Source organism: Pseudopodoces humilis, chromosome 10, assembly GCF_049639895.1.
Source record: "Pseudopodoces humilis isolate 2021_Gansu_Grassland_sample_001 chromosome 10, ASM4963989v1, whole genome shotgun sequence".
Taxonomy (NCBI): domain Eukaryota; kingdom Metazoa; phylum Chordata; class Aves; order Passeriformes; family Paridae; genus Pseudopodoces; species Pseudopodoces humilis.
In genome coordinates, this window is record NC_142209.1 from 23,575,412 (window position 1) to 23,685,417 (window position 110,006).

General features: G+C 47.5%; 5 protein-coding genes and 1 long non-coding RNA gene across 9 annotated transcripts; 4 read left to right on the forward strand and 2 right to left on the reverse strand.

Annotated features, from left to right (window-relative positions):
* Positions 1-5,348: 5,348 nt before the first annotated feature.
* On the reverse strand, positions 5,349-16,869 carry TAL1 (TAL bHLH transcription factor 1, erythroid differentiation factor). Of its 2 annotated transcripts, XM_005521133.3 has the most exons (5): positions 16,743-16,869; positions 15,283-15,432; positions 13,688-14,116; positions 12,834-12,925; positions 5,349-8,490 (listed from the first exon to the last, which is right to left on the reverse strand). In XM_005521133.3, coding segments are annotated over exons 2-5 (942 nt in total). In that variant the 5' UTR covers positions 15,285-15,432; positions 16,743-16,869; the 3' UTR covers positions 5,349-8,071. The 2 variants fall into 2 exon arrangements, with proteins under 2 accessions (XP_005521190.1, XP_014106398.1); XM_014250923.2 differs by lacking the exon at positions 15,283-15,432.
* A 3,516-nt stretch (positions 16,870-20,385) lies between these two features.
* On the reverse strand, positions 20,386-39,309 carry STIL (STIL centriolar assembly protein). Of its 3 annotated transcripts, none has more exons than XM_005521134.3 (16): positions 38,991-39,309; positions 37,837-37,944; positions 37,392-37,507; positions 37,095-37,282; positions 35,880-36,127; positions 34,971-35,054; positions 34,772-34,858; positions 32,984-33,131; positions 31,734-31,843; positions 30,836-30,950; positions 28,989-30,041; positions 27,528-27,693; positions 26,597-26,822; positions 24,515-24,707; positions 23,672-23,925; positions 20,386-21,856 (listed from the first exon to the last, which is right to left on the reverse strand). In XM_005521134.3, exons 2-16 carry the CDS (start codon positions 37,926-37,928, stop codon positions 21,043-21,045), a joined length of 3,894 nt encoding a protein of 1,297 aa, XP_005521191.2. In that variant the 5' UTR covers positions 37,929-37,944; positions 38,991-39,309; the 3' UTR covers positions 20,386-21,042. The 3 variants fall into 3 exon arrangements, with proteins under 3 accessions (XP_005521191.2, XP_087916747.1, XP_087916746.1); XM_088060621.1 differs by lacking the exon at positions 38,991-39,309 and adding an exon at positions 38,877-38,956; XM_088060620.1 differs by lacking the exon at positions 38,991-39,309 and adding an exon at positions 38,598-38,752.
* A 260-nt stretch (positions 39,310-39,569) lies between these two features.
* CMPK1 (cytidine/uridine monophosphate kinase 1) lies at positions 39,570-54,443 on the forward strand. The gene is made up of 6 exons (XM_005521135.3): positions 39,570-39,888; positions 48,747-48,893; positions 49,757-49,909; positions 51,425-51,501; positions 51,587-51,683; positions 52,165-54,443. Exons 1-6 carry the CDS (start codon positions 39,616-39,618, stop codon positions 52,204-52,206), a joined length of 789 nt encoding a protein of 262 aa, XP_005521192.1. The 5' UTR covers positions 39,570-39,615; the 3' UTR covers positions 52,207-54,443.
* Positions 54,444-60,912: 6,469 nt separating this feature from the next.
* LOC148183712 (uncharacterized) lies at positions 60,913-82,580 on the forward strand. The gene is made up of 3 exons (XR_015773368.1): positions 60,913-61,005; positions 75,170-75,297; positions 82,516-82,580. It is a non-coding gene; the product is annotated as an uncharacterized LOC148183712 (long non-coding RNA).
* Positions 82,581-87,112: 4,532 nt separating this feature from the next.
* Positions 87,113-88,723, forward strand: FOXE3 (forkhead box E3). Its single transcript, XM_088060568.1, has one exon. The coding sequence runs from the start codon at positions 87,113-87,115 to the stop codon at positions 88,265-88,267; it is 1,155 nt and encodes a 384-aa protein (XP_087916694.1). The 3' UTR covers positions 88,268-88,723.
* Positions 88,724-103,195: 14,472 nt separating this feature from the next.
* FOXD2 (forkhead box D2) lies at positions 103,196-107,284 on the forward strand. Its single transcript, XM_005534648.3, is given in 4 exon segments — positions 103,196-104,043; positions 104,046-104,089; positions 104,091-104,748; positions 106,372-107,284. Coding segments are annotated over 3 exon segments (1,332 nt in total). The 5' UTR covers positions 103,196-103,259; the 3' UTR covers positions 104,595-104,748; positions 106,372-107,284.
* The last annotated feature ends 2,722 nt before the right edge of the window (positions 107,285-110,006 follow it).

Consider the following 110,006-nt stretch of genomic DNA (forward strand, 5'->3'; position numbering starts at 1 on the left):
GCTTCGGAACCGCTCCGGCCCCGCTCCGGTTCCGCCCGGCTGGGCCCGGGCCGGCGGGCAGAAGCGCTGGTGCTGCGGTGGGTTTGATGTGCCGCTTATCTGCGAGCGAAGCTTCCCCCGGGCCCGTTCAAAGGAGGAGGCGGCCCGGGGAGCGCAGGGCCCGGGGAGGGGCACGGGTGGGACCCCGAGCGGGCCGGCCCCGCTGCCACCCCCGGGACACGGCGCTGGCACTGCGAGCTCCTGCTGGAGAGGGGAGCAGCGGGCAGGGCGGTGGCCTGGGCAGTGCCGGCGAGGGGACCCTGTCCCCGCTGGAGGGGACAGACTCTCCTTCCTCTCGCACCGCCCTGCTGCCCGTGCCGTGGGGGGTGTGGCTGTAGGGCCTTATCCCCATCCCGCGGCACCTGCCCGCAGCGATAGAGGGGAACAGCTCGGAGCAGGATGGAGCCAGCTGAGGGTGGTCCCAGAGACGGGCAGAGAGCCGAGATAGGAACAACGGCTGGAGCGGCTCAGCTCAGCCTTCCCTGCAAACACCCCGGGAAAAACATCCAGGACCTGCTTTGGATGGTTTGGTGACGCCTGACCCAGCTCAGGGTTTGGCAAGGATGAGGCAGGGAGCAGCTTGTGAGTGGTTTGTGCTGATGGCAGCCAAAAGCAAAACCACCTTGGAGTTTTGTCTGGTGGGGACAGCAAAGCAGGGCAGCGTGCAAGAGGGGACACGTGTGAGCACGTCATGGGCTTGGGTGGCTTGAAGACACATGCAGGGCTGCATGTCCACATCCACCCAAACGTGCATTTGCCTGCAAATGTGCATGCATGGATGCACCACAGGAATGGGATGTGCAAAAAGGAGTTTTTGTGTTTGTGCACCATGACGGTGCAGGAGCATGTGGGCTGTGCATTTGTGAGCAGGTCAGTGCACACTCACCTGTCCTGTGTGTGGACAGGTGTTTGTGGAGTGTGTGTCCGTGACTCCTTGTCACACAGGTGACACGATGTGTCACTGCTAACCCACCTCAGTGGTGCCCCACATTGGAGCCTCATCCAGGCTTGTTCCCTGGCCCATCATGCACAGGGCACCAGTTCACCAACTGCACCCCTGGCAAGCACAGAGCCTTCCCCACCCAGAGAAGGCACTTCAACCCACAGCATCCACACTGGCACACTGCTGACCCATCCAGGACAGCCTCCAGCTCCCGTTTCAGTGCCATTCCTGGGGATGCAGCAGACTGGATGCTCAGAGCAGTGGTGCTGCGATGCTGGATGGTTGCAAGACATGACTGGAATGGTGTTGATGTGTTTTATTTCAGCTACAGCGGTGTGTGAAGGGATATATCACAGCAAGCAAAGTGCTCTGGAGATGGGACAGCTGCTGTAAAGCATCCCCTTGCTCCCAATCCCCCCCAGGCAGCCTTGGATGGGCAGCGGGAGAGACCATGGCTGGGTCCTTCAGACATGCAGGATGACTCCACCTCTGGTTTCTGTGGGCTCTGGGCACGCCCTGGGCAGCAGGGTCCTATTCCTGCCTCAGGGGCTGTGCTGCAGGTGGAGACAGTGGTGGAAGCAGAACAGCTGCAGGCCTGGACACTTCCCTGGCCTTTGGCCGTCTTCCCAGATATACATCTGGAGTGGGACACTTGTTGTTCCCTGCCACAAACACAGGCAGCCACGCTTCCCTAGCACTCTAGGCTGTGATGCTTGGCATTTTTGGAGCCATTCACTCCCGACAAGCCCAGCTCCAGGTCCCTAATCAGGAAGGACCACCCCTCACACGACGACCTGCCACCTCCAGCCTGCTTATTTCACATGATGCAAGCCAGGATGCTCTGCCATGCCTTTCCTGGACACCCTTGGGCATGCCCTCAAACCTCTCCTAGTTCAGTCAACAAGTTTTAAAGAAGCGGTACTTATCCTTCCCTTCTTTCCAGCATTCCTTGAGCTACACAACACCAGCAGAAAGCTGCCTTTCATTTTGCAGTGCCTGCACTGAGGAGCACGGTGCCACCGCAGCTTTGCCTTGCCGGCCCCTTTGCCCAAAGCCCTTTGCTGCAGGACCCACTGCCACCTTGGCAGGGCCAGATTAAGCCGGTGCCATGTGGGATTTACCAGAGGGATGGGCAGGGAGAGAAGCCCCCGGCCCCACCACGTGCTGCCGGACGGGTTCGCACATCAAAGCGCCGGGGCAGCTTTAACCATGCTCCAGACGCTCCCTCCCATTTCCTGCTGGATTCCCGTCTCGCTCCCTGTGCCCGCATCAGCAAAACAGAGTGCAAAAATAGAGGCTGGGCTTCACCAAAACACAATAGTAAATTGTTCCCCGGAAAGGTCACTGGGACGGCTGAAAATAGCTCCAAGAGCAGGGGAAAAGGAATGTCTACCAGGGGGACAAGTTTGAAAGTGCCTGTTGGACCCACCCCCAGGAGGTTTCCTGCATCCCCATCAAGGACTGCGGCCCCTGTGGTCTCAAAGCATCCTCATCCTCTCCCATCCACCCCTAGCCCTGCTCTCCCATCCCAATTTTGGGATAGAAACTAAGAGAAAAAATAAAAAAATGGGGAGTGAGAAATAAGGTGAGAGGCAGGAGGACCAGAGAGAAAAAACAGGACTGGGAGGAGGGAGAGGATCCTGCTCGCTGCTCATCTCCTGGCTGCGGGTGACAGCGCGGTGTCCCCTGGGCACCGCCGGCCGGCTGCAGCCTTTGTGTGGCGGTGGGAATGTCAGGGATGAGCCCCGGGATGAGGGGCAGACCGAGCAGTCCCAGAGAGACATAAATTACTCCCTCCTGTTGTCACCTCGCCTGCCAGAGCGAAGAGGAGAAGCTTTCTCATCGGCTGCCGGGGTGGGAACGTTTGGGTCCTGTCGTTTCCGCGAGAATATTTGATTCAATTATGTGGGAATGCCCTTAATGAAGCAGGTCCTTGCTCCTGGCTTCGGCGGTGTTCCCAGGCAGGGCTGCCACTGCAGGCTGCCCTCAACACGGCTTTGCCAGAAAGGCTGTAATTAAAAACAGATAATGAGGCTGGAAAATAGTAGCTGCCCAAATTTGGGGTGATTTGGGGGGTTTGTGTTTCTTGTTTCATCATTTTGGATATATGCAATCCTCCCACCTTCTCTCTGTTTTTTAATTCGATTTTATCTCAATGTCAAGTCTCCACTGTTCTCACTCCCCAGTGTCATCTATACAGTTTTAAGTGAAATTTTCTGCCACTGGAAGCCTGAAAGTCGCTGAATTCCTGGGACACATTACAAAACTGGATGAACAAAACACCTTTAAATGCATCTGTTTCAAGTTTGTGAAGAAACTTCTATTTGCCAGAAAATTTCCTGTCCTACAGACCAGAACCCCCATCACCTTGCGGTGCCAGCAGTGAGGGATGAGCCCCAGCACTGTCCCAGCTGAGGACAATGCCACCCGTGACACCCAGGCTGTTTCTCCCCTGCTGCACCAATCCCTTCTGTGCTGTGGGAGCCAGGACCTCAGGGTGCTTTCCCCAACTTTCTTTTCTGTTTTGCATGAACAGAGAAAAAAAATGGGTTGGGTTGAGGTTTTTGCCCCGCATATCACCTTTTGCAACACAAAATGACTGTAAAAAGAAATTACCATTTGATGAGAAATTAATTAAATTTTCCATTGGAAATTGAAAGAATGGGAAGGGCTTTCAAAAATTACTTTTAAAAAGAAACATGAAGGCAGGTGAATGTCTGCTACCTTCTGTGACATCTGCATTTTGGTGGCAGCAATAAGGTCCAGATGCTCAGGAGAAAAAGATGCTGGGAGAAAGATATTTCTTTCCAACATGAAGCCACCACCTGAGGACACAACCCTGGAGCCCATCCCAGCAAAGCTGCACCCAGGGTCTCCCCACCACTGGGGTCAACCAGGAGTGATGCACATTGAACATCCCACCATGGAGCAGGTGGCACTGGAAGCCTCTCAGCCCTTTCCTTAGGTTATAGACCCTATAAATGTACACAGAGTTGTTTGAAGCCTTCACCTTGCAGGTGTTTTTCCCTTAAGGATGTTTTTTCCTTTGCAGGTTGCAAAATACTTGCAGCCATCGAGGATATTTTACTTGAAGAAAGCAAAAAAGCAGAAGGGGGAGGTGAAAGGAGAATTGTCCTGGCAATGGAAGGAGGGAGGGAGAGAGGCAGGAGGTGGGAGGCAGAGATAACCGGTGGGCAAGCTATCAGCTCTTGCTGGGCTGGCAGCACAACGGGAGATGGGGGTTAAACCAGATGTACAGCCATGATGTCCCAGCTGCAGATAAACACCCAGCAGCCACACACTGCCCACACCTGCTTTGTCCCAGTGCTCGGGGTGAAACCAGCCCAGTCCTGGCTGCTGGGGCTCTGCTCAGCCTGGCTGTGCAGAGGACACCCCCATGTCCCTCGTCTGGGGCTCTGTCTGGACAGGACTCCCCACACCCCCCCTCTGGAGCCTGAGAAAGGGTCCCCTCTTCCATCTTGGGAAAAATTCACCTAGAAACCTTAAAAGTGAGTGTTGGCTCCCAGGCTGCTGGGGAGGAGGTGTTAGCAGCTAAGCTTTTGTGGGGAGACTTTAATAAAGCAAGGAATGCTTTAAAGGATTTGTTTAAATAGGCGACAATTCTGTAATTCATAGAAACTAAAGCTAAGAAAATTCCTGTGGCACCATTCCTGCTCATCTGCTCTGTGCTCGGTGTGGTGTCAGCATCAGCAGCATGGTGCTGTATATATATATATATATATATATATATATATATGTATGTATGTATGTATGTATAAGATAAATATACATATTTAAAACCACGCACATATTTAATGGACCGCTTAGCCAGAGGAATAAACACCCCCTAATTGGTGCTGTATATTTTTAAAAGCACTTATGCACGTGGCTGTGATAATTTCTTTCTAAAAAAAAGAGGAATTGCTCTCACTGCCTGTTAAATCATGCCTGCCATGGCGCAGAGGGAAGTGCATGGCCCCCAGCAGCCCCTTCCTTGCACAGTCAGCCTGGCCAAAAGAAGGGAAAAGGCCACTGGAGCCTTTGGGGGACCTGCAAGTGGCACGCTGGGGTAAGGTGGGGGCGGCTGGTAACGCTCGCCTGCAGTGGGGCATTGCTTCATCGCCTGCCTTCCTTCCTGCCGGCCCCGCACGCTCTTCCTCCCTCCCCGGCTGGACCGTGTGAGTCAAGCAAGGAGAAAAAAAAAAAACAGATTAGCAGATGCTTTTGCAACGTTTTTTGCTGCTCGTTTATGTCTTTGGCTGGCTGGGAATGGGCCACGCTGGAGTCTTCACCCCACGGCACAAACACCAAACTGATGATGGAGTCAAGTGGTGAGGTGGGACAGAGGCAGACAGCGAGTGGAGGCTGCTTTGTAAAACTTTATTTAGAAATATTCTTGATATATTCATTATATATATATATTTATATATACACACACATTACAACAAATGTGTTTTCTAAATAGCACATCCACAGTGAGTTGAGACTCAGGGTACCAGGTCTGGTTACTTCATTTCTGCAGAAAAAATGCAGAAATCCAAGGGGAGGGTGGCAGAGAAAGGGATGGGGCTGAAAAAACCAAAATTGGTAAGGCAGGAATTCACTCACACGGTACGACATTGCCCCAGAGCGCTGTTTCCAACAGGAATGGGGATGATGGTCCACACAGCGAGAGATGAAGCAGGCAGGAGGAGAGGTGGGCAGAGGAAATGTACCATTCAAATCACAATTAAAGTACAGCTGTACATACCCCGGGGGACCTGCGGAGCTCCCTGCAGGAGCCCGTGTGCCTGGGGGCATTTGGGGGTGCTGACAAGGTTGTACCATTTTCCCAACTGTTCAGCTACCGAGGAGATACAAACAAGGACTAATGGGTTTGTGTGGAATGAGGCATTTCTGAGTATCAGTGAACTATTTATTTTTTTTCTTGCGACAGTTCAACAACAAGGGCGTAAAACCCCCACCTACCCCACCCCAGGGTTATTTGGGAACCAGGAACGGCTTTACCCGTGTGACAGCACCCCCTTACCCCCCTGAGGGTCCCCTGGCAGCCCCCCCTGCTTGCCTTTCCTACCCCTGGCACCAGTACCAGTCCAAACCTCTTCCTCAGCTTCCTCACCCGCCAGCACCTGCCCTGGCCCAGGTGAAACCTGGTTTCCCCTCTGGTGAAAACCCCCATGCACAGGAAATACAGACCCAAGAAATTCCATCCTTTCCCCCAGTCTAAGATGGGGGAGATTGGTGCTTTCCAAAAATTTGGGGGCTATGCTGGAAATCCTTGCATGGGCCAGGATCCCTTCCCAGGCAACTAATTCTGCCTGACATGCCAAGCCACATGCCAGACTCTCACCTATTATTTACAAAGAGGCATCAAAACCAAGCAGGGATGGAAATGACAGGGCTCTGAATGAAGCCTGGACGGGCTTGCAGACACCCACTCAAATTCTCTGTGTTCCCTTGTACCTCAGCATCCTTGGGAAGGCACGAGCGCGGTGGAAGATGCCCCCACTCAGAAAGACTTACTCTCTTCCAAAGGATGTTTGTGTGTGGGTTTGGGGTTTTTGTTCTACCGTATCATGGTAGGGATTTCTGTGCCTTGACATGTCTGCAGAGGGAGAGGATGGGTTTGGGGCAACTGCTCCATCAGGCCTCGGGAGATGGGTTGGTGAGAGGTGGGCCTGAAGCAGCAGTGATGGCACAGGGTGGTTCTCAGCTCCCACCACAGCAGCGGCCTCCTGCTCCCCTCTCCTGTTTCCCAAACGCCCTCCTGGGGGGCAGCAGGATCAGAGGATCAGCTCACTCACAGAGCTCAGTTTTGCAGCAGTTTGAGCACTCGGGAATGGAGGCTAACCCCACCACTGATTTTACTGCTTCCCCACAAGATTCAGAGAAGCTGTGGGCTCCCACCAGCCTCGACAGGTGAGGATATTTCTAACACCAGAATAAATCCAGCACTATTGTCCACACTGTGGGCAGTGGCACAGGTGAACCGCCATTTTCACACAACAAAATCAAAAAATTCAAAGCATATCATCAAAAAACCTTTTTATAACCCTATGTACACGCACATTGTTGATACATCATTGACTCCTTTTGCCCTTTTTTTTTGCTTTTTTGAATTTAAAAATCCCCCAGTCCAAAGAGTTACTTCACTAGCAAGTATTTTCTTCCCTTACCAACTCTGAAACTCATCTTTCTTGAGGGAAGCTCTGGCCCCACAGAAACTACTGGAAAAACTCTAGGGGACCACAGCAGGCTTTAAATTCACCTGCTGAGTGTTACCAGCAGAAGGATCAGGGACTGGGAGGGTGGCAGAAAACACCTATGTACCTTTTCATTCAGTGGATACTGCATGACAGTGTTAAACAGAAGTAATCCCATGTCATAAATACAACAAGCCCAAACAATCCGAAATTAGATAGAAGAGAAAGGAAGAAAGGGAAGGAAAAAAATAAAGAAAGAAAAAAGGAGAGAAAAAGAAATCGTCTAAATCCTTTTAATGGTTCTTTTGCTGAGGGTATTTTTTTTTTCACCTCTTTAAAAAGATACAGTCAAAAGCTCTCGGACAACAGGAATACGTGGCCAGGCTCCTGCTCAGACCAGCTGGATGTGCCACAGGCTGCAGAAGTGCTGCAGCACTGGCGTGATGCAGCAGTTTCCAGCACCACGTGGAGCTGGAAAGCACTGGTGGCCTCCGTGGGCAGTGAAAGAGGAGTTCCATGCCTCACCCAGATGACTGTTTGAAAAGAGACGCTCACCGAGTGGTCTGAAAACCCTCAAATGCTGGAGAGGTGCCAGCCCTGTCTCCTTCCCCTCCTCAGAGTCCCATCCCGAGCAGTTCTGTACAACGAAGATGACTTCAACGCTCTTCTTCTTTGTACGGTCACGTACCTAAACCCCGAACGTTCATCTGGGTTGGTGTCGTCCTCAGCCAACGTGCCGGCCGCTCCTCCCCGGGCTGGGGCGAGTGGGCAGCCCGAGCTCCCAGGGAAAGGCAGAGTCACAAATCCCACAAGCAAAAAGTTCCAGCAACTGCACAGCCAAGCCTGGCCTCTCCCCCGTGGCGCTTCGGGAGCAGCGTGAGGGTCATCACCGCTGTGCGTTGCCTTCTACGGGGAGGATGGCGTGGTGCAGGCTCCGCGTGTGCTTCGAATCCAACGTCTCGTGCTCTTCCGTGAAGCTGTCCGGGCTCGCCGCTCCGTCCAGGGAACTCCCACAGCTGGAGTTGGGGGACAACATGTCCTGCAGGAGGTCTTCCTGGACTATCCCCGAGTCTTTGTTCACTTTGCCCCTTTGGTTTCCTTCTTCCTCCTGGTCGTTGAGCAGCTTGGCCAGGAAGTTGATGTATTTCATAGCCAGGCGCAAAATCTCGTTCTTGCTCAGTTTTTTGTCGGGCGGGTGGGTGGGGATGAGCTTGCGCAGCTCTGCGAAGGCCCCGTTGACGTTCTGCTGTCTCCATCTCTCCCGGCTGTTGGTGAAAATGCGACGAACAACTTTCGTGTGAGGACCTGCAATTCCAACCACGCAGAATTAGGAGCTGGGCTTAACAGGTCAGGTATTACTTTGCTGAATAGGTCACCCCTTTGAAAATTAACTAATTGGTTAATTTTAGTGAGGTTTAATCAGCAAGGCAGTGAAACAAGAGTTTCCAGCTTAGTAGAAGCTGACCCCATGATCTGAGAAAGCTGTAACTTCTGTTCAATCCGGTGGAAGGGAAAAATTGGGTGGCATCTCTTTGTCTCCTCAGTTATCTAAATTTACCTCTCCAAGGAAGAAGGCTTAGGCCATGATACATGTGCAGAAGGCTTCTATAATTTTAGGGTATCTCAACCCATCAACAAGGGTAACTCAGTGACAATGGTCCTATTAAAAGTTTATCTCATTAGATGGCTCTATTTTCTATCCCAAACATTGTCTAAAGAACACACCATTGGGACAGGAGGAAATAAGCTTGAGCAGAGGCTTTGACAGCTCTGAGATCCAGAGGTCTTCCCTGCTGAGAGAGACAACAGGATTGCCACCAGCCCTCTGAATGAAAGGGGATGAGGAGAGGTAGGAATTGACCCACACTGACCCACAGAGTGAAGGCAGTGTCCTGCTGGAAGGGTGATCACAGGTGAGGATGGAACAGTGTCACAGCTGACCTGAGGGCTGCCTGCTCTCTCTCCTCATCACTGCCACAGGGCAAAAACTCCCTCTGACACTAATTGGAGAAGGGACTCCAAATTGATAGAGGTGTCCATTTGACCTAATGACAAGTAACCTCCAATTCCATCTTGGACTTTTACAGCCATGTTTCTGAGAGGGGATGCTACATAGGATGAAGGCACAAATCACACCAATTCTCCTTTCAGCACATCAGGACAACTCCTGGTGTACATGAGAAAAGCTTTGTCTTTGTGCTAGAAGAGACCCAAAAGCACATCTGCAAAGTACTGTTCTGCAGGAGCAGCAGTGCTGTAAATCAGGATTGCAGGTCCTTGGGTACATGGAACATGAGAGAACACTACCATAAGATGCTTCTATTATTATATTCTTCCCATCATCTCCTTCAAGAGACATCAACAATGGAAAGTCACATCAATCTCATGAAAATCTGGAGGAATGACTGGGGCAGAAACTCCCATGGGATAGGAAGCATCACATATGATGAAAGCCATCACAGAGTGGGAAGCAAAGACTTGCAGGTGACACACTGGTGATATTTGTCTCAAAGGACTGTGGAATTCCCATTCTCCCCATCTCTCCCCTGTATTCCCCACTCTGAGACCCCTGCCTAACTTCTCCCTCCTGGTGGGAACAAGTCCCTGGCCTTGGTGAGCAGTTTAAGCCACAGTTCTGACATCTCCCAGTGGAACCAGCACCCCAGGACACATTTAAACACCTTTACTCTTTTCTAGCAAAACTGCTGGCTGCCTTGACTGTGGCACAGAAGCCAAACAGGTGTGACTTTTTATAAGCATCCTAGTCAGGCTGCACCTCAGCAAATCCCACCTTGCACACCAGAAGTGGAATCCCTTGTTCCAGCTGATCAGAGACCACCGCACTTTCCTCTCTTCAGGGGAAGCAGAGTCCCTTCAGTCCAGCACACCACACACAACACCCTGCACTGCAGAGTTTGCATGGGGACACACTCCCAAGCAGACAGATTAAAGCTGCCAGCTTCTCCAGTGTGTGAGCAGCCACACAACTCACTCCTCCTCAAACTGTGCTCAGAGCTGGGAGTCCCCTAAAATCACAAACAGCCCCTGGGACAAGCTAAGGGATGTAGAAATGACAAACACCTCCCTGACCTCTAAGATTCCAATGTGATGCTTTAATAAAGGCAATATTCACCCCCAAACAGCACCTAATGCCCTTTGTGTGAATTGATGTGCAAGAGCTCATGCAAAGGGAAGGTTCCCTGTCCCTGATGTGTGCAGCCTGCTATGCCACAGGATTGTGGGGAAGGTGACAGGGACCAAGGGCCCCCAGCAGCACTGCTAATCAAGCAGTGAAGAACGTGCTACATCCTACTAAAATAATGTGACATTATAAACACTTGGCCATTTCCAGACAAGACAAAGCAACTGGTCTTGAATCCAGAGAGAGATGGAGCTTAAAAGCTCTTTACTCCCATAAGGGTATGGGAAGTAACCCCATCTTGGATACTACTCATTAAAAAGAAATCCTCAAGAGACTTTCAAACATGTGTTTCTGTTCAGTGAAAGTTGATGACTAAAAGGCATCTTTTCATAAATTGGTCAGAAACCAGAAAAAAAAAAAACCAAACCAAAAACCTGTAAATTTTCCTCCAGGGGCACCCAAATCAAGCTTCAGTAAATAAAACAAATTCTGACACCACTCAAATTCTTGATTCCTGCACTAACTGAATTAAACATATATTTTAGAAAGAGATCAGGCTTTGGTCAAAACATGTCAAGCAGTGGAGGAAATTAAAATGCCCCATAGCTGTGTTATAATAGAAAATCTATTTCTCATAAAAAAAAACTTGCTTCATAATTAATTCAAGCAATTAGATGAGAATTTTTGCCTGGATTTTGTTATAATGGATTGACTGATGCTTTCTTAAATTGTAATTAGAAATGTGAGGAAAATTAATAAAAATATGATCTTCCAAAGTTCCAGGATATACTTTTCTAGAGATACTTTTTTTTATCATCACTTCTAGCTATTCTTAAAGAAGATATTAAATGGAACAGAATTTCAATAAAACAAATAAAGAACTACTTGTGAAAACCCCACCACTTATTCTCTCACAGAAAAAAGCACAAGCACAAAAGTGTCTGGCAAGGCTTTCCTGCCCTTCTGCAGCCCCCAAGGGCTGAGGACCCTCCAGAGTGATGCTCCTGTGTGCTGTGGATGCCACCCAGCAGATGCCCATCAGAGCAATAAGCAAAGCCCCTCAGACCACACAGATGCCTCAGCATGGAATGTACCTCCCTACAAATTATTCCTGTTTAGACAACATAATCTGGTACCGTTTTTCCCCTCAGAAAACGTTGAGTCGAATCTTGGAAATTCACATGAACCAGAACCTGCAGGATTGGGCCCTATCTGTACACCTGCATCAAACTACATCTTCAAAAACGTGGTTACAACCAAGTATTTCTGTAATACTTAATACCTAATTTAATAGCAATTCCAAAGCTTTAGTCAGACACCAAGATCTGATTTTCTCTGTAACTGCTAAGCCTCAGAATCAAAACCCAGACAAAAAGCTCTTCTTGTGCCGGGGCTGTAACCTCCCCTGTCCCATGGGGCAGCAGTGTGAAAGGACCAGGAGGGCAGAGAGTGGGGAGAGAAGGACTGGTTAATGCAGATAACACCCTGAGCCTGTCAGTTTGGGATGCATTATTTTGGTCTGATGAAGGTGATGATTTGATTTTAGATCAGCTAGGTAGAAGGAAAGGGACAGCTAGCTGGAAAGGCAGAAAATTAGTAGTCCAGCAATTGAAATGCAGCGTTTACAATCGCTAAAGAGAAAACAAATTTCAGTGAATCTCATTTGTACGGGCTATTAACTCCAGAGATAAACAGAACGGCCTGCCACGTGCAAATTGTTCTTGCAAATGTCCCTTTGCGTGGGCAGCATCCCGTGGGCAAATATCCCTTTGCACGCAGCATCTCACACCTCAAACCTGCTGTCAGGAGCCGGCAGCAGATCCTGCCCTGCCCTCTCCCCGCCTTCCGTTCTCCGAAATCACCCTGCGGCTCCAACAGAGATGCCACCTGGGATCTCTGCTCGAACAACGGAATCCCACCTTCCACATCTCCTCCCCGGCTCTGCCACGGGGTATTTCACGGCAGACGGGACGGGTGTGTGGATGTATACTGAATTAAGGGATCAGCCACGCGCCGCTGCAGACCTCAGCACAGGGTTAGCTCTTCGCATCCAGGAGATTTAAGACAGGTTATCCTTTCTGCCCAAGGCTGCGGTCTGCAGGGCGAACTCCTCCTGGCTGAAAGGGTTTACAGACGCAGCATCTCACTGCAATGGCCCTGATCTGCACTTCAACAAAGACTTACATTTATTGTCCTCTTTCGGATTTAATATCTAAGCAATTTGCAGAATAGGGATGTAACTAACCGAGGGCTGAGCTGCATCGCTGGGTGCTGGGTGAAGGCAAACTCACCGAGCACGCTGCTGGGCACCGCTGTGGGCTCCGCTTACCGGAGCCACTCTGACTCCCTGGCCATCCTATTCTCGTTTTACGGTTTGGGGGTTTAGTCCTTTTATTATTTGGGGATTTAGTCCCAGAGTGTGGCATCGTGCAGGAACTTGCCCCCTTAGGTAGACGGAGACATCCCCCCTCCCCCAAGAGGCGGCGTAGGGGCGAAATTCTCTCACCGTCGGTGATCTCCATCTCGTACGGAGAGGGTCTCCGCTTCACTCGGTTGCTGCCGTACATGGAGAAAGAGTCCGGTTCGCCGAAAAACCCGCTGCAAAGAAAGGCAGGCAGGCCGTGAGGACACACCGACATCCCCCCGGCCCGGCCCCTGACGGGAGGCTGTGTCAGGGGCCGGAGGGAAGCGGAGCCGCTCCGTGACCTCGGAGCGAGCCCGCGGCTCACGCAGCCGAGCCCGGAGTCGTGCGGTGACACCACACGCGGCCAACCGGGGGCACGCAGCGAGAGACGCCAGCCCTGCGCGGGCAGGGGGATGTGAGCGGCTTAGGGCAAAATCTCCCCCATTCCCTCGGCTTTGTGCTCCCCCACCCCAGGCGGGCACGCAGGACCCCCGGGCCGGGTCCCCGCCGCAGCTTTTTTCTGGGAGACGAGGCGGGGGTCTGTCCCCGCACACGCCCCGGGCTGGCTCAGCCCCTGTCAGAGCCTCTGGTGGCCCTTGGCTAATTTGCGGGACTCGTCGGAGAACAGAGAGAGCCCGGGGAGCTCGGAAGAGCTAAACCGGTCCTCGTCCGTTTATTGACGGACCCCTTCTCTCTGCCCAGGACTTTACCACTGCAAAAATTTCTCCTTCGAGGAAAGAGTTTTTCGTTTCTTCTTTGACTCCCCCCTCCCCTTTTTCCCTTTCTCTCTTTACAAAGTTGCGCGCTAACCCGCGAGGGCGAGCCCCGGGCAGAGGAAGGGATGCTGCTGCTTCTGCCCCCGCATCTCCGGCCCGCACCTCCCGCCGCCCCGCCACGGCCCGGGACACCCCTGGGGGAGCTGCTCCGGAATGGGACGGGACAGGGGAGGCACGGACCTGTTGATGGTGGCCAGCGGCTGGCCCAGGTTGTAGAGCATGGCCCTGCCGGGGGGCTGCAGCGGGAGCGCGGGGGGGCTCAGCTGCACCATGCGGGCCTCGCAGGCGGCCTCGGCGGCGCGGCACGGCTCGGCTCCCGGCGCTCTCTGCATCGCGTCCCCCGCCGCCTCACGGCTTTTTATGTCCAGGGAGCCCCCCCGGCGCACCAGCTCGATGACGGGCACAGGGGCGGCGGGGGGCCCGGGGGAGGGCCGGCCCGCCTCCTTGGCCGCCCCGTTGAGCAGCAGCTGGGGGTCCGCCGGCGCCTCCATGCCCCCGCGGCTGCTCTCCGGCTCGCTCGTGGTCTCCGCTTCCGAGTCGTGCCGCCGGGCGGGGCGGGCATCGCGGGGGTCACTGGGGGGCGGCGGGGCGGGCGGCCTGTCCATCGTCCTGCGGAGAGAGGCAGCGCTCAGGGCCGGTCCCGCACCGGGACCCGCCGGGGGCTTTACCCCGCCACGGGCACCGCCCCGACGGGGGGGCCGCTTCGGGGCTCACACCTGGTCGGTGAGAAACGGGGGAGTTCCCGATCCCCCCAAATAATGTAGAGTTTGCTGGCGGTACCGGGGGGAGGTCTGTGGGTCCACCCCGCCGGGCCGTGCGGTGCCGTGACGTCACGGGGCGCCCCGGCCCTGCCGTGACGTCACGGAGGCTGGCGGAGCTTTGACGTCTCGCAGCGGCCCGGTCCCGCTCGGTGGGGCCGGGCCGGAGCCCCCGGAGCCCCGCGGGGATTCACATGGGCACCATCGGGGCCGCCGGGGAGCCCGGGCAGAGCCCGCAGCACCGCCGAGGGTGCGGGTTAAACTGTGCCCCCAAATTCCAAATTCCTCTGCGGGAATTTCTCCCCGTTCTGGGCTCGCCGGCGGTGTTTGCTGCCCTGCGGAACCGGCCCAGCCGCGGCCCGGCCTGCCTGGAGCGGCCTGAGCCTCACGGGCGGCCCCTTCTCCTCCCATGATTATTTTTTATTGTTATTTATAAACTATCGAAATATACCTGAAACCACTTTTTGGGGGAGAGGGGGTTAAAGCAGCCCCTAACGGAGTCAGTCCCCCCGCGCATTCGCTACCGCAGGAAGGAGGAAGGGGCCCGGCACACAGCATTGTCCCCCTTCTCCCTCAGAACAAATGCTGTCACGACAAGGCACCTCGCGCCGAGGGAAGACAGCGATATCGCGATTATTTCTATGCTTTATCTCCTACATATACCCTCGTTCGTTTTTTATTTTTTCTAGTTGATTGATTATTCTTTTCTATATAAATAAGGAGCTTCACGGAGGAGAGAGCTGCCACCCATCTTTCTTGCTCCTTTGCCTCGGGAAATTTTTTATTTCGTTTCTGATAGGCTGAGTCGCGAGGAAAATCAAAAAAACAAACAAAAAAAAAACCAAACCAATTTTTTTTTTGGCCATATATCTCGCTGGAAAATAAAATAAAAAATACTACAACCACCCAACCTAAAGCACAAGTTCTCTGCTTTCCCTCCGGGCCCCTTCCCGCCAGCCCTCTAGAAAGAAAAATCTAATTGCCTATTCCGATATTGTATAGGAAGAGATTACTCACATGTGTCATATTTAAGTAGGGACACCGCAAGTCTCTCCTGTTTCAACAAAAGCGCTCTCAGTGTCAGGCTGAATCTACTCCTCCCACCTCAAGGTACTTACGACTTTACAGAGAGGAAGGACACCCGCATCGGGATAAAACTGCTAAATCCTGGGAGGAAGAGAAGGGGGGGAGAAAAAAAAAAAAAAAAAAGGAGAGGGTGGATCTCGTGGGTCCGGATTGCCAGAGATCAGTGGAGGGAGAAAGGTGCAGGGGAGAGGGAAGGAGGGGACAGCACCCCGGGGAGGCCCCTGTGATAGGGAACAGCGGCCACCCCCGGGTCCCCCCCCGCCGCCGCCGCCGGGAGCCGCCGCCTCGCACACGGGGCCACAACGAGCGACGGCCATGGCCTGGCGTGGAAAAAAAAAATAAACAGAGAAAAAAAAGGCGTGAAAAAAAAAAGAGCCCTATATTTGGGGAGAATTGGGCGGTTTTTTGGACACATTGCAAGCCCGGTCTTCCCGGGAGGAAATCACAGACGGGGCCGGACACGGGGTTGTTTTTCTCCCGATGGGCTCGCACGAAGCGGCGGCGGCGTTTCTCCCACGTCCGGCTGGAAAATTTAATTCCTAAAGGGGCAAATTAAAGTCCTCAAGGGGCCGGTTACCGGCCGCGCTCCCGGCCCAGGAACCGCGACAGCCGGCACCGGGCCGGCGGCGGAGCGAGCCCGCTCCCCGCTGCCCAGAGACAGGAAGGTGAGGCCGGTTCACCCCGCTAACGAAATCACGAAAAATTAGGTTTTCCCCTTCTTAAAAAAAGAAATAATCCCGATGGCGTCTGTTCTCGCATTTGTTAAAAAACGAAATACGCAAAACAGCAAAGATATCGGCAGAATTTTGCCTTAAATTGGGGTGGTTTCGTTTAGAAAAAATGGAGGGGGGGCATTAAATCCCCGCCCGCTGGTTTCTGCTCCGCAAAATCCTTTTGTTTTCCAGCAGCCGATCGGCAGGAAATTTCCAACCCAAAAGCGCACCTCTCCCGCCGTCCCTTTGTAGGGAAATCGCCCCAAAGAGAAGGGCGGGGGGGAGCGGGATATCGGGGACCCCCCTCTCGGAAGAAGCGCTCGGGTTCTGGCCGGGCCGTGTTCTGGTGTTTGTCCCCGGGGAGAGGCCGGGGGAGCCGGGCCCAGGGGGAGCTTTGCCCCCAGCGCCCCGCAGCCCGTCCCGGCCGCCGCCCGAGGGTCCCGGGGCGGTGGGGGTGCCGCACCCCACGATTTCAGAGTGGAAAATGTATTCTCCTCCTCACCGACTCCGCATCAAAGAATAAAAAAGATTAAAACCCAACCACGGAAAAGATTTTGTGTTTTTTCCCGTCTCTCATGTGGGGCAGAAGCCCCCCAGAGCTCACTCGCTGCCCCCCAGAACCACATCCCGCCGTTCCCAGCACCCACACTTCTGCAGAGCCGATTCCTCTTTACTCACCATTTGCTTTTCATTGGGAAAAGTGAGTGGAGCCATTTTGTGGCCTACGCATCGCGGCTATATTTGTAGTAAGTGTTGGGTGGCTTCAGCTGGGTAGGCTCTAATTCCACATCACGTCCAGTTTCCTATTTAGTATGGAGAGCGGAACACTACTGCAATGTGGCCGAGAGAGATAAAACCCCAGCAGTGGCCCGCCTGCCCTGATAAGCTTCTAAACCCATTATTTATGAAATGATTCATTATTATTTGGCAATTTTATCGAAGGAAAGCGGAAAATTATTGCAGGGATATGCATAGGAATAACTCCGGAATGCATGCCTTCTAGCTTTTTATGTGTGTGTGCTTAGATGCTCTTAAAAAGACACTGAAAAAAAAAAAAAAGTAATAAAAAATTGCACTGTGGCTGCCCGCATCTGAATAGCGATTCTTTATTTTAGTCCTCTTGGAGGTTATTATGCCACTGTTTTGTTGTTTTTTTTTTTTTTGGTTTGTTTTTTGTGTTTTTTGGGGGGATTTATTTTGGGGTTTTTTTATTATTATTATTAAATATGGAACACCTACTCCGTTCTTAATTAAATTTAATGAGCCAAAATAAATTGTTGGAGATGTTGAGAGAGGGGGAAGGGGTGTGGGCTGCTTTGGGACAAGAGGAGGTAAATAAAGTGCATAGAAAAGAGATGTTTTGGAGAAAAGCGGTCCCAGTCCCCAGCCCTCCTTCCCCCACACTGTGTATTTTTGCTGAAGGGCTGAACTGGGGCGAGCTCCCTGTCTCGTCTCCCGTTCTGGGGTGGCAGGAGGCCGAGCATCCCTGCCGAGCTGGGGGATGCTGGGGACTGTGAGCGGAGCGGGTACCGAGCCGGCACCCCTCGCCCTCGAGAAATTTGGGATGTGAGCGGCGGGCCCTGGAGGAGAGGGGCTTGGGGAAGGGAGAAAAGGGCCCTGGCTCGCCCCGTAGCAGAGCGGGGCAGCCGGCGGGGCCGGGTTCCCCCCACCCTGGGGGCCGGAGCTCGGGACCGGCTGCGCTCCCCGTCGGGGAAGGGGCTCAGCCGGGCCGCGGCGAGCTCCGGGCCCGGCCGGCCGGGGATCCCCGGGCTGGCCCAAGCCGGGCTCCTGCCCCCGGAGCGGCTGCTGGGGACGGGAGAGGGCGGTGCGGGGGTCGCGGTGCCCCGCGCAGCGATCGCAAAGAGACGGGACGCGTGAGAACCTCCCCGACATGCCGGGGGCTCCCAGCATGGGAAGGGGGAAGGCAGGAGTCGCTGGAGGGTCCCGGATCCGCTCCTCCGGACACCCGCGGATAGCGCGGCCCTAAAGGCGGCGCCGGGAGGGGGTTTGGACAGCTCGGGGATCGGCCTGCGTGGGAACCCGAAAAACAACGAAACCACCCCCGGCGCGGGGCGGGAGGGCAGGAACCCGGGCTGAGCCCTTCCCGGGACACCCTCGGCCCCCTCTGCGGGGTAGGGCCGGGCGGCGGCCCCCGGCTCGGGGCACAAGCGGCGGCGGGGCCCGGGCGCACCTGCCGTGGGGCGGGGGGCGGCGGCGGGGCCGGGGGTCGCTATTGTCTCCCCGCCACCTGCGCGCCCTCCCGCAGGGGGAAATGCCGGAGCTGTTATTCTTCCTTTCACTCCTTCCCCTCAGCCTCCCGCTCTGGACGCGGCCGTGGGAGAGGTTTCCACAAGCCCCGGGCGCTCCCCCCGCGGCACGGCCGGGGCCGGGGCCGGGGCCGGGGCCGTGTCCCGGGCGGCAGGAGCCCGCACGATGCCGGCAGCGTGCGTGGGGCGGCGGGGCAGCGGCGGTCACGACGCGCCGGAGAGCCCGCCGTGCCTCCCGCCAGGAAACACGACCATTTTCGAGCCGGCTCCTCTCACCGACAGGAAGCGTTAAAGATAGAACAGCCGGGGCTGGGCGGGGGAGATTAGGAAGCCGAGCATCTTCTGAGCACCGAGAGCTGCTGCGGGGCCATTCCCAGCCGTGCCCGTGCCTGCTGCGGTGGGAGCCGGGCCGTGCTCAACCCACCTCCGGCCCGCATTTTTACTTTACTGCAGAGGGATCAAACGCTTCAGTCAGGGTGGGGAGCACAAAAATTATCCAAAGTAAAGCGGTCAGTGATGCTCCGGGCAGGCCCAGCACCTTTTCATCTAGCATTATAAATACCTTCCCTTCATTATAATAAAGAATAACTAGAAACAATAAAGAAAAAAATAAAAAACAAAAAAGAAAATCCCAAAACCCAAATCAAGAAAGCCTTGATGTTGCCCCATTACCCATGCCATCACCTGACAAGCCAGCTCCAGAGCTTGGGCCTCAGTGTTCAGTTAACAAAGCCAGACCTGGCTTTACACATTTGTTTGAGTTTTTTTTTTTACCTCAAATTGCAGTAGATACTTCAGGGAAAAAAAATCCAGACATCTTGAAATTACTCAGCACCACACTATGAAAGGAAAATGCTGCTTTAAGGGAAGGGTGGTTTTTGTTGTTATGGTCCAGTAAATGAACATTCTGCTTGCTTGGAGGTTGCTGTCCAGGATTATATGTTTTGTGTAACTTATTATTAACACCGCACCCTTGTTCTGAGCTGTGTGGAAGTAGTTCGGCTTTTGTTTTCAAATTGTTTCTAACCCTTGAGCATTTGAAGAAAGTCTTTAAAATATTAACCAATACAACTGTCATCTTCCTGTGTTTCCAGACATTTTACAATAGGAAACAAAGAACAAAACCCTGCAACAATAGCTCAGAGGTATGAATTGCCTCATTCATCTCACTGGAATGTTCAAAAACATTAACTATTTTTTGACTGATTCAGCAGAAAATGTGCTGGCAGATAATAAGCTTATGCCTGATCCAGGGGAGATTCAGGGACTGAGAAAGGTTCTATTTTTCAGCACAGCAAAGTAGCACCTTTCCTGAAAGGAAGCAAATATCCTTGTTGATGGAAGAGGCTGCGTGAGAGGAGAAATTCTGGCTCAAAAGGAGCTGCTGCCTTCCTCTCTCTGTGCTGGCTTCAAAACAGCAACATGGTTTATCTCACCTCAATTCTGTAATAAATTAATTAGCAATTACTGCCCACTCTAACATACCAAGAACACTGCAGTCCTTAGGATTTGATTGGGAAAGGCCCAGGATTTCAGTGCAGGGTGTTTTAATCTTTGGTTTAACACTCAGAACAGGAAAGGCAAGGTCAGCACCACAGGCTGAACTGCTGTTGAGACAATACCATCACTAAAACAAAGTTTGTTCCACTGCCTGTCAGAGAATGCTGATGCACTAAAAGGCCAGTAAGAAAACACATGGCTCCACCATCATTCCACTGTCTCCCACCAGAAATGGTGAGAATGGGAATGAATCACCACTTCAGCCAAATTCTTCCCCTTGTGCAATATTATCATCACAAGGTTATAGAAAAGAGCTGCTTCATTAATAACTAGAGTGCTTGGTGACAGAATATTTCTGTGTTAATTCAGAACAAAGTAAATTATTATTTCTGTTTACCCCACCACCCCAGTACCAGATTCCTGAGGAGTTCAGTAGCAGGGGAACCAGTGAACTTCAAGTGAACCATTCTAACAATGACTGGGAAGCCACATGTGTCTTAAATAAAGGCAGCATTAGAAAAGTGAAGATTAATATTTTTTAATGGAACCTTTGACCTTTATGACCAGTATGTAATTTTAAATAAATAGAAAACACAGAGGTGAAAAAAAATTACAAGGTTTAAAAGTGCCAGCTTTTCCTTCAAAGATTTCATGATACAGAGAGTTACATACATGTGCCATTTTGGCTGAATTCAAAATAATTTTACGCAAAGTAAAGCCAAAGTTATACTTCACTTCCCCACAGACACAACCCCCACACATTAATCCAACCATTTCAGCAAACTTCTAGAAATTAGTGCTCTAGCTCTGTTACCCCTGCTCTGCCACACACATTATCATTGGCTCACAGTTGGCACAAACATGGAAAAGTCTGTTTTTAAAAAGTCAACAGAACACTTAAGTAATCACCACTGTTAAAATTATATTAAAAGTACATCTTGGGCTCAGGTTGATTCACCTTCAATATGATTTAAAATCACACCTAACTGTAAACAAAAGTGCACACACATGTCTATGCTGATCAGCACTGCCTCAGCCAGGCACTTTGAGGTGGTTGTCCCTGAGCTGGGCTGAAAACTCAGTTCTGCAAGTTTTACATTGCTACAACAGAGTGACCTCTTCAAAGAGAGCTCAATCCGTGGTTTCCTGTAGTCTTTTACAGAGAGGTCTCTCTGATTTGAAGCAGTGGTTGCAGCTATCTCAGGGGATGTTCAGAACAGCTTTGGTAATTGCCTGAGCTGCTTCACATCAAGAATGGTGCCAACAGAATTTATGCTGTTTGATTGGTTTAACATTTCAAGAGTTGGAGTATGCAGATCTCCATGGAAGGCCCGAGTATCTCCATCTTTCCTGACGGGTTGTTCAGTGAATTCAACTCTCCCAGGTAACAATCTGGTTTTTGATTTTAAATCCTTTAGGAACTGAAGTGAGTTTTCATCTGCTTGATCTGTTCTGGGAGGAAAAATTTCATTTGTAATATTTCTTAAGACAGGGCTGTTTAATTCTGGTGGAGAAGCATTACTAGTCAACTCTCTGCTGTGGCTTTTTAGGTGAATGGGAAGTCTTCCATCCACTCTTTTAGGTAATTCAGTCTGGTGGCTGAAGCTGTCCAACACAGGGGTACAGTTTTTTTCTGGCATGCTTTTGCTTTTGACAGTGCCAAAATTGCCATCTTGAGCCTGCAGCTCCTCTTCATCTTCACTGCTGTCACTGCCCTGTATCAGCCCATACCGCTTCATGTACTTCTTGGTTGCAAAAGACATATTGTTGGGTGAAATTAAACTCAGGCCCACCATGCTCTTGTCCGCATTTGTTTGCAAGATGTCTTGGAAGGCGAAATCTCCGAGAGGATTTTGAGAGCGACTGAGAGACAGTTGGGATAACTGATTTTCACTGAGATACTTCAGTGCTATGGCATTTGCTTCCATGCTCAGATCAACAACATTGGGACACATGCTGACATTGGCAAGTGACATGGAATTTAATCCAGGCACCACTGCTTCAGGACTTATGCACGCCAAGATGCTGAAATAAAACATCAAAAAGTTAACACTAGCATTACAGGAGAAGTGTCAGTCTCCCAATTTTTCTTACTGTACTGATTTCTCCTTTCTTCTGAACACGGCTCCATTGGGACTGAGATCATATCGGCACATACTGAAAACCTCACACCCACAGTAGCCAAACACTGCCAGAAGATGGATGATATTCCCTTCTTCAATACACAGTACTCTCATATGAGGAACCACCCATCTCTAGCAGGTTACAGAGCTGGTTTTGGTTTTAAAGCAAGTATGAGCTCTTGTTCTTTTTTCACCAGTGAATGCAACATTTTGTGTGTCTGACCCTACAACTAAATTCTACCATACAGCCCAAATTTTATAGCTCCAAATACAGCCCAAAGGACTGAGACCAAGAACATCTTTCCCAATGCACAGCAGTTCCAGGACTTTTACAGAAACTTTGACGTAGCATCTGTTTCCAGAAGCCTACAAGGTTTTAGCTTTTGAAATATCTTCAAATGGGAAACATTAATTTGTTCTGCTGCAGCAATTTCTTGTGTATATATACCTACATATATAAACACTATGTATATATAGTGTTTGAGGACTGAAAGAACAAGCTCTGGTACACCAGTAATAGTTGTAAACTATTGCATTTAGTTCACACATCATATATTGGTTCACAAACCCAAGCTCCTCAGATCAAGTAAGAATTAAGAGGCCTCCTATTTCACTGAGCACAAATTCTGAAGTTTGCCCAGGGAGAATAAACTGGCTTAGAACAACAACAACCACTTATCATGCTATGGAGCTGTACTGTTGTTTCCTTCTCTACTGAGCTGTAGCTCTTTTCTCAGAATTGTTTATCAGTCTTGAAAGTGGCAGAAGGAAGAACTCCACCCCACTCCCCAAGTTTGAAGAAAAAAACCCCAAGAGATCCAGTTTTGCCTTATGGGTTCGCATGTTAGCATGTTATTGACATTAAAAGAACACTGACAGACTACAGCCAGGAAGGTAGTCCAGAAATTCCAGAATAACACCCCACAAAATACAAGTCAAAAGGAGAGAAAAGAGGTTAGAAACTCCATGACTGGAAACAGCTTTTGACACATGGCTGAAGAGAAGATTTATTAGGAGGTAGTTAGATTTTTTGTTTACATAACAGCTACACACTAGGATCAAGAAGACAATAAAGATGAAAGTGAAGCTGTACCAGGCAGTCAGCCTATGCCTACACAGCTATACAAGTAAATTCCTGTGCCTAAAAACCCTCCTTCAGAAGTTATTTCTCTGTTCCTTCCTCTGTTTTAATAAGGCTGTTTCCCTCCCCAGCACTTTCTCTACTCGAGGCACAGCATCCACAGTAACAAGCAATTAGGACAGAACCAGTTTTGATTAGATACCAAAGCCACAATAATGATTTCACATATACTGGTAAAGTGCAAGACAAGGGTTAAGTAGCAATGACAAAACACACAACTGCTTAATGTTCAGTCTCAAGTCCAGAGTTGCTCTGGAATACTTGGACCAAAGAACTGCCCATAGCTTCCTTGCTAGTCCAAGGAATTGCATGCACAATGCTTTAAGAATCACCACATGCTCTAACAGCAAGAGCTACTTGTGTTATATTTAAATAAATCTAAGTTTTGGTAGCAGAGCTCTTAAACCTATCTGAAATGCCCAGAGCAGGAGCCAGTATTTCAGTTTTGCAGGAAATCTAGATTGAGGTGCAGTCAAATCCCAGTAGCCTGAATAGAGTTTTCTCTTGACTGACTGAGCTAAGCCCTCATTTTAAGTTGAATCTACACATTACTACTCAAAGCCAGAAGCATTTTACCTGGCATTCTCCACTTTTTGTGTATTTTCCTTTATACTGCCAGGTGAGTCCACTGTCACTCCAAGACTCCTCAGCTGTTTGAGTGTGGCACTAATGACACTCTCTTTGTCCACCCCTCCTGTGTCAGCCTCTGAAGCCACTTCTGCTCTATCATCAATATCCTGATACGTAGGACCATCATCAGTAACAAATCCTGATTTTAAAGGCAAGTGATCTTGCTCTTCTGAGGTCTTTAAGAGGTTGTTTACTTGGCCCTGCAGAAAAAGGGAGCACATGGCAAAAACATCATGACATACAGGGACTGTCAAATACCAAAATCCTGATTTACACAACTTCAAATACAACTTGATGGATTAATAGTTTATTCTGACAAAGAAGGCAAATTCAGATACAGTTCAGATGCAATCACTTAAACTCACAGCAGTGTAGTCAAACACTGGAACATCTTACACTTGAAGCTTTCTATAAGAGTCTGTTCTGAATTTAAACACGTCACATACTGATATTCTTCAAGATTAAAATATCTGCCCTTTAAGGGACTTAAAGGTAAAATGCTGTGTTATTTTAAAGGCCACTAATTTGGGAACTTATCAGCTTATGTCCTTGAATTAAACAATTATTATTAGTAGTAGAAAGTACTCCATGTATGCATGAAAGAGAAAATAACCACTTAAACATTTTCAAAAAATTGAAGAACCACAAACTTGGAGCCTTCTGTAGAGCTCTATGTGAATTTGAAAACCACATGCAGCATTCATTCATGTCCATACCACATCATAACTTCAGCAGGGTGCTGTTCTGACTGTTGCATTCAGTGCAGAATATAAAATGTGCATAGGTTACCAGTAAGTCCTGGTAAAGCTTCTGCTCCTCTGAGGGCTGCAGAGGCAGCAGCGAGGTGGGTGGCTCCGAGCTCTGCTCACTTGTTACCACCACCTGGCTCCTGGCTCCCTCCGATGGCTCTTTCTGTAAAGACACACTGACACTTTCTTCCAAGGATGAACCACGAACAAGTGCTTGGGAAATGTTTCCAGTTCTGGAAGAGAACACCAAGATAGCTACATACTTCCTTGAAAGAGCAAAAGCATCATTATCATTACACATATTTTATATTTTTATGAACATCAGAAGAGAACAAGTACTGCAAACAGCTCCTAACGGGTTTTAGTTTTGCCTGCTGCTCGAGGCTTTGCTCTTTTCTGCAGTCACTTCCTCTCAAAAATCATTGGAGGAATGAGGAAATAGACTTCTAACAATGCAACTAAAACAGCCTGACTAGTTTTTCAAAAGGTGATTTGAAAGTGGCAATGGCATCTCTGGACTGGTCAAAACTCAGGGACACTCTTATGACTTAAAACAAATGAAAGTTATTAACAATTTGGAACTTATATTTCAGCATTTCACTTATAAGCCTTCAGGAACAAGTATCTTCTGTATGCTCTGACATGACTTATTCAAAAAGCTGCTTTTACCAAGGTACATAACTTATCATGGGATTCCTGTGGCAGTTTAAGAACTTCTCAGAGACAGTTACAAGTACACACATGCACACTGGGTATCTACAAACTGAGAACAAACACAGACAAAACAAACAAAAATAGTTGAAATATTTTTCAGTAAGAGATGTGAAAGAAGAGCTATAAAGGCTAAAAAGGGTAAACACTGAATGAGTTATAATACAATAGTCTGCACCCCCCTCAGTTGGTGTGTGCATTGCATAAGCCTTTGGAGACCAGACATATCAATACTACTATCATCCCAGGAAGATCCTCAAGCGACCCTCCTCTCCCTTCCTGTTCCTCCTGAGGAGACAAGTGTAAGATAAGGGAATTTCAGAACTCAACTGATCAATTGCCTGTGTTGAAAGCGATAAGATTTAAACCACGTGACATACCAGATAGTCAATGTAGGTTATCAGCTACTGTTACACCAGCAATTATTCATCATTCCCAAAAATGTTCCACTCATTCTCAAAGAAATCTGGGTGATGCTCTATATCCTCACTAGAAGACACTCTACAGCTATTTTATCAGTTTATGAATCTACATTGAAGAGAACCTTAAGATGGCTTTATACTAAAACTGATGTTCATAAGATTGACCTGAATCCATAATGTTTCTGGTAGCAGTATATGTCTGCAGACAGTACTTTAATCAAGGACTATGTGTAGTTATGTTATAGCTCCATTACCATCATTTTTCCCAATGAGCATTTTAGGAACCTAATTTAACTGGAAGGGTATTCCCCCTCCTTTGGCTTTCTAAGCTTAGACAATACTAGATCACTAAAGTGCTAAATTGTTGAGCTACTCCTACGTAGAAATAGCATCCATATAGATAATTAAAATAATTTTAAAACCACTTCCCAAATTAGTCTGAGATTAGTCACTACACTATAAAGAAACTGAGCTTAAAAATAATTAAATTAACAGCAGTGAAGTCAGTATCTGCATGCACCACACACAAAGTAATCAGGAATAAAATAAAGAGAAATTCAGGGAGCATAATCAAACTCCTCATCCCAAGCCCTGTCAGAATGGGAAGGGTTCTGAATGCTGACAAGGAAAAGCCACTGTAAGGAAACAACTGAGTATAGCAGCACCTCTTTCCCAGTCAGGGTTTGAGGTAAGAAAAGAATGCTGCCAGCACAGTGCATGCTTTTGGAAGTTAAAGGTTTTTGCCATCATCTGCTGCTGATAGCTAGGTGAGCTAAACCTGCACAACTGATAAATGCAGACTCCAAAGGCAGCTGTGTTCTGGTGAGCTGTACAATTCAAAGCATAATTAAAAAAATAAAGAAGAGAGAGAACACAACAGCTGAAGTCAGACTATTTATAACTCCCAAAGAAAAAAATATTACAGAAGTAATAACTTACATAAGGCAGTTCAGCACATTATGTGAGCACAGGGTGTTTCTGTTACTTACTGGGGCGTGTTCTGATTAGTTCCTTCTTCCTGAAGGCGAATACTCTCTACAAAGCTGGGCATGTCCACCACCCTTAAGGAAGAAGCAATACTTGTATTACTTGCATCTTGTTCAGCATTAATTGAAATGCGTATGTCCTCCTTAGAAATTTCTCCATCTTCTTTTTTCCCTTGTTGTATGGAGTTGTCTTGTTTTTCAGAGGCTGTACTCCAAAATAAACTAGCACCTAGAACAAAATTAGAGATTTAACTATTTAGGAAGAGTCATTACTGTCTTCTGAGACCTTTTGGCTTTGTATAGCTAGAGGAATTAGAGGAATAATTTTCTCCCGTTCATGTTTCTTTTACCATTTCAAAAGTAATTTACACTTTAAATCAGCTAAAAGTTGCCAAAACATTGTTCAAGTCCTAGTTTCTTCCAAAGTATACTTGATGAAAATAAATTATTGTATTAAATCATATTAATGCATTGACCTTGAGCCTGTTTCAAAGTCTCCTCCAGACTAACCACAACATTTCCATGGATTTAATAGGAAGCAATATGTTAATATGCAGCTGTACAGATACAGCTGCATAACTTGCCTAAATTAAAGCAAATACAATCTCTTCATGCACAATTCACAAATAACATCAATAATATATTTATTAGAACATTATATGGCACAGAAACTATTACTTTTCAAAACAGTGTACTAAAATAAAAAAAAAGTGGAGCTATGTTTCAACAAGACACTATTTCAAATAGAACACCTTTCTAAAGCAATTGGAAAAGTAATTCTTTCAGTGATGGCAATCAAAGCCAAAAGTAACTCCAGCCTAAGCTTGGTGCACAGCTTCAGCATTTCTGCAAAACATTTCCTCCATGCCCAAACAAACCACAGAAACATCCAGAAAAAGTGGTGCCAGTCTGTTTTAAAAGAAGGAAGCATTACCTGTGCTCACAGCAACGCTCACACTTTTCCTCTTGTGTGATCTCGGTGAGGTCTGTGTTTCCATGGAAACAAGGTCCCCTGGCTTCTCCGGCTGCGTAGCCTGGCTGGCTGCTGCCGCCTCTGAGGAACCCGCCTGGCGAGCCTGTGCTTCCAGTAAGCGCTGGATCTGTAACAGTCATCACAAAATTAGGATCTGCACAATAAAATATAAGCTATAACAAGCAAAAGGGAATTAATTGGGTTCTGCTAAGATCTGGATTCAAATACAGGCTGCGCTGCCACAGCAGTCTGAACACCTTCCAGCTCCCAGCAGTGCACACAGCGTAAATCAAAACACCAATTTCAATGTTGGCAGAGCTAGCAAAGATCTTTGAGCACACTGGCAGAGGCAGCACCAAGACAACTTGGGTAAAGCCTATTTGCACCACACTTGCTGGAAGTATTCCTTCCCTTTCATTCACATACAAAGCCTATTAACCGACTTACCAGCCAAGCATTTATATGCCAACTGTCCCTACACTAACTTTGTATTAATTACAAAGCTAAGCAATTAAATGATAAAATTAAGGTTGCCAGGCAATCTTCTCTCTAGGATTTTCATCCACCCTGTTCACCGATTAGTTTGCAGCTCCAGGGAGAAACACAGAAACAGTGAAGGCTGCAGTAAGAAGGGGTTCCCCTCACACACAACCCATGCTTTGGGACCTTGACTTTACATACAGGAACTACACCAAAACCAAATTCCAGCTGCAATTTTCTAGGTCAAGTATTGCAAACTTTCCTGTTTGTATTATTCATCACCAGCAGCAAAATTTAAACTCTGTCTCTTCAGCCCCAAATCATACCCTGCAAAATACAGGGCCAGCAGGTTGATCAAGGGGCTGGTATTTTGAAGAAGCTTAACCTGGTGAGGCAACAGAACACAGCAAGACCTCCAAAGTCCAGTTTTCTAGCAAGCAAAGACCTGATAAATCAGGAATCGATGCAGACAACTGAAGTTTACAAAGCAACAGCTCAGAGAGCTGCAGGTTTGAAGGCGGAAAAAGCAACATGAGAACATTCAGTGCTTCATCTGTATGTTTACAATAATTCCAAAGCCTATAGCCTATGCAATATTTTTTTTTTTTTTTTTACACAGACAAGCATATAAGTAGAAAAGCATTTATACAGAAAGTGTATCAGTTTGCATTGCAAACAGTCAGCTAAAAAGAAACCTTCATGCTATGGAACTACCACAAAATTAACTGCAAATTTTAATGAGACATAAGTCAAATAATTTTTAAATGGACACCAATTGGTACAGCTAATTGAGTCCCCTTTCCATGTCCAGACTGCAGCTGGTATGACAGGCTCCCTTGTTCCAACACAGATAGACAACAATTAATTTAATTCCTTTGGCAGGGGAACTATCAAAGCATAATCACAGAGAGGGCAGAGGAGAAAGCTGCCATTTCCACAAACCTGAGCTTGAAGTAATTTGAGTTGTCTGTCCTGCTCAGTAAGAAGCCGGTATGCATCTGGAGATAATCCCATCATTCCATTATCTGATGCTGCTGCAGGAGCAGGCGAGTGCAGGCACGGGGAGTGGGCTGCACAGCACTGTGGACTCGAAGGGCTCACACTCGATGGCATCCTTACTCCAGGTGATAAGCCACTGTCAAGAGAACAGCTCCCTGTTTTCCCAGGATATCTCAGGTTTATAGGGCTGCTTGTGCTATATCCTGGGTTGCAGCAAACATTTGGGCAAATGATATTCGGATGGAACATTGCACAAGGATTTTGCTGAGCCATCTCTGATTGGATTTCCGCTCCATGTTTGGGGCTCATTTTACCAATTCCTTGCCAAGAGTTTATGGGATTATACTGGAGAGAAGAAGGACACTGACAGCTGCATGCTGGACAGGAAGGTGGCACCTGAACTGGCACCTGCAGGTCTGGTGGTTGTCTGCAGGTCTGTGTTGACAAAGCAGAGTTGTGGAGGACTGGCTGTGTAACAGCAGGAAGCTGCTTGGAACCAGATACTGATGTTCTCCGAACTGGAGGCTCTCCCTGTGGTGTGACACTTTCAGGATTTAATACAAGTTTTTCCAGTGGCTTTCTGGGGTGGTGCACAGATGTATCTGGGGAAGGCCCACTACAAGGGGTTGAAGGAGAAGATGATCCTGAACTCTTCCTTGATTGAGGGGAAGCCTTCTTACACTGCACCTGCTGCTGTAGTAGAGCTTGATTTCCTCTACAAGGCATTGAAGCTGGAATTTTCTGGTGTATAGGATTTGGTAATTGTCTCAAAGAGGAATCTCCCATATTAGCAGGAAAGTTCTGCCTATCTTCAGAGTGCTGGCTGGGGTGACACGTAGATCTCATGCACCACTTCTTTTTAATAGGCTGATTTGGCACTGGGGGTGGACTTTTAGCACTTGAAGTCCCCACAGGTTTAGATGATTGTCCTGATTCTATGAAACTCCCATCCAAAATAAGCGACAGCTCTGGCACTGAAGGAAAAATTCTGGTAACCTGAAGGTACAAATACACACACGTATGATAATTTTAAAACATTGTCTACTCTTTGAATGTAGAATTTCCTCAAAGAAAATGTTTTCATTTAAAATCAATACATGCTGATTATCAACTCCAAGCCAACCACATGTTAAACACATTCCTAAAAAGACTGGAGAATCCAGAAAAAGCAGCAATATCCCTAGGATCATTCTGAAAGGAAAACTGCTTTCATATATATAGTGTAATGACCATGTCTGCCAAATGAATGCTCCATGTCATTTGGAAGTACATTTCAGAATATGGATATTCCCCTACTAGAGGTGGACCCTCTTACTATTCTTAGATCCAGGAGACAGCTTCAATAGAACATATTTTATAGACAATTATCACATCTTTCTAGACTAGTGCTGTACAAGGGCTGGTATTTATATTTGCACATACTTCAGTAAAAAAAGGACAGCAGCAGATCTTTTGGGTAAATGAAATAAGAAAACACAAGAGCTTGCTGTCTGTGTTTTAGACACTACAGCTCTTCCATCCAACAACAGTGAGACCCCTAAAGTAGAAACTACCCTCTATGTTCCAAAATCATAGCCTGCACAGGAATCAAAGTGTCTAGAATCCTTGAAAAATGGCAGGTTAACTAGAGAAGTTAACTAGAGAAATGAACTCTTGGTTTATTTCTTCAATTCTGTTTTCCCTTGCTAGCACTCAGAGAGAAGCTTTACACTCCACAGTTCCCTTACAATGAGTTTTGCTGCTCTAAGCATCACATCTGAGCTACCTGGAGCAACTATTTATGTAGTTACCTGTTGACTCACTGGATGAGGACTTGGAATTGGTCTGGGGGATAAATCCTCATCTTCCACACCAGAGTCATGATCACTTGCTGACAGCTTGCTGGGTGAAGAGCCTCGGGGAGAACTAAAACCAAAATAAATCAAAGTAAAAATTTTTGGTTGTCAGATTTGGCAGCGGTAACATGAAACTTCATGTTTTTTAATACATCATATACAGTGCATCATTTTTCTAAGAAGCAGTTGCTATTCATCTTCCCCCTGGTCAGCAGCAAACAGTTCTAAGATGAAACAATGAACATACAAATGCTGGTTTTGGGCAAGAAGATACAAATCCTTCCTCCCCACAGCATCACACAAACACACCTTTTAAGTGTCACCTTCCAACAGTAAAGCACTGGTTTATAGTAAAAAGATAGGAGGTGCCACAGTAAAGATTTTAATGTTGTTTAAAGGAAAATAAAGGCTATTTTCTAGTCATATATAAAAATTTGATGGATAAGCCAGGTTTTCAAAAATGACTAAGTTTCAACCTATCCAGGTCTTGGAGTGGGAAGAAAAAAACAAATTTTTTCTGACATAAGTATATTTGAATTAGAGATTTGCTTCAAAGGACAGATCTCACTTAAAGCTTAATAGAGTGAACTAAGCCTCATCAGTGAGGAAGCCTTTTTAGAAACACCCACTGTATAAATTAAAACCACCAGTACCAAGTTGACTTTTTTGGAATACAGTCAGCTAGACCACCTTAGTTGAAAAATATTAACTCTAGGAATAAACAAAAGCACATACAGATTTTAATGCAAGAGAATGTATGCACAGCTAAACTGACACACAGCACAGAACAGATCAAAAACCCCATCCAATAAATATTTCACTTTTGCATATAAATGGCATCTGAGAGATTTACCTTTTGATTGGAAGTTTCTTGCAAATTCTGCTGAAGAACTCAGTTTCTGCATTTTGGTTTTCTGCACTCAACTCAAACTGCATAGGGCTTCTGTCTGATGATTCAACATTCTGGAATGAAATGATCCAAATTTGTGAAGTACAAAACCTTCAAACTTTCAACCACTGAGGTACTACTCCCAAAGAAACAGCTTTAAGGACATTTATATGATTATTTGATGCTTGTCCTCTACTTTCAAATTTTTCACCACTACAAGGAAACAGGCAACCTCCCTTCCTGTTGAGCACTGTTCCCCTGCTACTCTGCAAAGTAGTTGGGCTAATTATAGTCATGAGCAGATGCTTCCTCACTCTAACTGCTCAGATACTCCTCCAGGACTGCCACCACTACAGGAAACAGCAAATGTTCCTGTACTGTTCTACACAGCACAGCTGGGCAACTCCTGGAGACAACAGAAGTGAGCTTCTGTGGAGAGACCATCTTCAGAAAGCCAAGTTGTTCCTAGGCTAAAGGTAGAAGATGGCCTGAACAAGGAAATTCAATTGGGAAGAGAACTGAACACACAGCATGGCACCCATATTACACTCACTGCTTCTCTGACAGAGCATAGCAGCATTTACTGAACAAAATAACACAACAACTTCAGGTTCTGCACAAGCCTAGGAAAACAGATAAGGAACTAAGAATTCCTAGAACTTCCTCAAACCTTATTAGCCATCTCCCAGATTCATATAATCAATTTCTTTCAGAGAGTTACTCTGCACAAAGATGAAATTTGCCATTGATGAAACTGTGATAAAATTGGTAACCTCTGAATTCCTTTCTGCATTCAACTTCAAGCAAAGCATGACACTCAGCTTTGCTCTCTAGCAAGCATCACCCAGAGCAGGCGTTAGATGTGGCCAAGGTGAACACAGCACACCAGAGTAACAAATGTGGTAGGAAGTCTGAGTCTCTGCTCATAAGGCCAGAAGGTCACTAGCAGGAAGGAACACCAATCAAGTACAACACAGCGCAGTATACTTAAAAGACAGAGGCTTAATGCTATTAGAAAAGTGAGCAGTGCTAACTTTGGAAGTAATTTCTCAGTTTGAGGGGACAAACTGAATTTACAGTAGTCCCTAGGAAAAAGCAGCTGTATAGAACTACATCATGTTCAAACACTGCAGATCCATTTGGATCACATCATAATGACTCTTTTAAGGCAAATTTTTAAGTACCATGATGCAGGAGGAAAGCAAGACACTTACTTTGAAGAAGTGAACTGTTTCATGACAAGTTAGGATCTGAAACCCCAACTCAGTCTGCCCACTGCATGGAACACATTCATAAAACTCCGGTTCCTTGTGTGTCAATGAATAAAGCACAATGAGAAAACTCCCAGATTCTGAAAAAACCCTAAATTAGAAGAAAAACAAATCTTTAAATAACTTAAACATGAAGAAGGCCCTTAGATTTCCAATACAGTGAGCAAATTTTCCCACAATTTAGCAAACTGGTGAATCACAGCATTCTGAGTGGTGCTGAGCTATAGTGGAGATTGATTTATGACTGTAGCCACATTCAAGATCAAAGAAAAGCAGAGTAGTGGGAATAATTCATCTCCTTTGTATTTCAAACTTCTACAATCACTTAGTACTTTAAATTAATTTCTGGAAGAGTTCAAACATAACACAGAAGAAAACATCTGTAAGAAGATATTGTATTTAAGTTTTCAGTTGAAGATGCATTATAAAGACACTTAGTGACTTGGCTATCCCTAAACATTCAAAAAACATTCATTAGCAAAAGGTTTTTTTTTTTTAAGGAAAATGATATTGCAATTTTTTTTTCTACAAGTTGAGAATAGAGAGTAACAATAATCAGCATTTAACACAAGTTCAAAGATAATGACAACAATGTGTGTTTCCAGGAAAAGGTAGCACTACTTTCAGAAAAGTTTTTCTTTTTATAGTATTCGTAACATGCTTGTTTGTGGGGTTATTTGTTTGCTTTTTCATTAAATAATATGTGATAGAAAAAGTAGTAGAAACAGGATGCCTAAAAAACACATTCATGCAACTTCAAAATTACAATTACAGCTTAAAGAGTTAAAAATGTATGATGCACAGATTAAGCAGTTAGCAGCAGGGGTTAATGCTGTTTGCATGGTTCATCAAATCTCCCTAATCCACTTCCACGATGGCATCAGTGAAAGTTAATGACAGTCAAGCATCCAACTGGCCTAACTAATAATCTAATTGGTCTCTTATCTGTGTTTGGGCATATTTCAGTTGTTAAGGGAAAGAAGTCATCTATTTTGTAATTACAGACATCTGTAATTCAAACCAAATGTAGCAAATGTTATATTTCCTAATTTAAAAACAAGTGTGGTCAATCAGAAGTGCTTATGCATACAACACATTTTAGAGTCTCATCTACCTGAGGTGCAGTTTCAAACTATAAACACCTGAACTCTGTCCCAGCTCCATACAAAGAGAACACAAATGTTACAAGTGAAAAGATGCAGACAATGAGGAATGATTATCCACTAATATCACAATGAAAAAACACCTCAGAATGCAAAGAGTCTTAAAAAATCTGAACATTTATCAGGAAGTCTTAACAGGACACCATAAGCTGCAAATCAATATGCTTCAATATGTTGGTCAGGCACAATCAGGAAGAAAACTTACCTCAAAGAAAATACCCCTAACAAAAGTTCAAAACCAAAAGCCCACCACTGTTTAAACTACTGTTTCCTGCTTGTGGCTTCTTATTTAAACTAAAATGCAGTGACCTTAATGATATTAATGTTTACCCTCTTCTGACTTTGAGATATGAGCTCCGCTTTCCAACATTTCAGCCACAGAAAACTTTTGTGCAGAAGCCAAAACCAAAAAGAACGCTTAAACCAGACAGCCTTACCTCTATACAACATATCAAACACAGAATTTCCTCAAATATCTTTGAGCAGAGCCCATGCTGTCATGCATTTCTGTGGAACATTTTTTTAGGCAGCCAATAGCTTCTATGTTTTACCTATAAAAGTGACTTGCCTTTCCTGAATTGAAGAACTGAACAAATACCGCAAGCAACAGGCCCAGACTTGAGGACTACAGATGTGTGTAACTCCACTCAGCCAACTAGAAGTACGAAAAAAATCTAATTAGAGACAGTTCTGTTACCAAATTTTTGCTATTTATCCCTCAGATATATCTCAAATCTGTGTGTGTTTTAATCTGGACAAACACTTACACTCCAACTAAAGGCAGAGCATAAGCCTTGGGATCAGACTCAAGCAGCAAAAGCAATTTCCGTGTTTGGTCCATAGTAAGGTAGCTGAAAGAAAACATAAGTTGGGTTTTTTTAGTATTTTGGAAGGCAGTTTTTCAGAAAAAAAAATCCTGAAGAGACAAGTACAAGTTTAGAAAATACTGCAAGAAAAGAAATTTAGGGAAAATAAAATACAAAATCAAAACTACCCTTATTCCACACACTAAACAGCAACTCCCCAACTTTTCAGCAATTCCCTGCATATCAAAGAGTTATCAAGGACAAAAAATATTTAGTACTATTTGTAGCATTTTAGTGAATACTAGAATTAGTGTTCATAACAAATCCTGAAGTACAAGTCATGTTAAATTTGAAGAGTAACTTTCAGAGAGGCATTCATAAAGTTCCTGTCCAAATAAAATGACATTCAGTTGCTTCAAATTATTTCCCTGATCTATCCTTAGTTCATCCTACTAAATTAGTTGCCACTCAGAATGATGACTCCCCAATACCATCTCAGAAGCACAATTAACAAAAAAAAAAAGCTTTGCATTCACCTGATTTTCATTGTAGGACAAGCACTGATAATGTTTACAAAGCTGGAAGCTGTTTATATTTATTATGTTAACTAGAGGTTAGTTAACTCCTGCCCCAGTAGGTAGATCCTTTCACTGAAACCAAAAGCAAGAACTCCTACTTTTGCTCCACCCCATGTCCTGTTTCTTGTTCATAACTTTTAATACATTTCCAAGGCCAGAAGACATGCCATTTTAATGCCAGTTATTTTACTAAAAGGCAAAGTACAGTTGAGATCTCTCCTACCCACCTCCTTTAGGAAAGGCAAGAAACTGACAGGCAACTTTGACAGCTTTAGCACCACCCTTTACTCACCCACATTTGTAAGTTCCTTGAACTTGTGCAATATTCATAGGACTGTTCAAATTTCTTGCTAGGGCTGTTGGAATAATTGGGACAGACTTCACAGGGGTGTACTCCAAAATATTGGCCACAGTAAGAGAAGCCCAGTGGAAATTAAAGTATAGAGTATCCAGGTTTTCTGTGAAAACAATGTGAGCTCTAACAGTGAGCAGTTTAGAAAGATCCAGAGATTCTTTACTGCACAGACTCTGCCGCAGACCCTAGAAGGAAAAAAAAAAAAAAAAAAGAGTTAAATACACTAAATTATTTTCATATGATTACCATGATTTAAGATGTATAACACTAGGAACTCAAATCATTGATCACAGCTACTATTGCAGTAGGTACTACACAAAAAGCCATTAACCCAGGTCTCCAAAGGTCACTGCTCTACTGAATACAATGAATAATGCAGAATACACTTGAAAATTCGCTATGTACACCTTCGCAATGTGTCATGATGCATTAGAAAACGTGGGGTTACTTCAATTATATAAAAATTAATGTAACAGACAACTAAAAGGCTCAAGCTGATTTGTCAAAGTTTTCCTTCTTGTATTCAAGAAATATGTAACTTAACATCTGGATATATTGTAATGGGAAGGTTCAGATCTGAAGCAGGCTTAATCAGTATAAAATATACACTACAACAACTACAGGAAAAAGTCTACAGGAATGGAAAGTGTATTTAGTAGATTACATGTGTACAGCAGAGCACACATTTCAGCTATGGCTGCTAACCTGCATAGGGCTTTATATGTTTTTGGGCGTGCCACAAGCCTAGCAACACTTCAACAACAAGTGCCTAAACACTGCAACTGATTAATGACAACTTTGAGGGAAAAAAAGACAAAAAAGCTGTTTTCTTTTGTTTAAATAAGTTTCCTGCAATTGCTTTTGTTTTGCTGGCTTTGGTGGCTAGATCAGCTGAAAAACTTCAGTCAGCAAGATTTTTCATCCAGGATTTAAGACTGTGATCCTTAAACACCTGTGAGGATTAACTGACTTCAACTGTTCCAAACAGACTTTCCAGTGACACTCAAGCAGCTCATTTCACACAATTAACTACATAGCCTTGCTTCAGCCATAACCTTGCTGTGCAGGAATCAAGCTCTGTGCATGTCCACTGTCCTGCCTGGCAGACAGTACACTGCTTAAGAGACCCAAAAGTTGCTAAGAGCTGCTTACCTTGAAAGCCAAGCTGATATCATCAACACTATGCACTATTATATTATCTGAACAAGGTCCCCAGGCATTAACTGTACATGGAATCAAAAAGTCTCCAGGAAGGGCTGCAGTTGGAATTTTGCCCGATCCACCAGCAACTTCTCGGCCAGGATCAAAACGATCTATTGTTAGCGTTATGCCTTCCCCATCTTCAAAATAAATAAATAAAGTTAGAGTCCAAGAGCAACAACTCAGGCTGCTTAACAGCAGCTTACTCAACCAAGCAATGCTGCCTGTCTACCTCATGTTTAGAATTACCTTCATCTACTACCAGGGTCCCAAGCAAAAAACAGGAAAATGATTTCTTTTCATTCTGCTTAGCATGGCGATAGGCAAGCCGCAAGGTTTTCTCCACCAGAGATAGTTTGGGGTTTCTAAAAATAGACAATATGCAAGTTTAAGTCACAAATTATTTTAAATGATTGTTTTTTAAAAGTATCACTTATTCATATGGGAAGAAAACAAAATAAAATTAAGTTACTTTAGACAGATGCACCTTCAAGCTACTGGACTGTTACACAAAGGAAAGGAACGGAAACTGAAATCTTTCCAGTGAAAATCCCTATATGCTTCTAACAAACACACTGCTTCCTTTTCCTTTGCACCTTGTCATACAACAGAATCAAAAGACAAAATGAGGCTTTGCATCACACAATCCATAATTTAATTTAACCCTTAGCTTCCCCAAAAAGGTTATTGATACCTGTAATAGGTGACATGTGCGCCAATGACATCGCCCATGGGGATGGGGTCCCAAAGTGCACACCTGGACAGAGGGAAACTGAAAGGGACCATCCTTTTGGGAACAAATCTGGGAAAATCACAGAGATTTAAAAAAAAAAAAAAAAAATCTTTGGGACAGTTATTTTACAACGTTTCAAAGAAGGAACAAAGGCACGACACAGTAAGAACACCAAGAAATAGGATACATAATCTGTTGGTACTTTTTTTGCTTCAAGTCCAGGCCAACAAAGCAGAAACTCTGTCCTACAAAGTTGTCAGAGTTACGAAATCAACACAAAACCTTTATTGTCCACCTAACAGTTTCTTCGTGGAAGCTTGGAAGATACAATGGCCAAAATACAAGCTTGCAGATAAAGCTTAAGGAAAAGCTGCTTGGATATAGTTTAGTGAGAAAAAGAGTCATCACTAATTAGAGACTCACATAGCACAAAAAATATGATTTAGCAAATTTAACACTAGATCAGCTTCCCAAAGCCCTGTTTTAGTCTCAGTATTTCAAGTGAGCATTCAAAACACTTAAACTTTGAAGACTTCTGAAATAAAGCTTTGGCTTAACTCAAATAGTACAGTGCAAAACTTGCAGTCAGACTTCAAAGAGCCCTGGAGAAATAAGTATGCAATGATATTAACTTATATACACGAGCAGGATTAGATTTTTTTGAGGTGACTAAACAAAGCAACATACAAAACAATTGACAGCCCATATAATTTGGCAAATACCTTTCAACAAACAAGCCAGAAGTCTCTCTGTAGTTATCTCAAGCATGAAACTTTGCCAAGCAAAGGTGTTTCCTCTGCACTTCAACTTGCCAGGAATGAACTTTATTTTTAAAGCAGCCCTCCAAGGAACTCAGCCACCTCTAATGCTTCCAGCGGCAGTTAATTAATTCCCCTTAAAAGCCAATTACCCAAATAAGCCTCAAACTTAAAGTCTGTAAAAGGGAAAATTCTATTAAAGCCCCACTGTTCCAACTTGACAAGCACTAAGCAGAAGCTCACCCCCTCTCCCCCCTCAGCTCTTTATATGCAGAGCCGCACTCGCAGAGGGGCACCGGGCGCGGCGTGCCCGGCGGGGCTGGGGCGATACGGGCCCTCCCGGCGCCGAGCGGGTACCTCAGATCCGGGCCGGGCCGAACGGGGTCCGGGCTGGGCCACAACTCTGCCCTCTCCTCTTCGCCCTCTCCTCTTCTCCTTCTCACCGGCGCGGGGCCTGCCCGCTGCAGCCGCCGGCTCGGCCGGGCAGCGGCCGTGAGGGGGGAGAAGCGGCGCCGGGAACACCGCGGACTCCAACGCCGCCGATCCCGCCGCGTCCCGCCCGCCCCGGCGCCTTCTGCGGCCCCGGCCGCCCTCTGTCCCCGCCGGCCAATCAGAGCGCAGAACCCGCCCCCTCCGCCCGCCTCGGCCCAATCGGCGCGCTGCGGGGAACGGGTCGCCCGGCCAATCAGAGCGCGCCTCGGGGAAACCAACCGCCAGCGCGCGCGCAGGGGGTTTAAAAATGCCAGGGGGCGGGAGCGCGCAGGCGCAGTGCGGCGATGCGGCGGCGTTGCCATGGCAGCGGGGCCGCCGCCGCTGGGCCGAGACGGGCCAGGCCAAGCCAGGCCGGAACGGGCTGTGGCGGGGCGAACAATAAACCGATACGCCCGGGCCCGCTGGAGCGCCGCGCCGGTCTCGGCCTTCCCCAGCCGGGGCCCGGGACCGTGAGTCCCAGCAGAGCCGCCGCTGGCAGCCCCGCGCACACATGCCCGCCCCGCCCCGCCCGGGACCCGGAAGCACTTTCCCTCCGCGGGGACAGCGCGGGGGCAGCGGTGCCACAGTCACAGCCCCGGTCACAGTCCCGGCCTCGGCTCCGCCACTCCCGCCCGCCCTTCGGCCGCCCCACGGCCGCCGCCCCGCCGCCGCTGTCCTGCTGCTGCAACGCCGCCGCCTCCTTCTCCTCATGAAGCCCGTCGTCGTCTTCGTCCTCGGCGGGCCCGGGGCGGGCAAGGGGACGCAGTGCGCTCGCATCGTGGAGGTGAGGTGGAAGGGGTGCGGGACTGCGCGGTCTTGGCGCCTGGGAGTTGTAGGATCCCCCTGTGGGGTCCGTGACTCTCTTTGGGGTGGATTCTTGGGGGTCGTGTCCTGCTCTGCTCGGTGGAGGGACCTTTCGATCTGGTCTCTTGTCGAGCCTCCATCCATTCCTCACCCCTTCGAGGCGATAAATATAAAATAACTGACCCACATCTCCCCTTTAGTGGGTGAAGTGGTGGGGCAGCCCCCACTGCATCCCCTCCGTTCCCCTTCCAGCCCCTGTCAGGCCGCCTAGCCTTTTCCCTTCTCCTGCCTTTTCCCTCAGCCCTGCGGGATCACAGTCTGCCGGTGGGTCTGCCTGCGCCGGCGGCCACCCTGGGGACACCACTGGGACTTTTTACATCCCCTTGTGGTCTGGAGGCTGCTCCAGTTTCGGCCGGGAGCTCCGCTGCGCCTTGGCAGGACAGCGGCCCTGGGGAGGCTGCCGGCTGCCCGGGCGGTGCTGCCTTGCCAGGCCAGTCCCGCAGCCCATCCCGAGTGGCTGGCTCCGTACACGTCTGCACGGCCACGTAGGTGGCTGCGGAGCTGCCACCCGCATGCTCAGGCAGCTGGAATTGTGGCCTGGCAGAGGAGGTGAGGTGTCTGATAGCCATTGGGAATACCTGCACTCCAAATGGATCAAGGTCCATGTCTCCTGAGGCCTGTCCCATAAATGTTACAGCTGGTACAGCGGACATTGCAGTGTGTTGGCTTTTTGACCCAGTGCCATCTCAGCAAGTTGTGGAAGTAATATGTTAAAAATAGAAAGAAATTCTGTTTTCTGTGACACAACATGATAGAGGTCAAAGGATCTGCTGATCCCATACATCATTCATCTTGTTCTTTCTTTTAAGGAGCCTAAGACTGACAGTATAATTTGACTCAACTTTTAGTTATATTATCAAATTTTCATTTTTCCAAGTACATTTTTTCCAGTCTTTTGAGACAACACATATCCAAGAAAGAACAGTGGATGATACGTGCTGTAGTACTGTCCTTTTAAACACCAAAAACCGCAGGGGTGATTACACTGTATCCAAGGTGGATAATTGTGGAAGTAGTTAGGGCCGAATGCTTCCAAATGTGTGTACATTGGATTTGAAACAATTCTTTTATCCTTCTTTTTTCTTTTTTCTTTTTTTTTTTTTACTGAGCTGTTGTATGTACTTTTCTTATTAAAAGCCATTTAGGATCAAAGCTTATCCATACCTTCACTGAAAGAAATGGCTAAGAACTGTGTTGATGTTGATGCCCATGTTCCTCAAACTTTTGGTGGGAAAGAACTCCAAAACTCCTGGAACAGACAGGTTGTGTGTCCTCTCTTCTGGTGGTACCCTGGGAGTGCTGTTACAGTTTATCCACGCTGCTGTTACAACCCAGACCTCAGTGCTGTATAACTAAGTTAAGTGAATTTGGTCCAGACTAAAAAATGCCGTTATGACTTTAGTTCTGAAGGATTTAAACCTCAAATTACAGACTCGCATTCAAACCAGCATATTCATTAAATTAAATTGTGGGATGGAAGGTTCACAGTGCTCATAAAGCCTTTTTGGTAAGGTCAAAAGTAGCAAACAAATGAGCTTAAACTATAGGGGAACCTTGGTAGTCTGTCATTAAGGTTTTCAGCAAACCATTAGTGTGGCCTCAGGGCTGAAGTACCTTGTGTGGCTGCTGGCCTGTGTTTAGGAAGACAAATGCCTATGGCTGGATAGGCTGATATAATTGGATAAAGACCACTTTATTAGGAGGAGTTCTAATGAGCCATTGCTACTCAAATCGTATTTCCAGCTAGAAAGGAAAACAGAATAACCTTGCTTGTGCAGTATTTATTTTCTTCCCTAAGCCTGGAAAGGGAAATCCAAATTCATATAAATGTAAATTTGCTTTAATTCTGCTAATCCTGTTCACCACATGGAAAGAAGTTTATTGAAGTCAGTGAGCTGACAGTAGAAAGCCCTCAGACCTGTTGAATGCAAAGGACAACCTACCTTCCTGCTGGCTCAGACATCTCCATGAGAGTCACTGGCTAAACTGGGAGGCAGAGAGGGTCTGAGGTAGTTTAAAGAACAGTTGGACTGATGCAAGTGTGCTGGAAAACTTTAGAAAAAGGGCATGTGAACAGGGAAGTGTGGGGGAAACACAGCAGAAGTACTGGAGAGCAGCAGCTTTTCTAAGCACAAATCCTCAATGTGGCCCCTGGCAGCCCTCAGAGAGCCCTGCTGCAGGTGAGTGAGCAGCCAGTGTACAGTCAATGCTGTCTTTAGGTTGAAAGTGTATTTTTATTTGTATTTTAAACCCTGTTGGCAGTTTGCCACAGGGAAAAGGGGGCTGTAGTTGAGTAATAATAAACCTCATTCATCCTTGTTGTAAATGGATGGAATAATATTAGTTTACATTTGGAATGAATCTGACCCAGTATCTTGCTGTAGAGCTGAAGGTTGTGCTGAACAAAAAGTCAGTATGAGCTATAAATATGTCTTGGTTGCTATTCATACTGGAGATTTGGGACAGAGCACATCACATGTGGAGGAAATCTCATCTGGCTGAGGTGAGCATTTGTATGAATTTAGCATCAAAACATTTTTATTAAAAACCAAGGGCGTCTGTGTTTTGTAAAGGGGATATTATGTACTTACTACCTGGGAATGATTTCTCAAAGAAGTGCTGTAATTTTTTTGCTGACTGTGCTTTACATTCCCAAAAAAGGGAGATGAGTATCCCATGTTGTGGGTGAAATACGTATTTGTTAAGTACTAGCCTAAATCATAACTGCTCAATGTGTGTGTGCTGGAGTCCTTGAGTGTGGAGAAGGCATGTATTCATGCCAAATTTGGACACAAATGGAGAAATGACTTGAGGAAAGAAGACCTAATAACAAGTGGAAATGGGTATTGACACAATGTAAGAAAGGGAGCAGTGGGTAAGTGATTAGGATTCTTTATCTCCACAGATAAGGGTGGATGAGACAGCTGAACCAGGCTGGTTTTCTCTGATACAGAGGGAAGACTCGACTCCTGTGTGTTCCACAGACACAGAATTGTCAGGGAAATGCAAATGCAGCAGAACTGCTGCTGTTCTGGAGCAATTCCTCCTATTTAGAGAGGGATGAAGCAGAATTCCCTCTTAAGTTCTTATCCTCTCCCTTCCAGCTCTGCAGATTAACTCCTGAAACCTTCCACAGCTTTGTTAGGTAGAGCTTGCCATCATCTGGGACTGTTACGTAGTTGTCATGTGAGGGAGAATATTTGAGCTATAGCTGAATGATGTCATTTGAATGCAGGTTTTTGCAATAACCTTCATGCTTTCCACAGTGTATCTTCTGTGACTTTGAGATAATGAAATGTGTTTTATTGCTGACTTCTGAACTTTGCGTATAAAATCATTATGGTAAAGTCAAGGGAAAGAGAAATGCATTCTGCAAATCTGCACAAAATATGCTTTCTTGTACTTAAATTTTAAATCCTTATAACCTCTGCCTGAGGTGAAAAGCTCTTTGGTTGGTGGGAAGAATAATAACTAAATTGTTTGTCTTTATTCCAAGAAAGATTTGAGTTGTACTTTTTTATCAGTTTGTTTTGGCAAGGTGATCTGTAGAGATTTGGGATGCAAGACATTTCTCTCTGTGTACCTAAAATATAATTCACCTCCACCACATCCCTATCCTGTATGTTTGTGGTTAAATCTAATATTAATTCCACAAAGTGGGATGCTGAGCCTTCTCGTTTTTATAAGAGCATAAGTTAATATCCAAATGGAAAAAGCTGTTAAGTTGCTTTGGGATATATGATAAGGAGATTTCCTAGGGTGAAGGGAACAATGCAAAGAAGAATTCATTGTATCAGAAATGCTCCTCTAAAAGTAGCGGAGGATTTAGGTTTTGCTGTCATGTGTTAATTGTCTTCTAGAAGTCTGCTGAGATATAGTGTTAACTTCTTTGAAATAAAAACAGGGTTTAAATTGTTTGTCTTAAACTCAGCTTCTGAAATCTCTTTAATGAGTGTCATGTATTAGTATTCTACTTAGCCTTAAGTTCCTATAGTTGATTTTTAGAATATAAATTTATATTTCTGAACTTTGGAGCTTTTTATTAAAAAACATGGTGAGTGTTTAAATCTACCCCTTGAGGATTCATCCCTGAACATTTCCATTTTGTAGAACACTAGGCATTAAATTTTGGGCTTTCCTGAACATACTGGGTGCCTTGTATTGAGTCAATGCTCCTGAAGCACCCTGGGTACTCTGTTTGCCCCCCCCTCTCCCTTGGAAATGCTGTCAGTGGAATCTCCATTGAGTGTTTTGCTGTTGTGGGGTTTTGTTTGTTTTTATTTCCCAGAGATAAGAATGTTTTTCAAACTAAGAAAATGTCTTCAATTGTTAAAATTTGAATAAGCAGACAGAAGGTCTATTACTGCATTATAGTCTGTACCCCAAAGTTTTAATTCCGGGACAGACAAAAGCTTTCTAGGTTAAAAAAACCCCAAAGGCTGCAGGCTTTGCACAGTTCTATTTTTATTTTAAGTAGTTCTTGAATGGTGTATGTAGCACATTTTGCTTGTTTATTAAGGCTGTTCAAGAAAAGACAGGTCAGAACTAGGGCAATAAAAGTTTTTACTTTACTTGTTTTAATCTTAAGCCCTATGACTTTCATTTTCAAACTAACAATGATAAGCCAAGATAGGAGTCAAGGTCAAAGCAGTAATTTGTGTTTCTCTTGCTTCTTGGCTTCTGCTCCCTTAAGGAAGTCTCAAGCTGTGTGTTTAGTGGGGAGATGTGTAGCAGGACAGCCAGGGCTGAATCAGAAATAAACCTCGTGCCCCTCGGAAGGGGCTGTGGAAGGAGTCCCAACTTCAGCTGCCACACACCTCTGGTCCTTCCTGACACCTCTGGTCCTTCCTGACACCTCTGATCTTTCCTGACACCTCTGATCCTTCCTGACACCTCTGATCCTTCCTGACACCTCTGATCTTTCCTGACTGCCCAAGACTGCTGGGGCAGACTCTGCCTGGTTCTAGCATGACACAGATGTGACTCATGGAGTTCCAGTTCTGTGCATCTGTTTATTGTATTTACTGAAAACAAAGCGTGTTCTGTCTGCAGAGTGAAAGTTGCAAATCCGGGCTGACAGAAGGAAGCTGGAAGGGCTGGAGGACAGGGGAGGGAAGGGTATCCCAGGAAGGCTTCAGTCTTGGGGTGGAATTGGGGATGTGGAGCACTCAGCTTTTGTGTCCTGCAGTGTGGGGACTGCCTGACCAGGCAGAGGCAAACAGCAAGTGGTATTCTGATCTGTTCTATCTGCTGCTGCTGTGATGGAAATGATGGAAACTTGAGCTCGCCTTTCTATTGCACTGGGAATTTTTTAAAAATTATTTTTATGTTTTATTTTTTTAAAGTGAAAGAGGAGGATGTCTCAAGTGGTGCTGAAGACAGCACTTTTTTGTTCATTGTTGAGTTTTGTAAGTTATATTTGGAGACCCATACTTCAAAATAATGGTTTTAAAAATAATGAGAATTTGTGTAATAAGTAGATATGGTGCTCACACTACTCTTGCCAGTTTTAATCAAGGTGTTTGGGGCACAAAATTTTCTTTTATTTTAGGTGAGAGACACCTTCAGCAATAGTCCTGAATTGGAGCAAATCTTCACAGCACCAAGGGCTTGCACTACTTGTGTAATAATGAGAACTTGTGTAATAGTAACTTACAGATTTAATATTTTTTTTCTTCTAGATCACACCACTCTGACAGCATAGCAGAAAACGTTATCTCTGAAATGCATTTTAGAATAGTTAATTCTATATTTTCTTTTTTATTCTCTGTAATACCAAAATCTCTCTAGATTTTAGCTGCCTGGAATCCAAGTATTTGGAAATATGTTTTTACCTAATTTTTTTTTCAAGTCATCCTTTCAGACTGACATTATGTGTCTAGTAAGAGCTGGGGAAAATGCCTTTTTCATTGTTTGACAATCACAGTTCTGCTTCCTTTTTGATTGCAGAGGAGAAGGATTAGGTGGGAATGGCATCGAGTCACATTCTGGGGATTGCATCAGGATGTGCTTGGCACTGCTGGAAAGTCCTGCTGCCACAAGGCAGAACTGTCAAGACCTGAGAGTGTTTCAGCCCGTGTTTTACGCAGTTGTATCACAGTCTCTTCTGCGAGCCCTTCGCACTGCGATGATTTGCTCCAGTTTGGGATACTTGCTAGGGGTTGTATGATCTAAAATGAAAGAAAACTTTATGCCCTGAGCACCTTGATGAAAATTGGCAAGGGTAGGGTGAGCACCACGTCTCTGAAGCCTTCTGTGTGTGGAGCAGCAGCCAAGCCGTTCTCCCCCCTTGTTTGCATTGTTTAAACCCACATGTTTTCTTTGGCTCTTGGCTCAGTACAGTTAACAAATAGATGTTTTGCCCCTGAAGGAGAGGTTTGTTTTTCTTATTGCCTGGTTAAGCATTCTGAGGGTTAGTCTTGAAAATAATTTATTATTATCTCAGACAAGTCTATTTGTACAACAGCAGTTTAAAACACTTCTGTCTTTTACTATCCAGTTCAGCTGTTAAAAACTACTTTAGTTCGCTGTTGCAAAAGATGGAGAATTCCAAAAATCGGCTGACTTGATTTCGTTTTCATGCATGAAAAGGGAAATGCCAAGGAAAATTAAATGGTTTGGTAATCCTCTAAAACCTAAGGGATTATATTTTTCTCCAGTTTTTTCCTTTGTAGAAACCTGATGTTAGAAAAAATCCTTATTCTATAACTTTAGCAAGAAGAACTACATGTTAATTTAGCATTCAGCAGAATAATGTTACTTGCTTATAAGGAACAATTTATTCTGGTTTATGACTTCTTTAGGTTATAAATATTTAGATTTGCAATTAGTTAGGCATATCCAAATGCAATGTACATTAAAGCAAGAGTACAGTGAGCTTACAGAGGATGTCTGTGAAGCTTTTCCTTCACACTTACTTACAGCAAAATCTTGCTTCTGTTTTTTGCCAACTGTGTACAGTTTTGGAGATTTAGGTAATTATATCCCTTCTTAAATTATGACTATGGCAGAACTAACTTTCCATGCTTTTGTGGGTGAAATTGGAAAGCAACTGCAACGTTTTAAAGTCACTTAGTGGGTTGTGTAATATTTCTGTTGTACTTGGTTCAGTAGCCAAGTTTTTAAATCCTATGTTCACAGCCTCACCAAGTGTGTAGTCACATTATTATGCCTCTCAGACACCTTGTTTGAGATTTGCTTTGGATGTTGCTGCAGCCAAACTGATAACCCTGAGGATTTTTGCTGCAGCTTTTGTTTCGTGTAAAAATTTTCAGATGAGAATGTATGTGTGTGCTGTGTTTTGGATGTATAGCTAGCTTAGGTAATCACCAAGGAGATGTCTTTATTGCCTGTTTTGATGGACTTATATTTGGTCTGGGAGCACAGTGCACTTTGTTAGTTTTCTTGCAGTGTTAAATGAGCTGAGAAAATTATTATTTTGAGCTGTGAAATTTCCTTTGTAACAATGCACTTCTCTTTGGTAGCTATATATTTGTGGGCTTGCACTAGGTATCTATTTACAGTGATAATTGCCTGAGAAATTCACATGTAGTAAATACTTCCATCAGTATTTTTCATAAGTCACTGTTTTAGCTGTAGTTTGAGGTGAAAGAGCAATGATGTGTGCTGTTTTCCTGCACACTGCTATCAGATTGATAGATTGAACCTGATCTCTCTGCTCTCTCTGTTTACGTGGTGTGACAGAGGGTGGCACCAGTGTAGCTATTTATCTTCATCTACCACGTCATCCTTAGGAGAAGTCACTGGTTCTCCCTCTGTGTTCATCCCAGAGAAGGAGGTAACAGGGGCAAGAGGACTGTTTGTGCAGCTGCTGTGTTATAGGTGATTTCACCGAGCCAGGGGAGGAAGTTGGTGCCTGAACCACAACTTGAACACAGGGATTTCTGACTTATCCTGTGCTTGGGACATTCCTCCAGCTCCAAAGGACCTGCAATCACCCTATGTGTTTTCCTTAAGTAGGTAATTAAACAAAATTCTTGTTTTGCCTTGTTTTCAAACATAACAAAATTGCTTTTGAAAACTACGCAAATACCTAACCAAAGCCCTGTTGAGCATTTTACCCAAAGATGTCCAGTTCTGGGCCCTTTGCCTCAAAAAGACATAGAGGTGCTGGAGTGTGTCCAGAGAAGGGTAATGGAGCTGGTGAAGGGTCTGGAGAGTAGGTCCTGTGAGCAGCATCTGAGGGAGATGGGGGTGTTTAGCCTGAAGAAAAGGAGGCTAAGGGGAAACCTTGTCATTCTCAACTCCCTGAAAGGAGTTTGTACTAAGAGTCAGCCTCTTCTCCCAGGCAACCAGCAACAGGACAAGAGGAAATGGTCTCAAGGTGCACCAGGAGAGGTTCAGGTTGCACATCTGTAAGAATTTCCTCACTGAAATGGTTGTCAGACACTGGAATAGGCTGCCCATGGAGGTGGCAGAGTCACCTTTTGTGGAAGCATTCAAGAAACAGCTGCATGTGGCCCTTAAAGCTTTGGTTGAGTTGTCACAATGGTGTTTGGTCAAAGGCTGGAGTTGATGATTTTGGAGGTCTTTTCCATCCTTAGTGACTCTGATTTTTACTGTGTGTGTTGTGTGCAGAGTGTGCTCTATTGTCAGATTGCACACTGAAGATGGAGCAGATCCATCACTAGCAAGATGCTGTTCCCTGGGTTTTTCTGTTGCAATGCAGGCATAAATAGGGCTGACACTGTTGGCTGATGTTAGGTTTGCACAAATGCTCTGACTGAAGGGAGCCTGTGTTTGTTTTGCCTGTTGCAGAAGTACGGATACACACACCTTTCTGCCGGTGACCTTCTCCGGGATGAGCGGAAAAGGCCGGGCTCCCAGTATGGAGAACTCATTGAGAACTACATTAAGGAGGGGGAGATTGTGCCGGTTGAAATAACAATCAGCTTGCTGAAGAGGGTAAGGAAAGGGCTATTTCTTTGCAGGGTCACTCCTGCAGACTAAGCAACAAAGCAATGGCTGAGTTCTGACGGAACTGCCTTTCCTGCAGTGTGAGTGCTATGAATGGGCAGACGCGGAGCTGCTTCTCTCACAATCACTTGTGTTTCTGACTGCTGGAGAGCTGATGGCCTCTCATAGCTGGGGATCTGTGAAAATGGATTCTTTTTATTTTCCTTTATTTTTTAGCAGCTCTTGGAAAATCGGTAAAACGGTATTTCTTATTTCCCTGCACTAGCTTTTGGACCTCTTGGTCCATTCAGTCATATATGATTGGAGGTTAGAGGTCTTAAAGGCACTAAGATTTGTAAGGTTTATCAAAATAGGTAGGTAAAGGAGAAAAGCACCTACTGATGCTCTTGTGAAAGGAAAAGCTTCACCCTCTACTAGATGTCCATGAAAACAATGGGAGTATCTCTTTTAAGTCAAAAAAAGGCTGCTGTTCATGGCAAATAAATTTATCTGGAGCTTTTCCCTTTGAATTAACTCTAGATCTGGGATATTCTGATGTCTTATTGTGTAAAGACACTTCCCAGTATTTGTAGAAAATAAGCTTTAAAGCTGGGATTTATTACGAGATTTGTTTGTTATGAGATTTTTGAGCTTTGTGAAATAATTAATTCAATTTGAACAATAGCTGTGTTGGTGCATCAGTGAATTAACCAGCACGCATTGAAAGTGAAACAAAAGCACATTTTGTAAATCTGCAATAATCCTAAAATAAATGCTTCTCAACTTACCATGTCAACATCTTGGGGGTAAATTAAGAAGTAGATAAATCAGTGTATGTGCAGAAGATTGTGAATTGAATTATCTTTTATCAGGCTATGGATCAAACAATGGCTGCCAATTCCCAGAAGAACAAGTTTTTGATTGATGGATTTCCCAGGAATGAAGATAATCTTCAAGGCTGGAATAAGACTATGGATGGAAAAGCGGATGTTTCCTTTGTTCTCTTTTTTGATTGTGACAATGAGGTAATGAAGTGTGTAATTCTCTAACTTCCTTTCTTGCAATATTGTGGGAATCATTCAAGAAGAACAATTAAACTCTGACAGGGAGAATGGACTAATGTAAGAGTACAAGGAAGACTTGGCCTGGGTGTTTGAAGGTTTTTTTGGCAACTTGTTTTCTCAGATGAAAAGCTGCCTGTTTATTGAAATAGACAGCTAATAACACTTGATATAATCATATGTGAATAAATGATATTGAGGAAGTACTCCAAGCAATTGCATTCTTAAAGAAAATTTATCAAAATTTTAAATACATTTTACAAAATTATTTGGTTACAATATTACTCTTAATAATTTGTTGTTTACTCTTAGTATGAATAAAACATTTACTCTTCGTAATTTGTTGTTTAGTCCAAAATGAACTTGGTACAATGTCTGCTTTAATTCTGAAGTACAGCAGCAATCTTTATTTTCATAGTTATGAGCTGTGCTGTAGGATAGTCAGTAATCAACATTTTATTCAGCAAGTCATTAAATTACAAGGGCATTTTGACAGTGATGCATTACATTCATTTACCAAGTGCCATGATGTGCTTTTAATTTGTCAGTGCCCTTGAGCATAAAAAACTGTTATGAGTATCCCAGCACCTTAAGCTGACTTTTTTCCTTTTACCCCTTTCCCCAGCTTCCTGAGATTTTGTTATGTTTGTATTTTACTTTTTGCAATCATTTTGTCATCTTAAAGTGCACATGAGGGATTATTAATTTTCTCTTAAAACCTTAAGTAAGACTAAATTGATTTTTTTCACTTGGTGGGGCATTAATTTTTGTTATTCTGATTGTTTTACTAGATCTAAAAATGCACAATGCCTGAATGATTTTTACTATGACTGTACTGTGTAGGAAAAAATAAATTTTAACCATTGTCCTCTTGCATGAGTAGGATAAATGTATTCATGGAGCATACATGTGTCAGCTTTGCTTATTTAACTAAAAGTTTAAAAAACTTAGTTCATTGGGACACTTTTCTAGCTATGGTTAGTTCTTAATTTTTCACTTAGATTTTGAAGTCTTCATTGTAGCAGTGTCAGATAAGAACATTTTAATTGACAATAACTTAGTATTGTCAGTTTGCCTTACAAAATTATTGAGAGAACATCCAGTGACTTTCCTTTAGAGCAGACATGTATTAATAGTCCCATTTGACATGCTGCTTTTCAGAAAGCCTGAACACATCCTCAAAAATTAGGTAGTAATTATTTTTTAATGTCTCAGGTCAGGGTTCCAGTAAAATCACAGAGCTTGATGCTGCTTTTACTTTCTCTGACCCCAATCCCATTTTCATAAACTGGATTGTAAACCATTGTCCTTCTTCTCTAGAAGAAACTAACTTGTGTGAGTCCTGGTTGCATCCACCAGATCTGGAGGGTGTTTTATGTGCCAGGCCAATTTAGATTTCCAGGATTTTTGTTTGTTTCTGCTCTCAGGGTGGCAGCTTGTGTTCCTGGCTGTCGTCATCCTTTTGATGTTTTTCTGTAGATATGTATCGGCCGCTGTCTTGAAAGAGGCAAGAGCAGTGGTAGGAGTGATGATAACCGGGAGAGCCTGGAGAAGAGGTACTGTCTTCAAAACTTTTCAGTTCCCTTCTCTTTAATTTTACTATGTAATATGGATTTTTTTTCTCCCTGTGCTTTCTCTTAGAATTCATACATATCTGCAGTCTACTAAGCCTATCATAGATTTGTATGAGAGAATGGGAAAAGTCAGAAAAGTGGATGCCTCTAAATCTGTTGATGAAGTAAGTATATATGCCAAAAACCCATGAGGATGACATGGGGTGGCAGGATGCATATTTTTGGCCTTCTTCCGAGATGTGTGTGTGTGATTAGCCTGCTAATTAAGCACTGATGTTACTCAGGGCTGTTGTGGAAATCCTGATTTGACTCTTGAAGGACTGACTGAGTAAGATGTAAATAACTTGAGGAAATTGATTTGTTCTGCTCAAGTGTGAGCTGGACTAAACACATTTCCAATGTTTCTGTGTTTAACAGGGTCTCATTTTTCTTTTTCATTTTCATGAGCTTTTGTTCTTCTGAAGTAGTGTTACTCTTCTGTCTGCTTCCCAAAATTGATGCCAATTTCACTGTTAATGAATTACTGTGAATGTTCTAAAAAAATCCTATATATTTTTAAGAGTACTGTCAAATACTGTTTATGTTGATTTAACTTGGAGTAACTGTTTGATAAACTCTTCATAAAATTCTTCTTTATCTTTTTAGGTTTTTGAAAAAGTTGTACAAATTTTCGACAAAGAAGGCTAATTCCCAGCTTGAAACTTCATTTAAACTTGTGCTTGAATCTTGCTTGAATAGCTGCTATTGCAGTCCACTCTTTGTAATTATTTTAAAAGATTTTTTTATTTTTTTTCACATATCTAATGATGATTGGTAAAACAGTTGATTAGAAATGGATCTGTTTTATAAATAGGAAATCATTTCTTGTGGCTATAGTATACAAGTTTCGGGGTTCTCCATTAGTGCAAGTTCAGTTACTCACTTGGCAGAATCACAGTTAATACATCTTCCTAAAGAAACTGTTTATTTTGTCACAGTTCTGTGCCTGTCATGGGCAGTCTTTCTTCTTCCCTATTGCTGTACACCTACTTTCTTTTTAAGGCTCCACTGAACAGCAGCATTAAGAAATGAAGGACCCATATACCTTTTGTTTTTTTGGATGCTTGGACCAAATTTAGCAGGTTGTTTTTTTTCAAAGTATAATTTTGCCCAAAATTCCCTTATATCCCCACATCTGAATTCTCTAAGTCAAGCTGCAGTTAGTGTGAGAATCTGTTTTAGCAGTTCTCAAAAAACTATTTAATATGCTCTTCAAGAACAGACATATAAATACTTTATGGAAAGTGGTGCTTCCTTATGACTGTGGATGTAAAACTGTCTTGCAATTTCTTGGATGACATGGCCCTGGATATTTCCTTGTTTTCATTTACAAAAGATTAGGAAAGTCAGTTTAGTACTTCAATACTCATTTATCTTAAATGATAGTTATGTTATTAATTACAGCATGGTCTTCACAAGATGGCAAAGCTCTTACATAGTGTACAGTAAGCAAAATCTTCTGACAGTTCTGTCTTTTGTAACAAGTGGGTTTTTCTTTATTGTTATTGAAATACTGTGTTATCAAATGCTTTAAGGTTTGTTACCTGGGGAAATATTTTTATGGTTAAAAGAGTGAATATGTTTCCCTAAAAATGTGTAATTTTAATAGCTGTTTGTTTGAGAAGTTTGTAAGTTATTGCACTTTTGTTACGATGTGGTCAGCTGAGGGGAAGATAATTGTAAAAAAAAGTTTCATTCCCTGAAACAGAGTCCTGCTTCTCCATGTTCTCTTGAATAAGCCAAGTGCAGTCAGCAGGAGGAGCTGGGGTGAGCAGGGAGCTGGTTGAAACAACCTGGTTGAAATGTTTGCACAGATGTGGTGCAATTTTGTCTTTTAACTGTCCCCTGTATAGTATGCATAGGTCTGGGGGAGGCCCAACCATGCATTCCTTTCATGCCCTGGGCTTCCACTGATGGCCTGAAGATGAGAGTTTTAACTGATTTCAGTGCTAGAGTGGTTGTTCCTACATTAACTGATGCTCTAATTGGTTTGTGACATGCTAATTACATAGAATTGCAATTTGGAAATCTTGACACTCAGCTTTTCTTTAGTCATGACTTTATTTAGGAAAAGGTTTAAATTAAGCTTAGCTTTTGATTAGTCAGCTGAGTTGGTCCTTATCCTGCAGTCAGATTTGTATTTTCAGGAATTCTCATCTTGCTGAGGTTGTTGAGGCTCCTGGACTGGGGAATAAATGAGTTCAGAAACGAGGGTAAACTGCAGTAGCTTTTCCAGGTCTGATAGGAGTTCAGGCAATGGCCTGGCCACAAAGAGCTGCTTCCTGCTGCAGAATATGTGGACCATGACTGCTTTTGTTAGTGTGGGAGGCCAATGCTCTCACTTTATGAATTTCTCCTTAAAAAAAAGGAAACCTGGAATTTAACTCTTACTGTATAAGTATGCTGACATGGATAGGATCCAGCAAAACTGCATGTTTTAATATGAAGTTTAGAATCAGGGTTTTTCAAAAAATACTTCCAGCTGGATTCTTTAATCCAATTAGAGAGATTTAATTAACTCTTGCTTCGACGTTATTGGTTTTTACAAGCTCTGTTCAGAATTTTCTCTCATCATATACTTTTCTGTGTATTTAAGTGCTGAAACAAAAAAACAAAAACCTCTGAAGCAAGTTTTAGAAAAACACCCAACAGTGTTTTGGCAATATTGAATTTGGAGTGGATTGTAATGTGTCTGTGCAAGGACTAGAGTTTTTGTCATTTTATTTATTGAAGATGCCATTAAATGTGTTACCACTTCTTTCAAGATGGACTTACGATTGAAATAAAAATTAAAGGCAATATGCCAATGTGTTGTGTTCATTTAGCAGCAAAACTGTATAAAGAATTTGAGGAGATCCAATAAACTTTGTTCTGTGGCTTAATGAGTGCTTGCCTTACAGTTACCTGTCACAAGGGATATTTTTCATATATATACATCTATATAAAGCGAGTATTTATTCGAGTTAAATACTTCACATGGTCACATGCATAGGTATGTGTATAAAAGTTCAGTTTTCACCATCAGAACTGAAGTCCTGAAGATCCTTTTAGGCACAGGAGAAGATCAGGCCATTGCCTGTGGAACTGGTACCTTTCTTGATTATATAGGTTTATCAAATATATCAAATGACTGTATTCATATAGTTGTGCAGTGATAATTCATTTGGCACATTTGTGAAAGAAAAGTGACTCGGAGTGGCCTAGGAAACACAAACCTATTGTGCACCTGCTGTTGGGGAGACATTTTTGGTCTGGATTTCTCATGATTCTTTGCTCAATCAGCAGCTGATCTCCTGACTGCCATTCTGCTGGCTCTGCAGCACATGCCTACATGCTGTACTCCAGGCTGTTCTTAAAGGAGATTGGCACAGCATAATATTCTCTATAAAAGAAACTGAGAGGCTGCCGGGCTCATTTTAAAATAACCCATTTTATGTAAAGGTCTGTTACAAGAGGTTTTGTCACATGTAGCTTCCCATTAAACAACTTATTGAACTTAGAATCATTTGGGTTGGAAAAGACCTCTAAAATAGGTCATTGAGTCCATCCCTTCCAACTTGAAACTTTACACTGGAAGGATTTGCAGAGCTGCCTGAAAGGGGTGGGGAAAAGCAGGGGATTTTTCAGTACCCTTCTGCTGGTAAATCTGCAGAGAATAAACTTTTGCTGAAACCTCACCCTGTAGCATCTCCTCAGGGATGGACTGAAAGGGGCAAAGCTGCCCATCAGATTTGCACCTTTTGGACAGAGATTTTGAGTTAAGTCTCCCACTTTAGGAGCAAGCAGAGAAGACCATAAGCATGCACTTGAGGAGTGCCTCAGTGTAAGATACCCCCCACTAGGAGCAATTTGTCCTTAATAAGAAGAGCCAGCTCATGAGGGAGTTCTGAGGTCTCATGGAAAATCCTGTGTCTTACAACAGTGGGGACATCTGTGTGCTGCTGCCCAGGCTGAACTGGGAGAAGGGGAGAGTTAAATGGAAAAAATGCTCAGTTCAGACCGGAGCTGCCAGCTGTTGTTACCGGTTGGCAGTTTCTGGCTGCCAGCATTTAGGAAAGTTGCAGCTTAGGGGATTACTTCCCTCCTCTGGTGTGAGGCACAGTACCAGTTCAGTCCCTGTTGTGGCACAGATGTCTCTGAAGGCTGCGATCTGTGACAGCTCTGCTGGCCTTCTGCTCTGGGGAGCAACAGTTGGCTCCTTGGCACAAGCAGGTTATTTCTTCAAGCCGTGGTGCAGCAGGATTTGGGGAGCCGGGGCTGTGCCCTTGTCGCAGTCCAAACATCCCAGGGTTAATGGCTGATAATGAAAACTGCGAGAAATATGAAGAGGATTTGCCTGATCAGGTAACAAAGGAGACAAAACATTAGATAATATAAAAATATTAATATGTGGTTTCATATAGCAGCAGTGTGTACACTCTTATGATCTGCAGACCTTTATAAGCCTTCCAGTGGAGATAGGGGAGCACAGAAGAATTTAATCTTGGATCTCTCTGCTATTTTTCATGGATTGCTTAGCTTAAGATGGTGGATTTCAGCCTGTGTATTTGTAGAGTATTTCTGTTGGTAACAATAGGTGTCTTTATTGGGTCTTCTAATCTGCTCAGCTGAGGTATGCTCTATCCTCTTTGCTCTCTGCCTTTTAATGCCTTTTCCTTACCTTTCTGAATTGCAGATGCTCTTTGGGATAGGGAAGGGGGTGCTCTTGCCAATTTCTATGTGCCTTACTAAATAAAGAAAACCTTTAAACCTTCATCTGGAGAAATCTGAACCTGTTTCTGACATGAACTTGGTACATAAGCTGTTAAAAAACTGACATAAAGCACATTGGGGGTTTTTTTGTTGTTTTTTTTTTTTTTCCAGCTACAGGAAATCTGTGTAGTACCTCTGCTCTTTTCTCCTTTGTGAGTCAGATGAGCTGTGTCTGCCTTGCTTCAGCACACTGCTTAGCAGCAGTTGCATGAGAAAACCTCCTCAGTCACGAGATGTTAAACCAGCAGTGACCAGTTGTGCGTCAATGGAGGCAAGTGAGATAGTTGAAGAAGGGAGAGAAGATGCTTAGAGAAGCTCAGTCAATTCTGCTTCACTTGTAAGACTTCAGCTTTGGATAAATACCTGTTCTACAGGGCAGCAATGCTTGTGGGGTCCAGCTATTTCATGATTGTGCTGTATAGAAATTAATGCAAAAGCACTCCCTGCCTACAAGTTCCTCATTTCCCCTCTGAGTCTTCCACCTTTAATGCCAGGGGTTGTGGAGACAGGAAATTTTCTTTAGGATAGCACTGTGGAAACTAAACTGGGCAGAATGAAGGCAACATGAGCCTTGCATGTGAAGTGTGAGATGCACAGTGTATTTTACTGTGGGCAGCAATGCCAGGCAGTTTCTTCATCCTGGCTTATAACTGCGTTCAGACAGCAAAGCAGAAATTTTCTCTTTCCCCTCAAATGTTTGGCAGAAAGCTTGCTTTTGTCTAAAATGCTTCTTAAGCACTGTGTGAACCCTTCAGTCTTAAACCAAATACCAGTTTGAGTTGTGCTTTTTCGATCCAATTTACAAATAGGAGGGTTTGGTTTAGTTTCTTGTAATAATTGCTGCAGTGAGACAACTCTTGGAAAATAAAAGGCACCATCCCAAAAGATATTATCTGCTTTACTCTGGAGGGCTTTTTAGCACAATGCTGTTTCTGTGTGGTAAGAAATGGCACAGATTGCTGTGTGACTACCAAAGTGTGATGGGCTGGGTATGGTACATGAAAGTGGTATCTTGGACAACTTCTGTTCTCAGCATGCACTTCTATTTAGTGCCAAAAGGTATAAAAAGGGATTTGGGGATAGAATTAGATTGAGTTTTAGGATTAAAGCCTAATCTATGGTGGAGGTCTTCAAGACTACCAGGATCTATGAGGGTGTATGGAGGATGTAATATCTCGTGGTCCTCTCCTGACTGAGCAGAGGGCAACTCTTTAGGCTTCTGCTCAGAGCGTTACTACTGTTGTCCTCTTAAACAAGGCCAGCTGAGTTGCCAGCCATGCTGACCAGGTATGCTGAGTTCTGTAGTGTGTTCTAATTCAAATACCTCTGTTCTGTCTGAGTACCCCCTTCAGCTTCATTTGGATGTGATGGAAATCATCAGGGAGAGGGAGGACTGGCACAGTTAAAGCTGCTGCTCCACCTCATGTTCCGCACACAAATTTTTATGAGAGTGAGATACTTTCTGGGAGCTGTAGTGGTTTCCTTACTTCCATTTTCCCTTCCAGGCCATGCATGCTGGATGCACAAGAGTTTCCAAGGTGTGACAGTATCTCCATACCCCAAGAGGGGAGGTGGTAGCTGGGCCATCAAGGAAGCCCTTTGGGCAGAGAAGACAACAATAGCATGAAACATCCTGGGTGCATTTTTCAAATGAAAGTATAATCAGGAACCATTTTTTTGCTGTGTAATCAAAATGTTTGTGGAAAAGAAACAGAGATGATTTCACCGTGTTCTTTCTAATTTAAAATTTTCTGTGGAAAGAAAGTGCTTTGACCACTTCCTTGCAACAGCAAGAGCAGGGCTTTAAGTGCTGCTGCTGAAGCAAGCATTGCTTTTGGCTTACTGTGTGTGAGTCCTTGTGAAGCTTCCCTGGGCTCTTGGATGCTGCTCTTGCCAGCCAGAGCAGATTGCTTCCAGCAATAAACATCCCACAAAATTATGTATGTTCTTTAAGAAAAGTACCAAGATTTCCTGCTAATTGCAAAAATACATAATGGATGCTTTCAGCATCTGTTATTTATTCTCTAACCAGCCTTCATCCAAAAGTAACCTTTAAACAAACATTAAGATTGAGAAGTGTAACTGTTTCAATGTGCCACACATTTCTATTCCCTCCAGTTTAATGATGTTTGAAACGAGTGCCTAGAGTTGACTTCTAGTAAGAAGGAGGAATTGTTTATATCTCCAGCTCGAAGACGTTCACAACGTGAAGAAGGTGGTGCTTGGTGCCAGAGATGATGGATATCTCTGCTCTTTTTTGGGAAGCAAAGCCCAGCAGAGAGGATTTTGCTCACACGACAGTTGCTTCGATGCACCACAAGGAGGGGTGCAAGGCTCGCGGAGAGCAGGATGCAGCTTGGAAGTTGCATCCATGGGATGCACAAGTGTGCTCGTGTGTTGAAAGACCTGATTTTTAGTTTAAAAGCCTGAATGTTTTTAACTGTGTAACTTAAAAAAAAAAAAATTACTTATAAATAATTAGATTTTTTATGAGTTCTTTGTTGCACTGAGATGAATCTGCTGTGTTGGTAACTTGACAACAACTTGCTGCCTTTTTTTTTTTTTTGTCATTTTATTTATATCTAATGAGGACAAGTAGCTAGATAGGGACAACATAATTATTTTGGCTGTTCTGTGCAACTACATTCGTGACAGCATGGAGCAAAAGGTAACTTTCTGAGATAATCTTGAGTGAGAGTTTGCCACTAGTGAAGTAGTTTGATACCTGGTACCACAGCAGAGAAGTATTCCTGGTGTCTCTCCATCCCAGAGTGCCTCAAAAGTAAGGTCTACACTGGGATGGCAGAGAGGACACTAAAAGTGAAGCTGCTGGGAAGAGCTGAGTGGTAATCACCTGATTCCCTTCCACAGGAAAATTTTAGAGAGAAAAGACGGTAGGAGCACAGTCAAAACCTTGTTTTGACTGTTGATAGATGTTTTTTGTCAAAATCTTCTAGTTGCTCTTCTATCCTAATATTCCTTCCCAATGACTCTGATGAAAAAGCATGGATTAATTTACTCCTCAGGCATGGCTGTGCAGATGCTACCTGGGTATCCTTCAGCAGTAACAAGCCTATGCTTTCCCAAAAGAACCTCAGGGTAGGGGAATGGGAAGAGACAGAATGGAGTTGGCATCTTGGCTGGTGCTGGGCAGAAATGAGAAGGGTGGAGGTGCCAGCATGGTTAGACTTTGTTTTGACAACATTTTGTGCTGGGACATGGCCAGTAACTCTGACCGTGGGGCATGGGCAGGACTGGGACCAGCAGCCACCCCCCGGTAGGCTCAGCATCTCTGCTATCCCAGTGACATCTGGGTCTTGTGACACTTCCCAGACAGCAGAAATGCACTGCTGGGGGCTCAGCACTAAGGATTTGTAGCCCGTTTGCATCAGAGCTATTCCTCTTTTCCTCTAATTATCTATTCCTCTATTCCCCTCTGCTTAGATGTGTTCCCATTTCCTAAGCAGCCTGTATGACAGATGGGGAAATCAATGTACAAAGCCACTCTCAGATTTGGCAGAAGTACATCATACATGTCTGGCCAAAGGAGAAATAGCCTGTGCAAAGAGCAACTGCTCAAATTTGACCAAATGGGCTCCTAGCTCACCACAGTTAACAGGACAAGGCCCCTTCAGAAGGGCAGGCTTACTGGGGTTTAGGAGAATTCACTGCACCTCTTCAAAGAACTGGGAACCATTGGCCTTCAAAGTTAGTCCTGGTGTTTAAGTCAAGATAGTGATTTTGCTGTTTTTCCAAAGGACTGAGAGGAGAGGGGCTTTTTCCTGGGAAATTCATCAATGCAATTTCTAGAGCACCTGCTGATGCTGGTAGAAAAGTGCCTCAAGAAGAATTTATCATAATTGTTGTGGGCAGTCTCAGAACTAAAACTAGCTTGGATGTCCAGTCATCCTTGAAGGATGTGATATCTGTCAGCAGTCATCTCCAGCCTGCTAAAGTCCATCTGCACTGCAGAATAAAAGAGTAGATAATTTTGTTTCAGATGACATGTGTTTTTAAAAGTTAAAAACATCCGTTAATGAGAAGGAAAAGGCACAAGTGACATTAGCATTAATAATAATAATTGAAAGTCATAGCCTTAATTTCGAAAATTAGGGGAAAATGATGCATCCATTAACTGACACTGTGATAGAGACGGCTCTGGGGAAGGAAGATTTTGGGTCTCTTTGGGAGAGCGGGTAGGTTTCTGCTGTCTGAGTAGGGACAGGGTCACCACAGCAGCTAATGAAGGTTGGAGGAGGCATATGAAGACCCTTAATTAGCTCGGTTGTTATTCTTCCATCATGAACAATTCATTAACTCCTGCCTTATCTATGCTGCTGTTTCCTCTCTTAATTGCACGTTCCCTTAACAATATGAGCTCTGGGGGAAAGGGGTAAAAGTGGGGAGATGAGAGCCCCCACAAGCGGCAGAGGAGATGCTGACAGGCGAGGAAATGGGTAAGGTCTTTGGCAAATTCCTACATGTGAGAGTCCTTAGCAAAAACACTGATGTGCTGCTAATTGTTCTAATTGGTTCCAGCAGCGAACCCAGCCCAGATGGGTGAGGACAGGCATTTACTAACTGGGCTCCTACTGGCCCCAGAAGTCAGTGTGGAATTGCTGACAGAATATCACACACAGCGAAGAAAGTGCTGATCCTGCAGCCCCAGCTTTGGGATCCGGGAAAGGAGCACAGGTGAGAGCTCTCGGTTTGCTTGTTGCTGCATTAATTTGCTCAGGGGGCAAAGTTTCTGGATCCTTTGGGCTGTCTGGGTGAGGGAATAGTGCTGGGGTGTTTTTGGCCAGTGCCAAGGACTGTGCAGCTCCCTTTCACAGGGCATTATTGGAGGCAAAGTGGTCACTGGAGCCCAAAACCTTAGGATCCCTTAGGCAGAGGTCCTTATCAAGCTCAGGTCTTTCCCATGCTCCTGGTCCCTTTTCCCCACCAATAAATGCCTCAAAGTTCCTAAGATGCTGAGGAGTTTGATAACTGAGGAGTTACTTAAGGGGAGGGACTTTGGTATCCCAAAACCTTCGTGACTGGAAAGCCTGCCAGGCACTCAGGGAGCATGAAATCCGGTTAGAAAACATCTGAAGCTTGGTTTTTGTTGTTTTTTGACTATTTTTTTCTTCTTCTTTCTTTGGTTCCTTTTTTTTTTTTTTTTTTTTTTTTTTTTTTGGTTTGTTTCTTTCCAGTAACCACAAGGAGTAGGAAAGATGGTTTGGGTTTTTTTTTTTTTTCTCTCTTTTTAAGTGGACTCAGATTTCTGTAACATCTCTTGGCACTTTATTTAAAGAAAAAAATAATCCTACCCTACTCCCTCTGACTCTAGTGTTGAAAGCTTTAAGCAAGCACAGCTAGCTCTCTTCAGTGGGAAAACTTCCCGTGCTGTCTCTGTACTGCAGGCTTTAAATTTAAATGGAGAACAATGAGTAAAGGATAATGGGTGAAAGAAATGCTGAAGGTTAGATGAATTATCACACATCTGTAGCAAGTCAGTGAACCTTGCTTGCTGGAGGAGCTGCCCTGGTTTATCAGACTGGTGGCAAGATCTGCCTGCTCTGACCTGCCCACAGATCAGCAGCATGTGTGATGCTGAGGGGTTGTTCTTTTCTTGGCTTGGTTTTAAGTCAGTTTTAGAGCCAGCTCTAAGTAATGGGCTAAGTGACCTGCATGAGTAAACCCCAACCCCTCCTTTGCAGGTGACAGAGGTGAGACAGAATGACCATGACCCACCAGCCCTGTTCTCTGTTTCATGTACAGCTGATGCCATTTTCCCTTTTCTGCTGCAAAAAGAGGTTTTTAACACCTGAGAGGCATAAGACAAATGAGAACTGTTAGTCCCAGTGCTGAGATGCTGCTGTGGACCTGCTGGCTGTCGCTGTGCCTGGCTGCAGTGACAGACCCTCTGCTTCCCAGCAAACTTCTGGCTTTGATCCTTTGTGCTTTTGTCTTGTGATGGTGTGAGCTGAGGAGGTGGGTTCTCTGTGTGCCTAAAATTGGGTGTCCATTAAAACATTCCCGTGTCTAGTGGGTCAGTGGAAGGGAGGAATTCTGCTGCTGGCAGTCAGCCTGAGCCTGCCTTGTGTAGGACACCTGCAGGCTATGGACAGGGCAGCAGTGGACAAGTGGTACTGGGCTGTGTATTGTAGGTGTGAAACCCTGTCTGTGGGATGGGTTGACCAGGTGGGAATCCATGGGGACATGGGACACATCTGGGCTCTGTTCAACCCTTCCCCACACACAGACACTGATCCCCAAAACCTCCTTCTTTAGGGGTGACTTTTTCAGCTTCCCACAATGTCCATGGGGGTGAAGTCGCCACCAGCAGAGTTAAAAAGACTTTCTGGTAAATAAAGGTAAATAAAGCCCCAAGCTCTCCCATTATTTTAAAGAAGCTGCCTCCCACGTGTGACCTTGGGTGTGTGTTGATGGGAGCCTGCTGCAAGGGTTTAGTCTGAAACCAAATCCCCTCTCCCTCTGCCTTTCTCCCCGAAATGGGAGCTGTCATCATCCTGCTCAATCTTTTAAGTCAGCCTGAATGCTGATTGTCTTTCTTTAGTAAAAGGAAAGAGTCTGGGATGCTGCATGAGGCTCTGTTTTAAGGTGTGCTGTCACTTGCTCTGTGGTATTTGCCTGGTCTCCTCTGCCTTGTGGCTGCAGTGAAGGTGCATTCCAGATGAAAGGTTTGTTGAAGTGAAAGCGGGGTGGATGGGAAGGCTTGCAGGCCTGTGGACAGACCTGTTGTTGAGGCCACTGAGGTCTCTTAGAGCAGGCAGCTGTTGGTAGGGATGGGAGGAATGGCAGGCACACGGGGTGGCTGCAGGTCCCCCACGCTCTGTGGGTGAGAGGAGCCCTGGGAGTTGCCCCTCTCCCCATGGGTGAGAGTGTGGGTCTGGGGTGGATGGGGGTGAGACAGGCAGAAACTGGGCTCTTGCTGCTCCCTGATAGGAAACACAACCATGAAACTACTTGAAATACCCATCATAAGTAACAAATGCACTAGCAGCTGCCAGGAAGCTTTTAGGGGATGGACGAGCAGTGGGATACTCTCTGCTGAGGCCTAGTTTGAAAGCTTTGGGCTGATTCAATGGGGAGATGATATATCCCAGGTGAAACATAATCCCTCTGACAGGGATGAAATAAGCTCTCGCAGCAGGTACCTTTCCCTGCTGAGTGTGGTCTTTTCCCTTCCTGGCCCCAGACCACGGCCTACTTGACAGGGCCGTCTTTAAGCATGTCAGTCAGAGTGCAGTGGAGAAGAGAAGGCAAACAGGAGGAGCACAGTGGAAGGGCAAGTTTGAGTGACCTGATGATGGGGTGGGGACACAAGTCATTGGAGTGTGGGTGAAATGAGTGGCTCCAGCAATGAAATTCTCAGCCTTTCAGTGAACACAAGGAGGGAAAAACTGTCTGGCTCCAGAACAATACCTGGTGACTTGTGTAGAGGAAGAGCTCTGGCACTGACCAGTGCATGAGGCTGATGAGAAGTGATCTGGGCAGGTCATTCAGAAAATCTGGTTTGCTGGCCTGGGAAGGACATAATCACTTGGGCTGATGTTATCTGGGAGGCTGTGTTGAGGAGGAGGCAGTGAAATGGACAGGAAGCAGGAGCCTCTGTCCCAAAGTCAAGCCTTGAGGTCCCAGGGAGGGTGCAGCTCTGGACATCACTGTGTCACATCCCAGGCTCCAAATCCTACAAGATCCCAAAATGTGGACCTCAGTAGGAATTAGGCATCTAGCTCTTGATAAGTGGAGCTGAAGTGATTTTTCCCAAAGGTTTTGGGGCACAAAAGGTAAAAGCCTCCAAATGTCCCAGACAACAACATCTTGTCTCCTCCTTAGCCTGCATTAACAGGCAACAAACCCATGGTTCCTTTTGGCACAAAACCTTGCTCATATAGGCTGGTTTAATAATGAAATTGGTCTCTTTCTAAGTTAAGAAAAAAAAAGTTTTGGTTTATTATTATTTTCAATGACATTCTTATTTTCAGATGGCAATATCATGAATAGGAGGGCCCTGCTGAATAAACAGTTATTACCTTTCCTTGTGAAGAGAATGTTTTGTTGTGTTTGCAAAAATGACTTCTGCTGCCATGTGTTGCTCTTTAAAAGCTGAAGAATAATAAATGAGCAAGAACAAGCATCTCAGATACAGTGCCTATTTGGAAGGAAAAATCAGGTTTGGTATTGTGTGCATCGTTCAATTTATTTTATGTTAATTTGATATTTTTCTTTTTTATTTTGGTGTAGCCTGATTAGTTCCACGTGTTTTCCCCTAAGGATTGGACAGTAAAACTGCTTGTCTCAGTCATCAACAAGATAAATAATTGGCAAATTCAAGGTCTCATCTCCTAAATCATTCCTCAGTTGCTTGTGGCCCTCACAGAGCTCGGTTGCCTGTGCGCTCGAGTCAGCGGTTCAGTCCCCAGTCTGGGCTTTCACTGGTCCCGGGAGGCCAACAAACCTCTGATTACAGAGCCTCACATCGGCTTGTCTTGGCACATCTGCTGGAAGAATGCGAGCAGCCGCTGGGATCCTGTGGTCAGGGCTGGTATTTACAGCCAGGGCGGAGGAGCCTTCCCAAAATGTGCACCCTGGAGCGCGCACCTGGCAGCTGTGCCACCCCCCTGCATGGGGCTGGGGCCATGGCCTGCGTGGAGCTGCTGGGGCATCTCCTCCTCAGTGGGTTTCCCAAGCTCACAGCTCAGGAGGTGCTGACCTGCCGATGTCCAGGGATGCCTGGAGATGCCATGCTGACCTCTGTGATTTAACAGGCTAGTCCTGAAATGGGCCATCTCAACATCCTTATCTTCTCCAGCTGCAGGTATCAGTGCCAGGTCCAGCTGGCCTGAACATAACCCCACTCATGGGTCCTGTAGAGTAGCCATGAGATGGAAAATGAGAACATGAATACAGCCCCTGGGGTGCAGCCATGTGTGAGTGTTGGGAGATTTGAGATGGACACATAGCTGCTTCTTCCTATGCCGTAGTTGTCTGGTTTCTGAGGGAAGCGTGAATCCCCCTACTTGAGTAAGAGAGATGTTGGACTTCTGCTTTTCTGTCCCTGTGGGTTATTTCTGGCCTGGATTATTTTTTTAAGCAGTGCCACTTGTGTCTGGTGGAAATCATATACAAAGTGTAACCCCACCACAGTTGGATAAGTTGTACTGTTGTCCTGGGAATGTTAAAGGAGCTGAACTGGATGGTCCCTTGTCTGGTTATGTTGTTTTTGTTGGTTTATTTTGGGGGAGGGAGTATGATTGATTTTTAAAGTGAAAGAAAGTGCCAAAAGCAGAATGAGAGACAGCTCAGTGGTGATCTCTGAGCTTAAGGAAAAACAGTGTAAATCTGGAACAGGCCCATAATCTTCAGAGTGGGCTCCAGACTTCTTAGCAGCAGAGTCACAGTTTCTGCTGAATTGGAAAAATAAAGCAGCCCAAATGCCTCTTGTGAGAGGTCCTGGCCCCTTGGCTCGAGTCAGGCGTGTTTGGAGCAAACCTGATGCCTTGAAGGGGAAGCCACTGAGCCCCAAGGAGACCACTGGGGATGCTGGGCATGGGGGATGCAGAGCCCTCCCCTCCTTTGGATGGTGTCGAGGAGTTAAAGGAAGTGAAGCTGGAGGAGAATGAGTGGATTGTGCATTGCTGGAAAAAAAGGTCACCTTAACACTCTGCAATGTGTGACAGTGACACCTGTGAAAGCTGAATTGGCTCATTGAGTTAAAGCTGAGCAAAGCTGTGCACTCTTGTGCACGTGTCCCCATCTGGACTTCAGCTACCTCGCCTTTTGTGGCGGTAGTTTTGGACGAGAGCATCCAGAGCCCACTCAGGTCCTCCTTTGGCAGGTGCCTGGTTTGGATGCTGGGTGCAGGCACTTCTCACAGTGTGGACACTTGCTTGACTGGGGACATGACCCAGGTCTTGTGGTGGTGCTAAGCCGCAGCCAGAGCATTGTCCTCAGCAATGCTTACATTATCCCAATTAAAACAATGATGGGAAACTCAATGGGCAGCTTCCTTCAGGGACTAACCTCTGAACTGTGGCAATCTGTCTTTGGTCCTCTCCTTGCTTCCCCTGTTTTTCCAGGAAGCAAATTGGTTGTGCAGCTGAGAGTTTTATTTCATAGGTCTTACTTTCTCTTTTTTTTTTTTTTTTTAATTATTGAGATATTTCTGCCTGGGGAATAGTTTCCTAAGAAAGCAGAGTGTGTGTCCAGTGGGGTGTCAGCATGGGGCTGGGGTGGGGAGCTTCACCTCAGTTCTGGAGCTGTCTGAGTGCTCCTGAGAGCTCATCAGCCACTGAGCCAGCCCCTTTCATGGATATTTCCCATACAAATGATGAACTACCCTGGCAAGACAACTTGGAGACAGCCACCAAGTCTCCTTTCATTTCAAGTCTTCCCTAATCATTGTCTTATACTTTTTATAAGCTTTCTTTATTCTCTTTGGCCTCTTAGTATTTGAATTTTGGGACTAGGTCTAGCTTTTCAAGAAAACAGCTTGCTTCTCTAGTGGCTGCTTAGACTCTTCTCATCCTCTTATTCCAGCTCAGAAAAAAATGGAATGGTTCACATTCTTCTTTTGGGTCTAGAGGGTCCCTCCATGTACAGTGAATATTTGTTGGTGCAGAAGAGTGAAAAAGCAGCAGAGGACTGGATCAAGCAATTTGGCAGTCAGTGCAACTGGCTGGCTTGAATTACGTGTTAAAGTTTTGCCAGTTGTCAATGTGTTGAACATTTTGTATCATAATTATAAGATTTTTAGGAGTCCCAATGCAGATTTTCTATATTTTGTTGTCTGAGATTTGTGTGGTTTTTCTCTTATAGAAAGAAAACTTGCCCAGCAATTAGCTGCACACATTTATGCCCTTCTTTTTTTAATGTACAGTGGAAACTAGCATCTGAAATCATTCTTCTTCTTCTGACAGCAACATCTGTAAAACCTTAATGCTGCAAGGAGGCAGGAACCAAGAGGTTTATAACCCCCTGCTGAAATATTGGAACGACCTTATTTCCCGGCAATTAGCTTTGCTCAAAACATTTTTGTTTCCTATTAGAAGCAATCTACTAACATTTACATTGATGTGTTTAATAGTTGTTGGCCATCTCTGAATTCAAGCAGGCAAAGCAGGAGGAGAGGGAAGGAATATATGCTTTGTAAACCGTGAGAGTATTTGTGTTGCATTGTATGTTGTCTGTGTTGATAGTGGTGGAAACATCTATCGTGCTCTGCTCCAGAATGGGAATGACATCCTTTGGGAAAGGGAAGAGATCTGGGACTGGGCCAAAGCTTCTCTACCACTACAGCACATTGGGACCAGCTCCAGCAGCTGCTGGAGAGTGGGTCTTGATTCAGCTGCACCCCCTGAAGAGTGGAGAGGTGAGGAAAGAAGAGGAAGGCGCAGCACCTACGTGCAAGATGGTGTAGAAATGAGCAAGGTCAAATGGTGAGGAGTTAGGTGAAGGAATGGTGAATGACTGGATCATTCCCCTTCTTCCGTGGATGCATTGATCGCCAGCAGCTCCTGAGACCTCTCTGAGACCATCAGCAAGAAGCAGATTTTTGACTAAGTGGCTGAGTTTGGGTTTGTTTGAGGGTTGTTTTGTTTTTTTGGGGTTTTTTTGTAATTTTTTTTTTAGGATGTTGAGAACGTGATGTAATGGAATGAGACTGAGAATCAGATATTTTAGGTTGAGTTGAAACATTTTAGGTTGAGTTGAAACATGAGGAAAGCCTCGTGTCTGAACACATTGATAGCCTGGGTTGGAAGTGGTAGCAAATACTGTGGCAGTGTTGTTTTGTAGGACCAGGGGAAAGAAATGCCTATTTTCTCCTTGGCTTTGAGATCAGCAAGATTAATGTGTATCTAGATGAGGTCCCAAGTGGATCTGAAAAAGATGAATTGTTTAATTGTTGAAAAAACGCAATTTTTGGGATGTTGAAACAAAGTTGAACTTGAAATACTGGGGATGTTTAAGGACAGTGTCTTGTGTCTTTGTTTTGAAATTAACGTGCCTTGAAAATGGAAAGAACATAAAAATTACAATTTAGGATATTGTTAATTGGCTGTGGGATGTCCCTCTGAGGAGCAGCATGGAAGGGAAGATTCTTGGGGAAACGCCATAGCCCTGCAGGTGATGGATAATCACTCTTGGCATCCCACAGGCTTTTGTTGTCTTTGCTTTCTGGAGGTTTCCTTCACCATGAGATATCATTTTAGAAGTTTGCTCCAGGATGGGCAGCAGATGGTGTCAACTCAATTTTGCTGAAGTCACAGATGATTCACTCACTTTGGCTGAAAATGAGCTTTTCCTGGCCCAGTTGCTCTTCCAGCTATGCCCCAGTTCCCCATCCCTTGGGCTGTGTGGCTGTAAGTGTTTTATAAGGCTGAGTGTTTAGCTGGATACCCAAATGGTCTGGGTTAAAAACTAATCCCTTTTGGGGGTGTGGCAGTGAACTGTAGCCTGGAGCTGCAGGCATTTGGGATGGTAACTTCTCAGTCTGGCTCTGCTTTGGGAGCCAAGGCTTTGCAGAGTTGTACATGAATATTCCATCATTCAGATGACCTCTCTCCATAAATCATCCCAATGGCCAATCCTCAGTCATGGTTGTGTTGATGTAAGTACTTACTACCACAACTAGAGGTGAAGAGGGTCTTTTGACAGCCTTGGGGAGCAAAAATGTGTGCCCCAAAGAGGCATTCTGCCCCCTCTACCACCCTTGGGACACTGGTTGGGTTCTCAGTGGGGTTTGGAACACCTCTGTTGCATCTGACTGGTGTGGGGGTGAGGGTTGGTATCTCTCTTTGTGGCATCACATCCAAGTCCACCTGGTTCCTTAGTCCTCATGGATGGCTGGAGCAGAAAAATGTGAGCTGAGGACTGAGATATCAAACCTCCACTGATGTGTGGGGACATCAAGGGCTGAGATGAACCCACCTCTCCTGCTCTTTGTCACAGCCTGCTGCAGAGGGAGGGTGCTGCTGTCAGTCGTCAGCCTGTCTCACTCCAGGCATTCCTGGCACAAGTCTCTTCAGGTCTGCCTCTTTGTGCACAGTCTGGTAATTCCTCCTGCAAGGAGTTCATTTGTCTTTGCTTTTTCTTTCTCAGAGGGTGGACCAACTCCCTGCTCCCCATCCTCCCCTCCTGAGACACAGCCTGAAAAATTATCCTCCTCTTCAGCTGCAGAGTCCCTGGCACATGCCTTGTGCTGTCCTGGACAATCCCTGCCCAGCCATCTCCCTGCAGCAGCAGGAAAACTTAATTTAAGCACCAACAGGAGCAACACTATGTCTGAACACCGAGGGGGAGAGGGAAGGCTGTTCAGGAATCCTGCTGGTTTTCCCAGCAAGGGATAAACTGGCCATGAATCAACTTATGATTTTAAACATCAGAAGGTGAAGGGCTGAAGCAAATTTATGTAGGGTCTGGTGAGAGGAAAAAACTCAAGTGAGTTTTATGATAAAGGTTGGTGCTTTTCTGAAAGGGACAAATTGCCTTAAGAGCCTCTTTAATATGTCTTTCCTAGTGGAATTATTTCCATAATACCTACCCCACACAAACCACTTATCCCCTTAAAGAGTGTGGTGGGTAGGGGAGCACCAGGGAGGCTTTTTGCCCTCATTACCAGGTCTGTAGATTCCCTTCCATCCCCCAGACTTGAGTGTTGTACTGGTACCACAAGGGCAGTGGAGGAGCAAGCCAAGGCTGGATTGGACTCTGGCAGCTTGTTTGGTTTGGATCTTGTTCCCAGAGCTTCCTCTGGACACAAGGGATGTGCTGTTGGGAGAAAGGATTCACACTGCTCCCCACTTTTAACTAGCTAGAGGTATTTGGGAAAGACAATGAGTTCATCTCACCCATGGCACCAAGGACTCATCCCATGCAAAACTGTTCTGCTTGCAGCTGGCCTGGGACAGCTTCCATATGTTCCCCCTCGAAATAGAGGGTGCCCTGCCTTTCTCCTCATCTGCTGGACAAAGAGGCTTTTCAGCAGTGGAGATGCCTTAATTCAACTGGGTATTTTAACTGAAGGTTGTTTCTCTGTGCTTTGGGTGTTCTTTTGTGCCAAAAACTGTCACAATGTGTGGGAAAGTCCCCTTTCGCTTTTCCTGAAGGACAGGTTTCTTTTCACCTCCCAGCTGCAGGCAGGCTCAGCACACAGATTTATTTAGGGCCAGGGATGTGTGTGTGCATGTGTTTATTTTTCTTTTTTTTGGAAGGTACAATGTTGTGGCGGCCGACAGCTAATCCTAAATTTGGGATACCTGACATGGTAATGAGAAAACAAACCTTCCTGCACTTAAAATGAGTGACAGGCCAGGTTTGGCCCCAGCAACCTTCAGAACTGGTTTGACCTTGCAACCAGATCTCCTGGGCTGACTGACAGCTTTTTACAGCCGCATTAGGGCTGAGCTGACCTTGTTTATCTGGGGATTCACCTGGGAGACAGCAGACATGTCCAGGGATATTAAGTCTCAAGCTGAAAATGTTTGCTCAGGTATTAGGGGGAGAGTTAATTTAGACTGAATACCTCCTATGTGGCACCAGCCACTGCTCTGAGGGACGCTGTGCCCCCTGGCTGATGACAATTGGTTTAGACTTTCTTTAGAAAGTGGAATCTCCTTTGAGTGGAGCAATGCAGAGCCCTTCAAGTCTCTCTGAATTTCCTTTCACAATTAATACTTTTGGGGTTTTGGTAAAACAGCCCAGGTGAAGGTGCAGGTTGATTTTCCTGCAAAGGGGTCTTGCAGCTGGCACCACAAATGCCTTGGACCATGCAGACTCACTTTTGTTCTATAAAATATGACATGTATCAGCTGCCATCTGTCCCAGCCATCCCCTTTACCTGGTACCTACCAGCTCCTTCCTTCCCATGCAGGGGGATGTCCTCCCCCTGCTGCAGTGACTCAGGAGAAGGCTGAGGACAGCAGTTCTTCATCTTTGCTTGTATAGACCCAGAAGGAGAGGACCAAGATCTAGAGCTGCCATCCTGCTGCACCCCAAGGATGGGCAGAAGAGGATGTAGATGGTGCTCTGCCTTGTCTGCCCCTATCTGCACATTTGGGATCATCCAAGGGATGCTGTCTCAAGCCTGATCCATGCTGATGTCACGTGGGGAACTAAGCCATCCCAGCAAAAATATTCCATCTGGTGTGTGATTGGTTGCAGCCTTTGATTTCCAGCAGATTTTCCACACGTGTGCCCTGGGCAGGTGGTACAGCCCTCCTGCAGCGACCCTGGGTGCAGGCAAGATGATGCTAGGTGCAGGGATATCTTGGGATTTAAATTTTTAAAAGGTATTTCTTTGGGCTTGCAGGCAACAAACATCCCTCAGTGTGTGAATGAGTGCATGGGTGGTGCTGGCTGTGTCCCACCCCTCAGAACACTGCTGTTCCCTGGGGTCAGGCAGGCACCTTCACTGCTGAGATTCTCCAGGTTTCCCTCTCCTGCTTTTTGTGATGAATCACGACCAATCCTTCCTTTCCAGATTGCTCTGACAGGTTTCTTTTCCTCCTACCATAATAACTTTTCAAGAGTGAAGGTTTCATGTGCTGGCATCCCACCCGTGGGTGTCTGGTCTCTGCTGGATGAGGTTGGGCTCACAGCAGAGAGAGGCTTGGGGAAATCTGGAGCTGATTTTTGGTAACAAAAGAGATGTCCATGGTGTGACATCCCTTGAAGAAGGAACCCTTCCCTGGTGCTGTAGGGAAGATTTTATTTAGTTATGTCCTTCCCATTTTCCCTGCTGGTATTCCCTGGTATCACCCCCTGCATTTCTTCTGCTCAGGTTTCACCTTAGCCCTCCCTCTTGCCTCACACGTGCTTGTTTGGGAATGTTGGGGTAATTGTGTTGTCACTGTATTGCATATTTCCACCTTGGCAGTGGACCTTTGGTCTGCAGCCAAGGTAGGAAGTTAAAATGACTGTCTAGTGTGAGAGAAGATAACCTTGTCAGGATTCCCCATAAGCAGCAGAAACTGAAATCTTCAGGGAGGAGGGCTTTAAAGCAGATTTCTCTGCAGTTTGTGGAGGCAAGGGATGCTTTTCTTTGTCTCAGTTCCACAAAAATTTTGAGACCAGACAGGACAATTAAAAATCCCTCATTATAGGCTTGACTTTATTCAAATGTCACACGTTGTGCTTAAGTGTAGAGTGAGCTGCTGCTCTAAGGGACAGCCAGCAGCCAGCCATGGAGCCTCCTGTCTGTGCAGCACACCAGAGCTGTGTCCCTTTGTATTGTTTCTGTCTAGCCCAGGGCCTCAGGTGCCCACAGAGCCTCTCCTGAGGGCCCCAATGTCCCCAGGTAGAGAAGCGAGGAAGGCACAGATGAAAATCTGCCAAGGAGGAGTAGGATGTGGTGGTGCATCCTACAACTGGAGAAAGAGAGCAAGAAGCTCACTGGGTTATGCAAGTGCTCAAAATCCTGAATATTTATTTCTCTTTCTGACCCACCCTGCTTGGTGTTCCTCTGCATCAAGTTCTGGCAGGTCTCTAAAGGCAGAGAATTCACACGAGCAGAAAAGGACTTTTGCACCAACCTGGGAAGGATTATACCAGCTGGTGTTCCTACCTCTTGCTCCTGGGAACTGGTGGGGAGACATCAGCTCAAAGTGCCCTCTGGATGTGGGGATCCTCAGCACAGCATGAGCACTGCTGTTGGTCCCTCCAGAACCAATCCACCCTCAGTAATGAGCCCAGCAAAGAGGGGAAGCATTGCAGCAGTTTGGCCTGGAGGGCTGGAAATGTGGCTGCTTCAAAGTGAAGCCTCCCTGTGCTGGGGGAGGCTGGGATCCTGCTGCCGAGCTATTTATTTAAGAAAAAAAATATTATCATTTCAGGCGTTGGCAGCATGGGGTGTATCAGCCATTGTATCAAAGATGTGGTTTTAATGCACTTTCCTCCGCTTAAATGCTATTTGCCTTCTCCTTCAGGCAATTGAATTTAAGAAAACTCTGGTTGCCCAGGTTTTGTTGAACAAATTGGTCCCTGCACACACAATTCCCAGGAGGAGCCAGCTCTGCAGAAACTCTGGGAGCTGTCACTTCAGTGCATGGCTGGGATGGGCTGAACGGATTACCCAGCTCTGCATCGTCTGCTCTTTTATCTGTCTCAAAGCAATGGGAAGCCAGGAATAACCCCTCGGGGTTCCTCTGAGCCTGGCGGTTTCTGGAGCCCGGGGTCAGATGACTGTTATTGTAGCTAAAGGTGTTTAACCCCAATTGATTTTGACAAGCCCTATTAGTGAATCCCACAATTACTTATTGGGTTTGGAGAGGAACGTTGTCAATGTAAAGCTGGATGCTCTAACCTGAGTCGTGCTGACAGGATGCCATAGGTACCAAAGGTCTCTCTGCAGGAATCAATGGAAAAACTCCCCATCGATCTCTGGGGGCAAATTCTGGCCCTTCCCCGGGGTCCAGCAGCTCTCAGGGGTATCAGAGTCAGCCCTAAAAAACAATGGGTTGGAATGAGATGTATGAAGCCTCCTACTCTGCAAAGTACAGAGCATCCCTGGGTTGGGCTTAAATGAGCCTTGTTTGTAGCACAGCTGCCCACATTCCAGCCCTGGGGAAGCGTGCAGGAGCCATGGGACCTGGTGCAGAGCACAACAGAGTCCCTGGGAAGCTGCCCAGAACAGGCTGAGGGTGGTTTCTGCTCCCCTTCAGACCTGACCTGTGCCCCAGCTTGTGGAGAAGAGGGTTGAGGATGTTTGGTCCCTGTGGCTGCATGAGCAGAGGGAGCCTGCTCAGAACCAATGTTTATCCCATGGGATTGAGTTCAGAGCCCCAAAGCCCTGCAGGCTGGAGCCGCTGCTGGGCAGGCACAGAAACTGCCTGGAGACTTGAATCTGTGAGAAATATCAAGTGATGAGTTCTCCGAGGCTCATATCCCAAAGATGCCTGAGATCATTTGGATGTGAATGGGAGTTATGTGCCTAAGTAATCTCAGAGGATCTGGGCTCAACAGCATCGCTGAATTTCTTCTTTTTTCTTTTTTTTAAAAAATAATAATGCAAGAACTGGGGAAATAAAAGCACGATCTTAAGAAGGAAATAATGGCATTAGCCCAATATTTTAGCGGAGCGGTATTGCTCTGCAGGTCAGGTGTAGGTGTTGGTAGGTGGCAGGCAGCAGCCTGCTCTTCTCCCATCCCGGGGCAGAGAAATGTGGCTGTCACACTTGTGAATGCAGTTCAGCCCAGAATTCGCTTTCGGGCAGCAGAGCAAGCAGCCTCTTGGAAGCCCCTCAAGTTTAACACTTGCTTTTGCTTCTCGGTTGCTTGGGGAGAGGAGTGACCCTCGCAGGGAAAACAAACAGCCGGCACCGGGGCGAGCGCCCGGAGCTGCCGTGAGACCGCGCCGGGCTCTCGGGAGGGTTTGGAACAAACACCTTGTAAAACGCAAATATTTGAATAGCGACGTTCACGGCTAACGTGCCAGGTCGAGGAACGACTGCTTATGCTTTCTGCTGGCTGTCTGAAACTTAAAGGGTGAACTTAAGGATTTTCCAGAGACAATGCACTATTTACATGCTCATCCTGCAGTTAGCGGACACGATTATGAGCCATTTATTTAACAAAGAGACCCTAGTTAATCAGCAGTCTATTTATTGTTTCTTCATAATTTGGCAGTAATTCATAACTTTGTCTTGTTTTTCATTATGGGCACAATTGCACTAAGTGTGCTTGCTCCCCATGTACCATCTCTGAATTTTATTTTCCCTTTGAAAATTGCTCATATTCTTAAATAAAGGATCATATTTAAATGGAAAATATTTATTTCAGATGATTGCTTACAAAAGAACCAGTTCCTTGCCCTGTTTTGTGTTATTAAATTATTTTCTTTGTTTTATTGCAGGCTTTTTTAGCTTAGCCTCTGGAAACCTGGGCAACAGAGGAGGAGGGTGTAGGTGTTGGAAAGCACTTGAGGTCAACTTTGGTCATTGCTGTCCTGTGTAACTGGGTCAAGTCACCGAATGTCTAAAGGTAAGGAGGAGTTTTATGCTGGTTTTAAGGCTGTTGTTAGTTATCTGGCAACGTGTGTCTGGTCTCTCTGCCCACCTGTGGGGTGTGGAGAAAGGCTGATGTTGCTGTGCTTCTCCCAGCCTCAACAGCCTGCCCTTGACTCGGGTGGGGTCCAAGCCTGGCTGAAGGGACTCCAGGCTGGGGTTTGACCTCCACCACAGGAGATCCCATGCTCTAGCCTGCTTGGCTGACATTGTGACTTTCACCTGGAGATCCCAAACCACCGAGGTGCTTTTATCCCTCCTTGGGCACAGAAGTCTCCTTCTCCAGGTGCTAGTCTGCCCTCAGGACTCTTGATTTCCAGTTGTGTGAGAAGAATGGGGCTCTTTGGCTGCTCCCCCTGCCAGGCAGAGAGCTGAGGCAGCAGCATGGCCAGGGAGCCATTCCTGGGGCACTCAGTGCCAGAGTGAATCAGGCTACAGTGACCTGCAAAGCCTCGTCCTAAATATTGTCTCTTCTCCCACCAACTGCAGTATTCAGGGGACTGATGATATCAATGAGAGCTCTTGGTGATGGCTGGAACCGAAACAAATCACTTTCCCACCAGGAAAAGGTCATCTGTGAAATTTCACGGACAGTTCCCCCCACTTCTTAAACACCCCCTTCACTTTGCTTTTTTTTTTTTTAATTTTATTATTACTATTTTTTTATCTGTGTAATTGCATGTCAGGCCAAGTGCACTCAGAATGTGAGCAGGGTCTGATACAAGGAGGGTGAAATGAGATAATCCATGTTTTCATCATCCATAGGCCTCTCTTTTCACGGGCCGTGGGCCGTACTTTATTAGGCTGAGCAGCTCTGGGCCTGCAAGAAAGAGGAGCCCTTTCTCATCCCGATGAGAATAGTGCAGTGAATGGATTCCAAGTGTTTACTCAGCATTTGTCTCGTGGTTTATCAAAGGAATGAGGAGGAGGTGCCGACAGACCTTTTGTCCTGCTGATGTGTTATGACAATGTTCCATGAATATGCAGAATGGCAGAAGGGATTAGAGCCAGTACAATTCCCCTCCGGCGCTTTTTTTTTCTTTTTCTGCCTTTTTTTTTTTTTTTTTTTTTTTTTTTTTTTTGCCTGGGATGTTCAGGGGTTTAGGAGTGACCTGCTCACAGTCAGGGCACTAAACATCAGATTTTCCTGCAGATAGGGGTGTAAAAATCCCACACTTGTCCAAAGCTGTTAGCATCTGACTTGAAGGTTGGGCTGTCTTAGTCACTCGCTGCTCTTTATGAAATTTCGGCTGGCAGGAACTGCCTGGCTGAAAGCTTTGTGTTTTGGGAGACATGGAGATATTAGGGCATAATTAAAACTTGAGTCAATCAGTGACACGTGAAGCCCAGGGCTGCTGGGGCTGTGACCGCTGCTCCCTGCTGCTGCTGGTGTAGACCGGCAGTGGCACCTTGCTGTGTTTTCCTCTTGCTTCCCAGAGTCCTGGCCCAGGAGTTTGGGTGTGATTCAATAAACAGCGCTGGCATCAGGCATCTTCATGTGCTGTTGTAGATGGGCAGCTTAATGAGATAACCCTTGTACACACCTCTGAGGTGATGATTATCCCTGTTCTTGCTGTGGGCTACAGTGGGATGGTAGGAGCAGACACGTTGTTCCACAGGTGTAAGTCCAACCATTGGTGTTCCTGATTCCTCATCTCGAGGTAACTGCTGAGCCATAGCCAGCAGCTATCTGCTGGTAGAGTGGCTTTGTAGGTGCAATTATGCAAAGATGTCCCATAGGAGAAATGACTCTCCATTGGTTTCCTACATCCCAAGAATCTTTTCTGCCTTGCTGCTTAAATGATCTGGTGGGGAGTTCCCCAGATACATAAAGGGAATCATGACTTTGAGTCCCTATTGGGCCACCCAGGAGGAGGGGTGTTGGACATGCTCAGCACTTCTCTGATTCTTCTCCTGTTGAAGCCAACAGACCAAAGCTGAGAAATGTTAAATCCACCTGAAATCTCCCCTAGTCCAACCAGAAGGTTGAAACTAACCTGTTCCACCCTTGCCACATACGTGTAAACTGGTTGTTCTGGCCCTTCTTGTACCCTTCTGGTCCTGCCCTTGTGTTTGGGATTTTGGTTGCTCAGTGGAGTATCTGGAAGCTATTTGATCTGAATCAGAGCAGGGGTGGGACATAGTCTGCTCTGTCCCATGGGAATCCCCCTGCCTGTGATGACCACATCTGCTGTGGGGACATCCAGTGAAGGCCACGGAGGAGAAATTGCTGTCATATCTTCCTGTACAGAGATATTTGAGCAGAGGTACTCTAAAGGTGGTCAAGGACACCCGGCTGCTCTGTTCCTGTCTCCTTGGAATATCTGCTGTGTGGGGTGGAGGTCTGGATCCTGTGCAGAGCATCCCATGGCAGGCTTAACCTGTGGCTGCTGTTGCCACTGTTTTTCCCTGGAATGGGGGAGTTTCTTCACAAGCATCAACCTGAACAAGGCCTGAGAGACTCTCTGGGGCATCGAGTTTCTGTTTGCAGAATGAGGCATTTGCTGAGCAGGTTTGTAATTTGAGTGTGTGTTGGGGGAAAAGGGAAGAGGCAGAGCCTTGTGCAAGTCCTGGCACCAGCTGTGCAGAGGTACCCCTCGCTGCTGTGGCATGTTTGTTCTCCTTGCTGCAGTCCCTCTGCACCCACCCAGGAACACAAGCAATACTGGGGTTCATGGATTTTGATGCAGTGATCCCAAGCCCAGCTCTTGGCTGCTGGCCCCACGACAGCGGCTGGCAGTGGCTCCTGCTGATGGAGGGTGTGTGCTCTGGTTTGCTCCCTGGGGAGGTTCTTGATTGGTCTGTGAGGAAAATGTGACTTCCTATCTCCAAGGCCAAGGACCACTGTCCAGCCAGTGCTGACATCCCTTCTGTGGGATCTGCTGAGCACTGGGGTGTGTCCATGCTGCAGCTGAAATGGGGGACCTGAGACACCTCAGCCTTAGATCTTAGGCCAGCCAAATTCTGGAGACTGGATTCAAAGGAAAGAGAGCATTTTACCCCATCTGCTAGCTCACTCACCATCAGCAGCAAAGGGTCTTCCTTTGGCCTATGTGGGTGTGCACAAAAGACCACGGTTTTCAAGTTATCCTTTAAATATCTGGACTCCTCAGTTGTGTAAGGAGCAAAGAAACCAAAACAACTAAATGGCAACAAATCCTTCCCACTTGGAGAAATCTGTGATGGAGACACAAGAGTCAGCAGCCCTGGGAAGAAGGCCAACCTTGGTCTCACAGGACATTTACACCACAGACACCCCACTGTTGAAGCAGCCTTCAGTTCTCTACCCATTTTTTATCCTTTGGGATTATGTTGATGGCTGAATGCTGCATCTGAGTCCCTTTTCCTTAGGGGGGGACTAAGCAGTGGAAGAACAAGCCTGTGGCAGATACCAACCTCTGGATTTTGTGGGTCTACAAGGCAAAGCCATTAGGATCTATTTGCAACAGCTGATTCTGTGGTGGAAACTGCTGAACCCTCTGGTTGGATCTGTCTTGCTGATGGGACCCCATAACTCCTTCATCCTGGTGGATAAATAGATATCTCAAATACCTCCGTGTTGCTGTGCTGCTCATCTGGGACTTGAGACACATCTTTTGATTTCCACTCCACATGAATGTGCTTGGGCTTTTGAGGACTCCTTTTGTTGCTGATGATTTTTTATTTTTCTTTGAGAATTTTATGGCAGGATTTAAGTGGCCAGTTCTTGTTGGTTTGCATGGAAGCTGGATTTCTAACTTTTACAAACCTCTCCCAGACTCTTTATGCTGGAAAACTGATGATAAGATCCTATATTTTTTTCCTCTTTTTACCTAGTCCCAGATTTGGCTGAGGTTTCCTCTGTCTCCCTCTGCCTCAGTTGCCCTCCCTGTGAGGGTGGGGGACGAGCTGCCCCTTTTTGATCTTTTAGGTTTACAAAGATTTGCCATACCTGCTGAGAAAAGCACAAGGCAAGAAAATCCATGCAAAGTTTTTACACTCGGAGTTTGGTATAAAGAAAATGGATAATATTCAGTCCTCTGATCATTCCAAAGAAGGGTGTGTAGGGAAGCAAACTGACTGAGAAAGGGAAAGGAAGCAGGTGATGCTAAATTTTGTCTCCTGACTTGTTCAGTGCCTGCATAAATCTGTATCTGCATCTGTATCTGCCCTGTTATGCCCTGGAGATCCCCAGCTGTTGTTTTGTAGTTGATAATTTCATGTTATTTTGAAGAGGATTTCTTCCCATAGCACTAAAGGATGGCACCTCCCTCCCAGCCTGGCCCCCACCACAAAGCTCTGCTCGAGTATTTAATTCAACATTTATTCTGCAAGGACAAAAAGTATTCTTGGTCATCCCTGGGAGAGAAATCCCTCCCTTGCCCTGCCTGACATCCCAGATCTCATGTCTCAGTCATACATCACACATGGCCTCCTCAACACTGACACTGCTCCTTAAGTCCATCAAATGGAGCAGGCAGAGAAAAAAGTGAGATTAAATGCTGAAGTTCTTCCTGCAGTGGAAAAAATAAGAGATCCTCTGCTCCCTTACCACAGGTTTTTTATTCAGAAAACTTGACCATAGCATGTTATTCACCCATTGCTATTCTAAAATGAAGTTATAAAGGTTAATCCACCAACCCCATCCTACAGAATAGTGAAAATCTTTTTCATGCAAACAAAAACTAAAAGTATACAATATATAACACCATGTAAGGGGGAAAAGCTTCCAGACATACTGAGCAGATGCATCTGCAAAGTAGGTGTAAGACTTTTGGTTCCATCAGAGAGTATTTGGATGGTGGTTGTGATGATGTCACTGCCTTGCTGCTTTGCTTCAGATGAGTCAGTCCTTCATGCTCTACTTGCATTACGAAATGGGCAGAAAATAATTTCTGACCTTTCCCCAAGGGTGTACTGTACTGGACATTTTTTAAAGAAGGGTTCTTGTTTCTGATACGGTGAGGTCTCCAATCCTTGCTCAAGGGCCATCCTTGAGGCTGAGATGATGTGAAGGCAGAGCTCTGCTTCCTACTCAGCTGATAAGGGAGGTCAGTGTCTGGTTTTGCACTTATCCTCTTGGGTATCCAGGATCCGAGACAGGTTTCAAGACCAAATCCATCTCCCTCATTGTTTATGCTCAGGGTGGCACTAGCAGATGGAGTTGGCCTCGTTGCTAACCTTCTAAATGGACCCTGAGACCTGGATGCTGCTGCCTCCCTGCATCAAATCCTGCCTGTGAGACAGATTCCCATCTCAGCTGGAGGACTCCAGTGTCCTCAGCACTTCAGCAGTGGCAGATGGAAATGAATTAACTAAACTTCTGTGCACCCCCAAATTAAAGAAATGCCTGTATTGATGCTCCCAGCCCCAAGCAGCAACAGGCAGGGATGGTTTTGGCTGGAAGGAATGTGAGGAAAATGCTGTGATTCACACTTGTCCAATCTGATTTGAGTCTGAATCATCTCTCTCTCTCCTTCTCACTAGGAAATGATGTGATGAACACCAGTCTGTCATGGCTGGAGACTTTTTACCTGTACCACATGCACTTGTAAGTCATTGCACAGAATCTTAGATTTTGGTCATTTGTGGAGTGGTCTTAAAGGCAGATAAGGTTGTCACAACCTCAGCCAGCTTCTCCACCTATACAGGTGAGCTCTTTCCATTTGAGACTGAAGGGCTGGGCAGTGGCCAGGTGTGAGGATCTCTGCTCTTCTTCCCCTCAGATCACATCTCATGGCTTCACCTCTGTGTCCTGTTCCATCCCCACCAGCCCATGAGATCCTGTTTCCTACACAGCCTCCATTCACCTCATCCCACCAGCTTGTGGGGTGCCCTGTACCTTCTGCTGAGTTTAGTGCTCCCTCTGCACTACCAGGAGGGGCTTCCCAGAGGTGCCTGGCTGGGCTGGGGGGATTAGGGAGTCTTTGTTTCAAAAGCATTTTAAGTGGTGAGAAGAAAAACAACCTGCAGGTCGGGCTGCAGGCAGATCAGGCTGAAGGTACAAGACAGGAGGGAAATTTTTCATGACAGAGGTGTGCTCCTGGCCTGAGGGGAGGGAAGAGGCTATTATGGTTGGAGTCAGTGAAATCACTGCTGGCAGGAGCATTAAACAGATAAAAAAGAGAGTGGATAGTGAGCCAGCAAAGTGGGATTTTAACCATCTGCCCAGGCTTGCAGCTAATTGGTCTGGTAGTTATAAGGGAGTAGCAAAGCAACAAGGAAAAGGGAAGTTTTGCACTGAACTCCTTGCCTGGGAGCTCTGGTGTGCAGCATCTGGGGCAGCTGGGCCAGTTCCTTGATTTCACTGACAATCCTGAGCCTCAGCAGGCTTGGGGAGCTGGCTGGGGACAGGGTTTGGGCAGCAGGAAAACCTTTCACATGGCAGCTGGGAAGCACTGGAAGAGGCAGAACTTCCCAGTGTGAGGAAGGTTTGGGATAATGTATGGGATCAGGGGGAGGGAAATAGTGTGGCACAGAACACTCCTGCTGCAGTGCCCCCATCCAGGCTGTTTTCCTGCCAGTTTCTGTTCATTCTTGTGATCCTCAGACAGATTTGTAGTGGCTTCAGGCATGCCAAGTGTGCCAGCTTCTCCCATGGACCTGGCTGCCTCTTTCTGCAGTGAAAGCATCAAAATTTTGGAGGAGGGCTCAGAACCAGCCCTTTAGAATAAACCCTGCAGGGCTGAGAGCTTTATCCACCTACCTGGCATCATGTAAACAAAGCCTGGGAAACTTGGTCAGTGGGCATCAGCATTTAGTTGGGAAGGGACATATTTTAAGGAGAATTGGAGGTAGCTGGAGAACAGGAGACCATGGTTTCTAAGAACATCTGCTCTTGCAGGTGCTGCCCTCAGTAATTTTGTGTGATGGTCTCTTCTTCTTCCTCTGGGTGCTGCATGGGCTGAATCCTTCCAGGACAGAAGGATGGTCAGAGAACAGTCAAGGTTGTGCCCTGCTTGAAACAGCAGGTTGGTAGGGAAGGTTCACCAAATACTGGAATTTTTCTTGAGCAATAAAAGCAACAAGGTTTGTAGAAGCAAAGTCTCTAAAACTCCACACCAAATTTTGTCTGCCATCAAATATTTCAAGTCCCTTGAAATAGTTTTTGTTTTCTTTCAAATTTAAACAAAAATATGCTTCTGTTAGGAATATTATTTTTGATAGACAATAAAAGCAAAAGGATTTTTTTCCTCCCATCCCCTTTTTTCTATAGGAATTAAAGGAAACTTAAAAAATATTATATCAAAATGAACTTGGGGAAGAAAATCTGGACTGGCTGCAGTGGGAAAAAACCCAAAACTTGCCCACAAGGTAAAGAATAGTTCAAAAGTTTCTTTCTCTAGAATTTTCTCCCTGCTTTTCCACAGTTTCTGTACATGCTTTTACCTACATTTTTTGGGAAAAAATTATTTTGTCTGGACCTTACTGCGCAGTTGCCTACAAATACATAAGTGACTCAAAGAGTTAGTTCTCAGGAAAAATTTATTTGCTTTGGTTATCAGTTTCCTGCATCTTGAAGAAATGGAATACCTCAGGAAGGGTGTTCAGTGGTGGCTCCTTTGACCCCAGCCATTGCCTGGTGTCCTGGGCTGGTTTTTGCATGGCTGCTGGTCCTGAGCAGCGTGGTGGCCCCACTCCTGGACATGTGCTGTGGTCACAAACCACACAGTGGACAGATCCTCCAGGTCTGCTGTTTGCTCTCACTGCTGCTCTCCCTGAGAGTGGCACCCCGTGAGGGAAATGTCCCAGGAGTGGATTTCTTACATCCCAAGCTGTAGGCACCTCATGCAAATGTGCTGAGCTCTTATGTGGCTCCCCTTAGTGCTGCCAAGAAACAGGACAAGAGTGATGAGCAGAAAATGATGCACAGGGAACTCCACCTGAACATGAGGAAGAACTTCTTCACTGTGTGAGTGACTGGGCACTGGGACAGGTTGCCCAGAGATGGTGGGGAGTCTCCATCACTGGGGATATTCAAGAAGTGTCTGGATGCAATGCTGTGCTCAGGGGTGATTCTGCTGGGGCAGGAAGGTGGGACCAGATGACCACCATGGTCCCTTCCAGCCTGACCCATTCCATGATTCTGTGGGCAATGGGATTCTCCTTTTGGTGGCAAAACCTTCCCACTGCACAGGGTACCTGTGGCAGGAGGCTGTCTCAAGAGTCTTTTGAGGGTCTCCATCTGGGAATTCGGAGCATGGATGGGTTCAGACATGGATGTACAGAAGGTGGGAATGGGATCAAGTGTTATGTCAGGGCAGTGCTGCTCCTACAGCTTCCAGCCAAGGAAGTACCTGAACATTTGGCTGTTGATAAGTGATGGGGTAATTCAGGGCCATTCTAAGAGCGCCATCAGCAGGTTTTGTGTCATTGAAACATCCCTAGGGGCCACTGCTGGCTCTGAGTGAGGCTGGAGAGTGCCTTGGATTGTTCACTGTGGGATTCCTAGGGAGAGAAAGCAGGAAACTCCTTGCTTTCAGGGCTCCCACTCCCTCTTTTTCTCCCTGAACATCCCAGAGGGACTGAGAAACAGATATCTGCTTCACAGGTAATCGTAGGGCTCTGGAAACAGGGATGATCCAAATGGAGCTGTGCCCTGTGCAGACATCCAGGCAACTGTTTCACTCGGGACAGGACAAAGCCACTGGTCTCTCAACATGGCTACATTAAAGATCATGAATCTTCCACCCAGGTACCCCCATACTGCACATGGTTTAGCAGAAGATTGTTTTGTTTTGAGGGAAGAAAATGCACATTTTTCTAACCCACATGAATCCCAAGTGTAGCTTGGACATGTGGCCTGGGTACCACAGATGCAATGCCTGCCTGGGGGGCTTAAAACAGAATCTGGCTGAGGCTGCACAGCCCCATTCCTCTGCAGTGAAGCAAGCTCACCTGTGCTATAAAGTGATTTGTGTGTACAACATTTCTAGAGGAGGCTGCAGCTCCAGTGCAAAACAGTTCAGGAGCTGAAGGTTGAAATCTTTCTGTGTACTCAGGACGAACTGATGCAGCAGATGCTGGCAAAACTTACACTTGCTTAGAAAATGTGATTTATTCTCTTCTCATCACCTCACTTTAAAGAGAGTTCTGGATCACTTTTGTTTGGTAGCCACCTTTATTATTAATTTTCACTTTTTAATAATAGATCTGGGCCAAAGAGCACCCTGAGTGAGAAAGCATATTTGGGAATCAGAGTCTGTGTGTTCTGGCCTTATTTCATGGTAAAACACAGCTTCCTGTCTGTATGCTCCTGCCCACCTCTGTCCTGCTGTTTTATCTGTCTGTCAAAGCTATTTTGACATCTGGGTCTTAACACCGAAGTTCAGAGCAGTTTGAATGGTCCTGTCGGCTTTAAAGTAACTACTCACCAGCTGGAGTCTGAGCAGCCCACAGCCCCAGATGGGGCCAGGGCTTCTCCCTCTGTGTGTAAAATGATGTGAGATCAGTGCCTGGGACTATAAACATTTAAAGCATTTGGGTCTTCATGGCCCATTGGCCCGATGAGATATCTCTCTTCTTTTGCTAGATCTGATCTCAGGTGCAGACAGCTCCAGATCCAGCCATTCTGGTGAGTTATCTTTTTCAACTCCTTTTCAGAATAAATAAAGCAAACCAACAACCAACCAACCAAAAAAACCCAAAAACCAAACAAGTGGGAGAAAATGAGTGATAAATAAGGGCTGTTTGATATGATTGAGAAAAGTTCCTCTTTTGCCCTCCACAACCCTCTTCCCTCCCAAACTCATTCTTGCCAGATCAGAATACATTAAAATCCTTGCATCAACATGAAAATCTCACCAGCTAATGTTTGCAAAGCTGAAGGTTTCCATCTTCCCCAAGTGGGTAACTTTCTTTGTGGAGTGATCTTTAGTTACTCCCTTCTTGGATAGCTGTCGCACCACCCTCTCCAGTGAGTGGAAAAGTCAAATCCTCTGGCTGAAACTAACCACCTCCATTCAGATACTTGCTCGATTTAAATACGTGTGTCAGGAGAAATATGAATTTTCCATTCTTTTTCCCTTGGCTCTCACAAGGTGAATGAATGGTCCCAGCCGTGCCTTTCATTTCCTTTCCTCCCTGAAGAGCTGGGTCTAGAGAAAGACACCTTTCTCCAAGGCTGTTTCACCCTTTTTCACCTGCTCTCTGTCCTCCAGCCAGCACCAACATTCCCGTTATCCTCGTTTGGCAGAATGGAAACTGAGGCAGTTAGCTGAAACAGCACTGGTCTGTGTCAGATCAGGACTGGACCCACGATTCTCTGCCTGAGCCCTGGAAAGCAGAAGAAGAGCCACAAATATCTGCAGGAAAAATAAAGCATGAACAAAACCACATGCAGGCACAAGAAGGGGAATGAGCAATGGTGCCACAATTCTACTAGCAAATGCTTAAAGGAAAGGGCTGAAGACATTTTCTCCAAAAGTCTGGGTGGCTTTTTAATTCAAAAAGGAAGGTAGGAGGATGATAGGACCTGGTCAAGCTCAGCTGCTTGCCTCTGTGCAAAAAGCCTTTCATTGTGCTCTGCTCTTGGAAATACTTTCACACAAATTGCAAAGTTGAAGACTTGGAGTTTTACTCCGGCGTTACGTATGAAGGGATGTGCCACTGCATTTATGGTACTTTTCCATCTGTGTCCCAGGACGTGGATACATAGCTACGCCTAAGCTGTGGGCTGGTTTTAAAAGTTCCCACTGGCTTGTCCAGCCCACCCTTAAGCAGTGGCTTCCTTCTCTACTCTGGGCCAGGGGCTCCTTGGGCAGGCATTTGCTTAGAGGTGACGCTCAGGAGCAATGGGTGAGAGCACACTGTGGAAGCTCACAGTTCTGGTGCTGCTGAAGCAGCCAGCAGCCCCTCAGCCCTGGTAGCAGCATATGCCCAGGATGAGAGGCTGCAGTTCTGCCCAGCCAATTCGCTCTGGAGGGCTGAAGAGGTTTTCCTGAAACCCAGTAGGGAATTCTGAGACTGGTGTCTTCCTTCAGCTTCGTGCTCTCTGCAGTGATAAAGAGATCCTTGTTTTCCCTGTCCATCTCCAGAGTGCTGTCCCTGTCCCACATCCTTTGCCCACGATCTGGCCAGCCCTGAGCTCTGCGGACCATTTCCCTTTCTCCTGTGAAAAAGAAAAAAATCCTTTCCCCAGGATTTCCTAGGAGGTCTCACCAAGCTGTAAAGTAACTAAACCGACGGGCTTGGTTTTGGAGAGACCCCCTGGCTCTTGCCGCCGCTGAGCTGGGGCTACCTCCGAGCGCTTTTCACAGGGAGAAAAAGACAACGAAATCCAAGCGCAGGAGGGGTCGCGGAGGGAAGTTACCTGCTCTACTGCTGGGGGCCGGCAGCGGCACCAAACTCGCCCCGGGCTGGCCTTCGGGACTCGTTTTGTTTGGATTTTTTCCTGGGAGGAAGCACCAGTTCCGAGCGAAGCGCCGCGGAGAAGGGCCGGGAGGAGAGGCGGCGGCAGCGCTGGCCCCGGGACCCCCGGGGGAGGGACCGCTCGGGGGCATGGCTATGGAAGGAACCCCAGGAGAGGCTGGGGGATTTAGTCGTGGGAGTCGGGACCCCTCCCCGGGGGCCTCCTCCTCCCGCCGGGGGAGAGGGGCCGGGCGGGCCGGCACCGCACGCCCCTCCGGGGGGGCGACCACCCTATATATTGCCAAGCGGCTCGGGCCCGACCTCCCCATCGCAGGGAGCTGCCGCCGAGCCTGCCCCCCTCCCCTTCCCCTCCCTCTCCCCTTCCCCTCCCCTCGGGGGGGCTCTTTCTCCCGCCGCTCCCCCCCGTCCTCCTCCTCCGAGGAGGAGGAAGGCGAGGGCCGTATATGAACGCGGCCGGGTTCCCCTGCCTGCGAGGCATGTGCACGCTGCCGGCGCCCAGCCCCGCGGCCAGCCCCGGCTCCCCCGGGCCGCCGCGGGGGGCTCCGCAGGCGCCGCCGGTGAAGCCGGAGCCGCGGGGCGCCGGGAGCAGCCCGGCCCCGGCCCCGCCGCCCGAGGAGCCGCCGCCCGCCGCCGGGGGCCGCCGGAGGAAGCGGCCGGTGCAGCGGGGCAAGCCCCCGTACTCCTACATCGCCCTCATCGCCATGGCCATCGCCAACGCCGCCGAGAGGAAGCTCACCTTGGGGGGCATCTACAAGTTCATCACCGAGCGTTTCCCCTTCTACCGGGAGAACCCAAAGAAGTGGCAGAACAGCATCCGCCACAACCTCACCCTCAACGACTGCTTCGTCAAGATCCCCCGGGAGCCCGGACATCCCGGCAAGGGCAACTACTGGACGCTGGATCCGGCTGCAGAGGACATGTTTGACAACGGGAGCTTCCTGCGCCGGAGGAAGCGCTTCAAGCGCACCGACATCACCACCTACCCCGGCTACATGCAGAACTCCAGCGCCTTCACGCCCCCGCCCGCCGGCCGCCCCACGGCACCCGCAGCGCCCTACCCCAATGCCCTGTGCTCGCCTGGCTACGGCCCCCAGCTCTCCGGCACCGTCTTCCACCCCTACGCGGCCGGGGCGGCACCGCCGGCACAGCACCCCAGGATGTTCAGCATCGACAGCCTCATCAGCGGGCAGCAGGCCCTGCAGCCCTCGCCGCCCTCCGAGCTGGGCCACCCGTCGCTGGGCTTGCCCGGAGCCGAGCTGGCTCCTGCCTGCTCCGCCGGCAGCTCCGAGCCTCCCTGCTTCCAGGCACAGCCTGTCAGCCCCGGCTTGCTGGGCCGGGCCGGCCCCAACTCCCTGGCGTACCCCTATGCCGCCTCGCCCCCACACCTGCCCGTGGCTCAGGGCAGCTACTCGCCCAGCAGCCCGCAGCTCTACGGGGCTCCCAACAGACTGGCCCTGCCGGCCATGCGGCCCCCGGCCTGTGCCGAGCACGGCGAGCAGCTCCTGGGGCTCTCCGCCTCACCCCTCGGCCAGTTCGGCTCCGGCAACACCTACATGAGGCAGCCCAACTTCCCCGCTGGCCTGGAGCGCTACATGTGATGGGGCTCGGGGGCTTGGCTGGACATCCCCAGGCTCCCACGAGCGGCTCTGGACGAGCGGACTTCTCCCTCCTGCGGGGCTCAGCTGGGGTGGAGTCAGGGCCCCCGGCTGTGTGCGGACACACACGTGTGGGAGGACTCAATCCCTCTCTCTCAGAGCTTATCCTGAAGCGGAGGCAAGGTGATCTGTTCTCCATTCCTTCCCGGAAAAGGTGTTCTCCGGCTGCATGTGCCGGGCAGGGCTTCCCACGTTTGTCCTTGTGCCCAGGCTGGCCCCGGGGATGCCACCTGCAGCAGGGCACCCGGGGCACCCGCAGGGCGAGCAGGAGCACACTCAGGAGGTGGGTGCATGGCGTACCATGCAGGAACTCTCTCTCAAATGGCCTTTCTCCTCTCTTCCCTGAGTGCCTCCCGTGTAACTGGAATGAAAGTTATCAAAAAAACCCCAAAAAACCCAAACCACTAAACAAGTTCACTGGATTTTAAATGAATATTTAAGATGTTTATAATTTCCTTTCCCTGTAGGAAAAGAAACCCTGACTTGACTACTTCTTTTTACTATTTTTAAAAATTACTTTTATTGTTAGAAAGGACTTTTTTAAAATAAAGCTTTTTTCTTCCAACATGACCAGTGCTGCTGTTCCTCTGGCTCTGGATGGATGTTGGCAAGAGGAAACTATAGTCTTGTAACTGGTGGGAGATGGATTCGTGCTGCTGTTGTGACACTGCCACATCTTACATTTTTAGTGATGCTGCTTAAAGCTCTCTATTTTATTATGATTTTCTTAAAACTAAATGGTACTTCCTAAAAAGCTTGCCCATGCAGCTCTTACTGGACTTGGTGGTTTCCATTTGCATAAAGAGAATGTGTCTTCCCTTCAAGAAATCCCTTGCAGGTAAAATTCTGATTTAGCCCATCAAATTAAGATATCGCAATTTTTCTTCCTAGCAACAAAATCAATTAAAATTCTAACCTGTTCACTGGCTGGGCTGCTGCTATTTATTTGCAGGACTCCCAGCCAGACCACCTGACAAGGTTAGAAGGGAGAATTCTCCATCCTCAGATTTAGATTTTTTTTTTAAATTTAAACATCCTTTGAATAAAAGTGCCAAGCTAGGATTTCCTTTTTTTCGAGGGTGTCTTCTGAAGCAGAGCAGTTTTCTGTAGTCCCTATTGCATTTTCCTCCCTAAGGAAAATGCTCCTTTTAAGGAGCTGGAAGTCATCTGATCTTTGGTGGAAAAGAAGCATCTGGTTCCCCAGCTGCTGGGCATGATCAAAAGCTGGTGTGCTGGCAGGTACCCACGGAATCGGCTTTTGTCCACGGCTTGGGACCTTGTGGCGTTTCAGTCTTTCATTCTATGTGCTCCACAGAATCGGAGAGTGGGTATAGTATGAGAATGAAGGGAAGAAAATGATTTTTTTCTTCTTGGTTTCCTTAAAATTTAGCCTCCATCTTTCTCTAAAAACTGGTCTGCCATCCTCAGCTCACTTGCTGAGTGCTGAGTCTCCTCTCTGGTCCTTCCAGCTTTACCCTTTCAGCTGGGACACTGGTCCCAGCAGCAGCTTCTGTGCTTTTCCCCTGGCAGTAACCCTGCTCAGAAAGGGCGTTGTAATAGAACTTATCCCTTGAAATACTTTGGCTCTCTCCACATGATATCTGTAGGCAGACATCTTCTGTCTAATGGAAATTTGCAACGTGCCACGCCTGCCTGTGACATACTGTCTGCAGACATCACTTAGGGGGGTGCTGAAATAATCACTTGCAAGGACAGTCAGCAGAAAGGACATTTGTCATAGCTCACATTCATTCCCAGGGCCCGATCCTGCAATGTTTTGCTAACAAAAGAACTTTTGAAATCTTGCCTAAGTACCCAGGGTGTCAGAGCCAGACATGTGCCAGAAGCACTGGGTCTGCCAGCTGATGGGGCTGTGACTCCACTGGGTCAGGAGGGCTGCTGAGGCAGGGGAGAACCAGCTCCTGGCATGAAATAAAACCAATATTGGCTGTAGAGGGTGGGCAGGAGATGCTGTGGTTCTGCCTGGGAGGAGCTGGCCAAGCCGTGACAGCCCAGACCAAGTTGAGCTGGCTCGTCGCCAGTCACCTTGGAGACTTGCAGCAGCAGGGAGCTGGTGTTGGAAAGGGCTTTCCAAATTCCTGGTGCTCTGAGTGATAACTCAGGTGGAGCCATGAGGGATGGGCTGAAGGGGGGCTGGGCTGTGACTTGCTCCTGTCCCCCAGCTGTCCGTGCCCTCCTGCTATGTGGCTTTGTGGAGAGGCGGTACCCAGCTCCAGATTTAGGGATGTCTGCAAGAGATCCACGCCTGTGCCTGTGCCACAGGGGTCTCTTCAGCCAACGTGGCTCTGGTGTGAAGTGAGTCACCACAGTGGGCTGACTCCCCGGAAAGCTGGCTTGGAGAGAGCAGGTGACCCTGTCCCGGTGTGTTGGGACAACCCCTGGTGGGCAGCACTGGGTTGCACATCTTCTCTGGTGTATCTGTCTGAGCCCCAGCCCAGAGCCCTCTGCAATCATCAATAAACCTCCCTCACCGCGGGCCTTACACTGCCAAACAGCTGGAAAACAGGGGGAACAAACCCCTTTTCTTCTTCTTCCTGTAGATATTAATCCTCACATGCACAAAACTCTGGCAACTTGTATTGTGACTGTCATTAAACTAATGCCTTAAGAGTGTCTTCTTGGTTAAGTTAATGTATCCCAACGAGGCTTTTAAGCCTCCATTTCAAAGCTTTGTTTACAGTCAGGGTGAATCTAGCAAATGAGTAGGATTAAGGTGTCATGTAAAGCATGAGCCTTGCTGGGACAGAGTAGCTTTAAGCTTTGTGAAGTCTATACCTGAGCCCTTCATCTGTTTTAGTGTCTTTTCGATGTCCCTGTTTAGTGAATAAGAGGGATTTGAATGAAACAGGAGTAATTATGACTCAGATTCCAGTTGTGAAACCAAGTCTCCTTTGAAATCCTCTCCTCTTTATTCAGGGAGTTTAGGGAATATTTTGTAATGACAGTTGTAACAATCTCGAGCTCACACAAAAGACAGAAGCAAAACTTTCTGTGCTTTCTGAGATTGGAAAGAATGACATACCTCAGGGTGATGGTAGGAGGTACTCTGGACTTCCCCGTGGTGGGGAGAGCCCTGTCCTGAGCCTGTGAGATGCTGATGGAGGAAGTGGAATTGATCTCCAGCACCAAGGAGATTTAGTGATTACCTGGGCTATCTTCTCTGACTTCTCAGGGAATAACTCTTTGCAAATCAGGCTGATTTCAGATAACTCAGGCTGCATGTTCAGAAACACACAGCCAAAATGAGCTGCCACTTTGAAAAGATGTTTGTTTTTCACTGGGAAACTCTGGCTATGCAGGGAGGACTGACTGATCTGCTGTGTCTGTCTGCATGTGTACAACAGCATTCTGTACATTTCATGATTGTACCACCTTCCTGCTGCTTCCAACAGGTCCAAAAAAAGCAGGGAAAAATTCTCTTTCCAAATTATATTCCCAAGCTGTAAATAGTGTTTTCTAGCCTGTTACAAACAAACACAGCACTAGCTGAAATTTTATTTGAAACACATTTCCTGAAGAACTTATCGGTCCCACTGGTAGTGTTAGGTTTTTTCTGGATGCTGCCAGCTGTTCACTGACAGTCTCAGTGCTGGAAATGTTACACCATAACTTGCTGTTATTCTATGCAATACTTTGCCCTTTGCAAATACGCAGCTCCAAGACATTCAGTGGTGTTTCTTGAAGGTCAAGGTTGAGTTGGTAAAGTCAGACAGTGATGGGGATGATGGGCAGTGGGACTGGCTGAGATTGGCTTTGCCAGGTAATAATGAGATTTTAAGGAATTAGCATGTGGGAGTCAGCACTGCCCAATCTCTGAGCTACATTTCGAATTATCGGGGGTCCATCACCACTTCTGCTATGCTGTGTTCAGATCCTTTACATCCGGGAAGTTCCTGCAAGGCCAGGAGCCGGTGATGGAGCTGCTGTGTTTGCACAGAGCAGGAGCAGTGCTGCTTTACCCCACGGCTGTGGCTCTGCGGCGGGGTTGGCAGGGCCGAGATGCCCGGAGTGACAGCGGCGTGCTCAGGCCAACACTGACCTCCAGTGGAAAGCCCCGGGAAGCCTCTCCCGGCTCCCGGGGGGCTCAGCCCCTGCCGGCAGCATCCCGGCCTTTGGGGTCCTGTTCACGGCTGCGGGAGATCGGGACACCGAGGAGTTTTGGGGTACGGCCGGGATGAGACACGGTGAAGTGTTCAGGGAGAGTCGCTATGAAACACGGTGGGCTGGAAACAACCTTTGGGCTTAAAACACCGTCTGCTCACTCTGAGGGGGTTTTGAAGGGAAAGGGTTTCTCTGGCTGTACCTTCTTTTACCCTTTTCCTAAGCCAGCGCTGGGCACAGGATACAGGATTGGGCTGCGTTGGCTGTCCCCTGCAGTTCTTCTCCCTCGAGTGAAAATAGGGAAACGAGTGGAAGCACAGTGAGAATCTTGATGGAAGGGGAGGGGTTGGTGATGGCAGATCACTCCTCTGCAGCAGCCACTCTCATTGGCAGCCTGACTTTGTGTTTGAAATGTGCTACACGATGGTTGAGTGGCAGAGCTGGGGGCTGGCCTGGCTCTTAACAGCACCCAAAGTGCCAGGCAAAGCAGCAGAGCCTGAGCATTGGCAGCACAACACCTACAAGCTCTTGGGAGAGGTCTGTGCAGTCATTTCACAGCCTTTGTACTGTGGTTGCTGAAATGGTTACACTGCAGCTGTTGGATTTATGAATGTAATGAATCAACTGTGCCATTCCAACACCAGCACACAGCTCTGGCTTGTGGCAGCTCAGGGTGTTGTGTGGAGAAAAGGTGCACCTCAGCCCCTTACATATGTGCCTGGGAAAAGTTCATTTTCCATTTGCATCAGCACTGCTAAGCCAAAGGCAGCACGGTATGACCTCTGCAGAGAATGGGCCTGATGGTCTCAGACGTTTTGGGTGCTTTGCATCTGCATCACAGCCATCTCATCTTGGTTTTAAAACTCTCCTGCTAATCAGGTGTTGGAAACCTAATCAAATCTGTAGACCCATTTTCACGAGGTTTCACGTGATCTAATCTGGCTGGAGCAAACGGACCCCAAAAAGCACAAAATTGTCCAAGCTCACTGAGCACCCTGGCTCTTCGATCTGAGCAGGCTGTGGGTTTCAGAAGAGGAATTAGCTCACCTGTGCAGATCAGGCCAACACAGGTCTTGGTTATACCTTTTTCAGATTCTCTCTCTTTGAAAGACAGAAGTCTGAGCAAAGCTGAGGGGACTCTGCCTCATCATTTTCAGTTTCAGAAAGATGCTTATACAGAGCTGTAACTCCCTCCTGAGAGCATCCCATCGAGCACTACTCTGTACCAGAGATGTGTTTACCCATGGGAAAACAGGAGGCTGTCAAACCAATCTCACCATTTGGAGCCTTCACCCTCAAGAAATCACAAGTTTTGCCATCCCAAAGACACAGTTAGGAGGGAACATTTTCTTGTCAGACCCCAGTCGCATCCCAGCAGAGCTTCGTGTTTCCTAGAGATGGCTAAACTGGCCACATGGTCGAGATGCTCCCTTCAGGTCACCATGGAAGCGGTGGGAGTGGGGTGTGGTTCTGCCTGCTGCACTGTGGGCAGCACCCACGAGGTGGCAGCCAGCTGACACCCAGGCCCTGTGGCCCACCCTCAGCTCTCCTGCCCGGACCCCACCAGCCACAGACCCTCTCCAAGCAGCATTTGCTCCACCCTGGTTACTCATTGTTAGGTTTTCCACGGTGTTGGTTTAAGCACGTATCCATCCTCCCCCGGCTCGAAGCCCTTTCTTTCCAGGCTGTCTGCTGCTTGGATTCTCCCTGAGCTGATGCTCACCCTCTAAGTATAATTGCAATACAAAGTAGTTTCAGAATAGCATGCAATAGTGGCTAATTATTTGGAACAATTATACATAACAAAGACAGAGCCAAGCAGCAAGAGGGCTTAATTGTCTGGCCAAGCATGAAATAGCACAGGATTATCGCTCACAGGGGGAGGGGAGGCAACAGAGGAGAATTGCCCCATAGAATAGGCAAGAATCCAGCCAGCTCTGGAAGACAAAGTTTATTGAAGAACTTGAAAATTCCCTGTTGAAGCATCTTCTGAGATGGCAGAGAAGACATGAAAAGGATAATGACCCAGAATATGGGCTTAAGGCACAAATCCCTCCACTGACAGACTCCAGGCCTACAGGCGCTTAAGAACATGCTTAAATTTTAAGCACATGAATAGTCCCCTTTGATGGCTCACGTGCTTAGAGTTAAGCTCAGGCATAAGTGTTTGTAGGATTGGAGCCCAGATTTTTATTGCAGCTAGGCTCTTCTCAGTAATGACAGGAAATAAGAGATGTATAAAGTGCACAAGCTCCCAGGGCAGTGCCATGAAACCCTTTGCTCCATGTGAGTGACAAGGACCTGCGGTGAGCCATGGCAACACCCACACCTTCCCTCCCTGCCATGGGAGAGAACAACAACTGTGCAGTGGTGAGAGCAGCATCTCCAAGTCATGAGTGGAGCCTGAGAGTCCACAGGTGTGGGTGAGAAGGTGTGGAGGTTGCAAAATGGAAAAAGATCACCATTAAAACCTAAAAAGTGCTGGAGTTCAGCCTTGCTTGAGAGCATCAGAGAGCAACATGTTAGAGAGCTCCTGAGATGATGTGGAAAATGAGGGCAATTTTCAGTAAAAGTGATGAAAATATATAGAAAAAAATCCTGCAGAATATGAGCAAATCAATGCAATTGCAGCTTCTTTCCAAATAATTCCTGCTTAGGCATGCAGCTGCATTTTCTGCAGAATAAAGTTCTTCTCATGTGAGATTTTTCCTGCTCTTTCTCCATCTCTGAAGGTTTTGTTTTTTGCAAGGCTTCCCATTTTTACAAGACAGCTACCTGCTGGGCAGTAGCACTTGTCCCTCTGCTTGAACCTAGATCACTGTTTTTCAAATGTCTTTAGGGCTGGAAGGATTTGTTTTTGTTAGTGGGACAACAGCCTCGTGCTGGTGACTGCAGATGTGCTGTAGTGGTGGTGGTACAAAAAGTGAATGGTGTGGGATACAGGTGCTGTGAGCTTCAGTGGGCTGACTGAGCACAGGACCTATGGATGTCCCATATCTCAGACCTACAACCATGCCTGAAGCTTTGGATGAGGGTGCCCATGCCAGCAGCAGCAGCATGTGAGAGCAGTCCAGCCTGGGGATGTAGCTGTGGAGGAGGTTCTTCTTTGGGAAAAGTGAGTGGACATGTGCATCTGCCCCACAGGAGGCCAGGCTCCCCTTCCCACTGTTGGCTGTACTCTGCACACCCCTATCAGCCCCCCATGGGCTCCACAGGGATGTGCTCCAGAGGGTGGGAGCTGCTGGTGGAGGAGGTGGCCCCACCACTGCCTCCCTTAGTGCACCTGGGACCTCCTCTGTGGCTTGGGCAGGGGCACCGTGGGTCCAGGCCTGCTGCTGGCAGCCACTGGAGGGCATTCTGTGATACATCCAGCCTCCTGTTCCAGCTGTAGGTGCAGCCTCCCTGCCTTTCCCAGGCACAGACACCAGCTATGGAAACACCCACACTGCCTTTTTCTCCCTTACGCCCATACAGGGGGCAGAAGGGGGGACTGGGCAGCTGACATCACCTCTGGGGAAGGGTCAGGCTGGCTGGTGCCAGTGTGGGCTAGGATGTCCCTCAAGCTCTCAGGACCTTCCCAAACCACCACGATACCTCAGTGCATCACCAGCCTGCCACGATGTGCCTGAGCAGCAGCTCAGAGCAGCGGGGCACGGGTGGAGGATTTTCTCTGAAGCCAGAGGTTAATTATGCTTTATTGGATAATTTTCAGCTGCCAGTGCTGGCAATAAAAGGGATTTCCTCTAGATGGCACGCTTATCTCTGCACTGGGAGGGAAGCCCACCAGCCTGCATCCCCCGCAGGACCCCAGCGATGTATTTTTAGGGAACGGATAACTTATGTCCTCTTATATCACAATTTGAATGCTAAATAGCTAGACTACACAAAAGCCTGGAGAATGGTAATAAGAAAAGGCATTTCATATTGAGCATGGTTGAGATCCAGTTAGCTGAGTGATGCTAAATATCCATCTTGAAGAAATCACAGAAATTTCCAATTAACATAAAGCCAGATGTGAAATCAGCCATTCCTTCATCAGCCCTCAGTGTTGCTTCTTCCATTTTCCTCTTCCCAGCAAGAATAAGCAGAGGCTTACCTGCAGTAAGTGAAAGAAGTGGGGATATGTGAGTATGTGGAGCCTCAACACCCCCCAGAGCGGCAGGAATAATTTGAATCTGTGTGTTGACAGCTTTCCCCTCTCTTGCCCCTGTGCAGCTCAGGGTAGCAATTTCTTCCAGTGGTTTAAAGAAAGGAACAGAAGTTCACGCCCATCTGGAGCTGAAATTCACCCTTCTGTGCAGATTCAGCCACAATATTGAAGTGGTGCAGTTTAATATTTTTTCCACCTGACAGTCCTTCAGTAAATAAGTGGAGAGGATTAAGGAGTTTGGTTCTGCCTCTGCTTCTCTGCATGTGTGAGATGCCTCACATCTCTTCCCATACTTTAGGTTGCAATTTTTTCCTCTCTGTTTATTCAGCTCCTTCCCAAGAAGAGAACAGGGAAAATGAGCCCTGTGTCATATTTCTGTGCCATCTTATATAAGGACAAGAGGCAAAATATATTTATGAAGCTCTTTGCGAGGCAGCTCCATAGATATCATCAGCATGTGCATGCTGGGCTGATTTTTCAGACGGATACAGAAGATGGACCTAGATCTGATCTCCAGCTGGAGATTGCTGGATACTTCCACAAAGACTCCTATCCCCAACCTTTTTCTACATGAAAAAAAACCCAAACAAAAACAACAACAACACACAAAAAACCCCAAAAAAAACCAAGCAAACAAACAAACAAACAAACAAAAAACCACAAAATCCCCCAACGTTTTTATACTGATCAAGCTGTATTCCAGTAATTTTCCACCTTATCTGTCATTTCCTCCTTTGAAGGCTCTCTCTGTATTGCTTCTGGCACCCAAGTTGAAGGTCCTCAACTGGCACTTCTGGTAGAAGTGGACTTTTGTGATCTCAGTGGGTGAGGTGGGCATGAGCTGCTGAACAGCTGAATGCAGAAAACTCAGCATCAGGGATTTCCTGGATAAGTATGGCATGATCAGATGCTAACATGAAAAACCCAGACTCAGAAACCTCATCATGAGTTTCTAAATCCTTGTGGATCTGGCCATTTATTTAGGTTCTTGCACCGGTGCACCCACTTTTGGAAAATCTGATTCCCTCCCACATATATCTCTCACCTCCCAAAAAACCCCTAAAAATCCTTCCTTCTATTTTCAGGGGATTTTGGAAAGAATGAAGTGATTTAGCAGGCTTGTTTTCACAGGGATATTTTTCCTTGTGTGGTAGGCACCGTTACCAGGCTGTTCTATACACATTGCCATGTGCCAGAGCATAATTGCCTTCCACATGCATCGGCCTTTGGCTAATGTGTTTTTTATGGCAACCAGGAGACCTGGCTTTGGTGAGTCTCAAAAGTGCACCTGGTGGTTTATGGCTTGAAATCACTGTGTTCCTCTGAGTCATGTAAGTATCTCTTTTCATGTCAGATGGCTGAAGAATGGTATGAAAAAAAGGCTTAAAGCAAGTCAGAGTTAATCAGTTGAGTGTTAAGCTGTGTATGAGCTTGCCTAGTGGGCTTCAAACCCACATGGGATGGGATCAGTTATGAAAAGAGAGCATGAGACAAAGTTTTGGAACTGCAAGCCCAGAACTGAGGTCCTAAAGTCAGAACATAGCATTTAAATAAACGTGTTTTTAACTTATTTCCCACTTGCCTGAGGAGCAGAAAAGACAGGGATAATTGTGCTCCAAAGTTTCACGGGAACTCAGCCCTGCACATCAGGTTCCTGGGAAAAGCCTTCATTGAAATTCAGGCCTTTTTTGGTGTGGATTTTGAGACACCTACATTTGAAAAGTCAAGTCAACAAACCCAAGCTGTCCAACATCTGAACGCTGCAGGGATGGATATTGGCACTTGGCTCCGGTGGTTTCCAATCTGGGAATTTCATATATCTCTCACTATCTGTCACCACCATTCCCACTGACCTCCCTGCGCTGGGAGCTCATGGTGTGCAGGCTGCAAACTGATCTTTGCAAGCTGGGAGCTGGCAGTGCAGGGCTGGAAAAAGGGTTGAACTGCAGGGAGCACTGAAGGTCTGAGCCTTGGATATGGAAAGAAGAGAAATAATATCAAAGGAAATCACATAAGTGGAAAAAGAGCCCCCTGGGGCAGCCCAGGCAGCAGCAGGTCTGTCTTGTTCATGTTTTCAGAGAAGTTAGAGGTCAGCCAAGCTTGATAACGAGGTAATAAAGAAAAATCCATCATTGAGCCTTGGGGGACTTGTAGATGCGGCTCTCATCAGAATAAACGAATTTAGATGCTGCTCGGCAAAGCAACAAGAACGATTATAGATCACAAATCCAACAGATCATCTGGAAGGGTGTGGGAGCAACATCGGCTGGGCTGGAGCTGAACTTTCCGCAGTTCCCAAGGGCTTCGCTTCCCGGGGCTCCATCCCCCCCGCTACAGCCCCGCGCCGGGAGATGCTCCCTTAGGGGTGGGCATGAGCGGTGCCAGGGCAGGAGCAGCGATCGCACCCTGCGGCGCTCCGGGCTTCGTTCTGCCCTCCGCCTACACCCCCCTGCAAATAACGGGCTGGGCGGACCGTCAGGGCAAGAGTTCTTCCCTGGGGGAAAAATCCCAAAGGTTCCTGTTCGTTGTGGCCAGTTTTGCAGCTTTCAGCAGCTCTGATCAGGGTGGAGGCACTGGGACACCCGGGGGGAAAACCTCGGCCGTGGCGATCCACCTGCTGAAGCGGTCAGCAGGGCATCAAACACCGACCCCACACGCCTGGATCAAACACCTCATTAAGACAGGCGGGAAAGACAGTGAAAATCAATTTAAAGAAGAAAAAAAAAATCATAATGATCCGTTGATGGCCTTTATTTTTTTTTCCTCACTTTTGAGACTTTCTGGAGACTCTCTCCACTCCAGCACCACTCATCCCCAAGCACGTTTGATTCCACAATTGAAAATTAAAGTGAAATGTAAAGCAGAGTTAGGTTCAAACGGGAAGCAAAGCTGTCTGTAAGGAAATTCTGCAGAGAGGAGAGCAGAAAAATTAAAAATCTACGCAAGGAAAAATGCTTCCCTCCCAGCCTAGCATGCCCGGGCTCAGCGAGACGATGACAAAGCAATCTTTTCTGGTAGATCAATAGGGTTTTTCTTTCGGGAGACCACATCATTTCTTACCCCGGCGCACATTAAAACGCGCCCGTGGCTCCGTGTGGATGCACGGCCGGGAGTGTGTGTGTGAGCGTGTGCCTGTGTGCGCACCGTGTCTGGGATCCGACCATCTGGTTTGTTTCAGTCCAGGGTTTCCCTTTTCTAAATCATCTCGGGACGGGTGTAGTTTAGGTACTTTTTCTCGTTTTGATTTGTTTCTGCAGCCGATTTTGCGTGGCAAAGCCGAGGCTGCGACCGACTCGGCGAACAGAAGCCGTTCGGAGACGGAGAGAGCGAGATTCATTCACTCTCGTTCCACCGTGGCTCATCCTCGACTTAAACGGGGACTAAATTGTGCCTTGAAAGAGGCAGAAGTCGTGTCGGTGCTGGGTGATCGGGACACGCTGTTTCTGGAGCTGCGGCGCTCTGGGTGCGCGATGCTGAGCGGGAGAGCCAGGTCCAGGCTCCGGCCGCATCCCATCAACAGCGCCTCGGATCAACTCTCCTCGCCTCCCCCGAACATTTTCGACCTCATCGGGGTCCCCATGACCATGAGTATAGCAGCAAGCGGCTCCACCCGAGTTCCCCGTTGCCGGGGGCTCCCCGGAGAGGTCTGCCCACCTCTCCAGACAGGGGGAGAGCCGGCAGCCAGGGCAGGGCAGGGGTGGGCAGGCAGCAGACACCCACATCTGTTTCACTTCGAGCCGTGCGGGACCAGCTTCCAGACGGAGCGATCGGGAGGCAGCCGCCCTGCGACCGGGCTCCGCTGGGGCTCGGGGGGCGGCCGAGCACCTTCTCCCCCGGAGCATCCCCCGGAGCATCCCCCGGGCGGTGTCCTCTGCCCCCGGCCGCTCGCAGCGCGTCATTTTGCTGCCCCCCCGCCCTCCCCTTCGCCGCCCTGCAGAGACACAAGGCGCAGCTCCCGGCGGTTCCTCGCTGCCATGAAATGCACCAAGTGGAAATTCAATCGCCCCGTTGTGTGTGTGGTCGAAATCTCTGGCAGCTGCTTCGGAATTTTTTATGACACTTTCGTTTATGTAGGGGAGGCATAACTATTATTTTACTTAATAAAAATGGAAAGCGGCTCGGGTCTTTTCCCTCTCCGCTCCCTTCCATTTGTTCTTCCCATCGCCTTTCCACCGGGCTGATGAACGGAGAGTTTAAACAGTGTTGGTAGGAAAGATGCGGCATCTCCGAGGCATTTCTCCGTGTTAGACAATTATATATACATGTATATATGAAAAAAAAATACATCGGGAAAAGAAAGAAAATAAATGTAGGTATAGTTGAATATATATACACACGCAAATATCTGAGAGGGAGATATATGTGTATGTGTTGTGAACACAGGTTAGGAGCATCGAAGAAGTATAAAAGTGAAAGCTAAGGAAAGCTCCCCCAGAGCTGACACACGCCCCGGGGGACAGACTTCCCACCTTCCCGAGAAACTCTCAGCACAGTTTCCCCCTCTGCTTTTCCCCTCCGATCGAAAAATTCTCCCCGATGTCCGCGCTGGCGGCGAGGAAGGAGGATCCGACCGACTCCGCGCAGAGGCTCCGGCTCTGAAATCGCTGCTTCCACTGGAGATGTGCGGACGGAGACGTCCGCTTCTGCCCTCTCCTCGGGGTCCCCCCGAATTCGCCGAGCCTGTGCACCGAGTCGTTAGGGCTTGAGTAATTGTGACCGGCATTTGGAAGCGGGGCCGCGCAGCTGTTTGGCCCGGCTCCCCGGTATTAGTGCTGGAGATTTTATCACCAAATGCTCGCACCTGTTAACGGCAGAGACTGGCAATTCATCACCGCGGATTCTCACACTGCTGAACGTGGCCCTGGCGGGGGGACATCTTCTCAAGGTACCCCCTTGGAGGAACCCATCCCTTTCCTCCCTCCCCATGCATCCTCCCACGGGAAAGCAGATACGTGTTTGCAGAGCCTCCAAGGGAAAAAAACCCGAACCAAACCAAAACCTAACAGTGCGAGCGTGGTTCAAAGCGTCCGCGATAGAGACGGGGACAACTTGCTGTCACAGCCACCTACGGGACATGGGTTGGGCAGCTTCCGCCGTGGCCGTGCTCCCCGGACTGCGCCAGGGCAGCTGCAAGGGGGGCAGCGGGGCTCTGCCACCCGCGGAGACGCTGCGGTGGCTCCCGGGGACCTGGTGTGCCTCTGTTTCGAAGGAAATTCTCCCGCTTCGCCTGCAGCCCGCGACAAGGTGGGTGTCTGCTGCCCACCACCTCCTCCTGCCAGCCGTCAGGGAAGCGGAGGCAGGAGAGCGGCGGACAGGAGATCCCGAGGCCGCGGGATATTCCCCTTCCCGAAGGGATCCTGGGACCTGGCCGGGCTGTGGGTGGGCCGCCTGGGAAAGTGGTACCCGGCCGAGCCAGCCGCGTCGGGCGGAGATGCAGCACTCGGGTGCGGTGCCAGCACCCGCGGACACGCACAGCCTTTGCTTTGGTTATCTCTAGCGGGGGGAGAGGCTCGGCAGTGTCGCTCCTCGCCCTCCGGCCCGCACCTGCCGGGCGCAGCATCCCTTCCGTGGCAGCCCTCGGAGGAGGTGGCTTTCCAGGCGGGGTGCTCCGGCCTCGGTGACGTGTCGGTGACGTAAGCGCGCGGAGAAGGGGAGCGGGGATCCCCAAATTCACACCATCCCTCAAGGGGGCCGAGGGCTCGGTCCTGACGGAGTGAGGGTCCCTGTCGGCGACGCTGCGGGAGGTCTGCAGCTCATCCCCAGCTTCGGGGACGGGCAGCCCTCGGGGGGAGAACGGACCCTCCGCGGACCCCCGGGCCGAGGAAGGCAACGCGCAGGAATGGGGTCTGAGAGCCTCCAGCACCGCGGGGCGCTTGGGCCGGGGAGGGGCTTTATCCAGCGTCGATCCTACAGCCCCCCTCCTACAGCAGCCGGCTCCAGACGAAGCCGGGGGCATCCGAGCGCCAGGGGAGCGGGCAGCGCCTTTCCTCGAAAGCATCTCGGGCGGGGGACACGCTCCCCGGGGACCGGGCCGGGCCGGGCAGTCCCTCATCGTGCCCCGTGGGGGCTGCGGCGGGCGCCACGTGATGCCGGGGCTGCCGTATAAAGGCCTGGGGAGCGCTGGCAGCAGGCGCAGTGTGGGAGCGTTTCCACCGGGTCCCAGCTCGGGAGGGGTGGGGAGGGGGGAGCCGCCTTCCCCACTTCTGCCCTCCCCCCTCCCTCTTCCCCTGCCCCTCCCTTCCCCTCCCCCTCCCTCCCCCCAACCAGAGAAGGAGCCGTCGCAAACCCCACTTTTCTTTATTTTAACTTTTTTTTCTCCCCTCATTTCCCCCCCCCCCCCGTGTTTCTCTCCTTTTATTATCATTATCACCATTATTTATTATCGCTGCTCCCAAGCGCCCTGCCCAGCCCACGGGCTCCCCGTCCCCCCGCCCCCGCCCCGCGCCCCCTCCGCCGCCCCTCCCTCCGCAGCCACCACCCCGCAGCCACCACCGCGGCCCCGCCAGCAGCGGCGCGGCGAGCGGGGCGCGGAGCGGAGCGGCGGCGCCGGGGCGCCGGGTCCCAGCGGCGGCCGCAGCCCTCCGGCACGGCCCCGGGCCCATCCCGGGAGCCGCCGCTAGGTGGGGGGGGGAGCCCGGCCCCGGCCGCCCCGGCCGCACAACAATGACTTTGGGCAGCAGCGGCGGCGGCGGCTGCGGGATCATGTCCGAGCGCTCCCCGGAGGAAGAGCCGCTCTCCGAGGTGGAGGACGCGGATATCGACGTGGTGGGCCCGCCCCAGGATGGGGGCAAGTACAGCGAGGAGGAGGAGGACGACGAGGACGAGGAGGACGAGGAGGACGGCGGCGATCCGCTGGGGCTGGCGCTGCCGCGGAGCGGGGCCGCCAAGGCGCGCATGGGGGGGTCCCCGGAGCGGCTGTCCCCCGCCGGCGGCTCGGAGCCGGCCTGCGCCCGCGGCGCCGCGCCCGGGGAGAAGGCGCCCGCGGGCGGCGGCGGCGGCGGAGCCGGGGGGAAGAATCCGCTGGTGAAGCCGCCCTACTCCTACATCGCCCTCATCACCATGGCCATCCTGCAGAGCCCCAAGAAGCGGCTGACGCTGAGCGAGATCTGCGAGTTCATCAGCGGGCGCTTCCCGTACTACCGGGAGAAGTTCCCCGCCTGGCAGAACAGCATCCGCCACAACCTCTCCCTCAACGACTGCTTCGTCAAGATCCCCCGGGAGCCCGGCAACCCGGGAAAGGGCAACTACTGGACGCTGGACCCCGAGTCCGCCGACATGTTCGACAACGGGAGCTTCCTGCGCCGGAGGAAGCGCTTCAAGCGGCAGCAGCAGCTGCACCCGCCGCACCCCGAGCTGCTGCTGCGGGCAGGGGCCGCCGACCCCGCCGCCTTCCTGCCCGGCTTCGCCTACGGACCCTACGGCTACAACTACGGCCTGCAGCTCCAGGGTTACCCCCCCCACCACCACCACCATCCCGGTGGCGGAGGCGGCGGCGCCGCGGGCGCCTTCCCCTTCCCGGCGCCGCACTGCCCGTTACCGGCTCCGCCGCCTCCCGCCGCCGCCTCCGTCTTCTCCGCCGCCTCGGGGCTGCCCGCCTTCCTGGGCGGCGAGCTGAACTGCAGGAAGTCCTTCTACCACCCCCAGCTGAGCCCCACCGCCCTGCCCGCCGCCCTCCTCCAGACCCTCAAGCCGGACCCCTCGCCCGCCGGGGGCGGCGGCGGCGGCAGCGGCGGCACCAACCACCCCTCCCGGCCCTCTTTTTCCATAGACAACATCATCGGGGGGGCCGTGCCCCCGCCGCCCAGCACCAACCCCAGCGTCGCGCCCGCCGCGCCCTACCCCGCCGGCCAGGCGGGCCCCCCGGCGCAGGTCCTGGCCGTGCTCAGCCCCGCCTTGGCCCCGGCACAGCCCCAGGTCAGCCTGGCACACGAGCCGCTCCTCCAGCCGGCCCAGAACTTTTCCAGTAAAATCACAACCCTCAGCAGCTGTCATTTTTAAAGTGTGCTGTGGACTGGGGAAGGGGAGGGGGATGGGGGGGAGAGTCGCGAAGCAAACGGCCCCTTTCCAGCTCTCCTCCACTCCTCCGAAACTGCTCCCCTTCCCTCTCCCCGTGTCCCTCCCCCCCCCCCATCTCCTCCTGTTGTGTTTTAAGGTAGGAAATATTTCCTTTTTTTTTTTTTTTTTTTTTTAATTTTTACTTCATTTCCAGGCTCAGTGGCATCCAGATCTGTTTGTCTCTCTCTCTGATCGGGGAAAAAAAAAAAAGATATCAATACATAGGGAGGGCGGGAGGAGGGAAAGAATAACACGATTTGGTCCTACAAGCGCCAAAGCGTATTTATAAAGTGGCCGTAACATAAGCTGGGACCTGGGCTGGTTGAACACGCAACGTCTTGGGAGGGGAGAAGGGGGACATGTGAAGAACGAAGCGGTCTTAGGGTGGGAAATGTTTCCTTTGAGAGGTGCGGGTTTTCCGCAGGGCTCCCCCAGATCGCCTGGGAAAGCGGCCAGGGGAGTTGCGGACGCCCCCGGTCGCAGCGAGCCCGTTTTCGTTCCTGCAAGTCTCTCTGCCGGGTGGTTTTGCCATGTGTATGTCCTTCCCCCGCTCTCAAAGAAAATGTTTTAATGGTCCGATCTCATTTTTAGTTTCTTTGAAGCTTCGGGTTTGGTTTTGAAAGGCACTGTTTAAGGTTTCTTTGTTTTTTAAGAAGAAGAAAAGTCTATGAAACTCAGGACTGCGGTTTGTTTTTTTTCTTTTTTTTTCTTTTTTTTTTTTTCCCAATTAGATATTCAAATGCACGTTTAAAAGAAAATCGGATCAGTCAGGAAGTTTGGAGAATTCCCATACTATTTTTTTTTAATCCTTGTTTTCCCACCCCCTCCGTGCGTGGGTTTTTTGGTGTATTGGTAATTATTTGTATATAGATTATTCGGGAGCTAATGAGCGGAGTCCAGTTAACTCTTCACTGGTTGTGCATCCGTCATATCTATTTTATTGAGAGAATCTGTGAATAATTTGATGTGGAAAAGGCAACAGAATTTTGTCCACCGTCGGTGTAAATTAATAAATGTTTGTGACCTGGATAAAAAAAAAAAAAATAACAATCCAAATCGTTCTTTGCGATGTCCTTTGTCACGCTGAGAGCCGAGAGCCCCGCTCGGGCCTCGGGGAAGCGAGAGGCTCCCAGCCTCGGGCCGGCGACCCTCGGGCGTTCTGCAGGGGCTGAGCGGCCCCTCCGCGGCCGGGCCCCTGCCCAGCGCTGCCACACGCCCGGGCCGGCAAACCAAAACATCCCCGGATTTTATTATTTTTATTATTTTTTATAAATTTTAATTTTTTTTTCTTGGATTTTGGTGTCTCCCAGGAAAAAAAAAAACTAACAAAAAAAAAAAAACCCCAACAAACAAGAAATCCCAAAAAACAACAGAACCAAAAAATAGCCCGCGTGTTTTCAGGGGGAAGGAGTGGCGGCCGGGAAAAAGGTTCTCCCTTCTTCACCCCCTCCCCCCCACACCTCCTTTTATTTTGTTTGGAAAAGTTGACACATGAGAAAATAAGTTGGAGGGTTTCCCCCCCGCATACACGTTCCCCCTTGGGCCTGCAGTATTTGAATGACCGAATGAAACTTGATCTCTGCCTAAATTTTGCAACAACTTACAAAGTAAATAAACATCTTAAAGCGTTCCGTTCTCTTCCAAACTTCCCCTCACCTCCCCACCTCCAATTTATTTATTTCAGGGACCAAACGTGGCTCTTTGGTTTGTTTGTTGGCAGGGACCCTGATCGAAAGAATCGAGGCCTTTCTGACCGGGCAGCCAGCTGAAGGAGAAGGAGAAAAAGGAAAAAAGAGCTGAGCCGTACGAGGCAGGGAGCGGGGGACGGAGCCGGTCCCCGGGCAGCGGGGCTTTGTGCGGGGCCCTCCGGGGCTCAGGCAGGAGCAGGAGCCGGGCGGTGTGCGCCGAGGAGCGGGGGGGATCGGCTTTTCTTTTCACTTCCATCACCCATCCCTTTTTTATCCCCCCTCCGCTGCCCCTGTCTGTGCCACCTCGAACCTCCGCGCAGTTTGTTGATGTTGTTCCTGAACGTGCCGCCTCCCCGCAGCGAGCGGTCTCACATCTCGCCTTCACACACATTTGCTTTTGAAAAGCGATCTTCGTGTCCGGCACTTGGTTGTCTCCCTTTCATGTCCAGCTCCTACAAAAGGGGCTACAAGACTCGACATGGGAGAAAAGAGGAGGCCAATGAATCTATTTTCCAGATTGCCAAGCACATGGTTGGAAATTGAAGGGGCTTTTGTAGCATTTCCCCTTCCTCCCTCCCTCCACTCTCCTTTTCTTTTGCTTGTGTGCAAAATGTTCAATTGCTCTGGCAGGGGTGTTCCTGACAAGCTCATTACTAGAAGGTGCCAGACCCCTCCTCTCCCTCTCCCCCGAAGTCTTTGATGAAGTTAAAATGCGCTGATAGCTGCTCTCGGGGCTATCTTTGTTCAGCCTCTTTCAATAACCGAGCTTGCTTTGAGGAGACGGGATCCGAGGGAAGAAAGCGATGTACAGCGAGGCTGGGTGGTGGTTGTGCGCCTGGCAGAAGGGGGGCTAGTTGTTTTAATATAAAGTAGCGATTTTTAATAATTTTTGGCTTGTTTGTTTGTGAAGTGCAGGAGGGACAGGAGCCAAGGGTGCCAGGAGCGGATAAGAAATGGCAGTCGATGCCCATAGGGATGAAGGAGGCGTGTGGCTCCTCCAGTCCCGCTGGTGCAATGGGTTCTCCAAGTTGGTGGTCTCAGGGCTTGAAGGGATGGAGGGGGGTCCTCTGCGGGGAAGCGGTGTTTCCCTGGAGAGCCCCCTGCCCCACACGCTCAGGAGAGAGGGATCGGGAGCGGTGTCTGGGTCTGGGACACCTTGCCCCGGCTCCGTTCATCTCCTTTTGCCTTGCGGATTTGTGGGTTTTTAAGCCGCGCTCTCCGGACAGAATTGAAGCTGAACTGACTTGGGAGCGGGGGGATTCCCCCCCTTTACCGGGACTCGTGGTACCCACGCAGGAAGGGTCGGGATCGGCCCTGCGGGGGCTGCGAGTGCGAGCGCGGTCGAGGTTTTATTTTGGGGGGAAGAACCCCAAGCGTCCCTAAAATTAGAATTTTCCCAATTCCCTGAATTTCCCTGAAGCACCGCAGCTCGTTCCGTGCCCCGATCGGGCTCACGCCGCCTGCAAGTGTCTGCGTGGCTCGGGGAGGGTCGGCGGAGCCCCGGGAACCGGCTCTCCCCGTCCTCCGGAATGGGGGGCGGCGGGGAAGGACCCGGGGGTCTCCCCTGGCTCCGGAATGCCCTGGCCGGGCTCGGTTCGGGGGTTTCATGAGAAATTTTGCCTCGGCTAGGCGGGACGGATAATGGCCCCTAATTACGGGGCAGGCTGGCTCCGCAGCCCCGATCTTCACGGGACGTTATTTTTAAGCGTTCAGCGAGGATCATTTTTCACGCCTCGCTGCCTAAAGGAGGGTTTTATTTATTTATTGGAGGGGAGGCGAGGAGGACACCAGCAATAACCGAGCACTGAAAGGAAAATAATTAGCTGTTGCAGTCGCTGCTTGGGAGTCCCTGGCCAGAAAGGCGATTTAGCATTTCCCTTTTCCTCCCCTCCCGTGCTTAGGCTCCGTAGCTCAGGTTCTCGGGGCTGCTTTCGGGGGTTGTTTTGTCACTGGTAAACCTCGGGCAAAGCCCTCCAGGAGCCCGATCCTTTTCTGCACGTTTAGGGTTTTTTCCCCCCATCTCCCTTTCGGATCGGCGGCTGTTTCCGAGTAGGACCGGGGGGGGAATGCGGATTCCCTTGCCTTGCTTTGGCTTTGGTTACGCATTCATGGAGTTAGTTTTTGGTTTTTGGTTTTTGGTTTTTTTCCTTTAATGTGCCCCCACTCCTCTGCTTTCTACATGTCAGGTGAAAGGATTGCAGCAAAACCGCGTCGCTCTGTGCGTAGTTACTCCGCGGCGGATTTCCGTGTGTGCGCAGCCCGGGAGAGGCGGAAAACGGGGGATTCTCCTCGGGTTTGTCGGGGCGAGATAAAACGATCCTGCCCCGGAATATCCCCGTCGGGACCACAGCGGGAGGGCTGTGTGTGTATAATTGCTTTCTCTGCTTTCGCTTAACTAAGCCCGTGTTAAGTGGTGCGGATCCCGAGGAGGGAAGCGAGCGGCCCTTCCCTCGCCCGCTGCGGGCTGTGGGTGCGGGATCCCAGCCCGGCCGGCCCCGCTGCGCTCCCGCTCGGCCCTCACCTCCTGCCTCTTCCCCTGGCACCTTCTGCTTTCCATTACTGCTGATTTGGAGAATTAGGAAAGGTCAAGATCTTATTCCTTTCTCCGGTAGTTTTTTTGTTTTCTCTTTCTAGTTCCTCGCAGCCCCGAACAAAAATAAATCATCCTGGATTATAAAAACCACCTTTAGACACCAAGAACATATTTTCCAATAGTTTGATCCTTCCTCCAGGACTGCCCTGGCCTTTCCTTGTGACTGCGCAGAAACTCCCGTTTTCACGGTGAATTTAGGATTTAATAATAACGTCCAATCTCCCCGTGCCCCAGTGCCCGACCTGAAAATATTGCCCTCCAGCATCTTTTTTCCCTCCCCATCTCTCTTTCATTTCTTTCCTTTCCCAAGCAGAACGCAGAGAAACGAGATGTTAAAAAAAAAAATAATAATAAAAAAATCCCGTTTTCCGATCTGGAGAGGGCAGGAAGAGATGTTTGAGCCGGCTCAGCCGCGGGAAAATTGCTTTGGAAATGAAGTTGGTGCTTCTGAAATCTCCTCGAGGTGTTCGCTGTAGGTCAGGGACCTGTGCTCGCCCCTGTGTCTGTCTGTCAGGCGAAGAGAGGGGCAGGGGCTCTGTGTTCTCCCCTCACCTCCCGAACTACGGCTCGTCTGTCCTTCCTCTTTGTCGTCTTTTATTTCTCATCCGCTCTTTTTTCACTTTTTATTTCTCCTTTGTAATTTCCCATCTTCTTTCTTTCTTTCTTTCTTTCTTTCTTTCTTTCTTTCTTTCTTTCTTTCTTTCTTTCTTTCTTTCTTTCTTTCTTTCTTTCTTTCTTTCTTTCTTTCTTTCTTTCTTTCTTTCTTTCTTTCTTTCTTCTTTCTTTCTTTCTTTCTTTCTTTCTTTCTTTTCTTTCTTTCTTTCTTTCTTTCTTTCTTTCTTTCTTTCTTTCTTTCTTTCTTTCTTTCTCTCTCTCTCTCTCTTTCTCTCTTTCTCTCTTTCTCTCTTTCTCTCTCTCTTTCTCTCTTTCTTTCTCTCTCTCTTTCTCTCTCTCTCTCTTTCTCTCTTTCTCTCTTTCTCTCTTTCTCTCTTTCTCTCTTTCTTTCTCTCTTTCTTTCTCTCTCTCTCTCTCTATCCCTTTCTCCCTTTCTCCCTTTCTTCTCTATATTTTTCT

What these genes read in the sequence shown, in the direction of transcription:
- TAL1 (XM_014250923.2), bottom strand. An exon ending in CCGCTGGCCACCATCAACAG is followed by an intron (nt 12,926 to 13,687) that starts GTCCGTGCCTCC and finishes CTTTCTTTGCAG; the next exon opens with CGGGTTTTTCGGCGAACCGG. An exon ending in CGAGATGGAGATCACCGACG is followed by an intron (nt 8,491 to 12,833) that starts GTGAGAGAATTT and finishes TTGGAATTGCAG; the next exon opens with GTCCTCACACGAAAGTTGTT.
- FOXE3 (XM_088060568.1), top strand. Translation starts at nt 87,113, where the DNA reads ATGAACGCGGCCGGGTTCCCCTGCCTGCGAGGCATGTGCACGCTGCCG.
- STIL (XM_005521134.3), bottom strand. Translation starts at nt 37,928, where the DNA reads ATGGTCCCTTTCAGTTTCCCTCTGTCCAGGTGTGCACTTTGGGACCCC. An exon ending in GCACATGTCACCTATTACAG is followed by an intron (nt 37,508 to 37,836) that starts GTATCAATAACC and finishes GTCTATTTTTAG; the next exon opens with AAACCCCAAACTATCTCTGG. An exon ending in GAGCGTTGCTGTGAGCACAG is followed by an intron (nt 26,823 to 27,527) that starts GTAATGCTTCCT and finishes ATTTTGTTCTAG; the next exon opens with GTGCTAGTTTATTTTGGAGT.
- CMPK1 (XM_005521135.3), top strand. Translation starts at nt 39,616, where the DNA reads ATGCCCGCCCCGCCCCGCCCGGGACCCGGAAGCACTTTCCCTCCGCGG. An exon ending in AGTGCGCTCGCATCGTGGAG is followed by an intron (nt 39,889 to 48,746) that starts GTGAGGTGGAAG and finishes TGCCTGTTGCAG; the next exon opens with AAGTACGGATACACACACCT. An exon ending in CGGGAGAGCCTGGAGAAGAG is followed by an intron (nt 51,502 to 51,586) that starts GTACTGTCTTCA and finishes GCTTTCTCTTAG; the next exon opens with AATTCATACATATCTGCAGT.